The sequence below is a fragment of the Delphinus delphis genome, chromosome 12, assembly GCF_949987515.2.
Source record: "Delphinus delphis chromosome 12, mDelDel1.2, whole genome shotgun sequence".
In the NCBI taxonomy this organism is placed as follows: domain Eukaryota; kingdom Metazoa; phylum Chordata; class Mammalia; order Artiodactyla; family Delphinidae; genus Delphinus; species Delphinus delphis.
Window position 1 is genome coordinate 69068321 of NC_082694.2, and position 115433 is coordinate 69183753.

At 47.4% G+C, this 115433-nt stretch overlaps 8 protein-coding genes and 1 non-coding gene across 22 annotated transcripts; 5 read left to right on the forward strand and 4 right to left on the reverse strand.

Annotated features, from left to right (window-relative positions):
- Positions 1-7205: 7205 nt before the first annotated feature.
- Positions 7206-27293, forward strand: PPM1G (protein phosphatase, Mg2+/Mn2+ dependent 1G). Its single transcript, XM_060026918.1, has 10 exons — positions 7206-7524; positions 21981-22050; positions 22520-22605; positions 22948-23080; positions 23764-24179; positions 24758-24895; positions 25222-25456; positions 25842-25971; positions 26264-26366; positions 26684-27293. Exons 1-10 carry the CDS (start codon positions 7405-7407, stop codon positions 26888-26890), a joined length of 1638 nt encoding a protein of 545 aa, XP_059882901.1. The 5' UTR covers positions 7206-7404; the 3' UTR covers positions 26891-27293.
- Positions 27294-27971: 678 nt separating this feature from the next.
- Positions 27972-31774, forward strand: ZNF513 (zinc finger protein 513). The gene is made up of 4 exons (XM_060026924.1): positions 27972-28195; positions 28454-28609; positions 29825-30412; positions 30501-31774. The coding sequence occupies exons 1-4, from the start codon at positions 28141-28143 to the stop codon at positions 31325-31327; spliced, it is 1626 nt and encodes a 541-aa protein (XP_059882907.1). The 5' UTR covers positions 27972-28140; the 3' UTR covers positions 31328-31774.
- Positions 31775-31782: 8 nt separating this feature from the next.
- Positions 31783-37569, reverse strand: SNX17 (sorting nexin 17). Its single transcript, XM_060026925.1, has 15 exons — positions 37374-37569; positions 36806-36880; positions 35660-35777; positions 35074-35138; positions 34683-34793; positions 34481-34571; positions 34235-34322; positions 33921-33990; positions 33533-33625; positions 33233-33436; positions 32969-33094; positions 32728-32805; positions 32501-32575; positions 32367-32408; positions 31783-32274 (listed from the first exon to the last, which is right to left on the reverse strand). The coding sequence occupies exons 1-15, from the start codon at positions 37434-37436 to the stop codon at positions 32161-32163; spliced, it is 1413 nt and encodes a 470-aa protein (XP_059882908.1). The 5' UTR covers positions 37437-37569; the 3' UTR covers positions 31783-32160.
- A 186-nt stretch (positions 37570-37755) lies between these two features.
- On the forward strand, positions 37756-44913 carry EIF2B4 (eukaryotic translation initiation factor 2B subunit delta). Of its 5 annotated transcripts, none has more exons than XM_060026921.1 (13): positions 37756-37855; positions 38234-38277; positions 38601-38736; positions 38932-39138; positions 39404-39486; positions 39674-39765; positions 39998-40112; positions 40314-40390; positions 41086-41188; positions 41423-41550; positions 41689-41866; positions 42264-42444; positions 43123-44912. In XM_060026921.1, exons 1-13 carry the CDS (start codon positions 37822-37824, stop codon positions 43320-43322), a joined length of 1578 nt encoding a protein of 525 aa, XP_059882904.1. In that variant the 5' UTR covers positions 37756-37821; the 3' UTR covers positions 43323-44912. The 5 variants fall into 5 exon arrangements, with proteins under 5 accessions (XP_059882904.1, XP_059882905.1, XP_059882906.1 ...); XM_060026922.1 differs by having other exon boundaries at positions 38935-39138; XM_060026923.1 differs by lacking the exon at positions 37756-37855 and adding an exon at positions 37868-37883.
- Positions 40874-40974, reverse strand: LOC132435651 (small nucleolar RNA SNORA8). The gene has a single exon (XR_009521594.1). It is a non-coding gene; the product is annotated as a small nucleolar RNA SNORA8 (small nucleolar RNA).
- A 1556-nt stretch (positions 44914-46469) lies between the features above and the next one.
- On the forward strand, positions 46470-68535 carry GTF3C2 (general transcription factor IIIC subunit 2). Of its 3 annotated transcripts, XM_060026926.1 has the most exons (20): positions 46470-47200; positions 54795-55065; positions 55229-55550; positions 56145-56430; positions 58283-58377; positions 59181-59258; positions 59405-59503; positions 60581-60808; positions 60983-61094; positions 61300-61408; positions 62342-62368; positions 62702-62727; positions 62912-63041; positions 65026-65170; positions 65278-65439; positions 65623-65710; positions 66356-66484; positions 66779-66931; positions 67082-67189; positions 67499-68535. In XM_060026926.1, the coding sequence occupies exons 2-20, from the start codon at positions 54819-54821 to the stop codon at positions 67715-67717; spliced, it is 2763 nt and encodes a 920-aa protein (XP_059882909.1). In that variant the 5' UTR covers positions 46470-47200; positions 54795-54818; the 3' UTR covers positions 67718-68535. The 3 variants fall into 3 exon arrangements, with proteins under 3 accessions (XP_059882909.1, XP_059882910.1, XP_059882911.1); XM_060026927.1 differs by lacking the exon at positions 62342-62368 and having other exon boundaries at positions 46471-47200; XM_060026928.1 differs by lacking the exons at positions 62342-62368; positions 62702-62727; positions 62912-63041 and having other exon boundaries at positions 46471-47200.
- Positions 68536-71066: 2531 nt separating this feature from the next.
- On the forward strand, positions 71067-83550 carry LOC132435045 (protein Mpv17). 8 transcript variants are annotated; one of them, XR_011246690.1, is made up of 9 exons: positions 71109-71161; positions 71571-71645; positions 78395-78510; positions 78708-78800; positions 78885-78980; positions 79229-79261; positions 79520-79572; positions 80556-81186; positions 82158-82421. XR_011246690.1 is itself a non-coding variant. In XM_069541285.1 (8 exons), the coding sequence occupies exons 3-8, from the start codon at positions 78484-78486 to the stop codon at positions 80623-80625; spliced, it is 372 nt and encodes a 123-aa protein (XP_069397386.1). In that variant the 5' UTR covers positions 71067-71082; positions 71571-71645; positions 78430-78483; the 3' UTR covers positions 80626-81527. The 8 variants fall into 8 exon arrangements, 5 of the variants coding, with proteins under 5 accessions (XP_069397386.1, XP_059882912.1, XP_069397385.1 ...); XR_011246688.1 differs by having other exon boundaries at positions 82180-82421; XR_011246689.1 differs by lacking the exon at positions 82158-82421 and adding an exon at positions 81909-82139.
- Positions 83551-83616: 66 nt separating this feature from the next.
- Positions 83617-100704, reverse strand: TRIM54 (tripartite motif containing 54). The gene is made up of 9 exons (XM_060027606.1): positions 100222-100704; positions 88285-88457; positions 87588-87759; positions 85730-85825; positions 84819-85052; positions 84537-84559; positions 84296-84420; positions 84065-84157; positions 83617-83757 (listed from the first exon to the last, which is right to left on the reverse strand). The coding sequence occupies exons 1-9, from the start codon at positions 100387-100389 to the stop codon at positions 83747-83749; spliced, it is 1095 nt and encodes a 364-aa protein (XP_059883589.1). The 5' UTR covers positions 100390-100704; the 3' UTR covers positions 83617-83746.
- A 1003-nt stretch (positions 100705-101707) lies between these two features.
- Positions 101708-104412, reverse strand: DNAJC5G (DnaJ heat shock protein family (Hsp40) member C5 gamma). The gene is given in 5 exon segments (XM_060027607.1): positions 101708-102662; positions 103400-103544; positions 103782-104022; positions 104024-104041; positions 104300-104412. Coding segments are annotated over 5 exon segments (585 nt in total). The 3' UTR covers positions 101708-102594.
- Positions 104413-115433: the final 11021 nt, after the last annotated feature.

Genomic DNA, 115433 nt, shown 5'->3' on the forward strand with positions numbered 1-115433 from the left:
TGAATCCTATGAGTACCCCAGCTTACAGCCTAGAAAGTGTTTTCAGGCCACCTTGTAGAAAGAGGAAACTAAACAGAGCCTGACAATCTCACTGTATTGGGAAGACAGAGTTTGGAGTTCAGCGAGGCCAAGGTGGCTAACATTTTCAGGGAAGAGTGCCAGAAAGGATGGAGATACACACAGAGAGAACTATGGAGCTCTGCAGAAGGATCCTCTCAAGATCTCGGCTAAACATACTCATGCTGAAACTATCAAGGTTGAGGAAAGAACCGTTTGAGAGGAGGAGTTGGCACAATCTTCCAGTGGTAAGAAAGCCATTTTGGTGGACAGGGTAGCAGGATTCCAGCTGGCAGGTTTCCTATTACTACTGTTTGATCTTTATTCCTTAGCAAATCAAAGAGCCAAGAGATTACAAATGTGAGGTCATTTGTTACTTGGAATGTGAGCCTCAGTTAAGAACTTTTGCCCTCCTGGTGACTACAAGAACCAGCAGAATTTTTCTAAGTAACACTCTGGTTCTCTTGGGCCAATCTGTCAGACTCAACTTGTGTGTCCTCAGTTCTCAGCAGCCAACAGAGCAAAGGAGTTCTCTTACTAAAGGATTCTGAGAAATCTCTAAGGAATGGTTAAGTGTGCCACAGATCCTCACAGGAAATTACTATCACTTTTGCCAGCTGTCCCTGCTCCAAACCACTGCGGCTCTTGAACTTTGTCACCACCTCCTTCAGGCTCCCCACATGGCCCCATCCCAATGGACATAGATCTCCTCACTCGATTCCCCAAAGCTCAGTTCAGTCCAGGCTATTTAACAAGACACAGAGGCATAGACATGAAAAACAAAGAGTAGCCCACAACTGCCACTAGAAGCGGCTCTTCTTCAGATTCCTGGTAAGGCAGAGCCAGCTCAGCCCACCCAGTTTCCCCAACAGGAATCTCCAGACTGTGCCACGTCTTGGAGTCTTGATGCCAGCAACAGGCATGAGTCCAAAGAGAATCTTTCTTTTCCAGTTCAAGGCCTGCTTATTTTCACTCTAGAACATCTATCCTTTTCCTTAGGGGGAAAAACTCACCTCCACCTTGACCTGGTTGATGCAATCCCAGGAATTGTGGACACTTTCCAGGCTTCAGATAATCTGGCTCTAACTCCACTTTGTGAGATACAGGTTTTCAGACCAGTCTGTCCGGTGTGAGGTATAGAGAAAAGACTGGCACACACCTCAGGGTGGCTCCAGTTTTCTGATCACCTGCGAGCAAACACTTGAATTAAAAACAAACATTGAGGCTTCCCTGGTGGTGCAGTGGTTAAGAATCCGCCTGCTAATGCAGGGGACACAGGTTCGAGCCCTGGTCCGGGAAGATCCCACATGCCGTGGAGCAACTAAGCCCGTGCACCACAACTACTGAGCCTGCGCTCTAGAGCCCATGAGCCACAACTACTGAGCCCGTGTTCCACAACTACTGAAGCCCGCGCGCCTAGAGCCCGTGCTCCACAACAAGAGAAACCACTGCAGTGAGAAGCCCGTGCACCACAACGAAGAGCAGTCCCCACTCGCTGCAACTAGAGAAAGCCCTCGCACAGCAAGGAAGACCCAATGCAGCCAAAAATAAACAAATAAAAACATTGGTCTCCTAAGAACAATAAGGATTTTAAGAAACATTCCAGTCTATATAATTATTTACGGAGAAAAACGGATCTCTCTCTCCCTGCAAGGGCACAATCCTGTGAAAGACACAGATTTTAACACTAATAAATAAATTAACCTCGGCATCTCAGTCTGAAATATGTGGATTTTGGTTAATGGTCATTTCATGATTTTCTTTAGGATAAAGGTGGGTATTTGCTTTATGTATGTGTAGTGGGCCCATCCTGGTGATTTTCCTAAGTAAAGGCAGACTGCTTCAAAATGAATTTACATCTTGCCTTCTAGAAATATAAAACTGTGACTGTAAAATATAACACTTCTCTGACTTTAGAAAATGTTTCAGTTATTGGGCACCCATTAAAACTTATGAGTACAAAGAGGAGTAGGGGCTAGAACAGAACCTCAGAAATGGACTTCTTCCCTTTTCTAGTAACTTCAAAATATCTATATTCCTTCTTTCTTAGCACTAAATCTTGCCCCACTTTTTTTTTCCCTCCCTGAACCAATCTTTCACCTCTAATCACACACAGAATGGAATGTAGCATAAAAACTGCTGAGCTTCCAAAGGTAATCTTTTATGAATAGTACAATGTCATCAGAAACTGGATATGGTCAAAAACAGAATTAGGAACCCCAAGAAAAGCCTGGGTGGGGGTTAGCTTGGGAGGACTCACATCTCAATTTCTTGCCTTTTTCTCATTCTCTCCTCACTTAACATCTTCCACATGCAGGTTAGGTTTCTCAATCTGTGGTCTGTTACCCTCTGGGGGTCTTGAACTTCCAAGGCACTCTGAGTCTTCTATGAGAATTTTATTTTTTTTTTGTTTTTTTAAATTTTTTTATTGGAGTATAGTTGATGTACAATGTTGTGTTAGTTCCTGCTGTACAGCAAAGTGAATCAGTTATACACATACATATGTCCACTCTTTTTTAGATTCTTTTCCCATATAGATCATTACGGAGTATTGAGTAGAGTTCCTTGTGCTATACAATAGGTCCTTATTAATTTTCTTTTTTAAAAAAATTATTTATTTTTGTCTGCGTTGGGTCTTTGTTGCTGCTCGCGGGCTTTCTCTAGTTGCAGCGAGCGGGGGCTACTCTTCGTTGTAGTGTGCGGGCTTCTCATTGCGGTGGCTTCTCTTGTTGTGGAGCACGGGCTCTAGGTGCGTTGGCTTCAGTAGCTGTGGCACATGGGCTCAGTAGTTGTGGCTCTAGAGCACAGGCTCAGTAGTTGCGGCGCACGGGCTTAGTTGCTCCACGGCATGTGGGATCTTCCCGGACCAGGGCTCATACCCATGTCCCCTGCATTAGCAGGCAGATTATTAACCACTGCGCCACCAGGGAAGCCCCTTATTAGTTTCCTATTGTGTATATGTCAGTCCCAATCTCCCAATTTATCCCTCCCCTCCTTCCCCCCACCCCCGGGTAACCATAGTTTGCTTTCTACATCTGTGACTCTATTTCTGTTTTGTAAATAAGTTCATTTGTACCTCTTTTTAGATTCCACATATAAGAGATATCATATATTTGTCTTTCTCTGACTTCACTTAGTATGATAATCTCTAGGTCCACCCATGTTGCTGCAAATAGCATTATTTCATTGTTTTTTTTATGGAGTAATATTCCATTGTATATATGTACCACATCTTCTTTATCCATTTCTGTCAATGGACATTTAGGTTGCTTCCATATCTTTGGCTATTTTAAACAGCGCTGCAATGAACACTGGGGTGCATGTAACCTTTTGGATTGTGGTTTTCTCTGGATATATGCCCAGAGGTGGGATTGCTGGATCAGTATATGTGCTGCCGAAATGAGCACTTCTATGAGAATTTTAAAACACTGTGTTTTAAGTTTTATAATATAAGTATGTTAGCATATTTTGGATCATCTGGATTAACATTTTATATTTTTGAGTGATCCTGAATTTATGTTTAAGTTTACAATTTAACTGGTATCACATTATACTCTGAAGTTAGCATTTAACTTTTAAGGCAATGTTGCCCAGCCCTGGGGGCCGGGGTGGGGGGGAATGAGGGATGGTCCCTTAAATCCCTTGGGATCTGTAGGTATGTCTCAGTGGTACACAATTACTCACACTTGAAAAACACTGGCTTAAGCTACCTTCTTCTCTTTTCTTCTTTCTCTTATGAGAGATAACTGGAAAGAAACTCATGAGAGGCTAATAGAAACAGACAAAAGTAGTTTTAAAAATGACAAGTATTTGTCAGTTTATTTTCAATATTCGATCAATTTGAGCAACAAGAAAATATAAGCAATCTAATTCTAAATATAAAAATCAGGAATTCCCTGGTAGTCCAGTGATTAAGGATTTGGTGCTTTCACCGCTGACACCCGGGTTCAATCCCTGGTCCAGGAACTAAGATCCTGTAAGCGGTGCAGCAAATAAATAAATAAATATTATTTTTAAAAATAAGGCAAAGGCAATACCTCAATATTGTGAATATATATAGGAATCGCCAAATGCTTAGAATTAGTTATTTTCTACCCACAACAAACCAATTCCATGCCTTTATCCCTAGTTGTTGTGTGAACTTGGTATATATTTTAGAGACCGTTTTTATATTCAGGCCAGCCCCTAAAGTACATGTTCAGAAGCTGCTTCTGTTACTATGTGTGATAGGTCAGATTTCTGAAGCTCACAGTTTACAGAAAGACTCATGAAAATCAATCTGCGAATACAGTGTTTTAGAGTATTTTTAGTTAAAAATTTTTTTTTCCTCAAAGCATGAAACCTTTGTGTCCTCAGAAGTGTAATATAGTGGTTTGGGGGAAATGGAGATGGAATAGGGAGAGGATAACCTTCATATTCTTTGTCTCTTTCCCACCTCTTTCCATGAGTCCCTTAGTATCTCCATTTCTTCTCTCAGAGGCACCACTGCCCTCCCGCTGCCTCACTTTTTTTTTGAATAATATTTTCTTTCCCACTTTTTTCCTTATCTGTTTTTCTTCCATTTTGTTTCAGGCCTTCGTCTATTTTTTTTTGTGTGAACATAATTTAATGTTATTTCCATTCCATATTTAGCTTGTATATATGTATACCTAATGAATGGTAGATTTTTGGTTGAATAATAATACAACATTTATGTAAACTTGGCGTTTTATATTCAGTTCCTCTTAGCCTTAAAGCAATCCGAAAAAGTAGATACTGTATGTCTGTTTTATAGATGAGGAACTGAGTCTGAGAGAGAATAAGTAACTTGTGAAAGACCACATAGGTAATATATATATCAAAACTCACGCTTTTTTCCCCACAACATCACATTCCACTCTTAGAAGAAAAAAAAAAAGAGGGGGGCTTCCCTGGTGGCACAGTGGTTGAGAGTCCGCCTGCCGATGCTGGGGACACGGGTTCGTGCCCGGGTCCGGGAAGATCCCACATGCTGCGGAGCGGCTGGGCCCATGAGCCATGGCCGCTGAGCCTGCACGTCCAGAGCCTGTGCTCCGCGACGGGAGAGGCCACAACAGTGAGAGGCCCGTGTACCGCAAAAAAAAAAAAAAAAAAAAAAAAAAGAGGTTGCGGGTTTCCCTGGTGGCACAGTGGTTAGGAATCCGCCTGCCAGTGCAGGGGACACGGGTGAGAGCCCTGGTACGGGAAGATCCCACATGCTGCGGGGCAACTAAGCCCGTGCACCACAACTACGGAGCCTGCGTTCTAGAGCCCGCGAGCCACAACTACTGAGCCCATGTACCACAACCAGTGAAGCCCACGAACCTAGAGCTCGTGCTCTGCAACAAGAGAAGCCACCGCAATGAGAAGACCATGCATCGCAAAGAAGAGTAGCCCCCGCTCCCCGCAAGTAGAGAAAGCCCGTGTGCAGCAACAAAGACCCAACACAGCCAAAACATAAATAAATTAAAAAAAAAAAAAAAGAGGCCGAGTAATTTCATGCTCCTTTAACACTGCCTTGGTAAGAGACCTTATCCAGGTTCACGATGACCAACAGGCCTAATTAACACCTCCTACCTTCACAGCCTAACTTCAAGCCAATATTTGCAATGTTTGTATATCTAGTTGTCACCTTAAACCAAACTAGCATTCACCCCCGCCCCCCGCCCCCATCACACCATTTTCTGTTACGGGCTCTGCCAATTTTTGTCATTCAGAGTCAAAACCTTGGTGATATTCATTCATTCAACAAGCATTTAAATACTATTGAGCACAGATAAGAATTGTGCTAGGGATGCTGGGGTATACAACAGTAAGTTTGACAGAGTTTCTGACTTCCTAAAGGCTTATAGTCTGTCAGGAAAGACACACAAGTGGGGACCCAAACCATTGTAGGGATATTAGAAAAGACTTCCTGAAGGTAGTAATGATGAGGGTGGGTGGGTGAGGAGGTTTGTTCCATGGGTGAAAGCATAGGAAGAGAAAGCATGGAGGAACCCAAAGACATACTGCTGAAGCACTGGGTAGTGGAAATGGAGAGGAATGGGAGAGACATGGAAGAAGCCTTTCAAGCATGAAGGGTCTGGTAAACTATGTTAAGGAATTTGGACTATCTGAAGAGTAGGAGGAAGCCATGATCTTTGTATTTTAAAAGAATTAATCTGCTTATCCTTTGAGAATTTTCCCTTTCTCTTCCACCCCCTGAATCCAATCTGTTACTAAATTCTGTCCATTTCTTATCGTCTAATTTGTTCCTTTATCTCTATTCCCATTGCCACCCACCTTAGTCCCTGCCCTTCTCGTCCCATGCTTAGATTAAGAGCCCTTTCACCAGTTAGTTTCCAGACTCTCCTTCCAATCTACACTGTACACGAAGACTAGACCTACAATCCCCAAGTGCTACACCAGGATAGCAGTGAAGTCCAAGTCACCCATTTTGGCGCTTGCGACCATCTCTATCCTAATATTACCACTTAAAATCAATTTCCAACGAGGCCAGATAGTTTCCTCAAAAACCCTCACCAAAGCAGTTTACTTTCATTCTTCACCCTGCAACCTTGTAACATTATTCCCTTCTCCCCCTGGTATAACGCACGCCTGGGGCATCCTGAGGACCTCAAGCAACAGCTTTTCCACTCTCCTTTGATTTCTTCTCGACCAGTATAGACTGGGTCACAGATCGAGGTCTTCATTTTCTTTTGTCAGAAAGACTCTCTCACATCCTACTCGCACAGGCCTCACAAAGCCTGGCCAGGGTACTTCTTGCGCTCAGAACACGAGCCAACTTTAATTGAACTGTACGGGGCGGGGTTTGAGGGAGTCTGAGGGCGCGGTGGAGAGCGAGCTGACACGCTGGAAGATGAACCGGAAGTACCAGGTCCCGCACAAAAGAGCTTCAGACAAAACGCGAGAGGCCGGGGTAGAGGAGCGGAGGCGGGGGACAGTGGGGGACAGTTGGGGAGAGATACTGGCGAGGAACAACCTCCCAGTGTGCTCCAAGCAGGCCGCGGCCGTTGGTGGGCGTGGCCGCGCCAATCTCGCGGGAGGGCGGTTGGGCGGGCCGTTGTCCCCGCGGGCGGGGCGAGTTGCTAAGGAAATGACTGCCCGCAGCGCCGCGCCGCGCCGCGCCGGCCGGGCGGGGTCTGAAGCGGCGCCGTTTCCGCTTCCGCTCCCTCTCTGCTCCGGTCCCGTTACCGCCACCTGGGCCGCCTCGCGCCTTTCACTGGCACCTTGCGTCGGCCGCGCAGCCGGGCCCACTCCTGACACGCGCGCACCCGGGGCTCCGGCTCCGGCGCCGGCACGGGTCGCGCTCCGTTCGCCTTCCTCTGAGGCCGCCGGTCAGCCGCCGCCATGGGTGCCTACCTCTCCCAGCCCAACACGGTGAAGTGCTCTGGGGACGGGGTTGGCGCCTCGCGGCTGCCGCTGCCCTACGGCTTCTCCGCCATGCAAGGCTGGCGCGTCTCCATGGAGGTGAGGCGGGAGGGGCCCATAGGCTGACGGCTGTAGGGCGGGAACCTGACGGAGAAAGGGAGCCGGGGGGGATGGGGTCATCCCCGGGGAAGGGTCCGAATCGAGAGCCTGTGACCGCAGCGGCAGATTGGGGGGCGACAGCGAGAGCGGGGCCGGGGCCGAGAGGGAGCTGCCGGTGCTAGGAGACCGTGTGACGGTGGCCAGCTTGGCGGCGAGGGCTCGGCCATGTGGGGAGAGGCACCTTCCGCCCACTGACCGACCTCCCCGTGCCTTCGCTTCATCCTCTCGTGACAGACTAGCCCTCCAGGCTCGTAAACGGTGTGAGGTCTAATGTAGGAGTAAAGATGAAGAGAGGGACTATTTATCCATTGACTTTTGCTAGAGAGAGGCGGATAGATGTGAATGACTGTACTTAAAAAAAAAAAAGCGATGTGTGAGCCGTCTTTGGACGAGGAGTTTGACAGGAAAGGAAGCCACGCAAATAGTCCGCTTCAAAATCTTAATACCTGGATGCCTGGCCCTGGGCACCACATGTTAATTTCAGAGATTTGACTTGACCTCCAAGAATTGTCACTCATTTGTATTCTTTCAGGGCCTTTCTTGGCCTTTGGAAGCCTTGAACTGTGTCAGTCACTATAATTTCCTTTAAAATGATGCCTGATGTTTTTTTCTCACTCGGAATTTCTCTCAAACTTAGTAATTGTCATTTTGCCTGTGCTTGTTGTAGCTTATAGTTTCCTTGATTTTCAATCATTTCATCAACTTTTTTTTTCTTATCCTACAGAGAACTGATTTTTCTTTTATAGAAAAATTTACTATCGATAAAAGGGAAAAATGGGAAAATTCTGGATAAAAAGGAGTAGTGTTGGGCAAATGGGTGTGAAACTACAAAGGAGAACAGAGAAAACTATGGTAGGAGGGAAAGGAAGAAAGACGTGTAAGACGTGTTTTTGTGAAGAGTTTTGTGAAGTCTAGACAGAGGAGCCAGGGAAATGCGCTAATTATGTCTGGGATCGAAGGTTTATCCACTTACTAGGTGGGCTTCAGGTAACAGCCAAAAGTCTCCCTTGGGAATTTCATCAAATCCCTCACTCCTCCCTGTGGTTAGCTCTGGAATGACAGTATAAACTTAAATGGTTTGTTCTCAGCCTCACATTTTATACCCACGGCAGACTTTATCATCTGCTTAAAATCTCAGGAATGGAGAGGATCCTATACAGTTCATCTCACCACATTTTACAGCTCAAAAACCGACGCCCAGAGAGATTAGGTTACTTGTGCCTTGGTGGAAAGAATCTGTAGGATGAAAATTGTTCAAGACCTATACTACACACTGTGCTCATCTGTGTCAACAGATTTCTCTATGGTGCACAGTATTGAGTTTACTGGGTGCTTGGTAAATGTAATTGTCTGGCTGGTAGAAATATCTGGATGTAGCTTCATTGTCAGTCTGGGGTTTGGGTTAGCTGGTAATTTGGAGGTTCCAGTTCTATGGCATTTTCTGTTAATATTGTAAGATTTGAGGTGACTATCTCATGTCACAGTAAGGCTTTTCCTTTGGGTTTCTTATTCCATATTTTCCACTTTCCTCTCTGCTGTGGTTGTTCCACTTCTTTGTTACTCTTTCTAGTTTTCTTTATGAATTAAGTTGCTTGGATAATCAATTTTCCAAGTCTTTTGCCCAGTGATTCTGTACTGTTTGCTTCTTCTCTGCAGGGCATTTCCCTTTATTTTTGGTTTCTCCTCTGGTAATTAGAACATAACTGTTTTCATCAGGGGCTGTTTGGTTTGTAGAGATCTTGCTAGACTATTCCTTAGATCCTAATCTTCCTCCTGAGAGATAACCACTTAGGGTTTTAAAATCTTATTATGCGATTTCTGAATTTCCCTTTGTTTGAATAGTTAAGTAGACCCAATCAAATCTTCTTGAAGTCCTGTTTGGGATCCTGTTCTGCTGCATTGATACTTTTGCTTCTGGCTTTGTTTCCTTTCTCCCTGAAGTGTAACATAGTTTCTTTGCTATGGCAAGAAGAGAACTGACTTCTAGCCTCTTGAGTGAATCTTACCTTTTCAGAAAGTGTACTCCTGTCCCTCTTAACCTTTAGGGCTGAATTTCACCAGTTTATTAATTCTATTGACCTTATTTGCCTGGTCCTAATGATTTAGTTGAGGTAAGTTTATCACACCCATACACATTATAAAGGTTACTGAAATCCTGACTGATGTATAGTCAGCCTTAGAGAGTACCGTTTTATCCCTTCTCTTGAGGCAAGAATGGCAACTATCAATAGCTGGCATTTTATACTTTCTGCCTCTCTCCAGCCCCTCTTGCTGTGGAACCAGGGTGTTTTGAGGAGGGGTAATCAAAATACCACAGTTGATGTTCCCTTCCCTTCTTCCTTCTCCATGGTTTGGAGGGACCCTCAAGCTGGTTGAGGTATGTATTTTGGGGGTTAACAGGTAGGTTGTGGAAGGGTGCCTGAGAAATATATATGGAAAGGCTCTGAGTTTCTGATGTCTAATGAGAAGCCCAATCTGAAAACAGTTTTAGTTGATGTAGTCTCAAAGAGACTAGAGTACTTTTAGTTTTTGGTTATGAGGTTCTCTGGAAGTGACAAAATTGCTTCCTGTGGGGAATTAGGATATCTATATCTATATCTATATCTTATATTTGTCCCTTTTAAAGGCAGCATCAATACCTAGAGTATAAATTTGAGTAGGCTAGCTGTTTATTGCCATATAGAAGCTGGCTTATTAGTGATCACAGAGGGTCATCTAGAATTGAATATAGATAATGTTGAGCAGAAAGTTCTTAAAGGTACATGCATGACACTTTAAATCATTATATTAATAGGGGAAATATAAAATGAGATACCACAAGCATGCTGTGGGGTTCCCCTGGAGAGAGGGCATCTGAGGCTGAAGAGCATTTATTGTTTGTCCCTCAGATTAGTGTCTCATCTTAGCTTAAAGCACTTTTTACTTACTGAACCAGATCAGAATTCCTTTGTCTAGGATACAGTTAAGCAACTTTCATAAAAGGGCATTCTTTTTGATCAGCATGCAGTTCCTATTCTTTACAATTCAAAATTAGCATGAAATGATATCGAATGTATGTCCATTAATATAAAGAAATTGTTTTCTACTATACTATTCCTTTATAAGTTTTCAAGCAACTGTAAGTTACAGTCAGAACTTATTTCTCAAGATTTCAAGAATATTTTACATTATTTCTGCTGCCCAATCCCCTAGCAGTTAATACTGCTTCTGAACCCCTGACCCTCTATTGGGTTACCATCTTAGAATTATACTTTCAGAGGTAAGGGCTTGAATTCGAGTGTAGAAATTTGACAGATCTGATCAGTAGTTCTTGCCACTGTTAGCTGCCATTAAAATTGTGCTGTCTGGAAGCACAAATCTTTAGAACTGAAAGCATCACTGATGTTTAATGACACTGTAAACTGAGTACCAGTTCCAGTGGAGTTGTTTTCTGTCTCCCTCTAAGTCTAGTTCAGAGATGGAGTGTTTCAACTTTAATCATGCATAGTACTTGAAAATGTATATACAGGTCCCTTTTTAAACAACTGTATCGAGATATAATTCAGGTACCATATCCATTTAAAGTGTACATTTCAATAGTTAACATACTCACAGAGTTGTGCAGCCATCACCACTATTAATTTTAGAACATTTTCATCACCTGAAAAAGAAATCTTGTAGCCATTATTAGTCACTCCCTATCCCCCCTCCTCTAATGCCTGGCAACCACTAATTTACATTATGGATTTGTTTATTCTGAACATTTCATATAAATATGTCACCTTTTATGTCTGGTTGCTTTTTACTAAACAATATACATATATTTTAAATTAGTTAATTAATTAATTAATTTTTGGCTGCGTTGGGTCTTCGTTGCTGCGTGCCGGCTTTCTCTAGTTGCGGTGAGCTGGGGCTACTCTTCACTGCAGTGTGCAGGCTTCTCATTGCGGTGGCTTCTCTTGTTGCGGAGCACGGACTCTAGGCACGCGGGCTTCAGTAGTTGTGGCGTGCAGGCTCAATAGTTGTGGCTCGCAGGCTCTAGAGCACAGGCTCAGTAGTTGTGGCACATGGGCCTAGTTGCTCCGTGGCATGTGGGATCTTCCCGGACCAGGGCTCGAACCCATGTCCTCTGCATTGACAGGCAGATTCTTAACCACTGCACCGCCAGGGAAGCCCCTAAACAACATTTTTTTTTTTTTTAAACCCCATATTTGTTTATTTATTTATTTTTGGCTGTGTTGGGTCTTCGTTTCTGTACAAGGGCTTTCTCTAGTTGTGGCAAGCGGGGGCCACTCTTCATCGCGGTGCGCGGGCCTCTCACTGCTGTGGCCTCTCCCGTTGCGGAGCACAGGCTCCAGACGCGCAGGCTCAGTAGTTGTGGCTCACGGGCCTAGTTGCTCCACAGCATGTGGGATCTTCCCGGACCAGGGCTCGAACCCATGTCCCCTGCATCGGCAGGCGGACTCTCAACCACTGCGCCACCAGGGAAGCCCCTAAACAACATTTTTAAGGGTCATCCAGGTTGTATCATGAATCCATCAGTACGTCATTCCTTTTTATGGCTGAATAATCTTCCATTGTATGCACATTTTGTTTATTCCTCCATCAGTTGATGGTGGTTTGGATTTCCACCTTTTGGCTATTATGAATAATGGTGCTATGAATATTCATGTTCAAATTTTTGTGTGGAAATAAGTTTTATTTCTCTTGAGTATATTCCTAGGAGTAGAATTGCTGGGTCATATAGTAACTCCACGTTTAACATTTTGAGGAACTGCCTGTTTTCCAAAGTGGTTGCGCCATTTTGCATTTCTACCAGCAGTATATGAGGGTGTCAGTTTCTCTACCTCCTCCCTACACCTGTTATCTTTTTTTTTTTCCTCCAATTATAGCCATTCTGGTGGGTGTGAAATGATGTTTCATTGTGGTTTTGCTTGTATTTCCGTGATGGCTAATGATATTTGAGCATTTTTCCTTGTGCTTATTGGCCGTTTCTGTATCCTTGGAGAAATGGCTGTTCAGATCCTTCGTCCTTTTGTTTGTTTGTTTGTTTTGGCCATGCCGAGCAGCATGTGGGCATGTGGGATCTTAGTTCCCCAACCAGGGATCGAACCCGTGCTACCCTGCAGTAGACGTGCAGAGTCTTACCCACTGGACTGCCAGGGAAGCCCCTGTTGGTGTCCTTTGAAGCACAAAAGTTACTAATTTTGATGAAGTCCAGTTTATCTGTTAAGAGTTTCATAGTTTTGGCTCTTACATTTAGGTCTGTGATCCATTTTGAGTTAATTTTTGTGTATGGTGTAAAGAAGGGGTCCAAGTTCAAACTTTTACATCTGGATATGTGTTTGTCCCAGTGTCGTTTGTTTTTGTTTTTTTAGGTATTTATTTATTTATTTGGCTGCATCGAGTCTTAGTTATGGCACGCAGGATCTTCGTTGCAGCGTGTGGGCTTCTCTTTAGTTGTAGCGCATGGGCTCTAGAGTGCGAGGGCGTTGCAGCTCAGGGCTTAGTTGCCCCGCGGCATGTGGGATCTTAGTTCCCTGACCAGGGATCGAACCTGCATCCCCTTCATTGGAAGGCAGATTCGTAACCCCTGAACCACCAGGGAAGTCCCCATCATTTGTTAAGAAGCGTATTCTTTGCCCTTTCTGCATTATCTTGGCATCATTGTTTAAGATCAATTGACCATAAATATGAGGGTTTATTTCTGGACTCTTAATTCCATTCCATTGATATATGGTACCACACTGTCTTGGTTACTATACCTTTGTGGTTTTGAAGTTGGGAAGTACGAGTCTTCCAGCTTTGTTCCTTTTCTTGTTTCTTCTTTTCTGGGTCCCTCGTATTTCCATATGAACTTTAGGATCAGCTTGTCAGTTTCAGTACAAAAGGCATCTGGGATTTTGATAGGAATTGTTCTGAATTTGTAGATGTATTGGTGAGTATTACTATCTTAATGATATTAAGTCTATAGTTTTCTTGTGATGTCTGTCTGGCTTTGGTATCAGGATAATACTGGCCTCATAGAATGAGTTGGGAAGTGTCACCCCGTCTTCTGTATTTTGGAAGAGTTTATGAAGAATTGCTATTAATTAGTCTTTAAATATTTGGTAGAACTCACCAGTGATGCCATCTGAGATTGGGCTTTTCTTTGTAGGAAGTTTGTTTGCTAAAATACACATAACATAAAATTTACCATCTTAACCATTTAAAATGTACGGTTCAGTAGCGTTAAGTAGATTCACATTGTTGTGCAACCAGTCTCCAGAATTCTTTTCATCTTTCAAAACTGAAACTCTATACCCATTAAACCCCTCCCCATTCCCCCTTCCCCCAGCCCCTGACAACCACTGTTCTACTTTCTGTCTCTATGAATTTGACTACTCTGGGTACCTCATATAAAGACAGATTTGTCTTTATGACTGGCTTATTTCACATAGCATAATGTCCTCAACGTTCATCCATGTTATAGCATGTGTCAGAATTTCCTTTCTTTTTAAGGCTTAATGATGTTCCTTTGTATGTATATATCACATTTTGTTTATCCATTCATCTGTTGATGAAGACATGGGTTCTTCTACTTTTTGGCTCTTTTGAACAAAGCTGCTATGAACATGGGTGTGTAAATATCTCTTTGAGACCCTAATGGGAAGCTTAAGATCAAGGTGTCTGGAGAGGGCCCACTTCTTGGTTCATAGTGGCTGTGTTCTAGCTGTGTCCTCACAAGGCAGAGGACCTCTCTGGGGTCTTTTATAAGGGTACTAATTTCATTCATGAGGGCTCCTCCCTCATGACTTAATTACCTCCCAAAGCCCCTACCTCCAAATACCATCACTTTGGCCATGAAGTTACAACATAGGAATGTTAGGGAGACACAAAACATTCAGTCTATAGCACAGTGGTAATACATGCATATAATTTTAAAAGTCAGACAGTAATACATGACTTTTTAAAACCAAACATGTAGTTCCCTTTCCAACCACCTTCAAAAGTTTTATCTTGAATTGCAAAGATTTAGATAAATTTAAGTATCATAAACCTAAATGATTGATCAAGTGACACAGGAGCCTTTGTGGATGTATTTGTAACCTTAGGAAATTGACATCAGGAAAGATAACCAGGTCTTTATTAATAGCAGATCCACTGGTGTCTAGAAGGTCAGAAGGGGCTATGTGATATATAATTTAGTAAAGCAAGACATAAGAGCCCTCATTCAGGTGATCTGTGTATTCTGCATCATTTCTTTCATACCACCTCAGTGGTTATTGTGTTATGATACAACTTTAGGTTTTGGGTAGTAAATGAAAGAGGAGGTATCCCTAAGATATTTGTTCTGAGGCAGCTGGGAACTCACCATCATAAGTAAACATCCTGCTGTGTTACAGAACATACTGTTAGGCCCCAGTGCTGTAAAGAAATTTAAGACAGTCTGTTTTCATGCTGTTTTGGACCTAGGACTCCCTTTTCCCCTATGGAATGTTGGATAACAATACAAGATAGCATATGCTGAATGCCAAATTATTGGTAGAAGCAATAAATATTAAAAGAGTTCGAGTGGGGAATGATCACAGAGTATTGGTGTGTTGAAGAAAGATCTCTTGGAGGTGGTGAGACTAACTGGACCTTTAGGAAAGAGTATAAATGGTAACAAATGAGGAGGAGGAAAGTGGGAGAAGAAAAGTATTAGACGAAAGGGTAGGAGGAAAGACTGAAGCAGGCATGCTTACTACTTTGCTGGGGTAGGGTGTTCAGTATCAAGAGTGTCAAGAGTAGTTTCTTTTGGGGAATGGTATGAGTTAAAGAGGTTAGGTTATGGAGATGGATAGGAATGATTACTGAGTGCCTTAAATTGCCAGTAACTTGTATGGAATTAATCTAATGCAGTAGAGTCCATTGAAGGGCCTAGCAATAAAATGTTATATTAGGGAGATTAATCTGGCAGCTGGATGTATGTAGGCTGAATTACAGGGGGCAGAGAGTAGAGACAGGAGAGGAGTTAAAATACCATTAAGAATAAAGTAATCCAGGATCACAGTTATGAGGGAAGAGTCAGCAGGACTCAGTAACGGTTGGTGGAAGACAGCCAGGAAGTCAAGGAGGACTGATATTAGGTGTTGCTAGTAGAGTTAAGATTCCATTGACAGAAATAAGACATGTAGGGGAAGCTCTGATTTTTTTGGAGACTGCTAAGTTCCTGTTTACATATATTAAGCTTGAGGTGGAGAAGGGATATCCTGTAGAAACAGGCAATTGGAGGTATAGAACTATAGTTCTTCACAGAACCCAAGAGAACTTTTGAGAAAGCTGACATGCTTTGTACTATTTAATTACATACAGCCGTTGGGGAGAGTGAAGCCTGCAAAATGGCTATTTGGATTGCTGTTATAGTGACTGCCTGCTTCGTGAAGTATGATCTTGAAGGAGAAGGGTTTGAGTTTAAGAGGAAATGTTAATCTAGAAAGAGAGGAGAGGGACTTCCCTGGTGGTGCAGTGGTTAAGAACCCACCTGCCAATGCAGGGGACACAGGGTCAAACCCTGAGCCGGGAAGATCCCACATGCCGCAGAGCAGCTAAGCCCCTGTGCCACAACTACTGATGCTGCACTCTAGAGCTCGTGAGCCACAACTACTGAGCCCACGTGCCACAGCTACTGAAGCCTGCACACATAGAGCCAGTGCTCTGCAGCAAGAGAAACCACTGCAGTGAGAAGCCCACTCCACACAATTGGAGAAAGCCTGCGCACAGCAACGAATAGCCAAAAATAACTAAATTTATTTTAAAAAAGAGGAGAAATATTGCTTCTGAGGCAGAAGTGAAGGAGATGTTAGATACAACTATGGAGAAATTTTGAGTTAGAATAGGGAAGATGAGGTAGATCTTGAAATAAGACCTTGATATAAGTAAAGTAAGAGGTTAGCTCATCTGCTGTGAGTGAAAGGAAAATAATATTGAGAGCTTGAATAATGTGGGAAAGGTTTGTGACTGACCGTGGTTAATATATTTAAGAGTCAATGCAGAATAGAGAAAAAAGTGCTAAATGGAAGTAGTCACCACAATCAACATGATTTCATGACATTTTATGACTAGCGATACTTAGTGGCTCTGATTCAAGTGTGAAGAAAGCATTTGGTCGGGTTATACAAGGTTGGATGAGTTTTTCTAGATTGCTAAGAGACAGAGTTGAAATATGCAGTACTTAGCTCTGACTCAGAAAAGGACAGAGACAGACAAAGGTAAAGGTATGTAAGCTATGATTGAAGATGTAAGGGGGAAATTGAAGTGCTTAGAGAAGGTAGAGCAGTTCCAAGTGATATAGATCCAAAACCTCACCAAGAAGTTGAGGAGAAGGTAATGTGGAGTGGTTTTAGGAACTGAGACCTCAAGGCATAAGATGAGTCTTTATTGTGGGCATTCCTCTTTGAGAAAAAGCATAGAGAAGACAAATGTGAACCAGGTACTGAATTTCAGAGCAGAATATATATACTTATATATTATGTTCCAGTTTACAAAGAAGTTTTACATCATCATCATGATAGTCCTGTGATGATATGAGTAATGTAGATATTCTTATTCCATACTATAGAGGGTAAAATTGAGGCACACCAATGGATAGCTGACCAGAGATCACACAGTATATGGTAGCTTGGCAGCTTAAGGACAATCATAGGTTTCTTTTGTTGTGGTCATTATTCAGAATGGAACGATATGGCTAATAAAAATAAAAATCTTGAAAAGTAGGATATAATTATTACTCAGATTTCACCCTCCACTAAGTTTGATGTGTGATCTTACAGACTTCTGACATATACATAGATACCTAATTTTTTGCTTTTTATCACAATATATTGTGAACTCATTTCTGAATGAATACATATTGATTATTTCTGACAGCTGCATATATTCCATTGGAGGGATGTACTGTTTGTAATCTAACCTATTCATGGAAATTTAGATGGTTATAATTGTTTTTTATTATAAGTAATGCTGTAATGAACATTCTTCCTATCTTTGTTTCCTTGTGTCAGTAGTCCCATAAAATAAACTTTTAGAAGTCAAATTACTAGATCAAAAGACATGCACATTGTGGCACATATTACAAAATTGCCGTCCAGGAAAACTAGTAATTTATATTCCTGTTTGATCAGAGTACATGAGAATGTGTTTTTATCTTCACTCTTATTATTACTGGATACTATTCATCTTTTTCATCATTCTAATTTGCACAAAAGGATAATTCCTTGTTTTTTTAATGTTCATTTCTTTGATTACTATTGAGGTTAAATATTTTTTCCTGTGTTCAGTGTTGCTAGATCTGCTTCAAAGTCACATAATCTTGTGAGGAACAGATGAGAAGTCAAAAAGATTTTTTTAAATAGAGGTGTGGGTTCAAAAGAGATGGTACACCAACCTAAATGTCCATCAACAGATGAATGGATAAAGAAGATGTGACACATATTTACAATGGAATATTACTCAGCCATAAAAAGAAACGAAATTGAGTTATTTGTAGTGAGGTGTATGGACCTAGAGTCTGTCTTACAGAGTGAAGTAAGTCAGAAAGAGAAAAACAAATACTGTATGTTAATGCATATATATGGAATCTAAAACAAAACAAAAAAACGGTACTGATGAACCTACTTACAGGGCAGGAATAAAGAGGTAGACATAGAGGATGGACTTGGGAACATGGGGTGGGAGGGGGAAGCTGGGGCAAAGTGAGTGTAGCATCGACATATATACACTACCGAATGTAAAATAGTTGGCTGGTGGGAAGCAGCAGCATAGCACAGGGGGATTGGCTCCGTGCTTTGCGATGACCTAGAGGGGTGGGATAGGGAGGATGGGAGGGAGATGCAAGAGAGAGGGGATATGGGGACATGTGTATGCATATGGCTGATTCACTTTGTTGTGCAACAGAAACTTAACACAGTATTGTGAAGCAATTATACTCCAATAAAGATCTATTTTTATAAAAAAGATGATACAGCTGTGATTTAGAGTATGTTGCAGGACAGAGGAAGACCAGTTGATTCTCTTGTTCCACTGGGAAGCAGTGGACAGGAAGAGTGCTCCTCTCTCATCTACCAAAAAAGTGAAATTAGTTGGACCAGCCTCTCAAATTTTAGCATATATTGAGTCTTTTTAAAAAGACATTTCATTTACTTTTGAAAAAGCTAAACATTCCCATGGTTAAGTCTTGCTCCCATCAGTCTGTCTGCACCCTCATGCCCTCCCACAGTTTACTTTTATTAGTTTTCTGTGTGTCCTTGTAGTATTAAAGTATGAGAAGGCAAATGTCTATTCCTGTGCTCCCTCCTATACAGAAAGCAGCTTACTAAATATATCATTATGCACTTTGTTTTATTTAACAAAATATCTTGGAGATATTCCATGAATTTTTTTGTTTGTGTTTTGTTTTTTTTAAGGAAAGCAATATTTGTGGATCTCCAATATTCACTAAAATGATTTTAATGTAATGTTACTTATATGTGTACAAACATAGAACTGGACATATGTGTACAAACATAGAACTGGACATAAATTACATGCCAACAAACCAAACTACAAAATCAACAGAATTAAAATCAACATAAATGTGACACAACTGTTTTGCTGAAACTAATCAGACACTCACAGCATGACCAAGGTAGTGATGGCTGAGGTACAGTTTCTTATGGGTTTGGCATACCTGTGCTATACTGTGTCCCATGCCCATTCTCTCACTGCTTTTGTCATCCAACCCGTCCCTTCTCACTTTTTCTTTATTTCATAGCATTACCATCTTTCCATGTGAATTATGCTATCATTCTATATGATTTACCTATTTATTGTGTTTGTTGTCTAATATCCCTCACTAGAATATAAGTGTTCTATGAAGTGTGGGTCTTTATTTTGTTCACTGATATATCCTGAGCACCCAGAACACATACTAGCGCATAATGGATATTCAGATATTTGATGAATGAATGAATGAACAAATGAATTCTTAGGCACATTAAAGTCTGAGAACCACTGTAGAGGATGCTGTGGTAAAAGACAATCATAAAAGGCAAGAAAGTGCTAAGATGTTGGTGATAGGAGAGGAAGGCCCAGTAAGATAAACCCTGGTCTAGAGGGATGGGAGGTCAGTGTGGCTGGTGGTAGAGCGGTTGGAAGAGGGAGAGAGGAAGAAGATGACCTTTGGTGTGTGGTGTTCTTCTAGATCCTGGGGATGAGGCTAAGAGGCAGTTGTGTCAATGACCATAGATAAGCCATCAGAGGCCTTCTGTGGACGCCCATTAGCTTCTGGGGCACTTTCTCCTGGAGACAATCAGAGGGAAATACAAGAAAGAGTAGCTCCTTTTCAGTGCTCTCCTTCCCTACTTTAAAACCCTAAGTTTTTGTTTTTTTGTTTTTTTTTTTTTAAGTGAGTTTTTTTTTTTTAATTAATTAATTTATTTTTGGCTGTGTTCGGTCTTCGTTTCTGTGCGAGGGCTTTCTCTAGTTGCGGCACGCAGGGGCCACTCTTCATCACGGTGCACGGGCCTCTCACTGTCGCGGCCTCTCTTGTTGCAGAGCACAGGCTCCAGACGCGCAGGCTCAGTAGTTGTGGCTCACGGGCCCAGCCGCTCTGCGGCATGTGGGATTCTCCCAGACCAGGGCTCAAACCCGTGTCCCCTGCATTGGCAGGCAGACTCTCAAGCACTGTGCCACCACGGAAGCCCCTTTTTTGTTTTTTTTAAATTTATTTTTGGCTGAGTTGGATCTTCTTTGCTGCGCATGGGCTCTCTATAGTCGCGGTGCGCGGGCTTCTCATTGTGGTGGTTCCTCTTGTTGCAGAGCACGGTCTCTAGGTGTGTGGGCTTCAATAGTTGCGGGACACAGGCTCAATAGTTGTGGTGCACGGGCTTAGTTGCTCCGCAGCATGTGGGATCTTCCTGGCCCAGGGATCAAACCCGTGTCCCCTGCCTTGGCAGGCGGATTCTCAGCTACTGCGCCACCAGGGAAGCCCCCTAAGTTTTATATTCTAGACTTGTATAATTAAGGAATAGTCTTATTTTAGTGACAACAGAACTACTACATTCAGGTCTCCTGACTATCAGTATAATTAGAAAATTTTAAATACTAATATCTGAAAGACAAAGGAGAACTATTAACTTTACTAACTAATCAAAGTAAATAGCTAGGGGCTTCCCTGGTGGCGCAGTGGTTGAGAGTCCGCCTGCCGATGCAGGGGACACAGGGTCGTGCCGCGGTCTGGGAAGATCCCACATGCCGCGGAGCGGCTGGGCCCATGAGCCATGGCCGCTGAGCCTGCGCTCCGCAACGGGAGAGGCCACAACAGTGAGAGGCCCGTGTACCACACACACACACACACACAAAAAAGTAAATAGCTAATTATATCCTTTTTGTCTGTAGAGAATACCTGAAAGGAAGGTTGGGTTGTTTTCCAAGATGGGGCAGGGTAAGCGGCAGTACCCTTTTATCTAGGTCTGACAGTCTTGCCTGAACTTTGGCTTAGCCAGGAATATTAGTTTGGGTGGCAGTTTTATTAATAGGAGAATTTGATCAAGCCCAGCCTCCCAAATAAAACGTTCGTGTAGCAGGACCATTGCAAATTTCTCTTCAGGTGTGCTGTGCCTTCAGAGTTAAATGGTATCTCAGTTCCAGCTGGGGATAGGAGATGGGATGGCTGATTTAATGGGGCATTGTAAATTCCAGTTAACAAGTACTACACACAGTGTAGTTTAATAACTATTTGTTGGAAAGATTCCTTTTGTAAATATATCCTCCCCCTAGCCTTGGGGGTAACTTCTTAAATGAGTTAAACTTTAAGAGAAAAGGGGAGTAATTTGTTTAGATGGTGGTTTTGGGGGGGTGGGGAGTATTAAATGTATGTAGCTTTACCAATTTCTAGTGCTTTCACTCAGGCTGTCTTAGGATTCTCCTAGAAACTTTTTAGGTCGGTAATGCCCTCAGGTTGCTTTTTGCTATCTTCCCTAACATTTTCTTCCTTTAAGTTCACTGATTCATAGAATGGGTCTGGAAGTGACTTTGAAGATCCTTTATTCTGGTTCTTCCCATAGTTGCCACAAATCCAAAAGGGTCAGGTCTAGAGTTCCAACAGCCAAACATTCTGCCATCTGGAGTGAGATCTCCTAGGCTGAGGCTGCTAGACTGCAGAGGTAGTGACCTGATTCATCTCTTTCCCTTCTTCCCTCCCTCCTTCCTTTCCTTTTTCCCCCTCCCTTCCTTTCTCCCTCCTGTGTACTATTCTTATTTATCATCCCATCTTCCTTTCTTATTTCTAGGCCATGTAGGTCAGCCAGGGAAGGGTTAGTGAGATTAAGGTGTAAAGGCAATCCTTAATGACCTGAGGTGCACAAGGAAGAATACCCTTTGACCTTAAGAAATGCTGATTATGCTCTTTTTCCTAGGATGCTCACAACTGTATTCCTGAGCTGGACAGTGAGACAGCTATGTTTTCTGTCTACGATGGACATGGAGGTAACTTTAGCAGATCATGTGGTAACATTCTAGGACCCCACTTCCAGGTCCTTTGTTCTTTTACTTTCCAGGGTTCTGGTCCTCAGATATAATTTCCTGCCTAGTGCTATTTTTCTCTATTCTGCCATTCGTCCTTCCCAGGAGGATAGTGTATTGGTTCTTAATCTCACCAGGCCTTGTTTCAATCCAAGAAGTCTCTTCCTACATTAGCATTTATCTCTTTTTCACTGAAAACTAAGTATACAGGCGAGAAAAGACATGGGCTATATTAATATAGCCCTGAGAGAAGTGATGGTGAAATCCATTTTCTTGGTCAGAACTTCCCGAAACATTGTCTTTTAAATAGGTTTCAGTTGTGCTAAGACATTCATCTCCTCAATCCTTGGGATTCACTCTAGAATGGTGTGCTGATATTATCACTTTCTATGTGTGTGAAGCTATGCTCTGGGTGACTTTACCTTTGTTCTAGGGGAGGAAGTTGCCTTGTACTGTGCCAAATATCTTCCTGATATCATCAAAGATCAGAAGGCCTACAAAGAAGGCAAGCTACAGAAGGTCTGTCTTCCCACACTGTTCATTCTCCATTTCTGCAGACTTTCCCTTTTTTTCCAGTCCTTGGCTTTTCCTTTTTCATTGCCACCCAGCTTCTTCTTATTGTATTTCTTAAAGAATTCTGTACCTAAAATGAGCTTATTCCCACTTGATCCTTTTTAGAGCTACCTTATTGATTCCTAAGTCTCTAAACTGTTTTTTATTTGTCTGTGAGTGTCTCACAGCTTGGTGGATCACACTCTAATTTGCATCTCATCCTCGTGCCCAGGCTTGTGTATAGGCAGTTCATTTTGTACCCGCGTACTTCTTCCTACACTTGCCTCATACTAGTTTGATTATATTCAGGCTTTGGAAGATGCCTTCCTGGCTATCGATGCCAAACTGACCACTGAGGAAGTCATTAAGGAGCTGGCGCAGATTGCAGGGCGACCCACTGAGGATGAGGATGAAAAAGAAAAAGTAGCTGATGAAGATGATGGTGAGTGTGGCGTCTTTTGTTTGAAAGGAAATTGGCATATTAAAGAACTGCTCTTTAATACATATTAGTTGTGTGTCAGTTCTGAAAGATGGCTTCCTAGGGACCTGGGAAATCCTCATGTTAAAGAATCTCCTGTACTACAGGTGGTTATGAAAAGGTGAGAGAGGATTAACCTTTGTTGAGTTCATAGTGTTGTAGTTGTAAGCATTTTTATATACATCATCTTTTGTCATTGCGATTGGGTCTTTCTGGTTCATTTTAATGTTTATGTGATCTATTTTTTAAGACTGGAGCTGCCTTTAGCCATAGCAGCCAGTCATTAAGCCTGAGCCCTAGGCCTGGACTAGTAGCATTGTGGACTTCCTGGGTCCTTAGCCAGATTAGGGTTTCCAACTTACCAATAAAAAATGAGAGGTGACAGGGAACACATATAGTAACTAGTATTCCTTTGACTAAGAAGGGAGTGCAAGACAAAGACCAAAGGAAGTCTCTGGAGGCTGATGTTACTTGAGGAAAAGGGAGCAAAGGGCTGTTCTTCTGAGATTTGATAAGTGTGAGAGGAGCCTTAGGAGTGGGAGGTGGTGGGGAAGTTGGAACTCAGGTTGCAAGGGCTGCGGAGGTAGTAAGGGACTGATTCCATGAGGAGTCTGGCATGGGGTGCTGATTTAGCCTCTCCCCTGCAGTGGACAATGAGGAGGCTGCACTGCTGCATGAAGAGGCTACCATGACTATTGAAGAGCTGCTGACACGCTACGGGCAGAACTGTCACAAGGGTGCTCCCCACAGCAAATCTGGAGCTGGGACAGGCGAGGAACCAGGGTCCCAGGGCCTCAATGGCGAGGCAGGACCTGGGGACCCATCTAGGGAAACTTCTTCAGAGGAAAATGGCCCCACAGCCAAGGCTCACACGGGCCTTTCCTCCAACTCGGAATGTGGGACTGAGGCAGGCCAAGGTGGGGAGCCTGGCACTCCCACTGGTGAGGCTGGGCCTTCCTGCTCTTCAGCCTCCGACAAGCTGCCTCGAGTTGCTAAGTCCAAGTTCTTTGAGGACAGTGAGGATGAGTCAGATGAGGCGGAGGAGGAGGAGGAAGACAGCGAGGTAAGGGCCCAGTGGGGGCAGATAGACGTTGAAGTTGTAGAGAGGGCCTGGTTGGTCGCCGTGCATAGCTTTCTACTCTTTTCTGTCTATTTTGACATCATCCCCCAACTACAGTCTAAGCTTTTTTAAAATTCATTATCTCCACCAACACAGGTACCATTAGCCCTCTTAACCTCTTCCTTTGTTGACATTATAACAAACAGATCTAGTTCTGGCCTTTCAGAGTCTGTCTCCTGGAGAGAGAACAAGAAGTTGGTGGTTGTTACTTTGGATATTTGGGTTTTTCTGGGCAACTTATTTTCTGGTCATGTTGCCTGGAAGGTGCTTTTGGCTAGCAGCTCTGGCCTTGCCTGAGGTTTCCTGCTGGTGACCGCTGAACCTAGTTCAGGATATTAGTTATATCCATCCTAGTCCTCTCTCCCGTCCTCCACATTTTTCTGTCATGATCATATATTTGCATCTTTCAGTGTTTTAAGGATCTATGTTCAGTCAGGGCCTCTTGGTTCTGAGCGTGAGTTGAGGGGAGGGGGCAAGGAGGTCATCTCAGTCTCAGTAGCCTGGGATTGTCCCTCTGGCAGGAATGCAGTGAGGAAGAAGATGGCTACAGCAGTGAAGAGGCAGAGAATGAGGAAGACGAGGATGACACTGAGGAGGCTGAAGAGGATGAGGAAGAAGAAGAGGAGATGATGGTGCCTGGGATGGAAGGCAAAGAGGAGGTGTGTGGGGAAAGGAGGGCAATGAGTCTGGAAAGCCAAGAGGCCAAGTGTGAATTCTCTGATTTTGATTTTGGGAGAAGCGTCCCTTCCTATCTTAGCACTGAAGTCATGGTCATGGAAGGATTTACTCTGCAAGGGGAGTTAGGCCTTTCGGGTAGAATTATCTCAGAAAAGGGGGAGAGCGTGCTATATCTGGAAAGATTAAAGCTGTGCTCCTCCTGTCTATTAAAGTGCTCTTGGTGGTCCTAGTGAGATGAGAAGACATAGGGGAATGATTACAGCTGGTGTCCAGAAGCTCCCATGATGGTCCTTTTCTTCCTTTTAAGCCTGGCTCTGACAGTGGTACAACAGCAGTGGTGGCTCTGATACGAGGGAAGCAGTTGATCGTAGCCAATGCAGGAGACTCCCGCTGTGTGGTGTCTGAGGCTGGCAAAGCTTTAGACATGTCCTATGACCACAAACCGGAGGATGAAGTGGAGCTAGCACGCATCAAGAATGCTGGTGGCAAGGTCACCATGGATGGGCGAGTCAATGGTGGCCTCAACCTCTCCAGAGCCATTGGTAAGGGCCAAGAAACTATGGGAAAAACTTCTGGGGTCTTGTTCTCTGTTCCAGACTACCTATAGCAAACTTTAATCTTCATGGCCTTTTTATCTTTCCAAGTATTTTTGTATCTACTACCTATGTCCCTTAATCATCGCTATGAAATAGGTAAAATAGGTATCACTTCTAGATGATGAAAAAACAGGTTAGTGACTGACCTAAGGTTCAGCAACCCAAAGACAGGGCTGAAACCAGAAAAACTAGAACTCACTTCTCCATTCCACTAGATTATGGAACTTTGTAAAGAAGGGAAATAAATGGCAGGGTTTGACTGGCCTCAAACACAAATCTGTGTGAAGTGCTCAAACTACTTACTCATCATCCATCCATTCCTTTACTTCAGGAGACCACTTCTACAAGAGAAACAAGAACTTGCCACCTGAGGAACAGATGATTTCGGCCCTTCCTGACATCAAGGTGCTGACTCTCACTGACGATCACGAATTCATGGTCATTGCCTGTGATGGCATCTGGTAAGCACTGGCGGAAAACCCTAAAATTCCCTTTTTTCCCCTGCAGCATTACTTCTAGGGCTCTGAGCTGCTTTATCTTCCTTCTAATGGCTGTAGTCAGCCCCTTTGCTCAGGCTGCTCTAGAATTAGAGCCTAGATAGGCAGCAGCTTGGTGTCAAGACCCCCAAGCCTAAGGCAAAGCTGAGAAAAATCTCAGTGGGTGTTTACGTTGGCCTGAGCCATCTGTGACCTCTATCCTCTACTCTGCCTTGCTGGGACTAAAGAAGATTCTTACTGTTGTTTTTGACCCCAGGAATGTGATGAGCAGCCAGGAAGTTATAGACTTTATTCAATCGAAGATCAGTCAGCGTGATGAAAATGGGGAGCTTCGGTTATTGTCATCCATCGTGGAAGAGGTAAGTCCTAGGGTAGAGCAGAGAGGGTGTCTGGTCTGTGTATCCAGGGTTTTCTCTTTTGGCCTGAGTTAAGACCAGAGCCTGGGAGTATCACTAATTACTGACAGATACTAAACTCTGACTAGAAAGTTTCACTTTCCCTCATTTCCCTGACTTATCCTTATGCCTCATGCACTAGCAAGTGGCCTGTTTTGTGACACCTGTTGCCTGTTCCCCTCCTTCTGCCACCCTGTCTCAGCAAGGCCAGCCCTCTGAGACTTTAGGTTCCCAGGAAGGTTTTCAAACTCTGAAGCTGAGCTACCCCATCCCTTTTGTAGCTGCTGGATCAGTGCCTGGCACCAGACACTTCTGGGGACGGTACAGGATGTGACAACATGACCTGCATCATCATTTGCTTCAAGCCCCGAAACACAGCAGCACTTCAGCCAGAGAGTGGCAAGCGGAAACTGGAGGAGGTGCTCTCTACTGAGGAGGCTGAAGAAAATGGCAACAGTGACAACAAGAAGAAGGCCAAGCGGGACTAGCGGTTGTCCAGACCCCTGCCCACCTAGACTGTTTTCTGAGCCCTCCAGACTGAGACTGAGTTTTGTCTTTTTCCTTTAGCCTTAGCAGTGGTTATGAGGTGTGCAGGGGGAGCTGGGTGGCTTTGCTCAGCCCATTCCAAAGAGGGCTCTCCCTCCACACAGCAGCCTGGGAACCTCTGCTGTCCTCCCCAGCCGCCTCCTTGCTCCTTGGGGCTCATCACCGGTTCTGTGCCTGTGCTCTGTTGTGTTGGAGGGAAGGACTGGTGGTTCTGGTTTTTACTCTGTGAACTTTATTTAAGGACATTCTTTTTTATTGGCGGCTCCATGGCCCCCAGCCGCTTGTACCCGCTCTCTGTTGTACACTTTCAGTCAACACTTTTTCAGACTAAAGGCCAAAACCTAATCGTGCCCATGGTGTCCTTTTTTCTCTGCTGCCATCCTGTCCAGACCAGCCACCCAGGATGCCTTGGCTGCATAGTTGGCCCCCACCAGTAGCATCGACCTAGCCCTTCCCTGTGTGTGGGGGGTGTGTGAGGTGGTGTGGGGTGTGTGTGTGGCGGGGGGGGGGGGGTGAGGTGGTGTGTGCGGTGTGTGTGTGTGTGTGTGTGTGTGCGCGCGCGCGCGCGCACCTGCCCACCTACCTGCCTGCGTGTGATGTGTGTGACTCAGGGAGAGGGGGTCGGGTATGGTAACTCCCTGAGCCGCTGGCAGCCTGGCCTGGCGTCGCGGCTCATCCTCACCCCTTCCTAGGGTGAGGAACGATTTCCTTGTTCCTCCACGGAGGGGTCAGGACCGGCCAGGCGACCCTTAAGACTAAAGCCAGGGTCACGGTTTGACCTGCCCTCCTTGCCGGCCAGGTTTCATCTGATCCCTGATTGGCTCGCCCGATTGCTTCCGTCACAATCACTTCCTGGTCACGCTGTGGACGCTTTCGGGACTTCTGCTTTCCACGGACTACGCGTCCCGTGTGGCTCTGCGACAGCGGAAGCGGAAGCGAGTACGGAGGTACCAGCTGGTCTCCGTAGGGCGGGGGTAGGGGGCTCCATGAATGGACGCGGCGGCGGCGGCGGCGGCGGCGGCGGGAGCGGCCTGAGCTGGGCGCCGGGGCCAGGGCCGGGGGCTCCCCGGGGCCCGCGCCGCTGCATGGGGGCGGCCCGCGGGCCCTGAGAGGAAGGGCGGGCAGGCCGAATTGGGAGGGGCGGGGCCGGGCGGCCGCAGGCCGGAGGCGCGTCGGGCTGGAGCCGGTCACGATGCCCCGAAGGAAGCAAAGCCACCCGCAGCCCGTGAAATGCGAGGGGGTCAAAGGTCAGGGGTCAGGGGTCAGGGGCTGCGAGGTGGGGAGGAGCGGGGGTGGGGTCAGTGGTGTGGGTTCAGGTCTGGGTGGAGGGGGACCCTTGAGGGATGGGGTGGGCGATCTGGACTCCTAGCTTCCCATCGAGGTACTAACGGAACCCGAGAGGGTCTACGAGTGCGGGAAGTACGGTCTGCGAGGGCTAGCTTCCCGGGTGCGAATGATGGGCACAGTTCCTGAGGGAGGATCTACAAGCCTTTTCCCCTCTTCAGTGGATACTGAAGACTCCCTCGACGAAGGACCCGGGGCCCTGGTATTGGAGAGTGATTTACTACTAGGCCAGGATCTGGAGTTTGAGGAAGAAGAGGAAGAGGAGGAAGGTGACGGCAACAGCGACCAGCTCATGGGCTTCGAGAGAGACTCTGAAGGTGGGTTTGGGGGACTGACTTAAGGAAGTGACCGCTGGAACCTCAGCCTTTAGAAGGCGGGTTAGAGTATAGTGCCAGTGAGCAAAACACCGTTTCCTGCCACTGGGGCTGGTTCAGTTTAGATTTGAGCTAGATTTCTTCGTTTGCCTGATGGTCCATCACTTTGTTGAGGTCAAGTTCTGAGGCCTGGTTCAAAGGTGGTATGAATAGGACGGTAGAGGAATCACATGAAACAACTGGTTAAAAGTAAATGCCCTTTTAATAACTTTATCCCACTCCCTAGCCCATTCCTTAGATGAGTTTATTTTTAAGAGGTTCAGGGAAGCAACCTCATTCAAGCTAGTACTTATATCTAATCTAACTCCCTTTCACCTGCAGCATAAACTCCTCTTGTATGGAGGTATTAGTCTCTGCCCTCAAATATCCTTCCACATTCCTCTTCCCTTTGATCTTAGCATCACCCCAACCTAGTTTGCTGCACTACCTATCCACTAATGCCACTTCTGAAGGATGATTTTGAAAGTCATTGAGGAAATCCATGTAAAAGAGAATCCATCCTTTAGGCTTAGAAGTGGTATTACATGTGTTACTTTGTTTCCTCTTCCCTCCAAAATTTTTTTTTTTTTTTTTTGCGGTACGCGGGCCTCTCACTGTTGTGGCCTCTCCCGTTGCGGAGCACTCCAGACGCGCAGGCTCAGCAGCCATGGCTCATGGGCCCAGCCGCTCCACGGCATGTGGGATCTTCCCGGACTGGGGCACGAACCCATGTACCCTGCATCGGCAGGCGGACTCTCAACCACTGCGCCACCAGGGAAGCCCTTCCCTCCAAATTTTGCCTCTTGAGATAGTATGGAGGTGGTTATAAAATAAAAACGAAGAGTCCTTACTGATAGAGGCACTAGAAAAACGTATCAGGCCTCTGCCTTGTGTATTTTTACTTATCCCAAGAATCAGTTAATTATTTAATTATTGATTCATTTCAGTATGTGGTCCACTGTGAGCCCTTGATCTTTTTCCATTCATTGGTCCTATGTACAACTCTGTCATCACTAGGTTAGTCCAGACTTGGAGGTAGATGATTTGTGTTGAATTTTTAGGATCATTGATTGAAGAGAAGGGTGGAGCCCAGCAAGTGGGGAGACCGCAAGTGAGAAAGGGAGTTTGGAGTCTTTTCCTAGCCTGTGTTGATGTCTCTTCTCATGTCTGTCTCACCAGGAGACTCTCTGGGGGCCAGGCCTGGGCTTCCCTATGGGCTGAGCGACGACGAGTCTGGGGGCGGCCGGGCACTAAGTGCGGAGAGTGAAGTTGAGGAGCCAGCCAGGGGTCCAGGGGAGGCCAGGGGTGAGAGGCCAGGCCCAGCCTGCCAGCTGTGTGGGGGGCCCACAGGTGAGGGGCCGTGTTGTGGGGCAGGAGGGCCGGGTGGGGGGCCCCCGCTGCCCCCACGGCTACTATACTCATGCCGCCTCTGCGCCTTCGTGTCCCACTACTCGAGCCACCTGAAGCGGCACATGCAGACACACAGCGGGGAGAAGCCGTTCCGCTGTGGCCGCTGCCCCTACGCCTCAGCCCAGCTCGTCAACCTGACGCGACATACTCGCACCCACACTGGCGAGAAGCCCTACCGCTGTCCCCACTGCCCCTTTGCCTGCAGCAGCCTGGGCAACCTGAGGCGGCATCAGCGCACCCATGCGGGGCCCCCCACTCCTCCCTGCCCGACCTGTGGCTTCCGCTGCTGTGCTCCACGTCCTGCCCGGCCTCCCAGTCCCACAGAGCAGGAGGGGGCAGTGCCCCGGCGACCTGAAGGTAAAAAGCCAGGGACCAAAGAACCTGGGACGTGGGTGGGTGGCCTTAGGGGGACTTGGATTCATAGCCCAGGTCTCTGTCTCCACAGATGCCCTGCTGCTTCCAGATTTGAGCCTCCATGTGCCACCAGGCGGTGCCAGTTTCTTGCCGGACTGTGGGCAGCTGAGGAGTGAAGGGGAAGGCCTATGTGGGACTGGATCAGAACCACTGCCAGAGCTGCTGTTCCCTTGGACCTGCCGGAACTGTGGACAAGAGCTGGAAGAGGGGGAGGGTAGTCGGCTGGGAGCAGCCACGTGTGGGCGCTGCATGCGAGGAGAGACTGGAAGTGGTGCCAGTGGTGGACCCCAGGGCCCCAGTGACAAAGGCTTTGCCTGTAGCCTCTGCCCCTTTGCCACTCACTATCCCAACCACTTGGCTCGGCACATGAAGACGCACAGTGGTGAGAAGCCCTTCCGCTGTGCCCGCTGTCCTTATGCCTCTGCTCATCTGGATAACCTGAAACGGCACCAGCGCGTCCACACAGGAGAGAAGCCCTACAAGTGCCCCCTCTGCCCCTATGCCTGTGGCAACCTGGCCAACCTCAAGCGTCACGGTCGAATCCACTCTGGGGACAAACCTTTTCGGTGTAGTCTTTGCAACTACAGCTGCAACCAGAGCATGAACCTCAAACGCCACATGCTGCGGCACACAGGCGAGAAGCCCTTCCGCTGTGCCACCTGCGCCTATACCACGGGCCACTGGGACAACTACAAACGGCACCAGAAGGTGCACGGCCATGGTGGGGCAGGAGGGCCTGGCCTCTCTGCCTCTGAGGGCTGGGCGCCACCTCACAGTCCCCCCCCTGTTTTGAGCTCTCGGGGCCCAACAGCCCTGGGTGCCACTGGTAGCCGAGCTCTCCACACAGACTCACCCTGAACTAGGTCCTTCTCCCCTAGGGCTCTATGAATTAGCCCTGACCCTCCTGTATGTTTTATACAGATGGACCAGAAGCCACCTTTACCTTCCTCCCCCGCTGGCCAGGGGCTCCACACAGACTAACCTAGGCACTATACGGACCAGTCCAAACCCCATGGGCGGGGGCCCATATGGACCAGGGGGGCCTTGCCTTGACTGATGCGACTTCATAAGCTCAGTGAGAAGGGCCCTGTATCCACCTCCACTGCTCCCAGGGGCGGTGGATGAACTGGCTGGGGGACTGTCCAGCCTCGCACCTGTTTATTTAACTTATTTCAGTGCTTTATAATAAAGGAAACACTAACAAAGCCACGTCTATGCTGAGTTGGCAGTGGCAAGCACCACTTGGCCTCACCCGTAGCACAGCAGTCCATGCTGTGATGGGGGGAGCAGGGGCAGTGAGAGGGAACCAGAGGTAGGCAGCAATCAGGCTGAGTTTAATGACGGGGAGCTGGGCCAGACCATACACAGACCTCTGCCCATCCCCTTGGCTCATGGCCCCGAGAAGCCAGAAGCAGCCTGGGGGGAGTTGTGGTTCCTCCCCAGGCAGGTAGCCATGGTCCCGTGGACTTTGTGCAAAATACTAAATGCTAATTTGGCATTGAAGGCCAGCTCTGAGCGATCCTTTGTATAGCCAGCCCTGGGGAGGGGAAGGGAAGGCAGGTTAGGAGGCCCCTGGCTGAGGAGAAAAGGGGACAATACGAAGAAAAATACCCCAGTTTGGGGGATACAGGCACAGGGCAAGTTTCTGAACACTCCTCCAGGGTAGAGGGCAGACATCCGAGCTCTGGAGATCACAGATCCTCATCTCCAATGCCCTCAAAGGCGAAATTGCCGTGGACATCACTGGCACTGGCATCTGTACTGGGAGTGCCAATCCCCCGCAAGCTCACGGCACTCAGCTTGCTCTGTAATAAAGGCAGGGTCGGGGTCAGAGGGCTCAAGCCTCCCTAAGGTCCCCTAGAAACGCCAACCTCACCAACCCTCGTGGGAAACTCACTGAGAGTTTGACCATGGACTCCCGGCTGGCATCAGGTGACTCCTGGGGAGGAGGAGGCAGAGGTGTCAGAGACCTCACTGGGGAGGTGATGCAAGGCCTGGGGGCTGGGGGACTGACCAGGGAGTAGTACTTACAAGCAGCGGTGGGGACTTCACTGCTTGCTGGCTGTCTGAGCGTCTCAGGGTGCCCCCCACCCGCCGGCGTAGCATCTGGGGATGGAGACATGAGGCGCTGATAAGGGCTGATCACCCCCTTTGGCATCCCAGTCCCTTCCCCTCCCTCTCAGGAGAGGCATCACACCGAGGACAAAAGGCAGGGAGAGCACAGCCACGCAGCTGCTGGGTCTGTGCTTGCTGCTTACCTTCCTGATACTGCCGCCGGATTTCTTCACCATCAGTTCATCCACCATGGACTGCAAGCAGATGCTCATCATGATAGCCTGAGGGCAAGGAGAGAGCTCAGCCTGACTGGGTGGTCATCCTGAGCCCAGCACCCCTAAGACAAGGGCTCCCACTCACATGGAGTCCTGGAAGCCCTAGACTTGGGTATCTAAGAGAGACGGTGCAATGGGCTCCAGAGGAGGCCTGAGGGTGGGCTCACACCTGGGGGCTGGTGATGGTGACCCACTGTAGCCGGTCCTTGCTCATGAGGTATTCAAAAGCCAGTTCCAGGCGCACCTCACCCCGGCCCCGACCTGGGCTGCTTGTGCCTCCACTGGGCAGTGGCACCTGGGAGAGGAAGGGTAAGAATTAGGCTGAGCTCATTCTGACCGATGTGCCTCTCCCTGACCCACTCCAGCCCATTCCCAAAGCTCAAGGCTTGCCGGGCCTCCATCCCAAAGGTCTCCCCCTCCTACCCCAACTCACAGAGGAGGTGACCCGCCAGCACCGCATGCGGGTGACCCGAAAGGAGCCTTCACGGAGTTGCTGGCCAGGCAGGCGGAGCTGGAGGCTGAGCTCACTGTTGCCTGCGCTCACCACCACTGGACAGTCCTTCTCCGGGAAGTCAGCCACACAGGCATCGAAGCGCAAGTAGCCATAGTGCCGCAGCGTCTGGGCCAGCCGCAGGAACTGAAACCCAGTCAGCAGGCGGGACGGGTCAGGAGGGGAAGTGGGACAGCCCAGAGGAAGCAACCCCTTGGAGGGAAACAGGGAGGCAGAGCTCACCTCCTTCTTGGAGACCTTCTCTTGCAGTGATTTGAGCTGCCGGTGCTGCTCCTTGGTGACTAGGATCCACCCACGCTCAATGTCTGATACTGTCTGCGGCGGAGACAAGGGGTGGGGTGTTCGGGGCTCCCAGTCAGAGACCCAAAGAGTGTCCAGTTACCTCTGCCCAGCCTGACCCCTCACCCCACATTTGAGCAAGCTCTTCGCAGTTGAGTCCTTGACCATATCAGCTTACAAAGCAGGGAGAGTAGAGGTTGTGCCAGATGCCCTGAGAATATTCTAGAAACTTCCCCATAAACTGGCAGTAAAGATACGAAAGGAGTTTTCTTGGCAGAGGGACACCAGAGCCATTTTCAGGGGAAGGGTTCTGAGGCAGCTCCAAGCTCACCTGAGCATAAAGCAGGTTCAGGCCAACCCGGTTCTCCATGACATCGTCATCATAGGCAGAGTCCCAATAACTGTGAGGCCAAGGGGTGGAAAGGGGTAATGGGGCTAAGCTGGGGGAAGGCAAGAGGCAGAATGGAAAAGGGGCAAAACCGGAGCAATCTGGAACTATGGGGCTAATGGTGATACAGTTGGAGGAAGTTTGGGAGGCCTGGTAGAAACACCCAGCACTACCCCCTTGTCCAGATTATTCTGTCTCAATACGTGGCCCCATAATCCAGTCTAGCACCCTCTCCCTCCTCCAAGCCCAGCCGTGACCTCTTTCTTAGCATAATCTTATACTCTTGACTCCGAAGACTGGCAACAGACACATAAGGCAGCTCAAACTCTTGCAACTTCCGTACAACTATGGGTGTAAAAAAAAAGAAAAGAAAAAGAAAATGTCATGAAACTCAGGGGAGGGAAATCAAGCAAGAAGCCCTGGGGAAATGCCACATTCTTGGGGAAGACAGGCAAGTTCACTAGTGGAAACAAAGGGAAGCTGTAAAGTCCAGACAAACTCACACGAAAAGGCTCCATCCTCTTTTTCTCGAACTAGAAAGAGACTAAAGTATCCGATCAAGTCATCTGGAAGATCCAGCTTTGCAGCCACAGCCTAGGAAAAAGTAAGGAAATACAGCTCATCATGCTGGATGGTTCCAATCACCCCAAGCCTGGGAACCTGGGGTGCAGGGGGAGGAGGAGCAGTGCAGAACAAGCGCCTCACCTCCAGGACATCCTCAGTCTGATCTGAAGTTAGCACATTGACCAGAACTTTCTGCCCGTTGCTAAGCAGCACTTCCAAGGAGACCTCTTCTGTTGGGACCTGCTGTGTCTCCTGGTTGTGGGCATACACGGGAATGGGAGGCACCTTGTTAACAACATGCCCAGCGTCCAGCTCTGACCCTTCCCAACTATGTTGTATTGTAGGTCCCTCTGGTGACTTTATTCTCAGCTGTTTAATTATAGACTGGGTTTCCTTGATTTCACTGGTACAGCAGAAGCCCCATTCCATACAGAAAGGTGCCAGGATGGCTCCTCTGTACCCACCTCATTAAAATGATGTGGCCCTGCAGGAAGGTGCTTCCCTTAAAACTTGGTCCCATCCAAAGCCTTACCTGTTGTGCCCGACGCAAGAAACTATTGAAGGTCTCACTGCTCCCAAGCAATGGGTCTTGCCGAACTGTGGGGACAAGAGAATGATGTTCTAATAACTTATGATTCCCTCTTGGATCCCCCCAGTTCTCTTTTTGGCAGCCCCCCCAGGTCCCCTTTCCTGGGCTGATGGTGGCTTGTCACATCTCCCAACTGGCCTCACCTCACTCGCTGTTTGCATAAATTCTTCACCTGCCCCACCCTTGGCTACCATCTAGTTGAGTCCAGTCTATAGAACCAGGGAAAAATAATGTTCATCTAAAGCACATCAGATACAAGTTAAGTTCTCCCCACCGATCGAAACTGCTTTAAGACTAGTTAGTGCCATATTAGTATTCCTCATAGATGTCAGTGCCCAAATTGCTTTGCTGGTACCTAGATACCACAGCATCCTTGCATGCTATTTACTTTTGCTAATTAAATAATAGATAAAACAGTAGGCTTCCCAGATGTACAGATTCCTTCAGGACCTTCTACAAAAGCAGCTGTTTTGAGTCTCTCTCCATAGTCCTCAACAGAGTCAGCCTAAAGTTCCCTCCAACCACTCACCAGCTTGCATGTACTTCTCTAACTGCTCTCTCCTCTGTTCTACCTCAGCGGGTGTCAGAGAGAAAAGCTTCTTTGGGGGAAATGCAGGAAGCACATTGGCCCCGTATTCCTTCCGAAGCTATTTGGAGAAAGAGATACAACTCTTCACATAAACATAGCAAATGAGAAGAGGCAATCCACATTCATAATGTTCTCTTGGGCTCCCCTTCCCTTTCCTTAGTCCCTGCTCCCCTATCTACCCTGGTCATCCAGGAAATCATTCCTTTGGCAGGGGCAGCATCCCAAGGGAGCCGTTCCTCTGTCCTAGATATATGTTCTTTCCAATCTTACAGTGTACAAGTCTGTTCCTCCAGTGTGGGAAGGGTTTGTATAGGGCCAGGGCCTAGGGAGACCCTTGCTTATCTAGCAAAGCTGTGTTCATTGAACCCTCATAGGAAGCAAAAGGCTTGGTAAAGAAAGTTTATGTGCACAGTTAAGTAATAGCTAAATATATTCACGAAGTATTTTAGGACTTAAAGGGACTTTGCAGATCAATGACTCTATTTTTCAGTTGCAGAAGCTGAGGCCCAAAGAAATCAGGTAACTTGCTCAGGGTTGCACAACTAGTTATCAGTAAAACCAGGACTCTGTACCGAGTTAAATACAGAGCTCAGAATCTGGTGAGGAGAACAAAGAAACATTACATCACAGACACATAAGGATAGCTGGAACAGCTACACCCGCTCAGGTGAGTCAAGGAACACAGACAGAAACTGGTGAATGGTTTGTATCAATATGAGCAGGAAAAAAGAATTTCAAGTTGCAGCTCAGATGACAGGAGGAAAGTGCTTTGGCAGCTTAGGGGGAAGGGTTGTCGTTTTCTCCATGCACAGGCACAGGCAGTGTACAGGCTGTGTAAGATGGGGACAGAGAAGAAAGGAGGGAGTATGTGAGTATAGGGAGGAGCAGTTAGGGGCAGACATTAAGCTTCCTGGGAGTTCCCCGGAAATGTCAGACGATGAGATAAAGCACCAAATCCTTCCCTGTGGCAGTGATTAAAGGGGAACTACAGCCTACGAGAAAGCGACGGGGAGGGAAATGGAGACACTGATGCCCAGGTGTAGAAAAGGGCTTGAAGCTGCCTCAAGGCAGGGGTGCTAGTCCCACCTGCTCGTGCAGCCCCAGGAGTTGGCTGTAGCGCACCCGACAGTGCAGGACTCCATTCACGTGAATGTTATAGGCCTGAGGACACAAAAGCAGGCAAGCAGTTTAGGGTCGCGATCTTGTTTAGGGTCGCTCGCCTCGCTCGCCATTTTGGCGGGGCTTGAGAACCCTGGCCGGAAGTTGCCTGCCACAGCTCCGCCTGAGCAACGCGCCGAGATCGTCCAAAGGTGCCCAGACGATTTTCCCCAGAGCCAGGTCCCAAAGCAGAAGGACCAGTCGGGGAAAACCCGGGCGCTCAGGCTGCAGTCTTCCTCCCCAAGAGGCCAGGGACGCCCACCAGAATAGCCGCGGCCCAGCCGGGGGAGGCGATGCGGCCGAACAAAGGAACTACAGGAGCTGGGGCGACCTTTGGATGAGTCTGAGACGTAATATAAGCTCCCATCGAGGCCGTCGGGACTCGGCGGCCTGTCACCAGGCCCGAAAGGTGGCGGCCAGACTTCGGAGGCCGCTCGGAGAGGGCTCCGGCCCGTTATCCCCGCCCCTACCCGGCCGGGCTCCGGCCGCTCCTCACCACGTAGGCGGAGCCGCCGCTGTCCCCGCTGCGGGACTCGGTTTCAGGAATGGAAAAGTGCATGTTCCCTGCGGCAGGGCCCGGCAGGGTCCGGACTCTGAGGGCCACAGCGGCTTTGCACGCTCGCCTCCGCTCCTCAGCACGTCCCCGCAGCCTCGCTCGCCATTTTGGGGGGGGGGACTTGCGATCAGAGGTGGGAAGGGCTGGGGAAGTCCGCTCTGGGGCGCAGCGCCCCCGGCATCCTGGGAACTGTAGTCTAAAGGGCAAGAGCCGACAGCCGGGATTGGGAGCCCAAAGCTGAAAAGGCCCTTATCGCGACCCGTAGCCAGGTGCAGAGCCCCAGAGCACTTCGGGGCTTGTAGTCCGGTTGGGGCTGCGCGCCGAGGCTGTCGGCCCAGGGAGCGCTTGTAGTCCCTGTGACCCAGGCGGGCGGAGCCCAGGACGGAGGATGATGGCTGCCGTGGCCGTGGCTGTTCGCGAGGGTGAGTGAAGGGCCGGGCACACAAACAGGTACGCGAGCGGACGGGCCTCGGACGGCTACTGATGGGCCCTGAGTACCTCTGGGCCTTGTCGTTCGGTTCCCGCGCCACGCCGGACTCTGGTCCGCACTGCTTCGGGCGCACTCCGTGCCGCGGACCGGCTTGTTCCTCCGGGAGGTGTGCGTGCTTCTTCCTTCCCCCGCCCCCCTTCCCTTTGATCCTGCCGCGCACTGCGTCCCCCACGCCGATCCCCGGCTCACCTCCCGCCTGGTGGCGGACCCTTGGTCATGCAGACCCAGCAGCCAGCAGCGCCGAATACGTGTCCCCGCAAACCCTCCCGGAGCCTCTCTGGTTCACTTTGTGCCCTGTTTTCTGATGCAGACTCGGGATCTGGGATGAAGGCGGAGCTTGTTCCTCGGCCTGGGGTAAGTGCGAGTGCCCTCCCTAGCCGCCTGTCAGGCGGTACGCAGGAGGCCGTGTCAACTTCGTTCCGACCCAATCTTCATCCCCGTTTCACTTTATTTCTTGGTAAAGCCAAGAGATTTTACAGAGCTTTTTCAGCCCTAATGGTAATGTGACTGTGATCTGCAGGAGAAACTTCGATCCCTGTGGGCTCTAAGCTCGTAACAGGTAGCTTCTGAGACTTAGGAAGGATTAGGGATCCTGTGGGAGACTAGTAAGTATCCAGTAGTGTTTATTCATTTTTGGAATTGTTGGGGAAGGTTAGTGTTCTATGTCTGTGTCTTAGGCAGGGGGGAGGGAGATGACCCAAGAAGAAAAGCTGCAGCTTCGGAAGGAAAAGAAACAGCAGAAGAAGAAACGGAAGGAGGAAAAGGGGGCAGAACCAGAAACTGGCTCTGCTGTCTCTGCAGCCCAATGTCAAGGTGCGGGGGCTTTTTTAAAGGGCCGGGGTGTGGAGCTGGTAAAGGGATGTGGTGGGAGAGAAGAGGGGGAGACAGGACAAAGTTGGTTTGAACAAGTAAAAAGGGAAAAAGTTTAGATAAGCAGAAAAAGAAGCTTTGGTTGGGGCATAGCTATTACCTACCTAGGGCTTGGGCACCTCTTCCTTCTACCTTCAGCAGGCCCGACCAAAGACCTGCCTGGACTGGATAGTCAGTTGGGCAGTGCCAAGGAGAAAGTTCCAGCAGGTCGGAGTAAGGCTGAACTTCGAGCTGAAAGGCGGGCCAAGCAGGAGGCTGAGCGGGCCCTGAAGCAGGCAAGAAAAGGGGACCAAGGAGGCCCACCTCCTCAGGCCTGCCCCAGCACAGCTGGAGAAACCCCCTCAGGTATCTTCACTTCAAGACCTCTGTTGATTCAAATGCCTATGTTAGCTCAGGCTTCCCCACAGTAAAACAGCTCCCAATTTTCACCTTGGTTCCCAGAGTTCACAATTCTCTCCTTAACCTCATCCTACCCCTGTTTCTTTTTCTACTCTTTTCTCCTGTTTTTTTCCATCTCTCTCTTAAATCTTTCTTGATGTCCCTTATGCCCTGAAAGCAGATTTCTTATTATCACCTACAGTGTCTTGAAAACACGATTGTTATCTTCTAGGAGTGAAGCGTCTACCCGAGCATAGTCAGGTTGATGACCCCACGCTTCTGAGGAGGCTTGTTAAAAAACCAGAACGACAGCAGGTAGGAAGTGGGTTTGGTGTGTGGCCAGAAAGAGCCTAGGGAGATGGAATAGAGGGAGGAAAGGTGCTCGGGGCGAAGTGAGACCCTGGAAAAGGATGGGTATTTGGCTCACCATCTTCTTCCTTCCCAGCATTATCCCACAGTTTTAAACTCTGGGCCCTTGGTCCTGTTCCCCTGTTTTGTCAAGGTTCCTACACGAAAGGATTATGGATCCAAAGTCAGTCTCTTCTCCCACCTACCCCAGTACAGCAGACAAAACTCTCTAACCCAGTTTATGAGGTAGGAGCTTATGAAATTGTCATAACTTTTAAGCATGAGGAGTTTTAGTAATTCTGTTTTGAAAGTGACTGGAAACTTGAGGTTGGATCTGTGGAAAGAAGCATGAACACAAGGCATGCTTCTTCAAATGGGGGTGTCTGTGCGAGTGAAGGAGGTTCCTTTTCATCAGGGGAAGGTGGGCGGTAGGTGTTCAAGTTCCCTTGCAAAGTGTGTGACACCGCCATCCCATCAGCATCCCATCCTCTGTGATCCACCCAGCCATGGTGCGACTCGGCCTGCAGTACTCCCAGGGCCTGGTCAGTGGCTCCAATGCCCGGTGCATTGCCTTGCTTCGTGCCTTGCAGCAGGTATGTCCCATCTTGTTATCTCTTATGATCCAGCCTCACCTTCCCCAACACTACCCCGGCTTCTCTCACCCAGAGTAATCTCTGGGGGGAAGAGGGAATGACTCCACCCTCAGAAGACTTTCCTCAGAGAAGCTTACCCTGTCCCCCTTTCAGAGACTTTTGTTAGGGCGCAGTTTGCTGATCAACTTGTGTACCCTACAGGTGATTCAGGATTACACCACACCTCCCAGTGAAGAACTGTCAAGGGACCTAGTGAATAAACTAAAGCCCTTCTTCAGGTAAGGATGACCACTGCACATCCGCTCCCACCCCACCTTGCTCAGTCCTTTTCTTAGACCCTTTTTGTTTTTCTTTTTTTCAAAGCATAAAGGGTTTTTTTTTTTAGTATGTGTAACACAAAGTTATTTAAGTCAATAAATTTTCAAGGAATTTCACACGTTCTGATTCTTTCCACTGCCAATCACCTTAGTTCCTCCAAACTCATAATCTTCAAGATAAAAAACCCTTTCAAAAAGAAGTTGTCATGTGAGTCAGCCTACAGTTCTTTTAGTTAGGCTTCTTTGATCTCCAGTGAAATGTGGACACACTTCAAAATTCCCCACCTGTAATCTTTGGGATCCAATTTCCTCAAGCGATTTACTTTAGGACCATGTTTAGGGTCAGGAGATGGATCTGCCTGGTTCTGAATTTGACACCCTAGAAAATTAGTATTAGTTACTATTGAGGACTGTCAAACTGAACAGTATGAGAAACTATAGGAATACTCTATCAGTAGAAATACCAGGTCTAACATGCACAAAGCCAAGAAAACTAACGATGCCAAATACTGAATTTGTATTGCACTTGGAGCCTTTTTCTTGCTCTTCTACCTCTATTTTCATTTTTCTGTCTTCTCTTTAAAAAAAATGTTTTTAAATGTGAAAGCTTTGTGAGCTGTGAAGAGTTGCACAGATGCAAGGTGTTGTTTTTGTAGCTTCCTGACTCAGTGCCGTCCCCTGTCAGCGAGCATGTACAACGCCATCAAGTTCCTTAACAAGGAGATCACGGGTGTGAGCAGCTCCAAGCGGGAAGAGGAGGTGATGAGTATGAGGAATGAGCGAGGCATGCACCTGGGGGATAGAGCTGGAAACATGTTGGGGGTCCCAGAAGGGGCAACTCTCTGGTCTGCCTGGTCAAGGGTTAAGGAGATGGTGGGTCTGTCTGACTTGGGCCCCCTTTAGGCCTGTCATTATATGCATATTCAAGCATCCAGCATGATAATCAAAGGGTTGTGTCTGTTTTTTGTTTCATAAGTATCTTGCTCCATTTAGGCCAAGTCAGAACTTCGAGCAGCCATCGATCGATATGTGCAAGAGAAGATTGTGCTTGCAGCTCAGGCAATCTCACGCTCTGCTTATGAGAAGATCAGTAATGGAGATGTAATCCTGGTATATGGACGGTATGGGCCAGACCCTGTGACTGAGAAAATTGGGGAGTGAAATGATTTGAAGAAGGAACTGCCCCTTTGCCCTTTAGGAATGAGCTGACCATCAGTCAGTGACATCTATAACTGAATCCTCCTCTCCATTCACTCTAGCTCATCTCTGGTATCACGAATTCTTCAGGAGGCTTGGGCTAAGGGCCGGCGGTTTCGGGTGGTAGTGGTGGACAGCCGGCCACGGCTGGAGGGAAAGCACACACTACGTTTTCTGGTCCGTGCTGGGGTCCCTGCCTCCTACCTGCTGATTCCTGCAGCTTCCTATGTGCTCCCAGAGGTGAGGGCAGAGGAAAAGAACTCCAAAGTTGGAGTAAAAGGGTATAGTAGTATAGACATAGTCTTGCCTTCCCAACGTTGCAATTGTCTAGAAGTACTAGAATTATACAGCTGTGTTTATATTTAGTAGGAGAAGCATCTACAGCACGTTATACAGTATGTCTACCTATTGCAAGAACCTTATATAAAACTAGTAGCCGCTGAGAGGGAGCAGGACTAAAGAGTTTAGTTTTCCTGTGGGTGGTGCGGTGAGTCAACGGTCAGGTGTTTTCCAAGAGCCTTTATTAAGATTTGTTACCCATTGCCTTAATATTGCTGTCCTGGGTAAGAATTGGGAACCTTATTCTGCATTGGTCACACATGACATTTTTTTTCCTCCTCTCTACTCTCCAAAATAGGTTTCTAAGCTGCTGTTGGGAGCTCATGCACTCCTGGCCAACGGGTCTGTGATGTCACGGGTAGGGACAGCACAGCTGGCCCTGGTGGCACGGGCCCATAATGTGCCAGTGCTGGTCTGCTGTGAAACATACAAGTTTTGTGAGCGTGTGCAGACTGATGCCTTTGTCTCTAATGAGCTAGGTAAGGAGGCCCAGGAGGGCAGGAGAGAAGGTTCCAGGGACCTGAGAAGATTTGGGAGGGAGAGGGGAGGTTGAAGTACAACTTATTTTCTATTTTTATTTTTTTATAAATTTATTTTATTTATTTATTTTTGGCTGCGTTGGGTCTTAGTTGCTGTGCGCGAGCTTTCTCTAGTTGCGGCGAGTGGGGGGTTACTCTTCATTGCAGTGCGCGGGCTTCTCACTGCGGACACGGGCTCTAGGTGTGCAGACTTCAGTAGTTGTGGCTCACGGGCTCTAGAGCGCAGGCGCAGTAGTTGTGGCGCACGGGCTTAGTTGCTCCGCAGCATGTGGGATCTTCCTGGACCAGGGCTCGAACCTATGTCCCCTGCATTGGCAGGTGGATTCTTAACCACCGTGCCACAAGGGAAGACCACAGCTTATTTTTTTTTTTTTTTTTGCGGTGCACGGGCCTCTCACCGTTGTGGCCCCTCCCGTTGCGGAGCACAGGCTCCGGACGCGCAGGCTCAGCGGCCATGGCTCACGGGCCCAGCTGCTCCGCGGCATGTGGGATCTTCCCAGATGGGGCACGAACCCGTGTCCCCTGCATCGGCAGGCGGACTCTCAACCACTGCGCCACCAGGGAAGCCCCACAGCTTATTTTTTAAAAGTACATAAAAGGGTACACCTCCCATTGCAGATGACCCTGACGATCTGCTGTGTGAGCGAGGAGAACGTGTGGCCCTGGCTGACTGGCAGAACCACTCGTCCCTACGGTTGTTGAATCTGGTCTATGATGTGACCCCCCCAGAACTGGTGGATCTGGTGATCACGGAGCTGGGCATGATCCCTTGCAGTTCTGTACCTGTTGTGCTGCGAGTCAAGAGTAGTGACCAGTGAGTGGGTGAACACAGGGTCAATAAATGACATACTCCCTACACTTAGCAACTCTGCTGCCTTTTATCTCTTTTAGCATTGCCACCACTTAGGTTAGGAGTCCAGACTGTCCAGCCCCTCTTAGCACCTGCTACCAACCTCCATGCCAGTGCTTTGGGGCCAAAGTGAAGGTCAGTATGGAGACCATAAACTATCCAAGTCATCAACCATTTATTGAGTATCTATGTGCCAGACACTGAGCTAGACATGAGGAAGAGTATAATAAGGACAAATAAGAGTCCTATCCTTAGTATTTTAGTATTATTATTACATTAATATTTAAGTTAAACCAATATATTAATATTTACGTTAAATAGTTACACATTAATATATTAATATTTTGTATCCTTAGTATTGAGTATTTACTGTGTGTCATAAACTGTTGTAGTCCTGTTTTATCCATTTAGGAAGATTAATACCACTCTATGAAGTGTGATTTTATAGATGAGATAACTGGGGCACAGAGAGGTTAAGTTACTTGCCCAAGGTAACACTAACTAAACCGGCATGTGATCTCCGGCATTCTGGATCTAGAGACTGTGCCTGTAATTTTTACGCTATCTGCCATTAAGGAGTACTCATCATGATGGAGGAAGACAGATGACATCTACACTATGAGATACATTCTACTAGTAGTATGAACAGAGTTCATTGGAAGTAACCTAGGATGTTGCCAGGAGATCTAGTGAGGTTGGAGAAGACTTCACAGGTAAAATCTGACCTAGTCCTTGAAGGATAAGAAGTTTCCCAGTTGGAAAAGAATGAGAACGCAGGTGAACAGAGGAAATAACTTAGACTACAGAATAGGCCTTAAAATGACTGGCCAATTCCAAAGTGTCAAGTAGTGTGGTAAAGCTAGAACCTCGGCTTATGTGGACAATTAGTGATACAGCTGCTAACGTAGGTTGGATTGGGTCCAGATTGTGAGAGTCTAACCATTGTGGTTAGCCTAAAAAATATGTTAGAGTCATCCATTTTGTGTGTGTGTGTGTGTATGTGTGTGTATGTTTTATTGAAAAATTTCAAGCAGCATAGAAGTACAGTGAACTATACAAAGAATCTCCATCACCAAATGTAGTAATTATCAAGATTCGCCACATATGCTTTTTTTGTTTCCCTTTTTTTCCTTGCTGAAGTTGTATTAGAGCAAATCCCAGTCATTATATCGTTTTACTCCTCCAAACGTCATTATGTCTCTAAAAAATATGGAAGCTTACCATGTCATTACACTTATTAAACTCTTCCTTATTGTCCAAGCCATAATCAAATTTCCTTGATTGTCTCAAAAGCAGCTTTTTACTGTTGAATCAGGATCCAAACAAATCCATATATTACATGTCGTTATTTTGTCTTAAATTTTTTGTAATCAAAAGCAGTCTCTCCAACCCCGCCCCTTCTTTTCTCATGACATAGACTTGTGCCAGGAACCAGGTTGAGTATGTTTCATACTGCCTTGCCATCAGGTTGGTTGGTCCATTTTCAGTGATGAAAGGGTCTAGGTGTTTTAAAGTTTCCCAACAAACTTTTATTTAGTCGTTTCATCCACTTTTATTGTTGCCTGAATTATTTCATTAGAGGATGCAACATGGTGAATTTTTTTTCCTAATTACATCATTCCATACGTACTAGCTAATAATCTTCTATAAAGAACGCCCTCTCATCAGTTACTATTCTGAATTACAGTCCATACTGGAAAGGCAAGATAAATGTTTAATTCTTTCCTTTTAATTGCCAGTTTTCAGGATTGATCACTGGTTACTTCCAGTGGCATACAATGAGAAGTTGTTGCATTTTTGGCTTTCTCTCTATAAAGATTATGATGAATTCATGTTTTTTTACATATTGAGCATACCACTCAATCATCAGAAATTAAGCAGAGGTTCAACAGGGTGAGCTCTGTGCTTTAGCTGGTAGCTGGTAGAGATTAGAGGCAGAGAACCAGATCAATTAAAAAGAGATTGCCTATCAATCAAAATCACAAATGCACCTAAACTTTGGTCCAGCAATTCTGCTTCTAGGAACTTAATGCTAGCCATATAGTTGCACATTTGAAGTAGCTTAGATACAGAGTTATTTATAGCAGCATTGTTTATAATAGCAAAAGACTGGAAACCACCTGGATATCCATTAATAATAAGGGCTAATTATTACTACATTCATATAATTACATACTAAGCAATCATAACAAAGAATAAGGAAGGTTTTTATATAGAGAAATGGAATAGTCTCCAAGGTACACTCAAAAGAAGTAAGGTGCAGGACAGTGTGTGTAGTTGCTGTTTGAATTAAAAAGGGGAAAGATTCCCTGGCTGGGGAACTAGATCCCACATGCGCAGCGCGGCCAAAAGGTTAAAAAAAAAAGGTGTGTGTGTGAGGGGGAGATATATATGTATTTGCATGTGTATAAATACAGAAAGTATCTTGGACCTGTAACAAGAAAACTGCCTGGGTGGATGTGGTCTGGGAGGCTGGAGACAGGTGAAAGGTACTCTTCACTTTATATCCTATGTATCTTTTGAATTTGCAGCCATGTGAATATCTTATCCCCAAAATAAATACAATTATTAGTATAAAGAAGATTTTGCTTTAGGGGAAGTCAAAGATAGTCTAATCTGAGGCAACAGGAATGGAGAAGAGTCAGATTTGTTCATTACAGAAATAAATGCTTGAAAACAATTTTAATAGAAAAATAAATGCTTGAAGTTATCAAGTTGAGAGCTGTTCATCGGACAAGCACTGTAGATACCCCGTATTAGAGGAACTGCAGCCTCGACTGCACCCGATTTTGCACTCTCAGAAAGGAGTCAGTCCTAAGCCACAGCGCAGCCTTAGCTGTCTTTAGGCCACTTAGGGCAAATGGGACGGGAGCCCCCCTTGCTCTAGATTTTAAATCTTAGCTAGCTTCTCCCAAACTTTTCTTAAATGTTTTGTGTAACCACGGTAATTTAATAGATGAGATTATCTGGGAAGAGAAAGATTGGTTTACTCCACCCTTTCCTGTTTGTTTATACATCCTGAACTCCACTATTCGGTGTATGGAGACCTGTGAGATTTACACAGCTTTAAATGCCTCAGGAAAGGGCGGAAGTTTGTTACATTCTTTCTCCAGCAGCATCCTACTTCCCAGGGAGGGAGTGGGGCAAGGCCTACGACCAAGGGGTGGGTCCAAGCCCGAGGATCACTTGAGTAGAGCGTCCCCATGCCAGGCTTTTCTACTGCTCTTCCCTTTCACTGTGTTTCCGTCTTGGGTCCATGACTTCACTAGTGGCTGGATCTGCTGGGGGCTGCCCTGAGGGGGAAGCCGGAGTCGTCCCCCGAGGCAAGGATTCCTTTGTCTTCCAGTCTCCGGCTCGACGGCGGGGCTGCAGGTCAATATTCTCACATTGGCCCGTCCCTGCCCGCCACAGGCCGGTAGTCTCGACAGAAAGCCAGGATTCCGCGCTCGGGAGCGACACTCAGGCCTGGGCACTCGCAGTGTCGAGGCTCGAGTAGAAGCCGCGTGGGAACCGGCGGGGCGCGACGACTATCACCGCGCAGGCGTCAGTTCCCTTCGGGACACTGCAATTCCCATAAGGCCGTGCAGCGGCGTCCCCTGCGCCGCTAAGGCCCGGGAGCTGCGCCCGCTGCGACAGGGCTCGGGACGCTCGCCGCACTGCATTATGGGATACATAGTCTACTAGAAAACGTCCTGGGGCACAAACTCCCAACCAAGCCCACGTGTTTACCTTGTACACGGGGTGGGGGACGTCAATGAAGAGTAGCTACCAGATTTCGTCATAAAACGGCGACCAGACAGGCGGCGCCATCTTCGAACTTGGACTTCCGGAAGGACTTTGGTGAGGGTGAGTGTACCACAGCGGGATGTGCGGGGCCCCACGATTACTACCCCCCCACCCCACTTCTTTTTCGGTAGCACTAAGATATTGGGAACCAACTCCGGCTCCGCTTTTCCGCCTCTGCACAGCATCGCGACCTCCAGCCCCTGAACTCCTCCGGAAACCGTCGTGGTCCCCACCTCCCTAACCCACGGTGGCAACCGTGCATCCCCCATCTCTGCTCTCCTCGGGTCTCGCCTTCTTTCCCCACGCGGTGTCTGTAACACCTCGTCCTGTGTCCCGGCCGCCGCGCTGCCTACATTGCAACCCTCGGACTCTGCGAACCTACCGTAGTCCTCAGCCTTACGAAACTCAGGGCTCGCTTCCCGAACAGGCTAGTGGTGAAAGCTACCCGACGCCCAGGACTGAGAAAGGGCAGGCGGTCACCCCTAGAGAGGTAGCGGGTCGGTCTTTTCATTCTGCTGTTTTCCAGCCTCTTCCTCGGTGAGGCTCTTCTAACCCTGGGGGTTGTGCCCCGCGCGCTGCAACCTCATTGGCGCAGCCAGGGGCCAGTTATGTTTCCCAATCTAGTCCTTTTATCCTGCAGCAACTTGGCTTTCTGTTGGGGAAGGCAGAGGTGGTGACTTCAGCTTCACCCGTGGTAACTCACTTTGTTAGAGGGGTGCAGGGTATGGCCAAGGCTTATAGTCCCAGGGGCATATTGTTACACAAATCTGTCATTCCTGTACCTTCGTCTCTTTTGGCCACCCCTTCTTATCAACTGTAGTATTGTTTTCTTAGTAATTTTCTTTAAATTGATTTAATTTTAAGATTTAAGTGCTTTAGTCTTGATCTAAACAATGTAGATGAAACCATGGGTTTCATGGACTAGTTATAGTTTTCTTTTTATATATACAAGTTAAAATAAAAACACAATTAGTCAAATAAAATCGTTCATTTTTGTATCTCAGAAATCATCTTGCATACCATCAGTTGTACCATAGGAACACTTTGGGAGACAATGTATTAGACCAAACAGTGTGTGTAAAGTAACTCCATACTTGAGGAGCAGTGTTATCTAATCATTTTCCACATCTGGGGAGATCAGGCTGGCAGCCTTGGAGCAGCATGGGAACCAGACAAGTTGGGGTGCCGATGCAAAATTTCATAAACTCTGGTACACATTTACTAAACATCCTTTACTTGTGTCCAGGATTTGCATTGTGTAGTCAAAAATAGAAATTAACCACCAATGCCATGCCTTCTATGAGAAGTGAATCCTTTTAGAGATTTTTGTACCTTGAGAAGTTAGTTGTTCAATCAACAAAGGTTAATTATTGTGCTTACCACGTACCAGGTTCTAGATACAATAGTGAGTCAGATAGACAAGAGCCCTATCTCATGAAACTTTTAAGGAAGATAGATATGGAATAAGTAAATACCCGTATCTCTTATGATAAGAAAATTCCAGATGGGCTAAAGAGCTACATGTAAAATCCAAAACTAGAAAAATTATTAGAAGAAAATAAAAGAAGATATCTTATATTCTGATATTATATCAGTGGGGTAGGAAATGCCTTTTTAAGACACAAACAGGGGAATTCCCTGGTGGTCCAGTGGTTAGGACTCTGCACTTCCACGGCAGGGGGTATGGGTTCGATCCCTGGTCAGGGAACTAAGATCCCCGCATCATGCAACATGGCCAAAAAAAAAAAGACACAAACAGAAGCCAGAAAAGAGAAGACTGAGAAATTTAACTCATAAAATTTAACTTCAGTTTAGCAAGAAACATAAGCAAAGTTTTTTTAAAAGGTAGATACAGAGAGAAAATATTTGCAACATAAATAACTGCACAGATAAATAAGGAATGATCAATTTGTCCTGTAGAAATATGGGCAAATTATGTGTATCGGCAATTCATAAAAGACAGATGTCCAACATATAAAAAGTTGCTAATCTCAATTATTACCAGGACAATGCAAATAAATACAGTAGGGAAGAATTCTTTCACCCATCAGACTGGCAAAAATCAAAGATTGACAAGGGGTGGTAAAATGGGTATACCCATTTTTACAGTTAGTAAGAGTATAAATTGCTTTTCACCTTGGTGACCTGTTTGGCAGTATCTATTAAATTTTGAAATGTGTATACCCTTTAACCCAGTACAGTAATTCCACTTCAGATGATTATTCTAGAAAAATAATTTCTCATTAATGAAGAGATCTATACTAGAATATTCACTGCAGTATTATTTGTAATAGTATTATAATCCAATTGTCCATTAAATGGGAAATACCCAAATAAACTATAATCCTATGGAACACCATATAGTAACTAAGAAGAATGAAAAAGATGTATGTGGAAAAATGATATGGAAAAATCTTTAAGACATGTAGAAATTCTCTTAACTGATTCCATTTAACTAGCTCCCTCTGTTAACTGACATTTTCCATTTCCTGCATAAAGCATACTTTACTGATGCCCATAGCACACTGAATTCTCGAAGCCTGTAGATTTTTTTCCTATAGGCCCGGTCACTCTAAGTAGTTGAACTGAATGCTTGCCAAGAGTCATTGTATTGGTTCGAACATTTTTAATATAAGTTGATTTGTCACTATGTTTATATAATTGTGACATATATTTAAATTTTAAGGAAATTTGAGTATGTAAGAGTTACTGTTTCTATTAAAAGTAAGTTGAAACATGGCAGATATACAGGTGTTTTATTGTTGTTCTTTATATTCTACACTTATTTATAAGTATTTTGTATCAACTAAAGATTTTATAAAAACAATTCTAAAAAAGAAAAGAAAGCAAACTAAACTGAATACTTTGGAGAGACAAAAGTGAGTTTGCAAACAAGCAAAAAAGCTACCAAACAGGTGTAAGACACCTGTAAAAGACAGGAAATTTTGTAAACATCTGGAAGGTTACTGGACTTGAATTACTTCTCAAGAAAAGAGAATGTTTCAAGAAACAAGTGGTAAGGAGCCTTGGTGCTGCTGAGAGGTCAAGTTAAATGAGACTGAGAAGAGTATTGGACTAATTGACACAACAGTTATGGATCACTTTAGCTTCAGTGATGAGTTGAGGGCAATCTCCTAGTTAGGATGCAGCAGGGTGATTAAAACATCAAGGGCAGACAGCTCTTAAAGTTTGACTGTGAGGGGCAGGAGGATATTAGTTGGAGAACTGGGTTTGAAGGATAGTTGTATTTGTGTTAAGATGAAAATTAAAAAATAGTTAAATGTTTATTTTTTAAATTTTATATTATTTATTTATTTTGGGGAGGCACATATTTTATTTATTTTGGCGGGAGTGGGGGGTGGCACACCATACAGTATGCGGGTTCTTAGTTCCTCCACTAGGGATTGAACCCGTGTCCCCTAGCGGTGGAAGCGCAGAGCCCTAACCACTGTACCACTAGGGAATTCCCGTTAAATTCTGTTTAGAAGGAGCCAATGGAAAGGAAAAGGACAAACATCTTCATTTTCTTTCGGTGGGGCAGGAGGGGGCATGGGGCTAGAACACAAGTGGAAAGTTTGGCTTTGGAAAGTGGATGAGGGGCTCAGAGGCAGGGAGTGTTAGGTTATCGACAAGAAATTGAAGTATGGTTTTTGATTGTTTAAGAAATCTGAGGCTAAGTTATCTGCTGAGGACTAGGGTATCAGACGTTGGAGGAGAGAGGGTATGGGAGCTGATTAGAGAGAACGTGTGCTCAACTAGTGCTCAACTAGAACGCTAGTGCTCAACTAGCTTACATGCTCCCATGGAGAAGATGGGTGATTGGTTCATCCAGGCTTGAATTTTGCCGGGCCTGTGGAACAAAAAGACAAAAAGAAAGGAAGTTTGTAATATCAACAAGAGTCTGATTAAAATAAAGAAGTCTAAACTAGATGGTTTGTGGCTGACATAGGGAGAAATTGGAGAGATCAGTGGATTAATTAATGTGGTTAAAGAATAGATATAGTGATAGTAGTTGAGCAGTCTAGCTGTAATGATGGGAGGTTGTGATCAGATATTGGGTGTCTTAGTGATTTTAGAGGTTAAAAGGTTTTATATGCTGACAAGGTTCAGGTGTGACAGTGGAGTGACTAGCAGTGATTTAGCTGAACTTTACGAGCTTGGAAGGAACAAGGTTTTTACAAGATGGGGAGGACTATTGGTCAAGAATTGACACTGGAGAGGAATGGAGAAAATACTGATCCTACTTTCTACCCTGGGGTAAGTGGGATGTGAGAGAATGAGCACCCTCCATCTGAGAGCCTGGAAAGCTAGAAATTTCATTTCCTGGAATTTTTCCATCCAAGATTCTGAATATGATTTAGGCCTTGCCAATCAAATGTGCTCTCGAGGAACTCAAATTTGGACTTGAGTTTAGAGAGGAGGCAGGCCAGAAGGCATGCATTTTGCTGTTGCAGATAGTGGCAGTGATACGGCTCTGGATCTGGGAGCCAGAGAAGAGTCTTCCTCAGTTGGTCACTTTCTGATTATTGCAGAAGCAGCTTATTTATGGAGCCATCAGCTATGGCAGGGGCTTCTTGATTCAGCTGCTGGCTCCCCACCATGGCAGAGGAGAAGCCATGTGGTTCTTGAACCAGCAGCTGTAAACAACTTCTCAATTTGACAAGTACTTGTTCCTAAACGTTTTTTCCCCAACCCTTCCAGTGATCCTCTATGCAGGTGGTTTTCAAACTTGAGTATGCAGCAGAATCACCTGAAAGTCTTGCTGTAACATGAAGTGCTGGCCCCATCCCAGAGTTTCTGATTCAGTAGGTCTGGGGTAGGACTGGAAGTTTGCACTTAACTGACTTCCAAGTGATGTGCTAGTTTTGGGACCACCCTTTGAGAACCACTGATGTGAACCATTTAATACCCTGTAATAAATTCCTTTTATTTATCTTGTTTCTGTCACCTTTGTGTTGTTTTTTTTTCTTTTCTCTTTGTGTGTGTGTGTGCTTCCATTATTTTTAATGATCTTTTATTATGTGGTCTTTTAAAAAATTCCTTCCGTTTCTTAGCCCTATTGGGTATTTTGGAAGCAATATAGTATACTGTTTTTAGTTCTATTAAACATCTAAATGGTATTAGTAGGGAGTTCCCTGGTGGCCTAGTTGTTAGGATTCCAGGTTTTCACTGCCGTGGCTAGGGTTCAATCCCTTGTCCAGGAACTGAGATCCCGTAAGCCACACGGTGCAACCCCCCCAAAAAAAATGGTATTAGTAAATCTATATTTTTCAATTTGTCAGCCTTAGAAGCAAAATTAAGAACAATTTCTTTTGCCCCAATCTACTACAATCAGAATATTGGTATTTTTACATTGTGGGACATTGAAATTTTTAATTTATAATCTGTTTTATACCTGTAGTTACCACAGTTAATGATGTGTCACTGGGTTAAATCCTTACTGCCAGCCTTTTAATAACACAACTTCTCCATTAGCAAGTTCTTTATATTGATTTATCTTTCATTGGCTAAATTAGGTCTTCAAGTGTATTTTTTTAGAAACTTGCATATTTAGAATGTCATCCCATTACCTTTACATGAATGACAGTTAAGTAAAGAATTCTCTTGATCCTTTTAATGTTTCTTTATCTTCTGGCATCAAATGTTTCTGAGAACTCTGAGGCTGACCTGATTTTTTTTTCTCTCTCTTTGTAGGAGAAATTTAGTATCTTCACTTGTATTTCTTGGTCTTAATGAGTATTTATTGATTTTTGTCTTCCTTTTGCACCATAAGCCCGCTTGATCTATAGACTGAGATCTTCCTTTATGTTAGGAAAGTACACATTTCTAGCTTTCATTTCAGGAAATTTTCTTTTGTTAGGTCTTTGAACATGTTTTTTTTCTGTTCCCATTTTTCTTCTCTCTTCTTCAGGAACATCAATTATTCATATGTTGGCTTTCCACTTTCTCTTTTCATCCATATCATCTTCTCACTAATCACTTTTATCTCTTTACAACCTGTGTGGTTTTTTTCAAACATGTCTTTCATATCACTGATTGTCTTTTCAGTAGTATGTATAGTTTCAGCATTTTGCTTCTCTGGTTTTCATTTCTTTGATTTTATTCTTTTACTCAGTTTCTTTCCTTATAACTGCCAGCTCATTTTTTTTTTTTGCCTTGCCATTGTTTTATTTCTTCTTTGGTCTCTTAAATCTTGGATTCCACAGTCTCTTTGGCTTTTTTGAAAGAATAGAAGCTTTTGTTGGAAAATTTCTTGTTTTCTGGAGACTTTCTTTGAAAGGGTACTTTTCACCTTTTTCATTTGTGTCCTTTATATTCTTTCCATAGTAACTATGCATAGGTCCCATTGGATCCTTTTTGCTTATTACTAATTTTGAATGGAGTAGTTCTCTAAGGGTTTGCTGTTTACCAGAGAACAATGTAGGTGGATTCTCATTGACCTCAATTTACCTTGATAGTGTTATACTATATCCCTAGCATATGATGTTATAATGTATCCTTAGCACCTGAGTTAAAGAGTTGGCTATTGTTATAGTTTATAATGATAGACTGTAGCTTCCTCAAGAGAGACAGTTGGAAACTTTAATTTGTATGATATTTCTTGTGGTATTTGTATTAGCACACTTTTCCACTGAGGCTGATGAGTTCTTTATCCTTAAGACATATATAGACCTATGGAGGGGTTCTTCCTGGGATCTGAGCTATTTCTTCCCTTTTGTTACAGACAAGTAGGTTATTCTGGCCAGAAACTGGGCCCTTGCAGAGTTCTGTGTTGCTAAGGTTTTTGGGTTGGTAGTCAGTGTTGTTTATCTCTGTCAGTTTACTTTGGTCCATAGTTGCACAGCTGGTTTCCTGGGTTTGAAGAAAATGAAGATTCATGACCATTTTTTAGTCTATTCTTCAGTGTGGAAATGGTCTCTTAATGTAGTAGGATGTTCCTTAATTGTCTCATAGGCTACCACCTCCCCCATCCAGCTGAAAGATTGCTAGCAGGACACTAGAGAATTACTTATTCTTAAATAAATCTGTACCTTGACTAATATTCACAAAGATGGATGTCAGATCTAGTCATCCTGTCCTCCTTCAATTTGATGTAAACTTTATAGTATCTGGCAGCTATTCGTTATAGTCTATTCTAGAAACTTGCGGCCCTTTCCTACATTCATAACAGGTGATTTTCTCTCTCTCTCTCTCTCTCTTTTTTTTTTTTTTTTTTGAGGGGGAGGGGATGATTCATTTCATTGGGTTTCAGGGAGAGGAGTTAAATAATTGTTCACTCACTTTAAATCATCTAAATAAAGCACTTAGTACAATACTTGGCACATAGTAAGCATTTAATAAATGGTAGCTTTATTATTGCTTGTTTGTCTATTGTCAGCTCCACTAACATGTGAGTTCCGTGAGGTCAGGGACCTTGTCTGTCTTGCTTATTGTCATGTTACCAGTTCCTAGAATGGTGCCTGACATATAGAATATGCTTAGTAATTATTGCTGAATGAATGAATGATCAGAGAGCTTGGGTTTCTGGTTGGTGGGGAAGGTGGGGGGAGGTTGGAGAAATGGTTGTGAGAAGAGAAAGACAGGAAAGTAGAAAAATCTGAGCCAGTGCAAATAGCTTTTACCTTCTACTCACTTGTATGTCTCTTATATGCAGGCGCAGCCATTTTAGGGGGTGCTGATGGATCCCTACGGGGTCGGCTGTGTTGCTCTGGAGGAGGCCGGCCCCGTGGGGAACATGACTGTGGTAGACTCTCCTGGACAAGAGGTGCTAAAACAGCTTGATGTCAAGGCCTCTTCAGAAACAACCAGTGTGGAGGCTTCCATAGAGACATCATTATCTACCCCTTTGCCTGGATTTGGGGATTCTCTTGATGAGAGGAGGCTCCCTCCAGAACAGGAAACCCTCTCCAGACTGGAACAGCAAGGTATGTCCCTTGACCTTTCAGCTTTTTATCTCCCCATGCTCAGCTTAAGATGAACGAGAGCAGGTTGAGCTCATAGGACCTTACAAACTTGGGTATGATGTAATCTGTTCCAAAGAGGCTTGAGCTCTGGTCCCATCTCACAGACCCATATTCTTCTCTACAGATCTTTCTTCAGAGATGTCAAAGGTCCCAAAGCCTAGGGCCTCAAAGCCTGGCCCGAAGAGAGGTGGTAGGACACGGAAAGGCCCCAAAAGGCCCCAGCAGCCTAATTCTCCATCAGCCCCTCGGGTTCCTGGTCTCTTAGATCAGTCCAACCCTCTGTCCACCCCCATGCCTAAGAAACGAGGTCGAAAGTCCAAGGCAGATCTGCTACTGCTGAAGTTGTCAAAAGGCCTAGATCAGCCAGAGTCTCCACATCCAAAGAGGCCCCCTGAGGACTTTGAGACCCCTCCTGGGGAACGACCCCGCCGAAGGGCTGCCCAAGTGTAAGGATTTCGGGGCACAGCTTGGTGGAGGGAGGCTGGGTGAAGGGATGAGGGTGGGGCAGATGCTGGAGAGATGAGTGGACTGTGATGAGGTGTCAGGTAAGCAGGGGTGGTGTCTGGGTTCTGGGGACTTGAGCAATCTTCTAACTCTTACCACAGCAATTTTATCTGTGGTTAGATTTGTCTATCTGGGAGGTTCCTTTCTGTACCTCATATCCTATCTCATTTTTCACAGTGTCCTCCAAGTCTTCATTGCAATTTTACTGCCCAATATGTGTCAGTATATATGTGCCCTTCCATTCTTTCCCTTTGCCCTCAATGATCTTTGACTGTGGTAGAGTGAAAAGTGCTTTGGACTTGGAGTCAGAAGAACTGGGTTCAGATTCCACATATGTGATCTGAATCATCTTGGCCAAGTCACTTAACTTTCCTGGATTTCTCTTTCTACATCTATCAAAGGGGAAGGGAAATTAATAGCCACTTCGCATGGTCACTGGGAGGATCTAGTGAGATAAGAATCAGCCAAGTGTCGGGCACAGTGGGCTCTCGGTTAAGTGTCTGTGAGTGTTGCTCTGACTCTGCCCTATCCTACAGGGCACTTCTGTATCTTCAGGAACTGGCTGAAGAGCTCTCAACAGCCCTGCCTGCTCCAGTATCCTGTCCTGAGAGCCCCAAGGTGAGCAGCCCCACCAAACCCAAGAAGAACCAGCAGCAGGCAGCCTGTCATTATGGAGAAGAAGAGGATGACACCGCACGGGATGAAGACTTCGTTCTCCAGGTTGAGGCTGAAGATGGAGAAGAAAGTGAGGCCCCAAGCGAGAGCTCGTCTGACCCCGAGCCTACAGTGCCCCGAAGCACCGCACGAGCATCCACTTCAGGGGTAACCTGAATAGACGGAGTGAATGGGGATAGCAGGATTATTAGGGGGTCAGCAGGACGCCTAGAAGGGAAGCTTTGGCCTAGTAACTAGGATGGCCAAAACAGGTAAAAGGAAAAAAGAGCAACTTCAAACACAGTTGAGATTGTAGGGGCTGCGGGTGTAACTAAACAAGATTATTCGTTCATATGTTGAGCATCTACTCTATGCTAGGAAACACAAGCATGAATAAGACAAGGTCTTGCTTTACAAAGCTCACAGTGTAATAAGTGCTGCATCAGGAGTGAACAATCTGCTTTAGGCGTATAGAGGAAGGATGATTAACTGCTTGGACTTCATGGAGAAATGATACTTGAGCTAGGTCTTGAAAGGAATAGAAGTTTGCCAGAGGGGATGGTTTTCCCAGAAATTGGTTGTGGCTGCAGCATCGGGCCTGGGGTAAAGTGGTGGGGAAGATTAAACTAGAGAAGATGAAAGGACTAAAACTGATAGGAGCCAACAAAGGGCGTGTGTGTGTGTGTGTGTGTGTGTGTGTGTGTGTGTGTGTGTGTGTTTAATTATGGTAAAGTAGATAAAACAAAATTTATCATTTTAAAATGTATAATTCATTGGCATTCAGTGCATTCACAATGTAGTGTAACCATCACCACTATCCATTTCCAAAACTTTTGTCATCCCAAACAGAAACTCTATACAACAGAGGTTTTTAGGTAGAAAAATAACATGATCAGTTAGGAAAATATATTAATTTGCAGTTGACAATAAAGAAGACAGCTTCAGTTCTCTAGTGCTCCAGAGTTAGTGAGGGCCTAAATTAAGCAGTGAAGGAAGAGAAGACGGGGAGGCAGATAAAAGAGATATATAAGAGAATTAATAGCAGTTGGGAATTGAAGGAGTAAGAGTTTCCAGCTTTGATGGTGCTCTCATACACTGAACCTGGGCACACAGAAAGAGTGGGGGACTCAGGACGGGGGAAGGTGGGCAGGCGAGGTGATGAGTTTACTTTCTGACATGTCGAGTTGGAGGTGCTGGTAGATCAAGGGCCATCCTTCTGGAGATGTCTCTTTGCCAGTCAGATATATGGGACCAGTGCCTTACTTCTCCCAGATGCAACATTTAAGGGAGCACCAAAACCCCCAGTAATCAAGATAAATATCTCGATGCAACATTTTAAAAATCAAAATTAACGCAACAAATCTGTAGTGAAGAAAATATCAAAAATTTAAATAAAGATAGAAACCATATAATTGATTTTCCCTTTTGCCTCAGGCTCTAATACGGCTCAGCACCACACTGAGTCTAGAATTTGTAGAAAAGTTGAGACTGAGTAACGTTTACATTTACTAAGATGCAGCCTTGATAATCAGGCATTAAAATGGTGGTCAAAGCCATGAGACTTAGGATGAAATTACCAGGAGTACGTGTATTGAGGGCTGAGGAGACAGAGGGCCTCTAGGAAATACCGTCACTGACCAAATGGATCAGAGGAGGGAAAGCCTGCGAAGGAGACGTGGGAGGAATAAGGAGAGACATGGGAGGAATAAGGAGAGACTACCCCATAGGGCAGGAGTTTCAAGAAGCAAAAGGAGTCCTCTGAATCAGGTGCCATGGAGACATGCCAAGGATGATGAACAGAAAACAGAGAGCAGGTTTTGCGGTTTTGATGGAGGAATAAGAGCAGAAGATGAAGAAGTCATTGTAATGGTTGAGATACAAATCTTTTAAGATGCTGATAGGTAAAAGGTTGGAGAGGAAGTAATGCCAAGAAAAGTAAAAGTTGGGAAAGCGGTCTCCTGGGGACTTTCTCCAGCTTATGAGATTCTCTCCCTTACACTCTCTTCAATTTGATCCTCAGAAGCAGAAGCCACACTGCCGGGGAGTGGCTCCCAATGGTTTACCAAATCACATCATGGCTCCTGTTTGGAAGTGCCTTCATCTCACCAAGGACCTGTGAGGCTTGGGGAACGGGGGCTGAGGATGAAAGGGTGGTGGAGGAGTGCAAAGGACTATCTAGCAGTGGGGCTGTGGGAAGGGCGCAAGGCACTTGCAGCGTAGAACACTGTGAAGACATTCATAACTAAAAGGCACTGCTCCAAAGGCAAGAGCTCTTTTTTTTTAAATTTTTATTTTATTTTATTTTTTGGTTGCATTGGGTCTTCGTTGCTGTGCGGGCTTTCTCTGGTTGTGGCGAGCGGGGGCTACTCTTCGTTGCGGTGCGCAGGCTTCTCTTGCGGTGGCTCCTCTTGTTGTGGAGCACGGGCTCTAGGCACGCGGGCTTCAGTAGTTGGGGCATGCGGGCTCACTAGTTGGGGCTCGTGGGCTCTAGAGCGTAGGCTCAGTAGTTGTGGCACATGGGCTTTGTTGCTTTGCGGCATGTGAGATCTTCCCGGGCCAGGGATCGAACTCATGTCCCCTGCATTGGCAGGTGGATTCTTAACCACTGCGCCATGAAGGAAGTCCAAGGCGAGAGCCCTTGAGCTGTGCTGTCCAATATGGTAGCTACTAGCTGCATGAAGCCATTTAAATTTCATTTTCAATTAACTACATATAATTAAAAGTCCAGTTTCTCAGTTGCACTAGGCACATTTCAAGTGCCCAGTATCTACTTGCAGCTGGCGGCTAGCGTGTTACACAGCACAGATGATAGATCGCTCCCATCACTGGGAGCTGCTGTTGGGCAGTGCTGCTTCTGTTGGGCAGCGCTGCTCTAGAATTTCTCTCTTCCTTCATTCATGATGCTTCTGTTTCTCCAGCCGAGAACAGAAGCATTCATACTGGGAGTTTGCAGAATGGATTCCTTTAGCCTGGAAGTGGCAATTGTTATCTGAACTGTAAGTTGAAGAAACATCTTTGAAATCTAGGAGGGGGTGACACCACTGGAGACAGAAGGGTAACAGAGGACTCTAGATTTATAATGGGAATCCCAGGATGGATGAAACTCTTCCAAACTTAGGCTATTCCCTTTGCCCTCCCCCAGTGAGGCAGCTCACTACCTGCCCCAGGAGGAGAAGTCGCCACTGTTTTCTGTACAACGTGAAGGACTTCCTGAAGATGGCACACTCTACCGAATAAACAGGTGACGATTGCACCTCTTTTTCTGATTCTGGGAGACAGGAAAATGAAAAATGATTGTTGAAAGGGATGATAGGTTGGCCCTGTTCTTCCCTTAATGCTGGTCCAATAGGTCCCAAGGGTAGGAGTGCTGGCTAGATCTGGTCAGCCCCCTCGAATGTGCAGTGCTTATCGCTGCTGGCCAGACTGAGGGAGCCTAAGGAGGTTTAGGGTAAAACCAGTTTTCAAGGTCACATCTACTCCGATAGACCTAGACAAACTGGCCCTAGAGAGAACACTGTAGTAAACCAGAATGCACAACCTGTCATCTTTGAAGGAAAGCCTAGGACTAGACAGACTTTGGGAAGGAAAGGAGGAAGATACAGATGGTGGCCAGGACTGGTTTCACTTGTAGACTGTGACTGGTGTTCTGGTGCTTGCTTAAGTCAGTTCACAGGAGCTCCAGGTGGAGCTCCCATTCTGTTCGCATTACTTTTTTTTTTTTCTTTTTTAAGAGCAGTTTTAGGTTCACAGCAAAATTGAGAGGGTTTTTCCCATATACTCCCTGCCCCCCACATGCACAGCCTCCTCCATTATCAACATCCCTCACCAGAGTGGCACATTTGTTACAGTTGATGAACCTACACTGACACATCATAATAGCTCAAAGTCCATAGTTTACCTTTGGGTGCACTCTTAGTGTTGTACATTGTGTGGGCTTGGGCAAATGTATGATGACATGTATCCATCAATGTGGTATCATACAGAGTATTTTCACTGCCCTGAAGATACTCAGTTCTGCCTATTCATCCTCCACCTCCCCCACATCTGGTTATCACTGATCATTTTACTATCTCCATAGTTTTACCTTTTCCAGAATATCTTACAGTTGGAATCATACAGTATATGGCCTTCTTTCACTTAGTAATGTGCATTTAAGGTTCCTCCATGTCTTTTCATGGCTTGATGGCTCATTTCTTTTTAGTGTGAAATAATATTCCATTGTCTGGGTGTATTACAGTTTATTTATCCATTCATCTACTGAAGTCCTTACTACCTTTTATTAACTCCTTTTTTCATCCCATCTTTGACTTTTCTCCAGATTTAGCTCTATCACAGCACACCCAGAGCGCTGGGATGTGTCTTTCTTTACGGGGGGACCGCTGTGGGCTCTGGACTGGTGCCCAGTGCCAGAGGGGGCAGCAGCCTCGCAGTATGTGGCTCTTTTCTCCAGTCCTGACATGAATGAGACACACCCACTGAGCCAGCTTTATTCGGGCCCTGGGCTGCTCCAGCTCTGGGACCTTGGGACCTTGCAGCAAGAAAGCTGGTGAGGTGGGGCTGGGACACTGCCATTGGAGGGTGGTTGAGGAGGAGAGAAGGATGGGGCTGGGCAGGGGAAGGGGGCAAGGCTCGGATTGGGTTGAGACAAGGGGAGCGCAGGCTCTGGCAGCTCCAGGCCCCTCCTTCCCACCCATTCTCCCCACATGCTTTCTCTCCTCAGTCCTGGCAACAGAGCCCACTTTGTCTATGGGATTGCTTGTGACCACGGCTGCATCTGGGACCTCAAGTTCTGCCCCAGTGGAGCGTGGGAACTTCCAGGCACCCCTCGGAAGGTACCTCCCAGTTGATTGTGGGATGGCCCTAGGACTCAGAGCCAGGACCAAGGGGCTGGCTCTGGGAGGGAGGGAGGTTAGAGAGTGGTGGGTGGAGTTTTTCCAGCAACTCCATATCATATTTTCAGGGACCAGAACCTGAAAAGTTTTCTGAGAGGTGCCTGAAGGCAGCAAGCCTCAGTGCAGATCTGGTCTCACCCTCTAGGCTCCTCTCTTGCCCCGGTTGGGTCTCCTGGCTCTTGCCTGCTCAGATGGGAAGGTGCTGCTGTTCAGTCTGCCCCATCCCGAGGCCCTGCTGGCTCAGCAGCCCCTAGGTGAGTAGCACAGCAAGGAGAATGGGGCTGCTGGATTTGTGGCCACAGCTTAGCAGGGCCTGTCTGTCTCCCCTGAAACTCCTCCAGGCCCAGTCTCTCCAGTACAAAGCCTTACCGAGTCACTCCTCCCATTCTGACTTCACACGTGTTGTTCTTGACCTCTCTCTTTGGCAGCCTGCACGCAGTCCTCTCTTTTGCAGTCTTGTAACTGCCCTCTTTCAGCACATTACCTTTTATCTCCCCGCCTTCCTTGCTCTCCTGTGCTCTCAGGTCTTCCCCCTCTTGCTACCACAGTTAATTGGCTGTGTAAAGAGCTGCTGAAGGCTGAGGATTGCGCCTGGGGCTTGTCTCCCCCGCCATATTCCTCTTCCTCCCCAGATCCTGTCCTCCACCTCTCCTGCCCTCACCACCACACATACACGTAAACACACTCTCTTTGTTGTGAAGAGAGAGAGAGAATATAGAGTTCTCCCTCTATATTCACCTTTGTGAAGGTGAACACAAAGAGGAGGGGGCAGGAAATGCAGCTCCTATTTGGTTGAATTTATTTGTTTTTCAACAGCACTGAGTAATTAAAGAAGAGGGCACCTAGGTTTGAACCCTGAGAAATCCCGTGTTCGGTGGTCTGGTGTTAGGAGTTGGCTGAGGAGGGAGTGGGAGGTGAGGAAGTGAAGACAGAAATGTATAGACAATTCTTTCAGAAGTTTGGCTGTGAAGGGGATCATATAAATGAGGGCGGTGGCTGGAGGTGAAAAAGGGGTAAAGGTGTACTTTCCTGGTAGTCCAGTGGTTAAGACTCCGTGCTTCCAGTGCAGGGGCGTGGGTTCAATCCTGGTCAGGGAACTGAGATCCCACGTGCTGCGTGGCGCGGCCAAAAAAAAAAAAAAAAGAATAATGGGTAAAGGAGGGTTTTGGTTTGTTCATTTGATTTAGATAGAAGACAAGAGTGCCTGTTTACATGTGAGTATGAGAGTGACCCAATAGGGAGAGAGAAAGTGGACAGGGCAGGAGAAGGGGAGGGTAACCAAATGAGCCACGCTCTGGAAAAGGAGGGGATGAGAAGAGAGCCGAGTGGAGGGGTTAGCCATTCTGATAGGAGGAAGGGCACTATCATATAGAACAGGAGGAAAGGAGAATCTGGGGGCAGGTTCATACATTTGATGGTAGAGAGAGAAGAGTGTGAGGGAAGGGCATGGCTGAAAGGGCTGGGGGTGCTGGCCTAAGAGCAAGGCCTAATTAGGACCTCAGTCCTCTGGATGCAGAGTGTCAGTTACTGCTCTTCTTCCCTCACAGATGCAGTGAAGCCTGCCATCTATAAGGTGAGTGAGGAACCTGCTACCTTAGCCAAGGCTCCATCTTCTTGAGCCTCCCTTACTGACTCCACAGCGAGTCTCCTTCCACCTGAAAAATCTCCCACCTCCTGCTGGATTAAACAAGGATTGGAGCCTTTGTTCCAAACAGTAGTTATCCCTAACCCTAGCCTTGTCTCTCCTGTCCCTGCAGGTCCAATGTGTGGCAACCCTTCAGGTGGGGTCTATGCAAGCATCAGACCCCTCTGAGTGTGGTCAGTGCCTTAGCCTGGCTTGGATACCCACCCGGCCCCACCACCACCTGGCTGCTGGATATTACAATGGTGAAAAGCAAAGCAGAGCATAAGGAGCTACCGCTCTTGAAACTTTTATATATGCTTGTTTTTCTGTTGTGGTTTCCTTTTTGATTCAGTGTTCGCCATTATATACTTGTAACTCTTCATGAAGTGTAAAAATACACAAAGAAGAGAAAAAAAGTCACTAGAATTTTTCTACTCAGAAAGAAATAATTGAGTAGATAAACATCATTTCATGCTGCTCTCTATGCATCTATAAAGATAAAAAGATTAGATGGAGAGATAAAGAATTCTGTAAAAATGGGATCATACTCTAGATACTATTTTAAATTAAAAGGTATTAAGTTTAATTATACTTTAACTTTATGGAAGGAAAAGGCAAGTGAAACTGAAAAATTAGCTAAGGTCCCAATAAATGTTCTTTCACCACAGAGAGATTAGTTCCATAAAGATACTTTTAAGATTAAAAAGGAAAAAGGTAAAAAATTATAAATAACATTAAGTAATTGGCGTTATTAGGTTGTTATTGTTTTTAAATGACAGTTTCACTTTTAGACACACCAGCAGACTTTCTGCTAGGGTGATAAGGGAATTAGCACTTGTACACTGCTTCCTGTCATCCTTCTCACAATCTCCTAATTGTGTTTCTTTTGGTGGTCTTGTTCTTACACTGTCAAGGTATGTGATACTCAGTGCTGTTTTGCTATCTTAATTCCCAGAGTTACTTAATCTTAACTCTATATTGAAAATGATTGCCTGTCTCCACCAGTCCTTTCATCTCGGTCTCCCCCTCCATTGCTGAATTACTTATATTGCTTAGCTGTAATTCACTGTCAAGTTTTTTCAAAAAGGCTCATAGATGCTACATTTCCTGAGTTTATGTATAAAAGGGGTTTTAGCTTCACATGCTTCCCCCAACTTTTTTTTTTAATTAATTAATTTATTTATTTATTGGCTGCGTTGGCTCTTCGTTGCTGTGCGCGGGCTTTCTCTAGTTGCGGCGAGCAGGGGCTACTCTGTTGCGGTGCGCGGGCTTCTCATTGTGGTGGCTTCTCTTATTGTGGAGCACGGGCTCTAGGCATGTGGGCTCAGTAGTTGTGGCTCACGGGCTCTAGAGCACAGGCTCAGTAGTTGTGGCGCATGGGCTTCATTGCTCCGCGGCATGTGGGATCTTCCCAGACCAGGGCTCGAACCCATGTCCCCTGCGTTGGCAGGCAGATTCTTAACCACTGCGCCACCAGGGAAGTCCCGGTTCCCCCCACTTTTGTTTATTAAATTCTTATTGTTCTTTAGTTTGTCCTTCACTTTTATCAAAGTTATACTTTTGATTACTTCGTCCTCTGCCAGCCTGGTCAGGGGTCAGCTTGTTTTGGATCAGCTGAGTTAGTTTCTATTTGTCCATTTGTTTTCTATTCCTCTACATTTTGTTGCTTTTGGCTCCTTGCCTGTTCTCTTTGCCTTAGAGCAGAGTTGGCAAACATTTCTCTTAAGGTTCAGATAGTGAGTATTTTATGCCTTGTGGGTTGTTTGGCCATTGTTGGAACTATTCAGCTCTGCCATTATAAAGTGAAAGCAGCCACAGACCTTAGGTAAGCAAATGGGTGTGGTTGTGTTCCAGTCAAACTTATTTACCGAAATAGGCAGCAAGCTGTATTTGGCCCATGGGCTGTAGTTTGCCAACCCTTGTCCTGGAAGGTTTATGCTTTTTTAAAAATCCCTTTATTTTTATTTAGTAGGGAGTAGAGGACACTGGGTTCATTCAACCTATCTTTCAACTGCAGATCTCAGACTAAGCTATTACTTTTATGTTGATGAGAATTGGAACTAAAAATATCAGGTTGAGTCTTTAAACCGTGGAGGGAATGTTGACTAGCTAATCATGATCTCTATAGCCTTTCATAATGCATCAAGTCTGAGAGTAGACGACATAGACCCTAGGAGCCAGAGAAAGGAATTAGAACAAGAAGGGAGAACCTGGCTCTAATACCTACGCATTCTGTCCCTACCTCAGGCATGGTGGTTTTCTGGAACCTTCCCACGAACTCGCCTCTGCAGCGGATACGGCTCTCTGATGGCTCCTTGAAGCTCTACCCCTTCCAGTGTTTCCTAGCCCATGACCAGGCTGTGCGTACCCTTCAATGGTGCAAAGCTAACAGGTATAGAATAGGAGAGTTGTGGAGGTGGGAGGTGAAGACTGGGACAGGCTGACTCTTCCAGGCTTGTTCAGATTTGATCCTCTCTCTCTTCTCCCATCTTTCCACAGTCATTTCCTAGTCTCTGCAGGGAGTGACCGGAAAATCAAATTCTGGGACCTTCGACGACCTTATGAACCAATAAACTCTATCAAGCGCTTCTTGAGTACAGAGCTGGCCTGGCTGCTCCCTTACAATGGTGTCACTGTGGCCCAGGACAACTGCTATGCCTCGTACGGCAGGATGGAGAGAGGAGGAGCTCTGGGGACAGGCCCTAAGGGTTGGGGTGCACTGTACCAGATGGTTGTGAGGAGAGGAGGGTTGAGGGTTGTTTCACTGAGAGAGTTTGAATTGTGGGGGAAGAAATGAATCTAACCTTAGAAAAAAGAAGGTTTTCTTTTCTCTTTCTCTTACAGTTATGGACTCTGTGGAATTCATTATATTGATGCTGGTTACCTTGGTTTCAAGGCCTACTTCACTGCTCCTCGAAAAGGCACTGTCTGGGTGAGCCCCTCTCTTCCAAACCTTCATTACACAGGAAAACGGTCCCTTTACTCACCTAGTGGTGGTCAGAAAGAGGCAGTAGTGGGTTTTTTGGTTGGTTGGTTTATTTTGTTTTAATATTTTTTAATTTGTTTTATTCTTTTTGGCTGCGTAGGGTCTTAGTTGCGACACGCAGGATCTTCACTGAGGCACGCGGGATCTTTTTCGTTGCGACGCGTGGGCTTCTCTCTAGTTGTGGCGTGTGGGTTTTCTCTTCTCTAGTTGTGGTGCGCAGGCTCCAGGGCACATGAGCTCTAGTTGAGGCGCGTGAGCTCAGTAGTTGTGGCGCATGTTGGCTTAGTTGCCCCGCGCCATGTGGGATCTTAGTTCCCTGACCAGAGATCGAACCTGCGTCCCCTGCATCGGAAGGCGGATTCTTTACCACTGGACCACTGGGGAAGTCCCAGAGGCAGTAGTTTTGGATAAAAGGAGAAGATAGGTGTGTGGTAATTGTATCTTCAGGGATATGGGTTATGATGAACTCATATTTGTTCGTGCGAATATGTCTCTCCCCCCTCAGACTGTGAAGTTGTTACCAGTTCACAGAACTGAATAAATATGAGTGAATGAATGAATGAATGAAAAATGTCTCTCTCTTCCTATTAGAGTCTTTCAGGATCCGACTGGCTCGGGACAATAGCTGCAGGAGATATATCTGGGGAGCTCATTGCAGCTATATTGCCTGATATGGCACTGAACCCAATAAATGTCAAACGACCTGTAGATCGAAGATTCGTACGTATATGAATATTTAATAGCAGCACTATCTGTTGGGTCCTAATCCACACGACCTCTCAAATTAGTGCTACCAATTAGCAGCAGAGTACAAATTAGTACTAGGTCTCCCAGCCCTGATATTCTCCCTGGAAGTCTTAGAATAGAGGTATACATAATCTCCCCTACCCTCGTGCATCTGAACATATGTTTAAACATACTACTTACAGTCTTTCCTGCTCCAAACCAATTTTCTCTTTTACTTTTATTCAGTCTTCAGTATTATAGAACCTAATCTAACATTCTTCTTTCTAGCCTATATATAAAGCAGATCTGATGCCATATCAGGACAGTCCTGAAGGTCAGGACCACTCTTCTGCTTCATCTGGGGCCCCCAACCCTCCCAAGGCTCGAACTTACGCTGAAACCGTCAACCATCACTACTTGCTCTTTCAAGACACAGATTTGGTAAACTGAGGCCAGGAGAATGGGTGTGGCATTAGAAAAAGTAAAAAACTTGAGTCCTTGTATAGTAGGGAGTCCTAAGGAGTTCCAGCAGAAAGATGCAAAACTAAGAAGCTGCTCTCTTTCTCTCTCCTATTACACCCTCCTCCCCAGAGTTCATTCCACGGTCTGCCCCACAGAGAACCAATGCTGCGCATGCAGGAGGGAGAGGGGCAAACACGGCTCTGCCTGGACCGGCTGCAGCTGGAAGCTATTCATAAGGTAGGAACCTTATCTCTCATCTTCGCCATCCTTCATCTCATTTCCTCCCAACTCTGGGCCTGTGAGCAATGAAATGGGAGATGAAAAGGTAATGGAGACGGTTAAGGCGGGGGAAACAGCTCCGGCACTCTCATCCTCCAGAGCATGATAGACATACCTCATTCATCGTCTTCTCATTCCTACCTCTCACCCCATCGTGGTCCTCCTATCCTTTCAGATTTGTGGTTTTTTTTTTTTTGCTCTTAGAGCTAAGACTCACCCTAAAGCAACAACTGTGAGCATCTCTTTTGTTTTCTATTCTCTTCACAGGTACGATTCAGCCCAAACCTGGACTCCTATGGATGGCTGGTCTCTGGGGGGCAGTCAGGGCTAGTTCGGATCCATTTTGTCCGTGCGCTCACCTGTCCACTGGGCCACCGTATGCAGCTTGAAAGCCGAGCCCACTTCAATGCTATGTTCCAGCCGGCCTCCCCCACTAAAGGGCCTGGCTTCCCTCCAACCAGCCATCGCCTTCTGCCTGGCCCCTAGTCGTGGTCCCCACAGAACACTCAGGATGAAGTCTGCTGAGAACAACTGGCCCCATGCACACAGCCATAGGAACTGGGGCTTTCCTGGACAGTGATGCTGCCAGGCCTGGACCTTTAGACCTGCCTCCCCAGGACTCCTTAGATCCCTCTTTCCACAGACTTCTTCTGTCATCACGGCCCCCCACGGGCAAGGGGGTTCTCCCTCCACAAACTCTCAAGTCTCCTCAGCATAAAACTATGACTCACGAGAAACACTCAGGCCTGACCTAGGCTTGGGAGTCAAACTGCTCATATTGAGCATATTGTGAAGTGGGTAAAACTAAGTAAAGGTACTGGGTGTTTTTGAGACCACATGTGAGTGGGTGTTTGGAGAACTGGAAAGGGTATCTGCATGAAGGCTCCTGTCTGACTATATTCCAGGATCCAATATTACTGCCTTCCTAACTTCCTCTTTAGAGTACCCAACACACAGGCCCACAAGGGGGTGATGGTAATTCATTGCACTGAAGCTGCTTATAGTACTTACTTAACTGAGGAACACACCACAGACACCCTGCCAACAGAACAGTGGCTCAGATCTTACTTGCTCCTGCTTATGAATATTCCCAATCACTGGTCATCTGACCCTTCTTGAGCACTCCTAGACAGTCATTTTTTAAAAATCTTCCTTTATATCAAGTCACACAGTATACCTCTATAAATTTTACCATGGGTGTTAGGAAATCTAGTCACTCTTCCCTATGATTGCCCTTCTAAGTATTTAAAAATAGCTATCATGTGTTTCCCAAGTCTTTTCTTCTCTAGATTAAATATCTTAAGTTACTTTAACCATTCTTTTACACGTCATGATTTTTGATCCTTCATTATACTGTCACATTGTTGACTTATTAAACATTATTTAGCTACACTATTTCAACTATAGGAGGTATTTCAAACCCAAGCACAGTAGTGTATTATAGCTCATTTTGTTAGAATCCTCTTGTGGGATGTTGCAGACTCACGGTGACTGCAATATTGCCTCTTAAGCAAGGATAGACCCCACAAGGAGAAGTAAGCAGACCATAGTCTTGGAATGTAGAAGAGTACAACCTGAGGTTTGGGGCAGGGAGTAGTCAGATGACTTCAGGAAATAGAGAAAAACACATAGCCAGCTCCTATTTAAGGGAGTGGAGATTAGTTCAGTGCCTACCTGGAACAGAACACTTTGACACTGTAGACTGATTGGCCAAATATCTGGGAACAGCTTTCTGCTTCTTCAGGGTAGGGAATTTAGCATTATGTGAGAAAATCTTTAAGAGGAAAGGAATCAAGTAGTTCAGTTCCTCCCCTGTACAGAAGAGGAAACAGATTTGGAGGCAACCCAGACCATTAGCAGCAGAGAGAACTCACGTCAATGCAAAGTGGCCAAGTATGCCCCATCCTATTGTGCCAGCTCAGGTTATGCCAGTTTTCTTTTTGAGAGGACTGGTAGGGAAGTGCTTTCCATTGCGGAGGAGCTTTGTTCATTCTACACAACAGCCCTTTGACACTGCCTCAGGAAATCCCACTTTCAGTGGTAGAAAAGATGGGGCCTGGGGACCCATGTCACTGAGGCTGTAGGTTGGTGTTGGCAGCCCTGCTTCTGCTGCTGGGTCTCTGCCCTAATCTCATCCTCCAAAAGAAAAGCAGGAAAATGCTTTCAGCCCTTGCTCTCTTTCTCTGCCATAAGCCCTTTTTGCCCCAGGCCACTCCCCTTCCAAACTTTCCTCCTGATATATATTTGATACTATCCATAGGTTCCTGTACTTTTCTTCCTTTGTGCCTTTGCTCACACTATTCCCTCCTCCTGCAGTGTCCTTTTCCACCATCTCCACCTAAGTCCTATTCATTGTTCAAGGCCCCCGCTCAAATTCCACCTCCACCAAGGGGCTTCCCAGATTTCTCCAGTAAAAATTATTCTCCCATGCGCTCCCAAGAGAAAAGGAAGGAAAAGAGGTTAAATGAGAGTTTATTAGGCACTTGATCTATTTCAAGTACTTTAGCATATGTTACTTAATTTAACCCTATGAGGTTGGTATTGCCCCATTTTACTTGACAAAGATAAGATTCTGAGAGGTTAAGCAGTCTGAATAAGGCCACATAACTACTGAGTGGTGGTAGACAGTCTGACTTCAGAATACAACTTTCCAACTTAGCACATTTGGTCTCCTATTACTAGTGTAAATTCACTCCTCTAGCATGGTGTTTTGCATATAGAAAGCTTTAGTTAAATGTTTGTAACATCGAATTCTCTTGCCTCCTTACTGTGTTTCTCCAGTTTTCTGTTACAGGATTCTCCCTGCCTTAATCATATAGGAATTGAGTAAACTGGGGCTGGAGCTAGCCAGGTAAAGACCCTGAAAGAGTCAGATATGGTTGCCTCCTGAAGTGTGAGCTCCCTAGGGATGATTAAGCAAAGGCTGTCAGCCTTGTGAATGTTTCCACTACCCTAGAAAGGATGTTGCAGTATATTCACAAAATTTTAGAATGTTAGAGCTGGAAAGGGATTAGGAAATCACCTCATCTATTGGCTTCCTAACAGTTTTAGTTGTGGGCCCTTGTTTAAATGTGGCTTTTTCTAGAAGTATACGTGTATTTTTTAAAAGCTTAGGTAAAGAAGAACCTGTGATACCCCTTCCCCAAACATCTATAAAGCTCTAAAACTGAGGAGCCCAGTTTGAAAAACAAAGTCCAACCTCCTAATTTAACAGATGAGGAACTTCAAGTCTACTGATGACCAAGGCTGCAAACCCGCTAGTTATGAAACTAGTATCTAAACTGGAGGTTCTGTAATCCGAATTATTTCCATGGAACAGTCATCTTTACGCAGCATTTCTAAAGGCTACCGTGCACAAAGCATTGAACTAGTTGCTATGAGGACGACAAATACGAACAAGACCCAGTTCCACCCATTCAGGAGCTCACAGTTGAGGCTAGTGAAGAACTTACAGACTTTTTTTTAAAAAAAGTAACACACACGCACGCATTTAACTATGGCTAATAGTTTCCAAACTATGATTCCTGAGACCGAGAACGACGTCTGGACCTTGGCCAGTTCCGGGATGCGGGAACAGTGAGAGTCTATCCAGGTTAAGAGGCCCGTGCAGCAGGGAGAGAAGGGGCAGAAGCAGACAGAGGTCGGACCCACGTGGGCAGGCGGGCCCCGCACCAAGACTCAGCGCAGACCGAGCCGAGCCCCTCTCCACGGTATTAGTGGCTGAATCCACTCCCATTCCGGCCCTGGATGCAGGGGAAAGCCTAGGGGTCAGCCGAGCGGAAGGGGCGGGATTTGGGGCGGAAGTCCCTCCGCCGCTCGGGTCACGTGGGAGGGGCTGAGCTCGCGCGCTGGTGAGTAGCGAGAGTTCCGCGGTCACCCGCTCAAAGCGCAGCGATTCCGTAGCGGCAGCGGCGTTTGTGACCGTTCCAGGTCCAGGGAGTCAGAGGCCGTTTTTCTGGGGTGGAGTTGGGCTCAGGAAGGATGCGGGGTGGTTCCAACTGAGAGTCTGAATCTGGGGACCGACCAGGCTCTGGGTGAAAGCCAGAGCAAACCTGTCCTCTTGTGTGCCTCGGTCGGGACAGAGGCCCCCCAGATAGACCTGCTTCAGGGCTGGGGGTGGGGTGGCGGGTGGCGGCCACCGATATTCCAGAGCCGCCCACAGCCTTCCTCTCGTCCCCGATTGCCTAAGGGGATCCCTGTGACAGGAAGCTGTCCAGGAAACCTCTGCCCATTTAGAAGCGGGAGGGGAAGAGGGAGTGGGCACAAGGGAAGGACAAAAGTCTCTTTAACTGTGGAGAGGGGCAGTGGGGGTGACCCCCCTCTCCTCTCGCCTTGACAGAAAGCATGGCACTTTGGCGGGCATACCAGCGGGCTCTGACTGCTCACCCGTGGAAAGTACAGGTCCTGACAGCTGGTAAGTGTCCCTGTGGGACCTAGTGGTACCAGCGCAGGGTGATCTGGGAGGCAGAAGCTCGCTGCACCCCCGCCATCATTATTTGCTTTTATTCAGACCCCTTGAAGGATTGGCTCTCACCCCAGTCTGTTTTGGAGGGAGGGTCCCCAAGGCTGTTCTTAAGGAAAGGGCTATGCATAGATGACCTGGCTATAAAGTAGGATCTGAAAGTCCTCACAAACCTGAGGAGTCATCCCCTTAGGATAAAGAAAGGCATTGCCCCGAGGAGGCCTTAACTTAGAAAATGAACAATAACAAAGGCTCCTTTAACATTTCACAGTGTGCAAAACACTTTCAGCACACATTATCTCATAGGGTCCCCACAAAGGTGGGGACACAAAGTGGGCTAAGATTACTTGGGTCCACATTAGATCACACACCTAATAAGTGCTGGAATCAGACTCTTACCCCAGTTTATTTTTCTTAGTATTGTTCTTATTGTGAAATATATCTTAATACACACAAAAAAAATGATTAAGATATGTGTGTACCATTGAAATAAAAGTAAACTGAATACTCCTGTATCAGTACCCAGCTTTGAGACCCCTTGAATGCCTGTCCCTAATTCATACATCCTAAGAAATAACCACTTTCCTGAGTTTTGTTTATATCATTCTTTTGCTTTTCTTATAGTTTACTATCTATGGATGTATCCTCAAACAATATACTAATCAAGGATTTATTTTTACTCTAAATCCAGTGATTGAGTAGCGACCTCACAAAGGTAACCCAGTGACTTACCTGAATTTATTTTCATTTCATTTTGCAGATTAGCTAATATGAGAGGAGATGGCACAGAGATAAATTTTATAGGGGGAAGGATTGGAAGGCCTGTGACTATTGGGGCAGCGCGAGAGTGACCAGTTAAGATAAGGTCTTGCCTATGTTTAGAGGAAGGGAACAGGATTCTAATGAGGACCATGGGCTTCTGAGAGGAAGACTGTTAAAAAGGGGTGGGGTGGGGGGATGCTACTGAAAGCCAGGATACAACAGAATTCCTGTTACTGGAATAGCCCCACATCAGCACTAGGAACTTCATTGAGTGACTGGCCAAGGAGTCTTTTGCTCCTCCCTGGGCCCCTCTCCAGCCTCCTGTGCCCAGCTATCCCCCATCCTGTCCTCAGAGTGTCCGTCAGCCTGCATGACTCACTTGGCTGCGTGTGTGGTGACTCATGCTGTACTGGGTGGCTGTGATGGGAACTGACATGCTGGGCCCTTTGCCCAGCCTCAGATTCCCCCAGGGACCCTAACTGCCAGAAGGAAGTTTCCCCCCTCCCCTTTGTGGCCATCAAGAATAGGGAGGGAAGGATGGTCCTTGTGTTTCCTTACCCAAGGGATCTGCAGCTGACGAAGGCAGGAGCTAGAGCTCCAAGGGGTCCGAGTGCAGATACGTAGCTGAACTGGGGTGCTGGCCTGTCAGTGCTGGAGTGCTGTGGCTCCACACCCCGAGTCTTCCTGAGGCCGTGCCAATATCTCAGCCCTGAAGCAACCTCTAGGTAGCACTTTTCTCAGACTTTCCCAGACCTTTCAGACTTTTCCTTCCCTGCTGCTCAGTGTACTCGAATCAAACTAATTAAGGGGGGAGGTGGATTTACCTCACTGAGCTGTTTTTAGATCCCAGCACAGTAGTTCCTAAGGTCCCATGGCATAGCTCATCACACTGGAAAACAGAATAGAGATTTCAGACTTGGAGTTAGAAGACCAAGGTTTGAATCTCAGAGCCATAGCACTTAGTAGCTGTGTGAATCGGGACAAGAAAATAAACCTCTTTGAGCCTCAGTTTCCTCGTTTAGAATTTGAGTTTAGTTATATGACCTCACAGAGTCAGTGTAGGGATTATCTCTGAAAAGGCTTTAGAAATCAGAAAATGCTCAAGAAACTTAAAGGCTCCAGGAGTTGGCCCTTTGTATGAGTGTTGGCAACCCAAGAACAACAAGCTCTTATTTTTATAGTGGTGCTTGGGTTGGGTTTGTTCCACTAGCCATAAATTTGGAACATGGATAACCATCTAGCCTCGGTTCTCCAAAAAGTAGAGTCTGAAGCTTCTTTGCAGGTACTTTGTTAGGAAGTAATCCATGATGGGGAGAGAGGGAAGAGGGACAGCCAACAGAAGGGTGCGTTATCAAATGGACACTGCTTAGGGCACATGGCTGCTCAGTCCCTTAAAACTGACTGAGAAGCTCTTTGAAATGCCTCTTAGGACTTTATGGGTGAATAGTCTTTTCTGGAGAAAAGGAGAAACCTTTACCCACCGGCTCCATCCCACGTTGGTCAAAGGTTTGCCACATGGGATGTTGATGCCCGTGCTCTGTGCTCTACCAGGTTGCACAGGCATCATCCCCAGGTAAAGCACCAGTAGCTCAGCCTCAGGTAAGGCACAGGCCTGAGACAAGGACCCATCAGCTGAACTGCAGTGGTGGCTGCAGTAAGAGATAAGTGAATCAAAAAGATCTGATATGGTTCAAAAGAAGTGTCTGGTACACCTATTTTGGGCCAAGCCAGAGTCAGGAACAGGGCAGCCTGGGCAAAGGTCTGCTGTGTGTTCTGCAGAGTCTAAGTCAGCCTTCTCTCATCCTTTCCTGAGGGCCCTTCCAGTCTCCAGGGGGCCCAGTTCCATCCATCTTAGGCCACTCTGGTCCTGCTGTGGAAGCAGCTGAGCTTCTGCAGACACTGGTTTCCCTGCAATCTGAATGTGAGAGCTCAACAGGCATGAGAGACCATCCAGTCCAGCCCCTGATACTACAGAGAAGGAAACTGAGGCACGAGGGAGGAGTGATATGCATGAGGTTTCATGGTCAGTGGTGGAGCTGGCATTAGAACCTGGGGCACTTCCCAATGCACTGCCCTGCAATTGAGACACCTGGGACCTCAGAATGCTGAGTATAGTTCTAGCTGGTCTGGGCTTAGGTACCTGACAAGCTGCAGAACCCTGCATTTTGTCTTACTTTCTAGCAGTGGGAAGGGTTCAGGCCAGGAGTGGGGAGAGCACTCCCACGGACCCCAGAGGAGGTGCTCCCCTGTCACTGCTGGGCTTCAGCTCCCTCCACGCTCCGCCAGACCAAGCCCCTACCCCAGGCGGCTATTTAATTATTGGAGACTTCTGGAGAGGAATGAGACAGCACCCTGGCCCCCTGCCAGCAGCTACACCTGCCGACCCAGGCCTCCCATAGTCAAGGACAGTTTCCTCTCCTCATTCCAACCTCCTGCCCCTCAGTTTTCTCATCTTCCATTAATACTTTGGTTTCTTGCATCTAAGACTCAACTCACAAAAGCCAGGAGAGGAACAAAATAGGGGAAGTAGAGAACTTACCCCCACCCATGCCTAGGATGAGGGCATGCAAGTTGGGGCTTTTCCACTAGCGGGCAGAAGGTGGTCCCAAATAGATCTGTGCTCAGATGCAGGCACTCCCCAACCCCTACCCCCCGCCCCACTCTGCTGAATCTGGTGGCGAGTGACGGCATGAGAACTGGCACCTACCCAGGGGCATGATGTCACACCCACGCCAGCGTCTGCCCGCTGGGCTCTGCGCCCAGCCTGGCATTGGGGCATCACCGCCCGGCAACCCCTTGTCCTGCCCCATCGGGGCTCAGGCATTATGTCTCGGCAGGCCTGTAGTCCCAACGCCCTGGAAACAAGTCCAAGGAAAGGGGAGCCAGAGCACTGGAGGGTCCAGGTCAACCAAATACGTCCAAGAGGACTCCCAGAGCCTAGGACGGTTGGGGTCTGTTTGGGCTCTGGGTTGGGGAAGGTGGGATGAGGAATCTGGATGTCAGCCCTTCCTGCTCAATCACTCTGACCAAAAAAGGCCTTGCTCTGTGCTTAGACCAAAGCCTTAGAGCTCCCTGGAGCTGCTGCAGGCCCACGGGGCCTCATGATCTGTGTTCCTCCAGATGAGGAACTGGGCATGGTTCTGTCTGAAATGGACAGAACTGGCAGGGCTACAGGCTACACACCACCTGCTCACTCCTGCTGCTTGGTTGTCTCTCAGGCCTGAGGGGCATGGTTTGGGGGCCTGGAATCCATCTTTCTCAAAGGCTGCAGGGTTGCAGGACTGTGGGACTGCATGTCAGGGACTTTGCTTTTCACTCCTGCTCTGCCTTTAGCTTGTGTGACTGTTGGTAAGCCGTGAAGAGTGAAAACACCCCTCTCTTTGTGACTGTTTCCTTCCCAAGAATATTGCTGCTTGCCCTCCCCACAAGGTGACAAGGAACAGAGGTGGTCACATTCTGGAGAGTGAAAGACAGAGAGGAAGTGCGTTAGTCCAGGAAGTGTCTTTGATATGCAAGCCTTTGGGGCCTTGTTTGGGCAGGAACCCCCCATGAGTAGCAGCCACAGGAGCTTCTTGGTGCCCACTGGCCCCTGAGCCCAGGTCTCAGCCTCTGCTGGGGATTCCCTGGCCTCCTGTACCCCCTTGAGAGAAGGCCTGGTTTTAGGCTCCACTCCTTAGCAAGTCACCTCATCTCTCAAAGACATTAAATGGGGGTGTGACCTCTACCTTCCAGACCTTTTGTGAGGATTAAATGTATGAGAGCCCTTTTGTATACTGTAAACATCTTGCCAAATGTCAAACTGTTAGTCCCTTCATTTAAGCAGTGACTGTCTTTCTGTTCCCCCTTCCCCAGGCCTCGTCAGGGTCACTCTTCCCTTGTGCATGGCCACAACAGCTCCCTCTCCTCCCTGGGCACGCAGCTGGTGACCCCAAGTTGTTAGGGAGAGGGGATAGGGTGTTCAGTGCCAATTGTGGAGGGGGAGCGAGCCTTCAGCCCCACTGCTCCTCACACCTTGAGCCTGGGTGCATCCTTTGGGCTACACTTGGCGTCCTCTGTGCCCTTCCCAGGGCAGTCTTGTTGTCTGGGTGGTACCTCTGACATTTCTCCCAGTTTATTTTCTGAGCACCTGCCAGGCTCGGTATGGTGGGGGATAAGAGAACAAAGACGTCTAGGATTCTGTCCTTGCCCTCTGGGAGGCCATGTCTAGCCATGTTCTGGGAAGGGCCTCCACCACTTTGGGAGTTTCAGGGAGAGGAGAGGCAGGCCTCCCTTGGTGGGTGTGCTGGGGGTCCCAGCAGCTGAGGCCAGCAGCCTAGGTCACCTGTGGGTGCCCCAGCCCGACCCCAGCTCTCAGCCTTACTCAGCTGCCTCTGACGAGGCTGCACAGGGGCAGGGCTGTGCAGGGGTGCGGGCGAAGAGCAATGAGTGTGCAGCCAGCACGGACGTCAGAGCCAGCTCCGGGCCAAGGATGAGGATGTGTTTGCCCAGTGCTAATTGAGGGCACAGGGACAGTGGTGGCTATGGGGCTGGAGGGGACTCTCATTACTCACTGTGATGGACAGGCAAGCAGAAGGTCATACAGTCACTCCCAAGTGGCCCTAGTAGAAGTGTGTGTTTGCTAGAAACCATCACACCACCATCACTGACGGGGGCTCTGTAAACAGTGATGGTTTCTTTTTTTTTTTTTTTGGCTGCGTTGGGTCTTCGTTGCTGCACGCGGGCTTTCTCTAGTTGCGGCGAGCAGGGGCTACTCTTCGTTGCGGTGCACGGGCTTCTCATCGCAGTGGCTTCTCTTGTTGCGGAGCACGGGCTCTAGGCACGCGGGCTTCAGTAGTTGTGGCAGGCGGGCTCTAGAGCGCAGGCTCAGTAGTTGTGGCTCTTGGGCTCTAGAGCGCAGGCTCAGTAGTTGTGGCGCACGGGCTTAGTTGCTCCACGGCATGTGGGATCTTCCCGGACCAGGGCTCAAACCTGTGTCCCCTGCATTGGCAGGCGGATTCTTAACCACTGCGCCACCAGCCAGGGAAGCCCAAACAGTGATGGTTTCTGTCTTGGTTTCTGGGTGTGGGTGTCCTACTAGTGCTACTTGGAGCTGGGTGTCTGTGCAAGTGAGGGGAGGGGAAGCGGGTGCAAAGACCTGGGGAGAAATGGCCTTAATACCTGTTGGCAGCTCAGTCTGAGGCTGTGAATGGGAAGTCTGGGTGTACCTGACTGTGCTGGGAGGTGACAGGATCCTTCCTTGCAGGGACTCGTAGCAGCTCAGCCAGGCATCCTCCTCCCTGGGACCATTTGAACACTTATGTTTTAGAGTTATTCTTGCTGTTCTCCACAAACAGAGATCCCAAAACCAAGGTGAAGACATTGGCCAGGGCCTTGCCTTCGGCTGGGGGGAAAAACAACCCCAGGATCCCTTAGCGTTCTGCACATGATCTATTCATAGTAAGGCGTCCTGGAAAGAACACTGTCTAGGAAATCAAGCCACCTGGTCCTTGGCCTTGGCTCTACCACTTACTGGTTATGTGAGGTCTTGGACCTTCGTTTCCATCCATAACTCTAGAGTAAGGGGTTTGCACAAAAACATCTGGAAGGCCTTTCCAATTCCGACAGTCAGTGCATCTCAGCCCCTGGCACCTCAGATTCTCCTTCCCCTACCTGCGGTTTCTGAGTCCAACTTTCCTTCATTGCTCAGTGCAGTCTTCTTGGGCCCTGGCCTGCTCAAGGCTGCTCATCCCAGTTTCTAACAGGACACATATTAAATATCACCACCCTTGGGGAGGTGTTACCATCCTTGAAGCAGCAGGAAAGACTGGCCATTTGCCCCAGAATGAAACCCCTGGCCTCAGAGTGCCAGAGCCTCATTCAGTGAGCAGACTTACCTCCCTCCTTGGGATGGCAGCTTGTCCCTGGGAGGTGTCCTGACAACACCTGTGTACCCTGCACAGGGTCTCTGATGGGCCTGGGTGATGTTATCTCACAGCAGCTGGTGGAGAGGCGAGGTCTGCAGGCACACAAGACTGGCCGGACCTTGACCATGGTCTCCGTGGGCTGTGGCTTTGTGGTAAGTTCTGCCCACAGCAGGGCTGCCGGTGGATTGGACAGTGGTTTCAGTTCCCTGTCATCCTTTAGTTTCCCTTGGACCCTCTCACATCTAAGCCAGCCTTGAGTGTCTGCTCCCCCTGGGGGAGGAGCTTTGTGATGTAAAGGCCTAATGCTCCCCTCTGCATCCCTGCTCCCCTCTTTGGGGGTTACTTTCAGGGCCCTGTAGTAGGAGGCTGGTACAAGGTTTTGGACCGGCTCATCCCTGGCACCACCAAGGTGGATGCACTAAAGAAGATGCTGTTGGATCAGGTGAGCACAAGGAAAGGGAGTTGGGGAGGGTGAGCTGTGTCAAGGGAGGGCAGGGGTTTAGGTGCTTTAATTTCTCTTCCCTAGGGGGGCTTTGCCCCATGTTTTCTGGGCTGTTTCCTCTCACTGGTAGGGACACTCAATGGACTGTCAGCCCAGGACAATTGGGCCAAACTCCAGCAGGTGAGCTGGGCAGGTGTGGGGATGATTTCTGGATGGCAGGCCGGCAGGCCCAGGGGAATGAGGCAGGCTTCATGGGGATGGGAAGGGTGGAGGTGCAGGCAGAGCCCCAGCTCTGGAGGAGAGGAGCTGAGGGGCAGTGGTGCAGGGGTGTCTTCTCGGAGCAGAAGTCTCTATGTGATACTCAGATCAGGAGGTCTGAGCTACCTGGAAATGCAAATGTTCACTTGTTCCTTCTCTTGTCTCCTCAGGATTATCCTGATGCTCTCATCACCAACTACTATGTAAGAGCTGACACCTCAGCTGCCTCTTCTTCTTTCTTGAGTCCAGAAGTGCCAGGGACTGGGGGTCCTCCTGACACAGAAATCCCTCAGTTGGGATTACTCTCTCATTCCCACATGGGCACCATACTCAGGGAAGCACTCACCCAGTTGTGCAACGTATTCTTGTCTGTAGAAGCTGGAGGCAGACCAGGCAAGGCAGGGAGTCTGGGGTCAGGTGATGGAGGCAGCCCACCAACCTTTACCTTCTCTTTGTTGTAGCTCTGGCCTGCTGTGCAGTTAGCCAACTTCTACCTGGTCCCTCTTCATCACAGGTATGACAGATCCCCACACCACCCTTCAAGGAAGATGCACATTATGAACGGTTGGAGACAAAGTGATTCTCATTTTAACCTTGAACTACCTTAGACCCCCCAGAACACTCTGCCCTGGTCAGAGCTCCTCAGACTCCTGAGCATTTTATTACAGAGCATCCCAGAGTGTCTGCCCACTGACTTCTTTCATCTTCCTAGGGAGGATCTTGCTCCACAGTCCTTGTCTCCATCCCACCTGGGCTCTCTACCTTTGATGGCATGTCTGCAGGGGCAGGGCTACAGCCTAGGTTAGGCAGAAAGGTAGACCAAAGAGACAAGTAGGAACGTGGTCAGGTTAGTCCACTGCAAAATATTATTTTATCCTAGATAATAAAGGTAGTTGCTGAAATCTCAGTAAAAATATATAGTGCAACCAAGATGAGTGGTTAAAATTATTGGAGGTGTGGGGGCTTTGGGAACAGGGAAAAACATGAAACTCTTCAGAGGGGACAGGCTCAAAATGGACATGAGTAGCACAGCTAAAAGGAGTATAGACTTATGAACTAAATGAAACTTTAGGGTCCTTGCAGTGCTCTTTGGAACTAGAGCAAGGTATGTTTAAAGAGAAGGAGGTGCTGCTTTATATGGCAGGCAGCACATTTTTCGGAAGATGAGATCTCAGCTGTACAAGACGGACAGATGTGTATTTAGAAGGAGCCTGGACAGGAGTACGAATAATGGAGCCATGCATGGCGAGATGGCGGCTGAGGGGGGGTTAACTTTGGAGCTTTTGTCCAGGAGACAGAGCTCTGGGCTGGCACCAGAACCCGAGCTGGTTTTCCTCTCGTCTGAGCCACACATCCCTCCGTGGGGGCTGAAGGAAGGAGAGCTAAATCTGGGCATTCTTGGAAATAATCCCCCTTATCCCACTGTACTTTCCCATCTCTCCCTGCTTGCTTGTCCTTGTTCTGCTTCTTCTTCACGGTACCATCCCTGTTCCTTAGGTTGGCTGTCGTCCAGTGTGTTGCTGTTATCTGGAACTCCTACCTGTCCTGGAAGGCACATCGGCTCTAAGTCTGCCTCACTCCATCATTTCAAGCTTGCAGTGATGCAGCTTGACCCTGGAAGGGTCAAACCACCTCCTCAAAGTGGGCACATTGGTTTTCACAGGGTTTGGTGGCTGGTCAGAACTTAATGGGGTTAGCACTCTGAAGTGGCCTGTTTCACTCTAAAATGTAACCTGACTCCTACTGAAATCACTAAAACCTTTATAATGGTCTTATACCCACCACATAGTAGGCACTCCATAAATACTTGTTGAACCATATGATTTTGTCACCTTCAGTTTACACTCATATCCCGGCAAGTACCACTCATCCCCACTCTTCATAGACACATCTGGTTTTCTAACCCTTCCCAGCCCTAGTCTAGCTCCAATTTGGGGGGAGCCCCTCAAGCTCTTTGTATGGTGCCTCCATAAATATATTTCTAAATAGGTAAAATCTGGAACTTGCAGAGGCAATGAGTAAGACCCAGCAGAAACCGACTGCGGAGTCCCGTTTTCTAGAGTTTGGAGAGAGCCTGGAGATGACTAAGCCCAATCTTTTACAGATGAGGACACTGAGGTCCACAGAGGTGAGGTGCCCTGTCCACACCATGAGTTACAGGCAGAGTAGAAACTTGAACCCACATGCTATAGTTTGAATGTTTGTATACTCCCCAATTTATATGATGAAAACCTGATGCCCAAGGTGATGGTATTAGGAGGTGGGGCCTTTGGGAAGTGATTAGGTCATGAGGGCAGAGTGCTCATGGGATCAGTACACTCACAAAAGAGGCCATGTGATGAGACAGCAAGAGGCGCCATCTGTGAGCCAGAAAGCAGGTCCTCACCAGACACCAAACCTACTGGCACCCTGGTCTTGGACTTCCCAGCCTCCACAACTGTGAGAAATAAATGTCTTGTTTATAAACCACCCAGTTTATGGTATTGTTGTTGTAGCAGCTCAAACACTTAAGACCAAGTTTCCTTACTTCCTACCCAGTGATCTTAACCTGGAGGTCAAAGATAAAGTAATACTGCTGCTGTAATTCCCAGGGGAAAAATTAACTTGGCTAAACTCCTGCTTTGGGGCAAACTTATAAGCAGATGGACCAGCCTTTTGTTGTCTGAAAGCACCCTGACCAGAGGCCCTCTTTTTTATGGTGCCTCAGTCAGACAGCCCTAGAATTTAGATCCTGGGGCTAGAATGACATCAAAAATCCTGGCAGCTTAAGCTGCCTCAGACGCCTCTTGGGTGGGCACCATGATGGTAGCTGAGTGCCAGCAGTGCTGTCCTGATTGTCTCCATTTACAGAACTGATAGCTGGGGCAAGGGACTGGGTCTGAGCAGGACAGCGTTCTCCAGAGGCCTCTGGCCCCTTCTGGAGGCTGAGGACAAGGTCAGCACCATGGACAGCCCCCGCGGTCCAGTCTTCCTTTCAAGTGTCAGAGAAGACTGCAGATCTGGACTAGTCTGGTCTGGGGACAGGCCCCCTGGTCACTGCTGGCTGTTCTAAACAGGTGAAGGACTCTCATGGCTGGAGCAGTCTTTACTCCCCAACAGGCTTCTCCCTCTCTTGAGCCAGGTGTCACTTCCAGAGACGCGCCCCACGGGGTCTCGCAGCCGCAAGGGTCGGACTCGGAGCTGCGGCCGTCATTGCTCTACAATCAGTGCATGTTCCTCGCTGACGTCAGCCGGAGCTGTCCTGGCGCTATATAAGGCTGGCAGCAGTCCCGGGACAGACCCCGTGTTCCCCAAGGCGCCCTCAGCCCGCCCCGAGGGACCGAGACGGGAGCTCCTTCCTGCAGGGTACAGACGCTCTCCGGCAAACTGTGAGTGGCTCTCAGCGTCCGCCCAGACTCCCTCAGCACCAGGACTGCGCTCAGCTCACCCACCGCGACCCGCCAAGAGGGAGGGAGGGAGAAAAGGGTGGCAGGACTGGGCAGCGGCTGGGGCTGGAGGGAAGGCTGTGGGCACCGGGCAGCAGTCGCAGGGGCCCGACAGGGGCGCTGGAAGTGCGCGGGAAGGAGAGTGGCTCCCCCTGCGACTGCCCCTGGCGCGCCTCACCCTGCGCTGCGCCTGTGTGTCCAGGGCCGGTGGTACCATGAGGCCGGCGGGACGCGCGGCGCTGCTGGCGGCGCTGCTGCTCCTGGCACAGCTGCGCCCGGGGAGCAGCCAGTGGAGCCCGGAGGCGGCGGCGGCCGGGGTCCAGGACCCAAGTCTGCGCTGGAGCCCTGGGACACGGAACCACGGTGGAGGGGCCCGCGCGCTCCTCTTGCTGCTGGCGGAGCGCTTCCCGCGCCGCGCGGGACAGGGCCGATGGGGATCCGCGATCACAGGCGAGCGGCCGCGACGGGACGACCCTCCGCTGTCCATTGACCTCACCTTCCACCTGCTACGGACCCTGCTGGAGCTGGCGCGGACGCAGAGCCAGAGGGAGCGCGCCGAGCAGAACCGCATCATATTCGACTCGGTGGGCAAGTGATCGGCGGGGTCTGGGGCCCCGAAAATCTCGACCCCCACCTCCACCCCCGGGCTGAGACGTGCGCGACAGGAACTGACCCAGTCCCGCGGGGCTAGAGCGGCCTAGGGTTACCCTGAGCACTCTCCGCATTACTAGTTTTTAATAAAAGTGCCGAAGAGCCGTTGGCCTCTGCTGCGGGGCGCGGGGAACCACAGCAGGGTGTAAACCCGTGGGAAAGTGGGGCTCCCAGGTCGGCGAGAGGGGACCAGATGCTGCGGGAGGGCTCCGCGAGAACGGCTTTCAGCCAGGGTCCTGCGGTCCCCATCGTCCCCAAGTCTCCCAGGAACTGAAGCCCCGGTGCCGCCGCACCACCACCGACCCTCTTGGCACTGGGCTTGCGAATCCGTGCCTGATATCGAGGAGGTGCCCAACAGGGGTTCATTCCACTTCCGCCCCCGAAATGGTCCCAGATTAGGAGAAGGTTGGGATGGATGGTGATGCGATCGTCGCCGAAGACGAGGCTGAGAGAGTGAGCAGTGAAAGGAGCTGCGGGTCGGGACGCATTAGCCCTTTATTGAGCCCCTCCCCCGCGGCGGCGCTCCGAGCTGGGTGGCGGGTGGTCCCTGCTCAGGTCCTTCACCACCCAAGCGCCAGGCCGCCGGTGCGCAGCCTCCCCAACAGGGGCGAGTCAGTGCAGGCCTGTCCCCGGGAAAGAAAGCTCGGTGGGCGGGCGCTCCAAAGAGACAAGGCAACTCCGAAGCCCAGCTCACTCCCTTTCCCCAGCCTGGAGGGTTTCTCCTCCACTTCCCCACCCAACTCGGACTCCCAAACCCCCAGAGGAATGGGTGGTGGGAAAGAAAGTTGTACTTCAGCACGCGCGCTAGGGGGCGCACCCCTCCTGGTTCAGGTTGGGAGTAGGGGCCCCAAGCGATCCTTTATGCAGCAGAGAGGGAGATCGCCGGGGGAGGGGCGGTACCAGGCAGACCCCGCCAATGCCCACACTCACCTTCCGACGCCTCCAGCCGCTCTTCCTCTGGCCCTGCGCTGCCCTCTTCCCCGTCCAACGCTACCTCCTCATCCTCTTCCTCCCCAGAAGCGCCTGCGCGGAAGGAAGGCTGGGTGAGCTGGAGTCCCCTATTCTCTGGCCGTCTTGCACCCATCCCCCGACCCCCAACCTGGAGGGTCTGGACGCTTAGTCCTAGCGGCCCGCCGCCCCCTCCCATCCTCGCTCCCTCACCTGGCTGGAAGTCGATGGTCCTCAGCATTTCGGCCACATGCTCCACGCTCACGGTGAATTGCTCCATGCTTTCATAGCCCGGCTCCGGCCGTCCACCCAGCTCCACCTTTGACATTGTCCCGACCCTGCGGCAACCGCAGCGGCAGCGGCTCATTTGGCAGCACCCAGCACCCTCACCCCCTCCAGGTGGCAGCGGAGCCCCCACGGCCCCTTCCTTCACCTTCCCACTCCACCTACTCACTTATTGATCAGCTCCTTGGCCTGCTGCAGGGAAGAAAAGAGGGTGAGAGTAAGCATTGTGCCAATCTCTGGCAAAGTCCCATTTCTGATGCCCAACACAGTCCTGCGGGGTCGGTGGGGATGCGCGTCCCAATTCGTTAAGGAAATAATGGACTCAGAGGGGGTGATTTGCCCAAGGCCGTGGGGCAAGTAGGTGCCAGAGATAGGACTTGAACACCGTCTCCCTGTGCCAAGGCCCCCACTGCAGCCACTAGGCAGCCTGACACCATCCCCCAAAGCCCACCTGCAGATAGAGCGCCATCTGCGGTTCCTCCATGGACTGGATGGCGGACTCCACCAGCTTAGAGGAGGCCTCCAGGTGGTCTCCGTACTGGCGGATGAGGCCCCTGACGCGCTGCAGCTTCTCCTCCTGCTTCAGGGCCAGCGCCTGCAGCAGCTCACCCTTACGCTCCTCCAGAACTGCACACAGGGCCTCAAACCTCTGGTTTAGCAACTGCTTCTGCCTCCGGCTGTTGTCCTGAAAGACCGGAAGCAAGGATGAGACCTCGTAACTGGGAGAGCACGGGGCTACTTGTCCCACTCCCGATTTAATTGAAGTCACAGACAGCCAAGAAGAAAAGTGACCTGTCGATTACACCACAAATTAGTGGCAGAGACAGAACTCCAGCCAAGGGCTGCTGATTCCCAGATCTTTTCAGTAATAATAATGATATATATTTTGTTAAGGTTTACTTGACATATAACATTATATTAGCTTCAGGTATACAACATGATGATTCAACATTTGTATATATTTTGAAATGATCACCACAATATGTCTGGTTAACATCCAGCACCGTACATAGATTACAATTTTTTTTTCCTGTGATGAGAACTTTTAAGATCTACTCTCTCAGCAGACAACACTATATTTTAAAGAAGCTTCATGAGTGCTGTCTATATTACTTGTATTATCTCATTTAAGTCTCAAAAAGATCCAATGAGGTAGCTAACATATCATTCTCTCATCACTGTTTTATATAGTTAAAAACAAGAAAAACTGAACACAGAGAAGTTAAGTTACTGGACCAAAGTCACAGAGCTAGTCAGGGACAGAGCTGGGATTCAAACCAACAGCCTGGTAAGCACATCCCACTACTTGTGATCCACCTCCAGGAGTCCAGAAACTTTCCCTCCCTCCCATCCCAGTCTCACCTCAATGGTCTGGCACACCTCCTCCATCTGTGTGATCACTGCTTGCACACGGTCATTGCCTGCCACCAGCATCGAGATGCCATCACTGAGCTCACTCTGCCACACACACACAGGCCAGCACTTAGGGCTGGAGGACCTAGTCAAGAGCTGTGCCCCTCCCACCCTGGCCAGGCTGCCCAGGAAAGGACTGCCCCCTCCACTCCACCATTAGGGCATCTTCAGGGCAGCTCTGACAGAGATCTAGAGAGTTTGGAGCCATTCAAGAAGTGTGGAAGCACACTCTATGGATTCTGGAAGGAGGTGGAGAGAGGAAGTCCTCCACCACCAAATGAGAAAGGAAGAGACATTCACCAAATAGCCACCAAATGCCAGGCACTGGCCTAGATGCCTTATCTGTAGATTCATGTCTTCCATCAATTTTGAAAAATTCTTCATGATTAGCCATTAGGATAATATTGCCTCTTTTCCATTCTCTTTATTCTCTCGTTCTGTGACTCTGATTAGATATATGTTAGACCTTCTCATTCTCAACCTCCTCATCTCCCAGTGCTGTATTCTAAGTTGTTTTTTCAGTCCCCTCTTACCCATCTTTTTTTTTTAATTAAAAAAAATTTTTTTTGCCATGCCCCGTGGCTTGTGGGATCTTAGTTCCCTGACCAGGGATTGAACGCGGGCCCTCAACAGTGAAAGTGTGGAGTCCTAACCACTGGACCGCCAGGGAATTCCCCAGTCCTCTCTTCCTGAGAGAAATCTGTCATTTAATTCATCCTTTGAACGTTTTATGTCAACAATTATATTTTCGTTTCTAAAAGCTCTATTTGGTTCTTTGTCAAATCTGCATTTTTGATAGTCTATTATTGCTTTTTTAAAATATTTATTTATTTATTTTTGGCTGCATTGGCCCTTACTTGTGGCATGCAGGGTCTTTGTTGCAGCACACGGGCTCTTCATTGTGGTGTGCAGGCTTAGTTGCCCCACAGCATGTAGGATCCTAGTTCCCTGACCAGGGATCAAACCCTGGTCCCTGCATTAGAAGGCAGATTCTTAACCACTGGACCAGCAGGGAAGTCCCTATTGCTTATTTTTAAATTCCATTTTAAAGTATTTTATGCAAAGTGACTTTTCATTCTTCAGTAATTCCAGTATCTGAATTTCTTTGTGTATCTTCAATCATGAGATAATCTTTTGTTGTTCTTAATCTAAGAAAAACCCAAGGCCTAAATTGAGGGTTTTTCCTCCAGGCAGAATTTGCATTTGCTTTTGTCAAAAGCCAGGTGGCACAACTGACCACTTTAGGGATTCCTGGGATTCCAGTTTAAGCTGGGATCCTTGGGGGTCCTCACTGCAGGCCCCCCACCTTTTAGGAGTTTGGAGGCATAATCTCATCTCTCTAGTTCAGTAATAATTTGCCCTGTGGGAAATCCTGCCTTTTCCGTGCTTATCACTCAGGGTTCTGTTCTCATCCCACTTCCCCTCCTCCTCTCCCCACCTCACCGGCGCTTGGAGCTTTCCTTTGCTTCCTACGTGTCTACCAATTTAACTTTTAAATTATGTTTTATGTAGAATCTAGATGTGTGACAGTGAGATGGCGTTGAGAGTCCACCATACTGCATCCATTTCTCATTTTATCCTTACAGATCTCAGGGGTAAGCATTTTCATCCCCATTTTACAAGTGAGGAACGTGAGGGCCAGAGAGGACAAGTGACTTACCCAAGGTCACACACTGAGTCACGCATAGACTTGGGACCTCAGCCCTGATCTGCCTGCCTTTGAAACCAAGTGGACTAAGAGGCTATAGTTTGAGACCCTGTCCTATGTCCCCACCCCCACACGCCTGCTCCCTCTGCTGCTTGATACCTTCTGGCGTTTGTAAATGGTGGGCAGTGGGGCCACCTCACAGTCCTTGTGGGCGCCGAAGACCTTGCAGAGAGAGCAGGTGGGCACTTCACAGCTCAGGCAGTAGATATTGATCTTCTCATCTTCATGCTCCTCGCACATGAGGTGCTGCTCAGCCTTGGAATTCAGCGGCCTGGAGGGTAGCGGGCAGGGTGGCAGGAGGGTCAGGGGCCAGGCTGGGTGGGGGGCAAGAGTGTGAGGCCCCATGAACACCTTCTCTTCAGGTGCCCAGCGCCACCTTCTCTGCCCCTGCAGCTGGTGCTGTGGCTGGGCAGGCGAGTGACTTCCACGGGGCTCTTCCTTTGAGGAATAGAGCTATGGCACAGTGGAGACCTAGATCCAAGAGTAGTTTCTATTCCAGGGCAGGGAAGTCCCGTGGGGCGGGACGTCATGGAGGGTTGGCAAGGACCTTGCTGGTGGATGGCCAGCCCCTTCCGAGGTGAAGAGGGGGAAGCACTAACCAGGAATCAGAGGCTGCCTGAGCTGGGTGACCTGACGAGCTGGGGGCAAGTCCCTCCTCTTCTCAGGTCCAGTCCTCTCATCACTAAACTGAAGAGGCAGGTTGATCGTTTCAGCTCCTCTCTTCTGGCCCTGATGGGTTCCCTGCCTGTGTCCCAGGCCCTGCACTTTAGAGAAACAAGAGACCCTAACAGCTCACCGGGAGGACTCCTGCTTGTAAATGTCGATAATGTTCTCCACTAGCAGGTTCCGCTGCAGGCCGTAGACACCATGTCGGTCCAGGACAACCTCATGCCTGCAAGACGGGCAGCGGAAACGGCCTCCTGAAGACACAGTGGTGGAGCCCCGGGATTGCCACAGAGGGTTTGAGGCCTGTGGGGACGGGGAGCGTGAGAGAAAGGCACAGTGAGTCATGGGGGAACTGGGAGGAGGCAGGGGGGATATCACGGGGACTGGGGAGTAGGAGAGTGGTGAAGAGGAAGCATCAGCTCTTTTCCATGGCTGCGCGCTCCTCTGAGAGCAGCTCCCGGTGGGTGGCCATGGAGACTTTCCCACCTTTGCCTTGTTACTCAGCCCACCTCCTTGACTGTCCCTACATCCAGAGCCTAGCTTGATCAAGCCTGGGTAGGGCAAGCTCTCCTCAAAGGGGCCCAGCTTGGAGCTGTGGGGAGACATTGACCTCAGCAGGAAGACCAAAGTAGGAAATGGACTCTGAGTGTTGCAGTCCTCCAGCCTGGGGTTCTCACAGGCCACATCTGGGGGACGTTCTCTGCAGCCACGGTCAGGGGCACGGAGACAAGTGCTGAACAATGGGGCAGACCTATCGAGCTGGGTAATTCGGGAAAATCACTCCAGGGACTGGGAATCAGTAGTCCTGGGTTCTTGTGCTGCCCCAACACTGCCCTACTATGCATATTTGGGCAAGCATTCAACCTCTGTACAATTAAGGACGAGATTGGATTATTCATTCTACCGTAAACATTGAGTGTGTCAGGTAATTGCTAGGCTCTGGGGATGAAACATGAACAGGTACATCACATTACCATCAGGGAGAGCAAACTGACAACCACATCCAATGGGCTGCGTGTTATGACAGGAGGAAGCTCAGAAGAAGGGTTTACCAGAGCTGCTCACCACTTCCTCCCGCTTACACCTCTTAGGGAACTTGCTCCATCCCATCCTAAAAGGGAGAGCCCTGCCATGGCCCAGGCCACCGATGCTTGGCTCAGAATTGAGGAGGTGATCACCTGACCCAACAGGACCAATCAAATTTTCTCTCTAGGAACTTGGAATCGAGTCACAGAGGCTGAGGTGACCAGACCATGTGCAGCTTTTGAACTGAAAAAAGACTTGTGAAGTTGGGCTAAAAGCTGACATTGTGGCCACCCCAAAATCTGTGCAGGTGGACAGTGTGAGGGGTCAGACACTGTGAACAGAGAAGGCTGGTCTGCAAGGAAGAGAAAGTCAATCTGGGGAGAGCAGCAGAGATGAAAGACTTGTAAATACTGCTTATTGTTGCTTGATATTCACCCCTTCTTCTTCAATAATAGAGGCTCTGAGTTTTTAGCAAGACACATGGAATAAAGACCATGTGACCAAGCCTCCCTTCCAGTTGGGTGTGACCAGGTGACTGCGTTCTGGCCAATGGTATATAAATAGAAATGTTTTGTGCAATTTCTAGGAAGTATCTTTAATGGGAAGGGCATGCCCTACTCCTCCTCTTCTCTCCTTCCTGCTGGCTGGATTGAAGGTGGACTGGCAGGACTTCCCTGGTGGCGCAGGGGTTAAGAATCCGCCTGCCAATGCAGGGGACACGGGTTCGATCCCTGGCCTGGAAGATCCCACATGCTGCGGAGCAACTAAGCCCGTGTGCCACAATGACTGAGCCTGCGCTCTAGAGCCTGCGAGCCACAGCTACTGAAGCCCATGTGTCACAACAACTGAAACCTGTGTGCCTAGAGCCTGTGCTCCACAAGAGAAGCCACCGCAATGAGAAGCCCGTGCACCGCAACGAAGAGTAGCCCCCGCTCACCGCAACTAGAGAAAGCCTGCACACAACAACGAAGACCCAACGCAGCTAAAAATAAATAAATAAAGTAAATAAATTAAAAAAAAATATATGGACTGGCGTAGGTTGAAGCAGCAATCTTGAGCCATGAAGTAGCCACATGTCGAGAATGGCAACAAGATAAAAGGAGTGAGTCTCTTATGAGACAGTCCTGGACTACCTACCCACACTTTCACTGGAGAGAAAAAACAAAGTTTTACCTACTTGAAGCCATTGTTATTTTTGGTTTTCTGTCTTTTACAGCCGAACCTAATCCTAATTGGCTGGAACACCATGAACTCCTAGAGAGTAATGGAGAGAGCAGTCACCTGTGACTTTGTATGTTCAGATGTATTTCCTGCAATTGGGTTCCATAAAATTCTCCAAATCCTTCTGCTCTACATCAACCAGGACCCTAATGCGTGTGCAGCAGCACCTACAGCACATAGAGGGCATCCAAGTCCAGAGTCTTATTTGATCCTTTGGTAGCAAGAGATGTAGGCAAGGCAGGAAATGTGGCCCCACTGTGAACTGGGTGACTTATCTTGGGGAGAGTGACAGGCACATCATAAACATTACATTTGGGGCTTCCTTGATGGCGCAGTGGTTGAGAGTCCGCCTGCCGATGCAGGGGACACGCGTTCGTGCCGCGGTCCGGGAAGATCCCACATGCCGCGGAGCGGCTGGGCCCGTGAGCCATGGCCGCTGAGCCTGCACGTCCGGAGCCTGTGCTCCGCAACGGGAGAGGCCACAACAGTAAGAGCCCCGTGTACCGCAAAAAAAACACAAAAAAACCACACATGATTTTTCATGGATTTTGTCATTTAGAATGACAAATATTTCAGCTTTAAAAGTGAGTTCTGGGACTTCCCTGGTGGCGCAGTGGTTAAGAATCCGCCTGCCAATGCAGGGGACACAGGTTCGAGCCCTGGTCTGGGAAGATCCCACGTGCCGTGGAGCAACGAAGCCAGTGCGCCACAGCTACTGAGCCTGCGCTCTATAGCCCGCGTGCCACAACTACTGACCCCGTGAGCCACAACTACTGAGCACGTGTGCCAAAACTACCGAAGGCCGCGTGCCTAGAGCCTGTGCTCCGCAGCAAGAGAAGCCACCGCAATGAGAAGCCCGCGCACTGCAAGGAAGAGTAGCCCCCGCTCGCCGCAACTAGAGAAAACCCGTGTGAAGCAACGAAGACCCAACGCAGCCAAAAATAAATAAATTTATTTAAAAAAAAGAGTTCTTTTCCACAACATTGTTAGTCAACTATACTCCAATATATTGTAAAATAAAAAGTTTAAAAAATGTGAGTTCTTTTAAATAGAAATACTCAAGCATAGCATAGGTGGTACACAGCTTTGGCAAACATCAGGAAGGTGAAACGAGAATGAAGTTTGGGATGTTTGCTCTAACCCTTTTCTGACTCCCCTTATCAAAATTTGTGTGTCTTGTGTCCCAAACCTTTCGCAAATGCTTGGTGGCTACCTTGAGAAAGTCACCTGTACTGGATATGTAGATAAAATTGTTACCCATTCTTGGCAACATCTCTGTATTTTAACAGAGGGCATTTAATGCAGGATGATGTAGGGAAAGTAACTGATCTGAAGATCTGGTTTGGGATTTGCCATTTATGACCTTGGGAAAATAATTTCTCTTAGGGCTCAAATTTCCTCAGATCTAAAAAGAGGATTTGTACTTAGCACTAACTCCCTTCAAAGGCTGATGTTTTCTGAGCAATGAGCCTTAATGGATATATTTATGGTAAGAATACTGACCAGTGTGGGGGAAGGGAGTTGTTGGTTTTCATAACAACCTTCTCCTCTCACACCTTGCAGGCCACCCCACTCTGTTTAACCTTTTGGCTCCTGTGATCCGGTATTTCACTTGTTTTTGCCAGTCCCTAGCTGTCCCTGGATCGCCCTCTTCCTGCCTGATGCCAGCACTTCCTGAAATCCTATCTCCTCTGAAACAGCCCTAGTGTATTTAGATGGATTTATACATTCTACAATTTGTATTATCTGTGAGGTTTAAATTTTATGTAATACACCTGTATTATTTTTTGTAACCAGAATGAACAGTAAAATTGCTTTTTCAGATACTTAACGTGCTGGTTATTTAATAGTAAATATTAAATGAGTTATAGAGGAATTATTATGCAACTATCTTTAACAGTTCTTAACATGGGGAGAGACCCATGAAAAAAGCAGGATATAAGTCTATATAGACAGTAGGATCCCAATTTTGAAATGGGTGATGGGATTTACAGGATTTTAAAATTTCTTCTTTGTAGTCATCTACGTTTACCCAATATCTTTGTATAGACCATGAAATTACTTTATAAAATACATAAAATAAAAATTAAACATTTTGGCAATCATTTCCATTGAGTGATAGGATTGTGGGTGATTCCTTTTTTTTTTTTTTTAATATAATTTCCAAATTTTGTACAAGGACTTTGGGTTTGGAGGAAGAAAAAAAACCTTTACTTTTAAAAAGTGCAATGCTCAATCCTGCCGTGAATGAAAAGGGGGCGCTAGAGTGCCAGACGAGTTAACAAGTGAAAATGCTATTTAGGAGACCGTAAGGAACTATGTTAGTGCGAGGGAGGAGCTGTTTAAGAAGATACCATTTGAAGACAGGGTAGACAGGAAGCAGGAGATGGTCGTTAGGAAAGAGTTTCAGGAGACCAGAGATACTATAGGAGTTTAGGTTACAGACAGAGGAGTCCTGAGACGGGCGTGGGTTGCGGGGTGCGGGAGGAGCTAGAAAGGTAGGTTTTACCAAGAAGGGCTTTTTTTTTTTTCTTTTTTTTTTGGCTGCGTTGGGTCTTCGTTGCTGCACGCGGGCTTTCTCTAGTTATGGCGAGCAGGGGCTACTCTCTGTTGCGGTGTCTTCTCTTGTTGCGGAGCACGGGCTGTAGGCACGTGAGCTTCAGCAGTTGTGGCACGTGGGCTCAGTAGTTGTGGCTCGTGGGCTCTAGAGCGCAGGCTCAGTAGTTGTGGCGCACGGGCTTAGTTGCTCCGCGGCATGTGGGATCTTCCTGGACCAGGGCTCGAACCTGTGTCCCCTGCGTTGGCAGGCGGATTCTTAACCACTGCACCACCAGGGAAGCCCCCAAGAAGGGCTTTTTAAAAATAATTGTGGTAAAAACATGGAGGGCTTTGAATCCAAGGGTAAAGATCTGAACTTAACTTTATAGGCAAGGTTTCTAAACTGCAAGAGAAAATTAGAATATTAATCTAACAGAGGTGATTTGGATACATGGGAGAGGAGGCTATGGCTTTTGCTTCTGATCTAAAGGCATAGATCAGAAGCAAGAGTCACAGTCAGTGCAGGTCACAGGCTTGCCCTCAGATAGTGGCAGTAATCCTGCAAAGACTAGGGATGCCAGAGGTGGAATCTGGCCAGTCACTTGGCTGTGGGTGGGCTGTGGGGAAAGGAGGGAGTGAGACAATTCAGGCATTTCAAGCCTGGATGCTTGGGAAGACACCGGAAGCTGGATGCTGTATACATTTTGTGTGACAAAATCTATAATTTTGTCAATTATACCTCAACAGAGCTGGGGAATAAATGCTGGAGAACTTAACCTGGGGGCCACAGCCCCCAAAAGATCCATGACTACAACTTAAGGAGTCTGTGAGCCTCGATGGGAAAACAATTACATCTTCATTTTCACTAACGTGCCGAGCAGAACTTGAGCGCTTTCTTCAGTTATGAAGGTAGGCAACAAACCACGTAGGTTTAGCAGTACCTGTGACTTTGTCACCAACGAGTATTTTCATATCACATTATTGATCACAGTTGTTGATCAAATCTCCAAGAACAATTTATGCTTATCACTACTTCTAAACTATAGTAGTTATTAGGCCCACTGTTCCTTCTCTCTTTTTTTTTTTTTTGGCTGCACCGCGAGGCATGTGGGATCTTAGTTCCCTGACCAGGGATCGAACCCGTGCCCCGTGCAGTGGAAGCACAGAGTCCTAACCACTGGCCCGCCAGGGAAGTCCCCCATCTCATTATTTAATGGTTTATCGAGAAGCACATATATTACTCTATCAAAAAACATGTTCTAATTATTTTCGTAATTATATTCCAGTGTTTCTCAAGCTTTTTTTCACTCCTGCCTCTTCTAAGAGCATTTTAAGACATTTCCCCCCCAATTGCTATCCCCCGCAATTAAATTTTAACACCACAAATCTTAAAAATGTCAAACTCATAGAAGCAGAGATTAGAAAGTCAGTTGCCAGAGACTTGTGGTGGGGAAATGGGTAGCTGTTGGTCAAAGGGCACAAACTTGCAGTTATAAAATGAAGTTCCCGGGAGGTGATGTACAGCATGGTGACTGTAGCTAATGACACTGTATTGTGTACTTGGCATCTGCTGAGAGAGTCTAGACCCCTCACACACAAAAATGGAAACTGTGATGAATGTGTTAACTACCTTGATTGTGGTAGTCATTTTACAATGTGTAGATATATCACATGATCATGTTGTATACCTTAAATATATATAATTTTGTCAGTTATACCTCAACAGAGCTGGGGAATAAAGTTTACATAAGAGCAGAAAATAAATAAAATGTAAAATTGCAATAAATTTTTTTTAATACCACAGATATAATTGGAGCATATCACCCCCACTGAGACTGCATGCTGTGTTCTAATGCAATTGGTTTTCTTTATAATCATATATGTTATAATTTATGCACTTAAAAACCCTGTTCTTAAAAAAACACACACATACATTGTCCTTAGGATCCATAGGCTTCACAAACTAAAAAGGGATCTATAGCACAAAAAGAGATTACTTCCTGCCCTGATTGTGAGTCCCCACATGGTCTCATCACAAACAGGAACTTTACACTCTGAGGTGCGCATGGCAACTTCCTTAGTACGTCTCCACAGCTGACAGTCTCCACCTTGGGCTAAAGATCTCTCAGCTGACCAATATCCAGTTAGCATAAGCTATCTTCTGCTTCTGTTTATCTTTCTCTTTCAGGACTAAGAAATAACTTTGCTTAAATCTTACATTTACACAAGGGAGCCAGCCCCATAAAGTAAAATTTCACAGGCCAATAATGTGATGTGTAGAGAAAATTCCATCACTCTAGGAAACAGAACACCTAGATTTACGTCCCTGCTCTGTCCCTTTGTTTGTGTGACTGTAACCTGTTTCCTGTATTCTCCCCTGTAAAATGGAAATAACATTGATTCTAACTCAAATGGAATCACACATGTGAAGGTACTCTATAAATTATAAAGCACTGTACAAATGGTTATTAAAAATCCTAATCTAGACCTTAAAAATATATGACCACAGAGAACCACAGGACATGAAATAACTGTTCTTTCTTCACTGTGAAGGATAAAATGGAATGGAATAAATACATGGAATTCTAGGCCATGATCAGGGGTTTTGTGTGGCATAAGAGCTATATGGTGGCTTCTATTTCTTTTGTAATGGTCCATGGCATCCAATAGAAACATTCCATCTAGAAAGATGCTCTGTGAACGCAGTTTCTCTATCAAATTCTTATCTCAGAATGTTTTCCCACTTTCCTGCTATCCAGAGTGATGCTGATTGGGGATACTGGCCCAGGATGGAAAGGGGGTTGTTGGAGGCTACCTCCCCTAAACTATTGGCCTGGCCAATGATGAATAGTGGACCATGCAAATCCTCTGGGCCAGACCCTCAGAATACACTGGAGAAACTGGGAAAATGGTGGCAGAAGACCAGACATTTGGTCTGGTGACCTTGGCCCTCTTCCTCTGAGCTTTAGAAGAATACAGGCGTTGGCGGCAAAAGCTGAGCTGTGGGTGGAGAAGGGGTTTTGGGTGGTGAGCTAGCTCTGCCCGACAGAAGCTAGCAATGAGTGTGGCACAGGGGTTTGTGAACGGAGCCTGGCTGAAAGGAGGGCTGGTAAGCAGAAGAGTGAGACAAGGTAGGACGCTAGTAACAGAATGCAAAGTCCTGAAAAAATGGAAATCCATAATGACATTTCTTGAATTTGTGAAATCAGATTGTTAGAATCACAAGGATGTTAAAGATCAGTTTAAAACCTCCGTTTCGGGGACTTCCCTGGCGGTCCAGTGGTTAAGCCTTTGCCTTCCAATGCAGGGGGCGTGGGTTCGATTCCTGGTCAGGGGGCTGAGATCCCATATGCCTCGAGGCCAAAACACCAAAAAAATAAAATAAAACCTCCGTTTCGTCCATACATGTGTAAACAGGCTTGAAGAGGTGAAATAACCTGCTTTACATCACATGACAAATTAAGGAAGAAGCTGGTGGGACTTGAGCCCAGGAATGCTGAGTCTCTATGATTTTGTTTCCCACTCAACCCAGTTTCTTCCCTAAAGGAAGATCCTAAGCCTGCTACAAGGTTAACACAATTCACAAAATTTCAGTGAACCAACTTCTCAAAAAGGAGACCTGCCCAAGGCTGGGCTGGGGAGGGGATGTCTTGGTGCCCTCAGTAGCAGGTGGAAGTGGCCGAGGAGACAGGCTGTGTAGGGTTTTCACCAGCTGGCCTATACTTGATGACAGCAGGTCCTAACAATTAGCCAGTAAAGAAGTGGAATTCGGGGATGAAGTAAAAGAGGTCATCTCCTTCCCAGACTGCCTTGATGAGAGAAGGAGGCCCCTTTCTTGCTATTCCCATCTCTGTAAATCTCTCCCTACATGGACACCGTCCAGAAAAGCTGTTTCTGATCAACCTTCTTACAAGCCCTTCTGGTTGCCTGTTAAATTACAGCAGGTTGCAGCTCATAAACAAGTGCCCACAGTGAAGTGGGGGCAGGTATAAAAATAAACCGAAGGCTGTTTTAAAGTAGTTTAGGAGTGAATAGAGTTTACAAATTCAGAAACATGGGAAGATGTTTGTGTCAAATTCCCACACCGACAGCTTTCCTCTAGTCAAAATGCTTGGTAGCTGAGTGGGTGCAAGTGCAGGGAAAGAGAGAGAGCGAAATTAGAGGGGGTTAATGTGGTGTTTTGGTGTTTTATTCTGTTTAAATTCAGAGAGAGAGAGAGAGAGAGAGAGAGAGCGCTGTATCACAGCTCTGAAGAAAACTAGTTAAATTGTGATGGCAACCAAGTAAAAATATGTATGAGACAAGCACTTGAAAATAATATGCAAACATGAAAATAATTGTGTTGGAGGAGGTGGGAATTATGGATGACTTCCTCCCAAACCTTAATACGGTTCAACATTTTCAATGAAAAAAAATTTTTTTTTCTTTTTTGGCCGTGTTGTGTGGCATGTGGGATCTTAGCTCCCCGACCAGGGATTGAACCTGGGCCCTCAGCAGTGAGAGCTCGGAGTCCTAACCACTGGACTGCCAGGGAATTACCTCAATGAAATATTTTAACTTTTAAAATTTTGCTTCCTGGCTCTTTTGTTAACCTGATGTTATAAGATCATAATCCCTCCAAATTCTTGTTTGTTGCCCATCACAGCAGTTTTTAGAACAGCAGAACACTGAGCATCATCTAAATGTTTCAGAGTGCAGATTACACAGACTGTGGCCCAGCTACAACAATGGACCACTATATAGCCATGAAAAAGGAAGGTGCATTAACTTTGTGGTTTTTTTTGGCTGTGCCGCAAGGCCTGCAGGATCTTAGTTCCCTGACCAGGGGGTCGAACCCGTGCCCTCTGCAGTGGAAGTGCAGAGCCTTAACCACTGGACCGCCGGGGAAGTCCCCAAAACGAAGGTGCATATCAGAATGTGTGGATATGAAACAATGGCCAAGAGAGTGAACAAAGGCAGGTATAGGATGAATTTAGTTTAAACGTGTGTGTATACACACACACAGAAACGTGTACCGGACCATGGAAGGACACCCAAGAAAGTTGGTAATGGAGAAGGGAATTACATAGGGCCTGAGGTGAAGATTCACTTTTCATGATATAAATTCCTATAGCGTTTGAAAAAAAAAAAGTGTGTGTGTGGGTGTATAATATACTGGTATCACTTTTCTAAGTCCTATTAACTTTCTAGGCAATGTTCTAAGGGTGTTCTTCCTAAGTAGTTTTAAGAGAGAGAAACCACAAGTCCTATTCTTGTCCCCATACTTAGAAAACAGACAATCTGATTATGCCTAGAGTTGTCAAAATGTGGAGGCAATGTGTGAGAAACTAAATATGCTCATCTTGCAGAGGGAGGTCTACTGAGATGTGTATACATAGTGCAGCTGAAGAACTGGGTCAGCCTCCCACCAGGCCACCCCAAATAAAGCAGCAAGGAAATGAGCTGTTCAGCTTCTCTCCTCGGAGGGCCCAGGGGTGCCCGGCACTTTAAAGGATACACAGTAGTCCAGATGCACAGAACCATCGCAAAGCTCTGGGAATCATGTTCTCTCCCAAATATTCTGTACCAAACAATTCCCAGGTCTCTCAGGGTCCAGATCAGTATTCCAGAGCTTCAAGGAACCAAAACAGTGTGTCTAGATACAGAGGAGGGACTGAACAGCTTCTAGCCTCCATATGTAGGACCGTCCCTGGGTCCTCTACCCAATGACACTGTGTGCCAGGCACTTTAATATTCTGACCAATTTTTTACAGAACACGTTACCTTCACTCTCAAAACTTTGTTTTGCTTTCACATATTTCAGGCTCTAATGAAAAGACGTTTCACTACAAATTCATGAGAAGGGATGGCAAAATCTTTTTGTCATTCCCTCCTAGGCATTTCAGCCTGAAGGATGTTCAGCGTTACTAAGACCGAGGGAAAACCCAAGATAGTGGGCAAGGCATAGCCTCTGGTACATGACTTAGTGCCCGGGATAAGCAGATCCCAGAGAGGGAAAATCACTGGCTCCGAGGTTCTCTGGAGCCAAATAATGGCAGGTTTGGACACGTAGAGGAACAGGAGATGGGAACAAGCCTTGATGGGAAGATGGCAGGAGAGACCATGGAGTTCAGTGAAGATGGCAGACAGCAAAGGGTGGGTCACAGGGCATAGCTGTGGAACGACCTGAATTAGCCAGCCCATTGTTTTCCCCAAACATGCTGCCCCTAAACAACTTAAAAGGGAAACATTTTCTTGGTTAAGTTGAATATCACTGTGTTCAACACATTTCCTCATAATTTCTGATACAGATGAAGACTAAGTGCTCACGATGTCCCTTATCGCTGCCATGCCTACTAAGCCAGCCAGCTCTGGTCTATTCTGAGTTTCTACTTCATTTGCAAGGGTGTGTGTGTGTGTGTGTGTGTGTGTATGTGTATACATGCCTTTATCCCTCACTCTCCCTGATCTTTGTTCATTTTACACGTTACTAGAACCTACACCAGGGCACAGGGCAAGAAAGAAAACCCATTTATATAAACCATTCTGATATGTGCTTTTATTTTTGAAACCATGAGCTAAAATGATATCTGTGAACTTGATTAACTATGCTTTGCTCCATGACCACACATAAGCCAAGACTGGTTACATTTGGGGGATGTACAATTTATTCTCTGCCTTTTCCCTGCTTAAGTGACCTCAATCCATTTTAACCAGCAGGTCCCTTTACTGACCAGTCTGAGGTGGACACAGGTGTGAACTTCAGCTGGGAGGATTCCCAGTCTCCTGCCCACTGTCTAACTCTGCCCCCCCACCAGAGATGGATGCGTTCAGCTTTGCTTTAAATACAAATAGTTTCACTGTCACCATGGACCTTTCTCACAGTTTATTTTTTAATGTTTCATTATCTCACTGCTATTTTCTCCAGATTTTCCATATTGTTCTCGAAATCTCAAACTCCAAACTGGAATGCAGAGTCAAGCACAGACTGTCACACAGCCTGGTGGAGGATCACTTCCCTCCCAGTTTCTAAGGGGGTCTCCTTTCCTCTGTAGATACCAGCATCCCAGCGGCTGTCCGTGCACTGGCTGTACTCGCCAGCCTGCAGAGCAGCTGCTGACTCATGCTTACTTTGGGATCTGCTAGGACCCCTGGCTCTTCTTCTGCTCGTCAGCCAGGACAGCCACCACCCACCTCATGGAACCCATCTCCCCTCACCTCCTGGGATCTCAGCGCTGACCTGATGAGAAGTCTCCCACGAGTCTGCACTGCTTTACCCGGACCTGCCCCTGCCCTGGCCCACCTGGAAGACGTCATTGGCACACTTGCGGCACAGGTTGTGCTGGCAGGGCAGGATCACCACCGGTTTGGAGAACATCTCCAGGCAGATGGGGCAGATGAGCTGCTTCTCCAGGCTGTCCATGCTGTGTGCATCCCCTAGCAGCGGCTTGAAACCCACTGTGAAGTTCATCCCCTCAGCAATCGTGCCTGCCCTGGCCTTGACCCTAGTCCTGGCCTTCCCTCACTGCCTCTGGACCCTTCCTCGTTTACTTTAGACAGTCTGCGGATTCTTGTGCTCCCTCACTCCCGAAATAGCTCTGCTATCTCTTCTGTCCCTTCCTCTAACAATTTGCCTTGTCTTAAATAGCTGTTTTCAGACACTTCTGTGTCTCTCTTTGAGTCTCTGCTCTGTACCCCAGCCAGGCACACGTAGCTTTTTCTATCCCTCCGTCCCTGAACGGCTCTGTCCCTGGGAATTTCTCCTTTTGTTTCCCAAACCACTCTTGTCCACTCTATGGGCGGCACTGTTTGTCTCTCACTCCCCAGAGAGGAGATTATTTTTTAACGTGGGGGTGGGGAACAAGGGGCATCTGTGTGTGACATTCCAGCTCCCAATTTAGCTCATGTAAGGCGAGCCACAGCTGTCACCGAGTGACCCTGACTCACTCAGGAACGGTGACTCCCTTGAGCAAGAGGCGGGGTGAGCTTCACCGCTTATGGTGGAAGGTAGGACAGCAAAGGGGCTCTTAGGGGGCTCCTGTAAGCCCCTGACCCCCATGCTCTGGCCTGGGCCCCTCTTCCAGGGCAGTGACACAGAATCTGAATCGGCCTGTATGAGAGGTACCATCCATGGCTCAGGGTGGGAGGAAAGATCCTGCCAGACCTACAGTCAGTGAAAGTTTCTGCCTCTGAGGCTTAGCCAGTGACCTTGGCCCTCTTCCTCTGAACCCTGTGATTCAGAACAAGGGCACCAGAGATGAGAGAGAGGCTCTGGTTCAACACTTCTGGACCCATTTTTGGTTTTGCCCAGACCTTTCTTATATCCGCCTAGGAAAAGAAGCCCAGGAGGCTGGAGCTGGCAGGTGTGCCAGGGCCTGGAACCTCATGAGCAAGCCCCTGAGAAAGTGTGGGATTCTGGTCCATGAACACATCACTGGAGCCACTCCAAGGACTTTAAATTTGTTAGGAAATTGTGAGTAGCTGAGCAGGGCAGAAAGGACCTGAATGCCAGGGACCTATTTCGGGCACCAGGGGTATCAGTCTCCAGGGAAATTTTAGAGCACTGACAAAGTCATCATCACAAGGCTCTGGGAAGCCTCTGCCCCAGCTCCACAGCTGTCCTGGACTCCTGCTCTCCAAGGCAGGCTGGTTTCAGATGTGCACACTGGCCCTCTATCTTCTTCTCCTACTTCTTCTCTATCCCAGGCACAATTTGTCTTTTTGGGGCCCAACATATGCACTGGGATTGGACAAAAGCTCTTTTATTCACTGACATCCCTTAGCCCCTCTCCCAGTCAGGCGAGAGAAGTTTGAGGAGTTACTAGACTCTGACCCTGCATAGACGAGAAGTGGTGTGATGAGGACACCAAAGAGACAGTGCGATGAGGCATACATGGGGAAAGGGTCTGTAAAAGTGCAATCTTTACCCTATCACACGTTTCATGCCCCAGTTTTAAGAACAAAACATATAGGGATGAGCTTGCATAAGATGTGGTCAAAAGGACGGAGGCAGGCAGGCACTGAGGTGTGAACTTCAGTCAACCCACAGGCGTCCTGCTCATGGTTGCTATGCTGGCAGCCGCAGTCCAGGGAGAATCCAAAGGTGGGATAACTACCCCTAAGCCTCAAATGCATTGATACTTTTCCTGAGTTGTCTCATGTGGTATGGAATAAGGCTGGCAATGCCAAAGGCATGGGCACCAAAGAAGATGAGACCAGCCCCCAGAAAGGTGTACTCGCTTAGGAATGTGGCTGACACTCAGAGTTCTTGGTACACAGAACTGCAACAAAGAAGGGTTAGCTGCTCTGGCAGCTCCAGGACAGGATCCATCCAGCTTGGCTATCGGGATCCTGATAGAGATATCGCAAGTGGCTGACCCTACCAGCTGACATTGGCTCAAATCCCAAGAAAAGCACAGGAAAAAGAACGCTCAGGAAAAGACTGTCATCACTGCCTAAGACCTCACAAGGGTAGGGATACGAGGGCTGCTCTCTAACAGACTAAAATTGGGACTGCAGCTAAAAAGAAGAATAGCTGGGTGACCCTGTATGGCCAGGGTCAGTTATACCATCAAGTACAAAGATGGCATCCTCACTGGGATGGATGCCATCGATGCTTCTGAAGATGGGAGTCTTATAAGTAGAGGAGAAAATCAGGGTCAATGTCAGGACAGGGCTACTTGCTCTTCTCTTCACCGAGTCCAGCGGACTGGGCAGCAGAAGGCACCCTCACTGGGTCAGCACCTAAGGGCAGAAGAAGATGGCATCTTATTAACCAGAAGGAATGATCACCCAGAATTTAAAGCCAAACCCCTATAGGTAAGGATACAAATACCTGTAGTCCATACTATAAAGATATAAACTTTCCACTAATGACTCATCTGAAGTTAGTGTCTAACCTTTTCTTTCTTACCCTTTAATTATTGCTGCATTTGTTTTCATACCTCACTCTTCTTCATCTTTTAATAATTATCACCACTAGAATTATCTTCCCCTCTTCTAAAATGTTCTCTGTGTCCTGTGATGGAATTTGAAAAACACGTATTTAGTAACAAGTTTTTAGTCCACTGGTGAAAAAATGGTTACCTTGCAGTTACGCATTCACATCACTAGGTGGCACTGGTGTGAATAAGGGGGATAATCTCAGGCACTTTACCTTTCTCTTGAGTAAATGCAAAGAACTGCGTCCTCTAACTTGTCTTCGACTACTGCCTTTTCTAGGCACAGTCCCCCACCCCATTCTTTTCCTTAACTTCCACCCCATTCGTTAAGCTTAACAGTCATAGGAGGCCAACATCACATTCAAACTGTCAGTGTGTGGCATAAACAAACTCAGAAACCAAGTGTATCCCCTTCTCTTTCTTCACTTTGCCCCAATACTGACTTGAGACTCCCATAGTTGGGAGTTCACAGTTTCACCCCCGACCATTTCCTGCACCCCTATTCCAGCTCTCATCCCAGTCCCTGCCTGTGGTTCTCACCTGGCCTTGGAGGCTGATTCTGGACATTCGGCTCATATTTTTTCTTAGCTGCTTCCTCGGGTGGTGGCTTAAGCGTTCCACAGCAAAAGCAGCAGCAGCAGCAGCAACAGCAACAGGTAAGCAGAGCACACAGGAGGACAAGCATCTAAAAGGTGGGAAAGAATGGCTTCAATCCGGCACAAGCGTCTAAAAGGTGGGAAAGAATGGCTTCAATCCGGCAGTTCTTGTGTATTTCCATTCAAGTTCCCCTCCCTCAATCCTTCCAGCACCTGCTATATGAGACAACAGAAGCACGTGTCCTAGGAGAGGGGGATTAGCTGTCCTAATAGAGGAGGGTTGCCCCTGCTTCCTTATTCTTAAGAGACTAGGAAGAATTGTGTACCTTGAACCAACAGCTATTCAGCGTAAAATAGTATGTGACGCCTTCTTCGCCAAAGTGGTCGTATATATATATTCCCAATGAGCCATGCCGGTCGTAAATTTGCCGCTTCTTAGGGTCACTCAGTATGGAGTGGGCTGTGTTGATCTCCTTGAATATTTCTGCTGCTTGAGGGTCCCCTGGATTCTTGTCTGGATGATACTTCAAGGCCAGTCTCCTACCCAAGCAATACCCAAAGGAGGGTGGGGAGAGGATGGGAATGGCTGGGGAGGGAGGGTTAGGGTGAATGACAGGGATAGGTCTCTAGATGGTGAAAAAACAATGCATGAGATATGGTACAAAGGATGGAGGCACGCAGCCCAAGTCTACATTCCTTCTCGTGTCACACTGAAGAGGATGATGGCCCCACCTGGTCCCAAAGTGAAGGCTTGGGGATTTAAAAATGGGTCAGAAAGCAAGGTAGAGGGAAAAGGGTTCAAGGGGGAGAATTGCAGGATTCAATAAGGGGCTGATGTCTGAACCTGTAGGCCTTTTTGACGTCTTCAGGTGAAGCACCCTTCTTAAGTTCCAGCACTGCATAGAGGGTTGATCCAGTTTTGGACAACGGGCGGGCTGCTTTGTCCACGTGAGCCATGATCTGGGTCAGAGGAGAAGCAGCATTTGTGAGAACTTCCACAGGTGAGGCCACAGAGAAGCGAACTTCCAGTGACAGGAAGCTCATCGCCTTCAGGGGCGAGGCAGGTAAGTGGCTACAATGGGACAAGTATAAGACAACAGTGACTGGCATCTGTGACTAGCAGGAGAGTGCAGGTGACAAGACCTTCGAATTTTAAAGAGGAAACATCTTCTCCTCACATTTCCCAGTGTCCTTCAGATGCACAGACCTCCAGACACCCCACATTCTACAGAGGTAAAGCCAAAGGAGGTCTAAACCCTGCATAAAGATCGATTTTGTCCAGAGCTACTGGTACCTTAAGTAAACAGCCCCGAGCCTGTCCAAGCTCATTACTGGGTTTGAAAGACCAGCAGGGCCCCAGCCCCTGAACAGCTTGGGTGCGGAATCATGGCGATCCCCAATTCCCAAGGGAGAAGCAAGTCAGACGAAACCCTGCGCTGCCTAAGAGAAGTCAGGCGTCCAAAAGCCAGGCCGGGAGGCAGTGCTTGCACCTAGGCCAGACGCTTTCTTCCTCCTAACCTCCCCGCTCAAACCCTCCCACCTCTGTCCCTCAGGGAGAACAGAGGGGTGAATCAAGGGATAAAGGAGGAGCTGTGGGGCAGACCAGAGAGGTAGCAGCGAGCAGGACCCCAGAGGGCCGGGGGAGCGCTTGGGAGGCTGCGGCTTGGGAGAACCAAGGCAACAAGCTCAGAGGGAACGCTCTGGTTCCCCAGGTCCCCTCTGGCTCTGTGTGGACCCCCCACCCCCACCCAGCCTGGCGTCTACCTCGGAGTCGCTCTCTTCAGCCGGGGAGGCCTCACGCAACCTCCATCAAGGTGTGAAACTTCACACGGCAGCGGGCCAGTGGCCGACTGCGCCTGCGCGCTGCGTCAACTCTAGGGGTCCCTTTTTGGCGCTGCAGGTAGGTCTGGGAGGGACTTATTTCTCTCGCGGGGAGCCTGAGCGTAGGGATCGGCCTGGCACCAGCGGCCAAGGGCTGCGGAGTGTGGGTTCCAACCGCACCCGCGGATGCAGCCTGCAGGGCCGTCCCTTCTCGGGTGGGAGGGGACTCATTCGATCACGGACGTGGCTCACCAACTCACCTAAGGAAAAATAACGGCGCTTGCAGACCGTGGCTGTACGAGAGGTATGTTTGCTACAAACCTTTCTCAAGAGGTATATTACCTTCTCAGCCTTCTTTTACGGAATTTAGGGGTCTCCACTTGGTCCTTTTTTTCCTTTCTGCCGGGAAACTCCTACACATGCTTTAAGACCTACATCGAATGTAAGTATTCCTAGGAAACTTTCCTTCATTCCCTCAATTGTTCTCACCTTCCTCTGTAAAAGCAGTTATCCTATCATATTGTAATTAAGATGGCATGTTCCTTTAAATTGATGTCTTGAATATTTCCAAAAGTCATTACTGTTCTTCAGAAACTTTCTTTAAATACTATTACATCACGAGGATGTACCGTAATATAATTATATAATCCAGATTGGATAATTGTTTATAATCATTTGATAGTATGATGATCTTATTATGAAAATTCTTATCTTTAAATCTACAAATAAATCTTTTTTTTTCTTTAGAGTAGATTCCTGGAAGTGGAATTATTGGGTCAAAGCGAATTTTTTTGAGGCTTTTGATCCATATTGCTAACTTTCTTTCCAGAAAGTTACCAAAAGTACCAATTTATCTCCCTAATTTACATGCTACTTGCAGGGCATAAGAGCACCTATTTCTACTTAATTCCTGTGATCTCCTACAGGTTTGCATCCCTTATAATTTACCACTTCATGATGTTGGTTTTCGTAACAAAGGAGCACTCAATGGCTCCTATAACATGGAATTGAAAGAACTTTATTGTTTCAGTCCTATCTCTCTGTTACCTGTCTTGTGACTTATTATCTCTTCCTTTTATTACTGTTACCTGTGTACATTTACCTTCCCTTCTAGGTTTTAAGTTGTAAATACTGCACCCCAAAGATGTGAGCCATCTGAGCAAACTAAAGAGTCCATGTGCAACAGGCACAACGACCACTGAATTAGTTTATTTCTGTAGATCCGTGATCAGTGTAGGGGTGGGGATGAAAATCTTTGGTATCCCTCACTGAGTGCATAGGTTCTGGGTTAGATGAGTTTAGAGGTTAGTCGCCTAAAGTAAAGGAGGTAAAGCTAACAATTTTTTGATGGTTTGTACTATGCCAGATTTCTCTAACTAACCTCCAGCCTTTCGTCACCATCATGGAAGGACAGAACTAGAACAGCCCGAGTCATTTCTTTACCAGCACTGGGAAGAGAACAGAAGGCACTGGAAGTGCAGTGCATTTACAGGGAATGTCTCACCTCAGTCTACAGGCCCAGTGTGGTCCGGCCCCTGCCTCTCACTCCAGCTCTACGGAGTACCACTGTCTTGCGTGCTCTGGTCTCTGCTGCACTGCTTTTCTGTCAGTTCTTTGAAGACACCGTGTTCCCTCCCACTCCTCTGCCTGGAGGGCTCCTCCCCAGGCTACGTGCGTAGCTGACTTCTCATCCTTTGTGGCTCTCAGCTTTGTGCTTCCTCGGAGAGTCCTTCTAAATTGAGTTCCACTTCTCTCTCCCCATTTCGTTAACACCCTCACCCTGATTTGTGAATATATATTTATCTCACGTTGATTTGTTTAAGGTCTGCCTTCACCGGTAGACAGTGAACTCCATGAGGGCAGGGACCTTGTATGTTTGCTCACCATTGTATCCCCAGCACCTAGAACCATGCCTGGCTTATGATAAGTGAATTAATGATTTGCTGAATGAACTATAGCAGAGGGAGCCCTCTGCTGGTCCAGTGGAGGCCCAGAGTTTGGGCCATAGCAAGAATTGCCTGGGACAGAAGCAGATAGCTGGGGAATTGGACAGGACTGCAAAGCCCACTTTTCCTCATATGATCTGAGACAAGAAGAGACAGAAGGCACTAGGCGAGATAGTAAGGGCGATTCTGGGCTCCTTGTTTCTTGTTTGTCTTAGTTTTCCTCCAGTTCCTAACACAGTATCTGGAATATTGTAGGTACTCAATAAATGTTGGTTAAGTTGAATGAACAAGCATGCTTTTGTGTACCTTTTCTGACGCACTTTTACCTCATTGTCTCCTTTGATCCTCACAACAGCCCTGGGAGGTGGTATGAGCCCATCCCTGCTTTACAGAAATGAGCCCAAGAAAGACGGCAAATTAGGCTCTGAGAAGAGTTAGTAAACAGCTTTCACATCTTGCCAGAGGCTCCAGAATGTTATTACTTCTTATCACTGCCCTCTGACATTCTAATTAATTCTAATCATAGTGGCTCTTGAAATAGCCATTATCTTTAAGCCTTCTGCGCCTCCGCTCTGAATGAGATGACACTGCAGCCAGCAGCTGCAGAGATGGGAATAGAGCAAGCAGGTCAGCTGGCATCCTCTGGCCAGGGGCCTCCACTTGGCCTTTACCTAGAAGCAGACCCTTTTTGACTCCATTTTCCATGCACACAACTAGGAAGAACGTACAAGCCAGGAGTCAGAAGCCCTAGATCTTTGTTTTGGCTCTGGCTCTAACAGGCTGTGTGATCTTGGACAAGTCACTTAATCTCTGAGTCTCTTCCCTCTTCTGTAAAATCCTGTGCTGTTTCACAGGGTTGAGGTCAAGACTAAATTAAATTTGGTTGTAAAAAAAAAAATGGAAAAAATTTGAAAAAACCATGCTAAAGAATGATGACAGACTCAAACCTTTTCTGGAATCATTTGCCCTCCCATCATATGTTGAGTCAGTGATCTTAGAAGTTTACTGTGTCACAGAGCCATTTGGTCTTTCCTGGAGAAAACCAAGAAGCATCCCTTATTTATCCACAAACAACTAAAGTTTTAGTCATATAGCTGGAATATACACATACAGACGACAGACATTGGTATATTTATACCCAAAATATCACGCTCTCCAACATATGTAGTGGGAGAGAGAGATCATAATTTGTCACACCCAACCCCCAGGTTCTAGAATCGTACAGATTTTGAGCTGGAAGGGACCTCAGAAACAACTCTCATACAATGCCTTCCTTTTGTAATTGAGAAAAGTGTGGCCTAGAGAAAGGGATTAACCTGCCCAAGGTCAACCTGTGAGGTCCAGACCTGTCTTCTGACTCCAAGTTCAGTGTCTGCTCCTCAAACACACCAGCTCCCTTTCCACTTTAAAATCTAAGTGTAGAAACAGACCAAATCTGTAGTTGAGATTCACCTCCTTTCATGGTGATGTCACGTAATATCCTGCTTTCCCTCCCCCCAGTTGAAGGCATACATACTACATGTGACTAAAAATACCTCTGGCCCCGTTTGTTTGCCTGTCCTCCCCAGGGCAGACGTCTCGTGGTGGGAGGTAGAGGGTTTCCAGTTAGAGAAGCTGCTTTATACTCCTGTCCTCTCTGCCCTGCAACCCCAGACTCTGCAGACCTAAGGGCAGGCTAACAGGGCACACCTGCCTTACCTGTAAAATGGAGATAATAGTCTCTGCCTCTTAGGGTTGTTAAGAGGATTAAATATTTAATCTGAACAGTGCTTGGCATGTGGTAAATGCTATGTCATTGTCATCATCACCATCATCATCATTCTTTCTATCCTGTCTCCTCCCAATTTTGTGAAGAGAGAAATTGCTTTCCTTCTGCCTCTGGGAGGAAGGGGGTAAATCAGGGTCCTCCCTCTAAGAAGATTTGGAAATTGTCATTGGAATTCTTCCATCCCCTTTCTACATTCTTTTCTCAGCCCCTTAGAACCCTATTTTCTCATTCCTCTACCCAGTGCCCTCTGCCCTCCAAAATAGCCACAGTGTTCCCCAAGCAGTCAAAACTCCAACATTACCTCTCTCACTTCCTCTCCTTTAAACATTTCTAATAAAAATGATTACCTCCATAAAATTATCTCATCCCTATGGGTTAGGTGGAAAGCAATCTAATTAAAACCCTATAATTCTGCTTATAGTGAGAACAACTATTAATACTTCACCCTCTTAATTCTTAACCAACACAAAAGGAATAACTGGCAGAATCTCAGGCAGTATGACTGAATGAAGTGAAAACTATCAGGCTCTGCTTTGGGAAGAGACTTTGGGCCTTAAATCTCTCCTCTCCTTTCTGTTCAGCTCCACCAACTTCATGTCTTTTCAATTCTGGGGCTCTGCATTATTCTGTGTCTCCTCCTACATCTCTGATAAGTTTCCTGTCCCTTGCTGGCTCCTCTCCCTTCTTTCATTTCCTCTTTGTGGATATTCTATATGGCTTGGTCTTTAAGCTCCTGCTTCTGCTCTCTCCTCTCTACTTCAGAGATGCAGTCTATGGGCGTGGCTTCAGCGGGCACTACTCTGCTTTAGCTCAGCTTAGTGTCATCCACATGCCAGTCTCCCATTGCCTCAAAACCACACTCTGAAATCTGAGCTTATGACCTTGCCCCCAGACTGGCTGTTCCTCTTGCTTTTTCTATTTACGTTAATGTTATGACTCTTTCCAAGATAATGCTGCTCAAAACCCAAACATCAGCGGGCTGTGGACCATTATTTCCCCCAAATTCAGGCCAAAAAATCTTACGAATTTCTTTTTTCAAAATTGCTCTTTCATCATCCCCTTCTTTTCAGCTCCCACAGCTTTGAAGCGCCTCAGTTAAAGGATTTCCATGTCACACTGACTGTTGTCCTAGCCTTCTAACTGTTCTCCCTACTGCCAGTCTCATCCTGGATACTGGTTACCAGATCAATGTTCCTAGAGCAAAGCAATGTTACCATCGTTACCACTCCTTTGCTCATAGCCTATGGGGTGCAAAACAACCCTTAAAATATGGCAATGAAATCTACAATCTGACACCGTGTTATCCCTCCAAATGCATTGTCTGCTATTGCCCTGAAGTAAACCTTCCATAACCATCAGTCTTTTTTTCCTCCTAAATATTCCTGTTCTTTCTCACCTCTATACCATTGCTCTCACACCAGTTCCCCTCATGAACTGTCCTTTTAATTAATCAGTTCACTTACTCAACAAACATCTATTAATCGTTCCTCTATGCCTAGTACTTTGGATACAGTGATAATCGCCTCTCATAGATTATAGCTTAATGTGGAAGATAGACATTCATTTATACCTTCAACAAATATTTATTAGGTGCTATCCTCTGCCAGATTCTGTTCTAGGTACTGGGGATATAGCAACATACAGAACAGACAAAAACTTCTGCCATCATGTAGCTTAAATTCTGGTGAGAGGAGATAGACAGTAAACAAGATAAGTAAAATATTCAGTATGTTAGGTGGTAATAGTTGCTATGGAGAAGCATAAAGCAGGGATGGAGATGGAAAAAATTTGAGGGAAGACTGCACTTTTTAAAAGGATAAGCAGAGAGGGCCTGTACAAGTGAGATATATATATATATGTATATTTTGTATTATTTATTTATTTATTTTTGGCTGCATCGGGTCTTAGTTGCGCCCATTGCGGTGCGCGGGCTTCTCTCTCTAGTTGTGGTTCACAGGCTTTTTAGTTGTGGTTCACAGGCTTTCTAGTTGTGGCCCGTGTGCTCAGTAGTTGCGGAACACGGGCTTAGTTGCCCCGTGGCATGTGGGATCTTAGTTCCCTGACCAGGGATCAAACCCATGTCCCCTGCATTGGAAGGCAGATTCTTAACCACTGGACCACCAGGGAAGTCCCTGTAAAAGTGATATTTGATTCAAGACCTGAAGCAGATGCTCAGGTGAGTCGTGAAGACATCTGGCAGAGTGTATTATAGGTAAAGAGATGAGTAAATGCAAAGGCCCTGGGGTGGAACACACCGGGTATGTCATAGGACCCACTTGCACAAAGGCCAGAGTGGCTGGGGAGTGAGGTGGGAGTAGCATGAAATGAGATCAGAGAGGGTTAGATTGCATAGGGCTTTGCAGGCCAGTGGAAGGCCTTTGGCTGATACTGAGACAGAGACTGATGAAATCTGGCCTAGTTGCCTAGTCCGGATTGAGGATAGACTATAGGGCAACAAAGGTAGAAAAAGGAAGACAACCTAGGAGGCTACTGAAGTAATCAAGAAGGCAGACGATGGTGGTTTAGACAAGGATGGGAGCAGGATTTGTTGACAGATTGGATGTGGGGTAAAAATAGAGAAGTCAAGGATGACTCTAAGGCTTCCGGTCTGAGCAAGTGGAAAGATGGAGTTCGCGTGTTCTGACATGGGAGGACTGCTGGAAGAGAAGGTTTGGGATAAAGGGTGGCGATCAGGAGCTCAGGTTTTGATGAAGCTTGAGATGCCTATTAGACATTAAAGAGGAGAGGTCAAGCTGACATTTGGGTACATGAGTTCAGAGTTCAAGTGAGAGATCTGGGAATCATCATATAAGCTGCCATTTATTTTTTAAGTTTCTTTTTTTAATAGAAACTTTCAAACACATATAGAAACAGAATAGTACAATGATTCTCCATGTACCCATCACCCAGCTTCAATAATCATTGCTTCTTGCTGTTTCTAGGTAGTATTTAAAGCCTTGAGACTGGATGATATCTCCATGGGACTAAGTGTAGGAAGGTAAGAGAAGAGGGTGACCAAGTCCTGGGATATTCCAGTGTTAAAAGGTTGGGAAGATGTGGAGGAACCAGCAAAGGAGACCGAAAATAAGCAGTCAGTGAAATAGGAGGAAAACTAGATTATGGTATCCTGGAAGCCAAGTGAAAAAAGAAATAATCTCCAAATAACAATTTAATTACAGTAGGATAAGTGCTAAGGCAGGAAAAGAAGTGTGCAATGAGAATGCATAACATGTGCTAGGCTGATTTGGGGGGTCAGGAAGGCTTCTCTGAGGATGTGACACGTAAGCTGCAGCCTTCCCTCATCTTCCGTATCTCCAACTAAAATCCTGCTTCCTCCATCCTGCTTCCACTCTGACAATCAGCTCCCCCTTTCTGGGATGGCTTTATCGAGGACTATGTATCAGGCACTATGGTGTGCTGGGGACACAGTGTTGAGAAAGACAACATCTGTCTTCAGAGAGCTTGTACTCTAGTGAAGAGACTGACAAGTAAACAATTTTGTTAAAACGTGGTGAGTGCTAACATCACCGAGGCACAGTGGGCCTTGAGATCACCAGGGAAGGGCACATAACCCACCCAGGGGTGGGAGGGGTCAGGAAAGGCTTTCTAGGGGTAACACCTCTGTGCATACCCTTCAGCTTAGCTTGGCCCTTTCAAGTGTTAACCCTTGCCCACAGCCTTGGATTCCAAATCTTGCCTGAGATCCCTGGCCCAGCCTAAATCCTGACCTCAGCACTGGGCTTTGCTCTCCTTCTCTCTCAATATGAACTGTTCCAGCCTGGGTCTCCCTGAAGCCTCCTTCTAAGCTGCTCTGTTGCCTTCTGCTCTGGAAGCTGGCACTGACCTGTCCTCTCGGGAACATCAGGCCTTCCTGCCTCCACAACTAAGAGTAGACTAAGGACTCACCTTAGGGAAAATTGGTATCTGAGGAAGGCGTAAGAGCATGTGGGTAAATCAGTAACCAAAGTCTGCAGAATAGAAATCTCTTGCAATCAAGTTAAAGCCAGGATGGGAGAGAACACGTCTATCTTGTTCACCAGGAATCCGCAGCTAGGATAGCAGGGCACATGGCAGGAATAAGTGTTCAGTAAATGTTGAATGAAGACTAGAGTTCCATACAGGGCACCAGCCCTCAGCTGTCCTTCTAACTCCTGCACAGTTTTCCTAGCTCCTGTCCAGATGCAGAATGCCTTCCTCAGACCTGGAATTCAAGAGGACCCTTTGCAAAGATTTTCATAGGGCCTTGATGGTTCTTTGAGAAACAGGTGCAAGCTGTCTGTTTCACTGCCAGGCTTTTCATGCATAAATTTCCAAGCAAAAGAAACTGTTGGTATTCTCCCTGCCGTTGCACTGGACTTCTGGAGGCAGCGAGTTCCAAGGCCAGGGAGGGGAGGCGAAGGGCAGCCCTGTTATCTGTCTGCTCCGACGCCCCTTTCCAGTCCTGCCTTCTCGCTCCCCGCCGGGTGGCAGTGGCGGGGCGGGCATGTGCCGGCGTCTGCGTCCCCTCCCGGGCACCCGGGGCTGCTGTCCCTGCGCCACGGGCTGCCCAGGAAAGGAAATCCCGGAGGAAGCCATTGTTATTACCACGTCCCCCTGCTGTCGTCATTGGCCGAGGCGTTCCTAGAAGCCCGCCCCCCACACCCCGTCCCGCATAGGGTCCCGCGGTTTCTGCCCATTTTCGAGCTCGCCCGCCCCGCGCCACTTTGGGCGAGGCTACCGCATCTGAGCCCTGGAGTGAGCAGTGGCCCTCACGTCCCAGCTCCAAGGCTCTCAGAATTGGCAATGCCCCAGGCCCAGTGCGGACGGAGCTTCGAAAACCGACGGCGCCAGGCGGGACGTGCCCGGGGCCCTGACATAGGCGAGCGGGACATGAATTCCACCCCAGCTCTGACGCGGACCGACAAGGTGACCTTGCTGGTGGCTTCCCCTCTCGCCTTGCTATAACCCACGGAGGGAGCTGAGGCCCCATGCCTCTAGGGGAGGTTGGGGGACGAAAGCCACCCCCACCCTCGCTCCCTTGCTCCGCGTGGACTATGGGCTGGGCCTTGCGGGAAGAGTGTGGAGAACAGGCTGGCGCGGGCCCCGTGCAGGGCGTGGGTGGAGGCGGCGCCGAGGGCGCGCGCAGACCCTTTCGTTCTTCCGTGCAGCAGCGCTCCCGGCGCAGTACGATCGCTTAGCACACGCCGCCCGCAAACCTTGGCACAAGCCGCACTCTCCCCGCCGGAACAGCCAGCCCGCCGCCCAGCTTGCCTAATCCGTTCAAGCCTCACCTCCTCCGCGAAGCTCTCCCAGGTTAACCCCATCACTTCCAACCACTCTAGCTGGCACGTCCTCCAGTTTTTTTTTTGTTTTTAGAAGTACGCACGGAGTCTCATTGTCTGAAAAAAAGAATGTTGGGCTTAGATGACTGTCACCAGAACCCTAAATTCATTCTGACGGGTATTCTGAAGCCCAGGGTATTCTGAAGGGTGCGTTTGATGGGTTTCTTGCCTGGGCTAGCTAACGACTCTCACCCTCCACCTTCCCCATCCATGCTTACTCTTTCCCCTCCTCCTACGGATCCTTCTCTTCACAGAGTGTCACAGCTTGGAGTGCACAATCCAGTCACCACCGCTTTTCATTGTACACTGGTGGCAGATGTGAGGGGCACAGAACATTGAGCATTTGAAGCTTCGACTCCAGGCTCAGCCACAGACTTTGCTGTAAGTCACTCCTTCCCCTGGGCTTTAGTTAAAATGAGGCAAGATGAAGTAATGCCCGGGAAGGTGCTACAGGTTTGGAGGTAAGGACAAGCTGACCGCAGCCTCCCTCCATGAACCTGGGGCTTGTGACCCCAGAGAAGTGGAGCGCTCTTCCTTTCGGCTGCCCCAGCCTCTAAGTGACAAAACTGCGGCTGTGTGCTCTCTCCAGTCGCCTTGTGGCGTCCTGAACCGGGGAGGGAGAGAGGATGGGGTTCCAGTCCCAGTCCTTTATTCACTGGTCGCATGACCCCGGACACTTCTTCCTCTGGGACTGTTACTCGTCCGAAAAATAGGGATAATAATGGATTGAAGGAGAGCTGGAAGCTTTTTGTCCGCCCCATGTCTCTATAAAAATAAATAATAATGAGCGGTACAGTGCTTGGCAGCAGACTTGGCTCGCGAATTCCGACCCCACATCCTCCACAGAGGGGTTTCTGGCCAGAGTCCCTGGAGTTCTCCCGGATTTGTCACACTGCTTACCCCACATTCTCTTTCTGGTTCTCTCCTCCACACCTGTTTCTGCCTTCGTGTGGGGAGGCTGGGGCCACGAGGTGACGGGTGGTGAGGAGAGGGGGTGGGATGCCCTGGCGCGGACCTGCACGAGGCGGTGTCCCTTGGTTGAAGATTGGTTGGAAGGTCCCTAGGCTTGAGGAGCTCGGCTGGAAACTGGTAGGCAGGGCTTAGGTAGGGGCGGGGCTGGTC

What these genes read in the sequence shown, in the direction of transcription:
- PPM1G (XM_060026918.1), top strand. Translation starts at nt 7,405, where the DNA reads ATGGGTGCCTACCTCTCCCAGCCCAACACGGTGAAGTGCTCTGGGGAC. An exon ending in TGTCTACGATGGACATGGAG is followed by an intron (nt 22,051 to 22,519) that starts GTAACTTTAGCA and finishes CCTTTGTTCTAG; the next exon opens with GGGAGGAAGTTGCCTTGTAC. An exon ending in AAGAAGGCAAGCTACAGAAG is followed by an intron (nt 22,606 to 22,947) that starts GTCTGTCTTCCC and finishes GATTATATTCAG; the next exon opens with GCTTTGGAAGATGCCTTCCT.
- ZNF513 (XM_060026924.1), top strand. Translation starts at nt 28,141, where the DNA reads ATGCCCCGAAGGAAGCAAAGCCACCCGCAGCCCGTGAAATGCGAGGGG. An exon ending in GAAATGCGAGGGGGTCAAAG is followed by an intron (nt 28,196 to 28,453) that starts GTCAGGGGTCAG and finishes TCCCCTCTTCAG; the next exon opens with TGGATACTGAAGACTCCCTC. An exon ending in CTTCGAGAGAGACTCTGAAG is followed by an intron (nt 28,610 to 29,824) that starts GTGGGTTTGGGG and finishes CTGTCTCACCAG; the next exon opens with GAGACTCTCTGGGGGCCAGG.
- SNX17 (XM_060026925.1), bottom strand. Translation starts at nt 37,436, where the DNA reads ATGCACTTTTCCATTCCTGAAACCGAGTCCCGCAGCGGGGACAGCGGC. An exon ending in AGAAGGTCTCCAAGAAGGAG is followed by an intron (nt 33,437 to 33,532) that starts GTGAGCTCTGCC and finishes ACTGGGTTTCAG; the next exon opens with TTCCTGCGGCTGGCCCAGAC. An exon ending in TGAAGTCCCCACCGCTGCTT is followed by an intron (nt 32,409 to 32,500) that starts GTAAGTACTACT and finishes CCTCCTCCCCAG; the next exon opens with GAGTCACCTGATGCCAGCCG.
- EIF2B4 (XM_060026919.1), top strand. Translation starts at nt 38,140, where the DNA reads ATGCAGACCCAGCAGCCAGCAGCGCCGAATACGTGTCCCCGCAAACCC. An exon ending in AGCTTGTTCCTCGGCCTGGG is followed by an intron (nt 38,278 to 38,600) that starts GTAAGTGCGAGT and finishes TCTGTGTCTTAG; the next exon opens with GCAGGGGGGAGGGAGATGAC. An exon ending in AAACTAAAGCCCTTCTTCAG is followed by an intron (nt 40,391 to 41,085) that starts GTAAGGATGACC and finishes TTGTTTTTGTAG; the next exon opens with CTTCCTGACTCAGTGCCGTC.
- GTF3C2 (XM_060026926.1), top strand. Translation starts at nt 54,819, where the DNA reads ATGGATCCCTACGGGGTCGGCTGTGTTGCTCTGGAGGAGGCCGGCCCC. An exon ending in CAGGACAACTGCTATGCCTC is followed by an intron (nt 65,440 to 65,622) that starts GTACGGCAGGAT and finishes TTTCTCTTACAG; the next exon opens with TTATGGACTCTGTGGAATTC. An exon ending in AGCTGGAAGCTATTCATAAG is followed by an intron (nt 67,190 to 67,498) that starts GTAGGAACCTTA and finishes TTCTCTTCACAG; the next exon opens with GTACGATTCAGCCCAAACCT.
- LOC132435045 (XM_060026929.1), top strand. Translation starts at nt 71,576, where the DNA reads ATGGCACTTTGGCGGGCATACCAGCGGGCTCTGACTGCTCACCCGTGG. An exon ending in AGAAGATGCTGTTGGATCAG is followed by an intron (nt 78,801 to 78,884) that starts GTGAGCACAAGG and finishes TCTCTTCCCTAG; the next exon opens with GGGGGCTTTGCCCCATGTTT. An exon ending in CTGGTCCCTCTTCATCACAG is followed by an intron (nt 79,573 to 80,555) that starts GTATGACAGATC and finishes CCTGTTCCTTAG; the next exon opens with GTTGGCTGTCGTCCAGTGTG.
- TRIM54 (XM_060027606.1), bottom strand. Translation starts at nt 100,389, where the DNA reads ATGAACTTCACAGTGGGTTTCAAGCCGCTGCTAGGGGATGCACACAGC. An exon ending in GTGCCAATGACGTCTTCCAG is followed by an intron (nt 88,458 to 100,221) that starts GTGGGCCAGGGC and finishes CCGTCCCCACAG; the next exon opens with GCCTCAAACCCTCTGTGGCA. An exon ending in CCATTTACAAACGCCAGAAG is followed by an intron (nt 85,826 to 87,587) that starts GTATCAAGCAGC and finishes TGTGTGTGGCAG; the next exon opens with AGTGAGCTCAGTGATGGCAT.